Source organism: Bufo bufo, chromosome 8 (assembly GCF_905171765.1).
Source record: "Bufo bufo chromosome 8, aBufBuf1.1, whole genome shotgun sequence".
Taxonomy (NCBI): domain Eukaryota; kingdom Metazoa; phylum Chordata; class Amphibia; order Anura; family Bufonidae; genus Bufo; species Bufo bufo.
Genome location: NC_053396.1, coordinates 38,954,022 through 39,098,200, shown reverse-complemented (window position 1 = coordinate 39,098,200; position 144,179 = coordinate 38,954,022). Strand labels below are relative to the sequence as shown.

The 144,179-nt window shown below is 44.5% G+C and overlaps 2 protein-coding genes across 2 annotated transcripts; one reads left to right on the top strand and one right to left on the bottom strand.

Annotated features, from left to right (window-relative positions):
* Positions 1 to 56,815: 56,815 nt before the first annotated feature.
* LOC121009536 (keratin, type I cytoskeletal 18-like) lies at positions 56,816 to 102,050 on the top strand. The gene is made up of 9 exons (XM_040442738.1): positions 56,816 to 56,863; positions 74,898 to 75,227; positions 78,983 to 79,065; positions 80,483 to 80,639; positions 82,940 to 83,104; positions 84,118 to 84,243; positions 85,413 to 85,630; positions 97,002 to 97,030; positions 101,218 to 102,050. The coding sequence occupies exons 2-9, from the start codon at positions 74,913 to 74,915 to the stop codon at positions 101,337 to 101,339; spliced, it is 1,215 nt and encodes a 404-aa protein (XP_040298672.1). The 5' UTR covers positions 56,816 to 56,863; positions 74,898 to 74,912; the 3' UTR covers positions 101,340 to 102,050.
* Positions 102,051 to 115,413: 13,363 nt separating this feature from the next.
* On the bottom strand, positions 115,414 to 142,622 carry FBXO4 (F-box protein 4). The gene is made up of 7 exons (XM_040405817.1): positions 142,323 to 142,622; positions 140,945 to 141,180; positions 128,105 to 128,325; positions 127,297 to 127,372; positions 120,777 to 120,952; positions 118,579 to 118,754; positions 115,414 to 115,969 (listed from the first exon to the last, which is right to left on the bottom strand). The coding sequence occupies exons 1-7, from the start codon at positions 142,500 to 142,502 to the stop codon at positions 115,886 to 115,888; spliced, it is 1,149 nt and encodes a 382-aa protein (XP_040261751.1). The 5' UTR covers positions 142,503 to 142,622; the 3' UTR covers positions 115,414 to 115,885.
* Positions 142,623 to 144,179: the final 1,557 nt, after the last annotated feature.

Genomic DNA, 144,179 nt, shown 5'->3' with positions numbered 1-144,179 from the left:
AGGCTAGTGTTATTAAAGAAAAATGAGCTCGGATGGATTTTCCGTCTTGATACATTGAAGCCCAAAGGCTTAAATGTTGAATTTAGGGTAACTGGGGGTATGGTAGGTTAATGCCCTATCATTCATTGTTTGTGGTTCTGTGCATCCTTATTGCTGTACCAGGTGAATTCAACGTATGTTGTATATAACTATAACTTTGAAAGTAATGTTATAATATGATTATTCTACAGTTGGGAACATGGAATCGCGATATAGTGGAAAATATGGAAGCCGCTATGCTGGGACATATATCAGCTGAATACAAGATCATGAAATAAGGAAGATTTCTAATGTATATACATTTGCCCAAAAGATTGCCCTTAAACCAAATGGTGGAAGTCGGGTGTGCGTCCCCGGGATGAAGACGTCCGAGGATGCATGGGCTGGTTGTGTGTTGATTAGTCCGCGTGCACTTCTGTGCGCATTGGACGGGCCGACATTGCACAGATGCCTAGCGTCAGGATCGTTTTGTCTCCGCCCCGGGTGACGTCCACTGGATATGTACCACCTAGTAGGAGGGACATGGGTTGACACATGCGCACTAGGCACCGGGAGACGCGCGGAACATAGCGTGGAGCACCGCTACCTAGGTTGAATTTTTATCTTCCTTATTAACTATGCAAAGTACAGCCTTAATGCCCCAGCAAGGTATTTTTAATATATATGTTTTTAATGCACCATGCACTTTATTATGATATCACTATCAGAATATATGTATTTCAAGATTAGTATCATGGATATGATCTATTGATCATTGTCGAATATGCACCGCGCACTTTTTGTCTCTGTTCACACTGGGATGCATTTTAAATTGAATGAATTGTAACATTGTTAAAGGGGAGTGCACATTTTTTATAGAATGACCAATCAGTTTGAATTGATTATATGATGTAGATATGTAGTGTACGGGGACTGTAATGCCCATCACTACAAAAGTGTCACTTGGTGTGCTGTCGTCCCCCCTTATTTATGGGGAAGTTGGTATATGTCATCTTTATAAATTGTCATGTAATGTAATGTTATGTATTTCCCTGTTACTGTGAAACTTGCATGTACAGGCCTGCTAGGGGTGTCATTCCAGCTTCTAGTCACTAGAGGGAGCTAGAGAGCCCTAGTTTATATAAGGCCCAGACAGGGAAGCAAAGGTCAGTCAGAAGTTTCTAGAGTGTGCTGAAGTTTCTAGAGGCTGAGGAAACTGAGGGAGAGACAGAGGCAAAAGCGCAGAAAAGCAAGAGGTACTCAAGATAACAGAGGAGGTACTTTATAAAGCTAAAAGCAAGGATATACGCCAGAGTTAAGGTATTGGGCCTTGGAGAAGATTTGCTATGTTCCAGGATCAGTCAGAGATAGAGTGCAAGCTCCTGTACTGCAAGTCCTGTGTGTTTAACACTCTGTAGTCACCTTGCTCAATCTGTATTGCCTGCATCAACCGTATTGAAAAATCGACTGTATGCAAAGGAACTGCGCTTCCGTTAATGTCTCTATATTTAAAACTACTAAAGTTGGAGTTCTGTTTTAACATCACGGTGTTCCTCATTTATTCCTGCTATCAGCAAACGGCGTGCCACCGTTTAATTGGCACTGGCGTCACGAACATTTTCCTACCATCACCTGCCCTTGCAGAGAGTCAGCCGTCTCAGGTTAGTGTCTATTGCACTACTACACCCAGAAACTCTATTAAACACAACTTGAGTACGCTGCACATCTCTTTTGGCGTCACGAACAGGATACGAAATTATACAATGAGGGGCACACCGGAGAAATAAATATATATAATAAGAGGAGTGCAGACCTGGTATCAAAAAGCAACCATGAAAAGCGACAAGAAAAGAAATACCACACTGCAGTCGCACATCCAAAAATAAGACATAATTTTATTTAAACAGACAATTGGACAAAGTTTAAAAGCATGGATGGACTAGGCAAACCCCAAGCATGGGAGAATAATTAAAGTGCAACAGTGCATAAATGATCATGCCAAATGACAAAAATGTCAAAAGAATCCTAGGAAATATACTTATCATGAAGCACAGTAGTAACACATAGAATAGCACAAACCCATCAGGGAGGGGAGCCCAGCAATCCTAACGCGTATCGCCAGTACAAATGCTGGCTTCCTCAGAGATCCATGTTGATGCTAGTAACTGCTAAAACCTTTATAGTTCTGATAATTAAGACATAATCATATGTACCTGTGGTAAAGACTAATGAGGTAGCGGTGATCTATAGAAAGGGGGGAGAGAGGAGGGCGGTAGCAGGGCATATGGGTTACCTGGGTCCTCCCCGGTGCATGGTCACGCGCAGCTCGGATGCCGGAACAAGTCGGCGTGTTGGAAGGAACACTGCGCATGCGCAAGATGGCGACCAAACCGGAACTCGATGCCGCGATGCGTTCCAAAGACCGGAAACGCAGCACGGCATCGACGTCACAGCCGGTCCCCCATCCGCGTCGAAGCAGCCGCAGGATCGCAGGTGAACAGGCAATGCAAAAAGCGCAATGTGGTGCCTGCGACAATTTGTGACTCAAATATAGACCCCATATAGTTAGATCAATGCGATATTCAAAAAATACAAATAAATGAATATATAAGGTATATATAGAAAGAGCGAGTCAGAGGATCTTGCGCAGTGTGTTTGGGAATAATTATGCATGAACACAAGTATGCAGTTAATATAGCTGCATGCCCACAGAAAATAAAAAATAAAATAATAAATCAAAATTATAGTGTGCAAGCAATAATCACAGAATTGTGTATCTGATATATATACAGTCCCACAAAAATATGCATCAATGATAAGTCAGTGATTACATACAGATAATAACATTATGCAATATCAATATTGTGAATTCCGGAATCACAGTATAGTCATTATGACATAGTGTGGACCAATCCCCCAAACCATAATTAGGTACCACAAACATGAAGTAATAGATAAATGAATAAAAAACACAGCAAATTCATTAGGTATCAAAAATATATATATATATATAACCAAAAAAGTTGTGTATACAAAAATCACATGGCTACAGCCCCTGTTACCCTAAGTATATAAATACTGTAAATATAATACTAAAATTAATCATAATAATGCCATTGGGGTAATAGCGAACCTAGTGGCTGCAGACCATGCACCGGGGAGAGTGGAACCAGAAAAGCAAGCGCAAAGTTAAACAGAGAGCATGTATATTACTCATATATAAAATGGTAGACAGGCAAACAGCCCACATCATATACTAAAAGTTGTTATTGTTGATAAAAATACCAAGTCATACCAGGAAGTACACAAATGTGAAATAAAAATCAAAAAGTGTTGTAATTTTAGAATAATAATAAGTGCATGAAAAAACCGTGCAAAAGGCATCCAGGTGTGATTCCAACTGGGCACCAAAAAAAGAGCATAATGCTTTTATGGGTATGTCCCTGTGGGTGTAAGGAACAAGGAGAGACGGGAACCGTCCCCCATAGCCGAACAGCCACAGAGAAAGTCCACAAAGGGTGAAATAGGATGAACGTGATCCATAAGTCCTCTATTCCCATGTGACAGTCTCGTCCAACCTGCTTGGACCTAAAAGGGAAAAGGAAATAAATAAAAGTAAATAAAGTGAACGTGATGTTAAACCCAATCAACTGGGTAAAGCATAGATCTGTTCAAAAAAGAACAGGACTTATGTGTAATATCCAGTGAAAGTGAGCTCCTCATTAAGGCCACCCGGGGCCTGTGAACCAAGGTTAAAAATCCACCTTGATTCTGAGCGGAGCAGACTTCTGGCTATGTGTGTCCCCCTGATATTGCCTCGAATGATATCCAACCCAACCACCCGTAAGTCGTCGTACCTGCCGTTATGGCTATCCAAGAAATGGGTTGCCACTGATGTTAGGGGTTTTTCCCCTTTAGTTCGGTCCCGGTCTGCCAGCCGGATATTTGAGGTGTGTTGCTGTACTCTCTTCCTGAGCTCCTGCATAGTCTGGCCCACATAAATCCTGTTGCAAGGACAAAGAAGGGCGTAAACTACATTTTTAGAACGACAGTTAATATAATTTTTGAGATTCACCCTGTTATTTTCTCCATAAGAAAAGTTGTCAGAATTCAACATAAATTGACAGACATTACAGTCACCACAAGGATATGTACCTTTGGCTATACCTCCCCTACCCGTGGTATTCACAGGTCGTTGAAAGTGACTGCGGACAAGGGTATCTTTGAGGTTTTGAGCCCTCCTTGCTATGATCCTGGGTCTGTCATCAATATGTGTTGCCAGTTTTCCGTCTGCTCGAAGTAGAAACCAATGTGTGTTAAGAATTTTATATAAGTCAGACCACTGGTTATTATAGCGAGTGATGACACGGACCTTGTTCTCCCGTGGTCTAATCTTGGGAACAAATAGGTCCTCACGTCTAGAATCCCTAGCCCCTTCAAATGCCTTGGATACAACTTTTTTGGGGTAGCCTCTCTCATGGAGCCTTAATGTTAAATCTTGTGCGGCCATTTTGAAGTCATCAAATTCACTACAATTACGTCGCAGGCGTAAAAACTGACCCCTCGGTATACCTTTCTTTAGATGTGTCGGGTGAAAACTCGCAAAATGTAGTAGATTATTGGTTGCAGTGCTCTTGCGAAACAAAGATGTCACGAATCTTGAATCCTGCAGTTTAATTCGAAGATCCAAGAAATCGACCTCAGACTCAGAGATTTTGTGTGTCAAGAAGATATTGAGCGGATTTTCATTTAGATGACCAATAAAGTGTTCGCAGTCCTGTCTGGAACCCTGCCAAAAGAAAATAATATCATCAATAAAGCGATACCAGCCCACCACATGTTCCCTAAACTGGTCCAATGGGTACACCCGGGTGGCCTCCCACCAGCCTAGAAAAAGGTTGGCATAGGAAGGCGCACACCGTGCACCCATGGCCGTACCGGAGATCTGCCTGTAAAAGGTACGGTCAAAGACAAAATAATTGTGTGTGAGCACAAATTCTAATAAGCTCACCAGGAACATGTGGTGGGCTGGGTCGCCAGAGGCAGAGCCGGACAGGAAAAACTTGACAGCTTCAAGTCCATCATCATGGGCAATATTTGAGTATAGTGACTCAACGTCACAAGTGACCATCAAGGTACCAGGCGGTAAAGAGAAATCGCTCAATTCTTGTATCAGGTGCATGGAGTCCCGAATATACGACCTGAGGCCCAGCACAAATGACTGTAGAAAAAAATCCAGGTAGATGCATGCTTGTTCACACAGGCCTCCAATACCAGCCACAATAGGGCGGCCTGGTGGGGTCTCTAGATGTTTATGTACCTTAGGCAGCATGTAAAACGTTGGGGTAATCGGACAGCTTACCTCCAAAAACTGGAGTTCCCGCTTGGTAATGATCCTCATTTCAAACGCTCTCTTCAAAAGTTGGTCTAATTTTTTCTTGAATGTTATGGTCGGATCTGCTGGAATAGGGGTATAAAAAGCTTTATTACCCAGTTGTCGTTTGGCTTCGGCCATATACATTCCCATATCCCACAGGACGACGTTCCCACCTTTGTCAGCTTCCTTTATGACAAAGGATTTGTTCTGTTGGAGTTGCCGGATACTGTTGGACTCGGTCACAGCCATGTTTCTTCCTTTAATGGTGTTCCTCTGTAGCTTACACACTTCCTGTAGGACTGCCTGAAAAAATAAATGTATATTCGGGAACATACTCAGAGAGGGCGTGATAGTGGAGGGTTTGGTCAAACTAAAAAATCTCCTACCTGAATCACTCTCGCTCTCCCTGAGTAGGTCCATCAAATCCAGAAAGACACCACGTTCATCCTCCGCAAGTTCTTTCACTAATGTCGGTTGAGCATAAAGTAATTTAAAGCAGAGTTGCCTACAAAATAAATAGATGTCCTTAATGAACTCGAATTTGTCAAGTGTACTCATTGGAGAAAATGATAGTCCTTTTTCCAAAATCAGTCTCTCTTTATCTGACAATATATAGGAAGACAGATTTATAACCTGTAGTGACCCAGTATCCTGAGAGTGTCCGGCTCCTACATCCGTTTCCTGTGGGGTGGTATGTAATTGTTGCCCCTGCGCAACTGGGGTCCTCTTTTTTTGGGATTTACGTAATCCCCTCCGAGTTCGCTGTCTTCGCTGTTTTCGGATAAAAAATCAGTGTCGCTACCAACATTGGTGGTGGTCTGTTTCATAGCGATGTCATTTAGATGATTACCCTTAGAGGGTGCCCGTGTGTTACCACTGTGCTTCCACCTGAAGGCCTGCTTTCTCTCATAATCACCCTTATCCCGCTGAAATTTAGACTTCTTGCCCAACATGATATCCTTATCAAATTGTTCCAGAATATCTTTCAGTTTGACCTGAAATATATCAACTTTTTCTTTATCATGCTGTTCAAGTTTAGCTTCTAACTCAACAAGTCTGAGTTTGGTCCTCTGTAAGAGTTCCCTATCGTGTGTAATAAGCATGTCAATAAGAATTTTGGAGCACTGCAAAAGTCCCTGCTCCCAGGTTTCCTTGAAATCAACAGTAACCTCCCAGGCCGGAAATTTTTGAACCCGCAAGCCCCTGGGGATGATGGAGCACTTGAGATATTCCTCAAGGCTTTTGATGTTCCACCAAACCCTGGTGTATAGCTTGTGGTTATCCGTGATCTCAGATGTGAGTGACCTAAAGTCACCCCCTGTATCCCCGACAACCTCCTCATGAAACAACGCAGTGGCCTGCGTTGTCCATGCCGCCTCCCTGGCCTCTAAATATGAAGTCATGATGTAATGCAACAGCAATACCACAGGCAAAGGGTGCCACAACCCCAGAAAAATGCAGGGAGAGAGTATCCCTGACACTGGAACAACAATTACAAAATTATACAATGAGGGGCACACCGGAGAAATAAATATATATAATAAGAGGAGTGCAGACCTGGTATCAAAAAGCAACCATGAAAAGCGACAAGAAAAGAAATACCACACTGCAGTCGCACATCCAAAAATAAGACATAATTTTATTTAAACAGACAATTGGACAAAGTTTAAAAGCATGGATGGACTAGGCAAACCCCAAGCATGGGAGAATAATTAAAGTGCAACAGTGCATAAATGATCATGCCAAATGACAAAAATGTCAAAAGAATCCTAGGAAATATACTTATCATGAAGCACAGTAGTAACACATAGAATAGCACAAACCCATCAGGGAGGGGAGCCCAGCAATCCTAACGCGTATCGCCAGTACAAATGCTGGCTTCCTCAGAGATCCATGTTGATGCTAGTAACTGCTAAAACCTTTATAGTTCTGATAATTAAGACATAATCATATGTACCTGTGGTAAAGACTAATGAGGTAGCGGTGATCTATAGAAAGGGGGGAGAGAGGAGGGCGGTAGCAGGGCATATGGGTTACCTGGGTCCTCCCCGGTGCATGGTCACGCGCAGCTCGGATGCCGGAACAAGTCGGCGTGTTGGAAGGAACACTGCGCATGCGCAAGATGGCGACCAAACCGGAACTCGATGCCGCGATGCGTTCCAAAGACCGGAAACGCAGCACGGCATCGACGTCACAGCCGGTCCCCCATCCGCGTCGAAGCAGCCGCAGGATCGCAGGTGAACAGGCAATGCAAAAAGCGCAATGTGGTGCCTGCGACAATTTGTGACTCAAATATAGACCCCATATAGTTAGATCAATGCGATATTCAAAAAATACAAATAAATGAATATATAAGGTATATATAGAAAGAGCGAGTCAGAGGATCTTGCGCAGTGTGTTTGGGAATAATTATGCATGAACACAAGTATGCAGTTAATATAGCTGCATGCCCACAGAAAATAAAAAATAAAATAATAAATCAAAATTATAGTGTGCAAGCAATAATCACAGAATTGTGTATCTGATATATATACAGTCCCACAAAAATATGCATCAATGATAAGTCAGTGATTACATACAGATAATAACATTATGCAATATCAATATTGTGAATTCCGGAATCACAGTATAGTCATTATGACATAGTGTGGACCAATCCCCCAAACCATAATTAGGTACCACAAACATGAAGTAATAGATAAATGAATAAAAAACACAGCAAATTCATTAGGTATCAAAAATATATATATATATATAACCAAAAAAGTTGTGTATACAAAAATCACATGGCTACAGCCCCTGTTACCCTAAGTATATAAATACTGTAAATATAATACTAAAATTAATCATAATAATGCCATTGGGGTAATAGCGAACCTAGTGGCTGCAGACCATGCACCGGGGAGAGTGGAACCAGAAAAGCAAGCGCAAAGTTAAACAGAGAGCATGTATATTACTCATATATAAAATGGTAGACAGGCAAACAGCCCACATCATATACTAAAAGTTGTTATTGTTGATAAAAATACCAAGTCATACCAGGAAGTACACAAATGTGAAATAAAAATCAAAAAGTGTTGTAATTTTAGAATAATAATAAGTGCATGAAAAAACCGTGCAAAAGGCATCCAGGTGTGATTCCAACTGGGCACCAAAAAAAGAGCATAATGCTTTTATGGGTATGTCCCTGTGGGTGTAAGGAACAAGGAGAGACGGGAACCGTCCCCCATAGCCGAACAGCCACAGAGAAAGTCCACAAAGGGTGAAATAGGATGAACGTGATCCATAAGTCCTCTATTCCCATGTGACAGTCTCGTCCAACCTGCTTGGACCTAAAAGGGAAAAGGAAATAAATAAAAGTAAATAAAGTGAACGTGATGTTAAACCCAATCAACTGGGTAAAGCATAGATCTGTTCAAAAAAGAACAGGACTTATGTGTAATATCCAGTGAAAGTGAGCTCCTCATTAAGGCCACCCGGGGCCTGTGAACCAAGGTTAAAAATCCACCTTGATTCTGAGCGGAGCAGACTTCTGGCTATGTGTGTCCCCCTGATATTGCCTCGAATGATATCCAACCCAACCACCCGTAAGTCGTCGTACCTGCCGTTATGGCTATCCAAGAAATGGGTTGCCACTGATGTTAGGGGTTTTTCCCCTTTAGTTCGGTCCCGGTCTGCCAGCCGGATATTTGAGGTGTGTTGCTGTACTCTCTTCCTGAGCTCCTGCATAGTCTGGCCCACATAAATCCTGTTGCAAGGACAAAGAAGGGCGTAAACTACATTTTTAGAACGACAGTTAATATAATTTTTGAGATTCACCCTGTTATTTTCTCCATAAGAAAAGTTGTCAGAATTCAACATAAATTGACAGACATTACAGTCACCACAAGGATATGTACCTTTGGCTATACCTCCCCTACCCGTGGTATTCACAGGTCGTTGAAAGTGACTGCGGACAAGGGTATCTTTGAGGTTTTGAGCCCTCCTTGCTATGATCCTGGGTCTGTCATCAATATGTGTTGCCAGTTTTCCGTCTGCTCGAAGTAGAAACCAATGTGTGTTAAGAATTTTATATAAGTCAGACCACTGGTTATTATAGCGAGTGATGACACGGACCTTGTTCTCCCGTGGTCTAATCTTGGGAACAAATAGGTCCTCACGTCTAGAATCCCTAGCCCCTTCAAATGCCTTGGATACAACTTTTTTGGGGTAGCCTCTCTCATGGAGCCTTAATGTTAAATCTTGTGCGGCCATTTTGAAGTCATCAAATTCACTACAATTACGTCGCAGGCGTAAAAACTGACCCCTCGGTATACCTTTCTTTAGATGTGTCGGGTGAAAACTCGCAAAATGTAGTAGATTATTGGTTGCAGTGCTCTTGCGAAACAAAGATGTCACGAATCTTGAATCCTGCAGTTTAATTCGAAGATCCAAGAAATCGACCTCAGACTCAGAGATTTTGTGTGTCAAGAAGATATTGAGCGGATTTTCATTTAGATGACCAATAAAGTGTTCGCAGTCCTGTCTGGAACCCTGCCAAAAGAAAATAATATCATCAATAAAGCGATACCAGCCCACCACATGTTCCCTAAACTGGTCCAATGGGTACACCCGGGTGGCCTCCCACCAGCCTAGAAAAAGGTTGGCATAGGAAGGCGCACACCGTGCACCCATGGCCGTACCGGAGATCTGCCTGTAAAAGGTACGGTCAAAGACAAAATAATTGTGTGTGAGCACAAATTCTAATAAGCTCACCAGGAACATGTGGTGGGCTGGGTCGCCAGAGGCAGAGCCGGACAGGAAAAACTTGACAGCTTCAAGTCCATCATCATGGGCAATATTTGAGTATAGTGACTCAACGTCACAAGTGACCATCAAGGTACCAGGCGGTAAAGAGAAATCGCTCAATTCTTGTATCAGGTGCATGGAGTCCCGAATATACGACCTGAGGCCCAGCACAAATGACTGTAGAAAAAAATCCAGGTAGATGCATGCTTGTTCACACAGGCCTCCAATACCAGCCACAATAGGGCGGCCTGGTGGGGTCTCTAGATGTTTATGTACCTTAGGCAGCATGTAAAACGTTGGGGTAATCGGACAGCTTACCTCCAAAAACTGGAGTTCCCGCTTGGTAATGATCCTCATTTCAAACGCTCTCTTCAAAAGTTGGTCTAATTTTTTCTTGAATGTTATGGTCGGATCTGCTGGAATAGGGGTATAAAAAGCTTTATTACCCAGTTGTCGTTTGGCTTCGGCCATATACATTCCCATATCCCACAGGACGACGTTCCCACCTTTGTCAGCTTCCTTTATGACAAAGGATTTGTTCTGTTGGAGTTGCCGGATACTGTTGGACTCGGTCACAGCCATGTTTCTTCCTTTAATGGTGTTCCTCTGTAGCTTACACACTTCCTGTAGGACTGCCTGAAAAAATAAATGTATATTCGGGAACATACTCAGAGAGGGCGTGATAGTGGAGGGTTTGGTCAAACTAAAAAATCTCCTACCTGAATCACTCTCGCTCTCCCTGAGTAGGTCCATCAAATCCAGAAAGACACCACGTTCATCCTCCGCAAGTTCTTTCACTAATGTCGGTTGAGCATAAAGTAATTTAAAGCAGAGTTGCCTACAAAATAAATAGATGTCCTTAATGAACTCGAATTTGTCAAGTGTACTCATTGGAGAAAATGATAGTCCTTTTTCCAAAATCAGTCTCTCTTTATCTGACAATATATAGGAAGACAGATTTATAACCTGTAGTGACCCAGTATCCTGAGAGTGTCCGGCTCCTACATCCGTTTCCTGTGGGGTGGTATGTAATTGTTGCCCCTGCGCAACTGGGGTCCTCTTTTTTTGGGATTTACGTAATCCCCTCCGAGTTCGCTGTCTTCGCTGTTTTCGGATAAAAAATCAGTGTCGCTACCAACATTGGTGGTGGTCTGTTTCATAGCGATGTCATTTAGATGATTACCCTTAGAGGGTGCCCGTGTGTTACCACTGTGCTTCCACCTGAAGGCCTGCTTTCTCTCATAATCACCCTTATCCCGCTGAAATTTAGACTTCTTGCCCAACATGATATCCTTATCAAATTGTTCCAGAATATCTTTCAGTTTGACCTGAAATATATCAACTTTTTCTTTATCATGCTGTTCAAGTTTAGCTTCTAACTCAACAAGTCTGAGTTTGGTCCTCTGTAAGAGTTCCCTATCGTGTGTAATAAGCATGTCAATAAGAATTTTGGAGCACTGCAAAAGTCCCTGCTCCCAGGTTTCCTTGAAATCAACAGTAACCTCCCAGGCCGGAAATTTTTGAACCCGCAAGCCCCTGGGGATGATGGAGCACTTGAGATATTCCTCAAGGCTTTTGATGTTCCACCAAACCCTGGTGTATAGCTTGTGGTTATCCGTGATCTCAGATGTGAGTGACCTAAAGTCACCCCCTGTATCCCCGACAACCTCCTCATGAAACAACGCAGTGGCCTGCGTTGTCCATGCCGCCTCCCTGGCCTCTAAATATGAAGTCATGATGTAATGCAACAGCAATACCACAGGCAAAGGGTGCCACAACCCCAGAAAAATGCAGGGAGAGAGTATCCCTGACACTGGAACAACAATTACAAAATTATACAATGAGGGGCACACCGGAGAAATAAATATATATAATAAGAGGAGTGCAGACCTGGTATCAAAAAGCAACCATGAAAAGCGACAAGAAAAGAAATACCACACTGCAGTCGCACATCCAAAAATAAGACATAATTTTATTTAAACAGACAATTGGACAAAGTTTAAAAGCATGGATGGACTAGGCAAACCCCAAGCATGGGAGAATAATTAAAGTGCAACAGTGCATAAATGATCATGCCAAATGACAAAAATGTCAAAAGAATCCTAGGAAATATACTTATCATGAAGCACAGTAGTAACACATAGAATAGCACAAACCCATCAGGGAGGGGAGCCCAGCAATCCTAACGCGTATCGCCAGTACAAATGCTGGCTTCCTCAGAGATCCATGTTGATGCTAGTAACTGCTAAAACCTTTATAGTTCTGATAATTAAGACATAATCATATGTACCTGTGGTAAAGACTAATGAGGTAGCGGTGATCTATAGAAAGGGGGGAGAGAGGAGGGCGGTAGCAGGGCATATGGGTTACCTGGGTCCTCCCCGGTGCATGGTCACGCGCAGCTCGGATGCCGGAACAAGTCGGCGTGTTGGAAGGAACACTGCGCATGCGCAAGATGGCGACCAAACCGGAACTCGATGCCGCGATGCGTTCCAAAGACCGGAAACGCAGCACGGCATCGACGTCACAGCCGGTCCCCCATCCGCGTCGAAGCAGCCGCAGGATCGCAGGTGAACAGGCAATGCAAAAAGCGCAATGTGGTGCCTGCGACAATTTGTGACTCAAATATAGACCCCATATAGTTAGATCAATGCGATATTCAAAAAATACAAATAAATGAATATATAAGGTATATATAGAAAGAGCGAGTCAGAGGATCTTGCGCAGTGTGTTTGGGAATAATTATGCATGAACACAAGTATGCAGTTAATATAGCTGCATGCCCACAGAAAATAAAAAATAAAATAATAAATCAAAATTATAGTGTGCAAGCAATAATCACAGAATTGTGTATCTGATATATATACAGTCCCACAAAAATATGCATCAATGATAAGTCAGTGATTACATACAGATAATAACATTATGCAATATCAATATTGTGAATTCCGGAATCACAGTATAGTCATTATGACATAGTGTGGACCAATCCCCCAAACCATAATTAGGTACCACAAACATGAAGTAATAGATAAATGAATAAAAAACACAGCAAATTCATTAGGTATCAAAAATATATATATATATATAACCAAAAAAGTTGTGTATACAAAAATCACATGGCTACAGCCCCTGTTACCCTAAGTATATAAATACTGTAAATATAATACTAAAATTAATCATAATAATGCCATTGGGGTAATAGCGAACCTAGTGGCTGCAGACCATGCACCGGGGAGAGTGGAACCAGAAAAGCAAGCGCAAAGTTAAACAGAGAGCATGTATATTACTCATATATAAAATGGTAGACAGGCAAACAGCCCACATCATATACTAAAAGTTGTTATTGTTGATAAAAATACCAAGTCATACCAGGAAGTACACAAATGTGAAATAAAAATCAAAAAGTGTTGTAATTTTAGAATAATAATAAGTGCATGAAAAAACCGTGCAAAAGGCATCCAGGTGTGATTCCAACTGGGCACCAAAAAAAGAGCATAATGCTTTTATGGGTATGTCCCTGTGGGTGTAAGGAACAAGGAGAGACGGGAACCGTCCCCCATAGCCGAACAGCCACAGAGAAAGTCCACAAAGGGTGAAATAGGATGAACGTGATCCATAAGTCCTCTATTCCCATGTGACAGTCTCGTCCAACCTGCTTGGACCTAAAAGGGAAAAGGAAATAAATAAAAGTAAATAAAGTGAACGTGATGTTAAACCCAATCAACTGGGTAAAGCATAGATCTGTTCAAAAAAGAACAGGACTTATGTGTAATATCCAGTGAAAGTGAGCTCCTCATTAAGGCCACCCGGGGCCTGTGAACCAAGGTTAAAAATCCACCTTGATTCTGAGCGGAGCAGACTTCTGGCTATGTGTGTCCCCCTGATATTGCCTCGAATGATATCCAACCCAACCACCCGTAAGTCGTCGTACCTGCCGTTATGGCTATCCAAGAAATGGGTTGCCACTGATGTTAGGGGTTTTTCCCCTTTAGTTCGGTCCCGGTCTGCCAGCCGGATATTTGAGGTGTGTTGCTGTACTCTCTTCCTGAGCTCCTGCATAGTCTGGCCCACATAAATCCTGTTGCAAGGACAAAGAAGGGCGTAAACTACATTTTTAGAACGACAGTTAATATAATTTTTGAGATTCACCCTGTTATTTTCTCCATAAGAAAAGTTGTCAGAATTCAACATAAATTGACAGACATTACAGTCACCACAAGGATATGTACCTTTGGCTATACCTCCCCTACCCGTGGTATTCACAGGTCGTTGAAAGTGACTGCGGACAAGGGTATCTTTGAGGTTTTGAGCCCTCCTTGCTATGATCCTGGGTCTGTCATCAATATGTGTTGCCAGTTTTCCGTCTGCTCGAAGTAGAAACCAATGTGTGTTAAGAATTTTATATAAGTCAGACCACTGGTTATTATAGCGAGTGATGACACGGACCTTGTTCTCCCGTGGTCTAATCTTGGGAACAAATAGGTCCTCACGTCTAGAATCCCTAGCCCCTTCAAATGCCTTGGATACAACTTTTTTGGGGTAGCCTCTCTCATGGAGCCTTAATGTTAAATCTTGTGCGGCCATTTTGAAGTCATCAAATTCACTACAATTACGTCGCAGGCGTAAAAACTGACCCCTCGGTATACCTTTCTTTAGATGTGTCGGGTGAAAACTCGCAAAATGTAGTAGATTATTGGTTGCAGTGCTCTTGCGAAACAAAGATGTCACGAATCTTGAATCCTGCAGTTTAATTCGAAGATCCAAGAAATCGACCTCAGACTCAGAGATTTTGTGTGTCAAGAAGATATTGAGCGGATTTTCATTTAGATGACCAATAAAGTGTTCGCAGTCCTGTCTGGAACCCTGCCAAAAGAAAATAATATCATCAATAAAGCGATACCAGCCCACCACATGTTCCCTAAACTGGTCCAATGGGTACACCCGGGTGGCCTCCCACCAGCCTAGAAAAAGGTTGGCATAGGAAGGCGCACACCGTGCACCCATGGCCGTACCGGAGATCTGCCTGTAAAAGGTACGGTCAAAGACAAAATAATTGTGTGTGAGCACAAATTCTAATAAGCTCACCAGGAACATGTGGTGGGCTGGGTCGCCAGAGGCAGAGCCGGACAGGAAAAACTTGACAGCTTCAAGTCCATCATCATGGGCAATATTTGAGTATAGTGACTCAACGTCACAAGTGACCATCAAGGTACCAGGCGGTAAAGAGAAATCGCTCAATTCTTGTATCAGGTGCATGGAGTCCCGAATATACGACCTGAGGCCCAGCACAAATGACTGTAGAAAAAAATCCAGGTAGATGCATGCTTGTTCACACAGGCCTCCAATACCAGCCACAATAGGGCGGCCTGGTGGGGTCTCTAGATGTTTATGTACCTTAGGCAGCATGTAAAACGTTGGGGTAATCGGACAGCTTACCTCCAAAAACTGGAGTTCCCGCTTGGTAATGATCCTCATTTCAAACGCTCTCTTCAAAAGTTGGTCTAATTTTTTCTTGAATGTTATGGTCGGATCTGCTGGAATAGGGGTATAAAAAGCTTTATTACCCAGTTGTCGTTTGGCTTCGGCCATATACATTCCCATATCCCACAGGACGACGTTCCCACCTTTGTCAGCTTCCTTTATGACAAAGGATTTGTTCTGTTGGAGTTGCCGGATACTGTTGGACTCGGTCACAGCCATGTTTCTTCCTTTAATGGTGTTCCTCTGTAGCTTACACACTTCCTGTAGGACTGCCTGAAAAAATAAATGTATATTCGGGAACATACTCAGAGAGGGCGTGATAGTGGAGGGTTTGGTCAAACTAAAAAATCTCCTACCTGAATCACTCTCGCTCTCCCTGAGTAGGTCCATCAAATCCAGAAAGACACCACGTTCATCCTCCGCAAGTTCTTTCACTAATGTCGGTTGAGCATAAAGTAATTTAAAGCAGAGTTGCCTACAAAATAAATAGATGTCCTTAATGAACTCGAATTTGTCAAGTGTACTCATTGGAGAAAATGATAGTCCTTTTTCCAAAATCAGTCTCTCTTTATCTGACAATATATAGGAAGACAGATTTATAACCTGTAGTGACCCAGTATCCTGAGAGTGTCCGGCTCCTACATCCGTTTCCTGTGGGGTGGTATGTAATTGTTGCCCCTGCGCAACTGGGGTCCTCTTTTTTTGGGATTTACGTAATCCCCTCCGAGTTCGCTGTCTTCGCTGTTTTCGGATAAAAAATCAGTGTCGCTACCAACATTGGTGGTGGTCTGTTTCATAGCGATGTCATTTAGATGATTACCCTTAGAGGGTGCCCGTGTGTTACCACTGTGCTTCCACCTGAAGGCCTGCTTTCTCTCATAATCACCCTTATCCCGCTGAAATTTAGACTTCTTGCCCAACATGATATCCTTATCAAATTGTTCCAGAATATCTTTCAGTTTGACCTGAAATATATCAACTTTTTCTTTATCATGCTGTTCAAGTTTAGCTTCTAACTCAACAAGTCTGAGTTTGGTCCTCTGTAAGAGTTCCCTATCGTGTGTAATAAGCATGTCAATAAGAATTTTGGAGCACTGCAAAAGTCCCTGCTCCCAGGTTTCCTTGAAATCAACAGTAACCTCCCAGGCCGGAAATTTTTGAACCCGCAAGCCCCTGGGGATGATGGAGCACTTGAGATATTCCTCAAGGCTTTTGATGTTCCACCAAACCCTGGTGTATAGCTTGTGGTTATCCGTGATCTCAGATGTGAGTGACCTAAAGTCACCCCCTGTATCCCCGACAACCTCCTCATGAAACAACGCAGTGGCCTGCGTTGTCCATGCCGCCTCCCTGGCCTCTAAATATGAAGTCATGATGTAATGCAACAGCAATACCACAGGCAAAGGGTGCCACAACCCCAGAAAAATGCAGGGAGAGAGTATCCCTGACACTGGAACAACAATTACAAAATTATACAATGAGGGGCACACCGGAGAAATAAATATATATAATAAGAGGAGTGCAGACCTGGTATCAAAAAGCAACCATGAAAAGCGACAAGAAAAGAAATACCACACTGCAGTCGCACATCCAAAAATAAGACATAATTTTATTTAAACAGACAATTGGACAAAGTTTAAAAGCATGGATGGACTAGGCAAACCCCAAGCATGGGAGAATAATTAAAGTGCAACAGTGCATAAATGATCATGCCAAATGACAAAAATGTCAAAAGAATCCTAGGAAATATACTTATCATGAAGCACAGTAGTAACACATAGAATAGCACAAACCCATCAGGGAGGGGAGCCCAGCAATCCTAACGCGTATCGCCAGTACAAATGCTGGCTTCCTCAGAGATCCATGTTGATGCTAGTAACTGCTAAAACCTTTATAGTTCTGATAATTAAGACATAATCATATGTACCTGTGGTAAAGACTAATGAGGTAGCGGTGATCTATAGAAAGGGGGGAGAGAGGAGGGCGGTAGCAGGGCATATGGGTTACCTGGGTCCTCCCCGGTGCATGGTCACGCGCAGCTCGGATGCCGGAACAAGTCGGCGTGTTGGAAGGAACACTGCGCATGCGCAAGATGGCGACCAAACCGGAACTCGATGCCGCGATGCGTTCCAAAGACCGGAAACGCAGCACGGCATCGACGTCACAGCCGGTCCCCCATCCGCGTCGAAGCAGCCGCAGGATCGCAGGTGAACAGGCAATGCAAAAAGCGCAATGTGGTGCCTGCGACAATTTGTGACTCAAATATAGACCCCATATAGTTAGATCAATGCGATATTCAAAAAATACAAATAAATGAATATATAAGGTATATATAGAAAGAGCGAGTCAGAGGATCTTGCGCAGTGTGTTTGGGAATAATTATGCATGAACACAAGTATGCAGTTAATATAGCTGCATGCCCACAGAAAATAAAAAATAAAATAATAAATCAAAATTATAGTGTGCAAGCAATAATCACAGAATTGTGTATCTGATATATATACAGTCCCACAAAAATATGCATCAATGATAAGTCAGTGATTACATACAGATAATAACATTATGCAATATCAATATTGTGAATTCCGGAATCACAGTATAGTCATTATGACATAGTGTGGACCACTATGAATATCTCAAGTGCTCCATCATCCCCAGGGGCTTGCGGGTTCAAAAATTTCCGGCCTGGGAGGTTACTGTTGATTTCAAGGAAACCTGGGAGCAGGGACTTTTGCAGTGCTCCAAAATTCTTATTGACATGCTTATTACACACGATAGGGAACTCTTACAGAGGACCAAACTCAGACTTGTTGAGTTAGAAGCTAAACTTGAACAGCATGATAAAGAAAAAGTTGATATATTTCAGGTCAAACTGAAAGATATTCTGGAACAATTTGATAAGGATATCATGTTGGGCAAGAAGTCTAAATTTCAGCGGGATAAGGGTGATTATGAGAGAAAGCAGGCCTTCAGGTGGAAGCACAGTGGTAACACACGGGCACCCTCTAAGGGTAATCATCTAAATGACATCGCTATGAAACAGACCACCACCAATGTTGGTAGCGACACTGATTTTTTATCCGAAAACAGCGAAGACAGCGAACTCGGAGGGGATTACGTAAATCCCAAAAAAAGAGGACCCCAGTTGCGCAGGGGCAACAATTACATACCACCCCACAGGAAACGGATGTAGGAGCCGGACACTCTCAGGATACTGGGTCACTACAGGTTATAAATCTGTCTTCCTATATATTGTCAGATAAAGAGAGACTGATTTTGGAAAAAGGACTATCATTTTCTCCAATGAGTACACTTGACAAATTCGAGTTCATTAAGGACATCTATTTATTTTGTAGGCAACTCTGCTTTAAATTACTTTATGCTCAACCGACATTAGTGAAAGAACTTGCGGAGGATGAACGTGGTGTCTTTCTGGATTTGATGGACCTACTCAGGGAGAGCGAGAGTGATTCAGGTAGGAGATTTTTTAGTTTGACCAAACCCTCCACTATCACGCCCTCTCTGAGTATGTTCCCGAATATACATTTATTTTTTCAGGCAGTCCTACAGGAAGTGTGTAAGCTACAGAGGAACACCATTAAAGGAAGAAACATGGCTGTGACCGAGTCCAACAGTATCCGGCAACTCCAACAGAACAAATCCTTTGTCATAAAGGAAGCTGACAAAGGTGGGAACGTCGTCCTGTGGGATATGGGAATGTATATGGCCGAAGCCAAACGACAACTGGGTAATAAAGCTTTTTATACCCCTATTCCAGCAGATCCGACCATAACATTCAAGAAAAAATTAGACCAACTTTTGAAGAGAGCGTTTGAAATGAGGATCATTACCAAGCGGGAACTCCAGTTTTTGGAGGTAAGCTGTCCGATTACCCCAACGTTTTACATGCTGCCTAAGGTACATAAACATCTAGAGACCCCACCAGGCCGCCCTATTGTGGCTGGTATTGGAGGCCTGTGTGAACAAGCATGCATCTACCTGGATTTTTTTCTACAGTCATTTGTGCTGGGCCTCAGGTCGTATATTCGGGACTCCATGCACCTGATACAAGAATTGAGCGATTTCTCTTTACCGCCTGGTACCTTGATGGTCACTTGTGACGTTGAGTCACTATACTCAAATATTGCCCATGATGATGGACTTGAAGCTGTCAAGTTTTTCCTGTCCGGCTCTGCCTCTGGCGACCCAGCCCACCACATGTTCCTGGTGAGCTTATTAGAATTTGTGCTCACACACAATTATTTTGTCTTTGACCGTACCTTTTACAGGCAGATCTCCGGTACGGCCATGGGTGCACGGTGTGCGCCTTCCTATGCCAACCTTTTTCTAGGCTGGTGGGAGGCCACCCGGGTGTACCCATTGGACCAGTTTAGGGAACATGTGGTGGGCTGGTATCGCTTTATTGATGATATTATTTTCTTTTGGCAGGGTTCCAGACAGGACTGCGAACACTTTATTGGTCATCTAAATGAAAATCCGCTCAATATCTTCTTGACACACAAAATCTCTGAGTCTGAGGTCGATTTCTTGGATCTTCGAATTAAACTGCAGGATTCAAGATTCGTGACATCTTTGTTTCGCAAGAGCACTGCAACCAATAATCTACTACATTTTGCGAGTTTTCACCCGACACATCTAAAGAAAGGTATACCGAGGGGTCAGTTTTTACGCCTGCGACGTAATTGTAGTGAATTTGATGACTTCAAAATGGCCGCACAAGATTTAACATTAAGGCTCCATGAGAGAGGCTACCCCAAAAAAGTTGTATCCAAGGCATTTGAAGGGGCTAGGGATTCTAGACGTGAGGACCTATTTGTTCCCAAGATTAGACCACGGGAGAACAAGGTCCGTGTCATCACTCGCTATAATAACCAGTGGTCTGACTTATATAAAATTCTTAACACACATTGGTTTCTACTTCGAGCAGACGGAAAACTGGCAACACATATTGATGACAGACCCAGGATCATAGCAAGGAGGGCTCAAAACCTCAAAGATACCCTTGTCCGCAGTCACTTTCAACGACCTGTGAATACCACGGGTAGGGGAGGTATAGCCAAAGGTACATATCCTTGTGGTGACTGTAATGTCTGTCAATTTATGTTGAATTCTGACAACTTTTCTTATGGAGAAAATAACAGGGTGAATCTCAAAAATTATATTAACTGTCGTTCTAAAAATGTAGTTTACGCCCTTCTTTGTCCTTGCAACAGGATTTATGTGGGCCAGACTATGCAGGAGCTCAGGAAGAGAGTACAGCAACACACCTCAAATATCCGGCTGGCAGACCGGGACCGAACTAAAGGGGAAAAACCCCTAACATCAGTGGCAACCCATTTCTTGGATAGCCATAACGGCAGGTACGACGACTTACGGGTGGTTGGGTTGGATATCATTCGAGGCAATATCAGGGGGACACACATAGCCAGAAGTCTGCTCCGCTCAGAATCAAGGTGGATTTTTAACCTTGGTTCACAGGCCCCGGGTGGCCTTAATGAGGAGCTCACTTTCACTGGATATTACACATAAGTCCTGTTCTTTTTTGAACAGATCTATGCTTTACCCAGTTGATTGGGTTTAACATCACGTTCACTTTATTTACTTTTATTTATTTCCTTTTCCCTTTTAGGTCCAAGCAGGTTGGACGAGACTGTCACATGGGAATAGAGGACTTATGGATCACGTTCATCCTATTTCACCCTTTGTGGACTTTCTCTGTGGCTGTTCGGCTATGGGGGACGGTTCCCGTCTCTCCTTGTTCCTTACACCCACAGGGACATACCCATAAAAGCATTATGCTCTTTTTTTGGTGCCCAGTTGGAATCACACCTGGATGCCTTTTGCACGGTTTTTTCATGCACTTATTATTATTCTAAAATTACAACACTTTTTGATTTTTATTTCACATTTGTGTACTTACTGGTATGACTTGGTATTTTTATCAACAATAACAACTTTTAGTATATGATGTGGGCTGTTTGCCTGTCTACCATTTTATATATGAGTAATATACATGCTCTCTGTTTAACTTTGCGCTTGCTTTTCTGGTTCCACTCTCCCCGGTGCATGGTCTGCAGCCACTAGGTTCGCTATTACCCCAATGGCATTATTATGATTAATTTTAGTATTATATTTACAGTATTTATATACTTAGGGTAACAGGGGCTGTAGCCATGTGATTTTTGTATACACAACTTTTTTGGTTATATATATATATATATTTTTGATACCTAATGAATTTGCTGTGTTTTTTATTCATTTATCTATTACTTCATGTTTGTGGTACCTAATTATGGTTTGGGGGATTGGTCCACACTATGTCATAATGACTATACTGTGATTCCGGAATTCACAATATTGATATTGCATAATGTTATTATCTGTATGTAATCACTGACTTATCATTGATGCATATTTTTGTGGGACTGTATATATATCAGATACACAATTCTGTGATTATTGCTTGCACACTATAATTTTGATTTATTATTTTATTTTTTATTTTCTGTGGGCATGCAGCTATATTAACTGCATACTTGTGTTCATGCATAATTATTCCCAAACACACTGCGCAAGATCCTCTGACTCGCTCTTTCTATATATACCTTATATATTCATTTATTTGTATTTTTTGAATATCGCATTGATCTAACTATATGGGGTCTATATTTGAGTCACAAATTGTCGCAGGCACCACATTGCGCTTTTTGCATTGCCTGTTCACCTGCGATCCTGCGGCTGCTTCGACGCGGATGGGGGACCGGCTGTGACGTCGATGCCGTGCTGCGTTTCCGGTCTTTGGAACGCATCGCGGCATCGAGTTCCGGTTTGGTCGCCATCTTGCGCATGCGCAGTGTTCCTTCCAACACGCCGACTTGTTCCGGCATCCGAGCTGCGCGTGACCATGCACCGGGGAGGACCCAGGTAACCCATATGCCCTGCTACCGCCCTCCTCTCTCCCCCCTTTCTATAGATCACCGCTACCTCATTAGTCTTTACCACAGGTACATATGATTATGTCTTAATTATCAGAACTATAAAGGTTTTAGCAGTTACTAGCATCAACATGGATCTCTGAGGAAGCCAGCATTTGTACTGGCGATACGCGTTAGGATTGCTGGGCTCCCCTCCCTGATGGGTTTGTGCTATTCTATGTGTTACTACTGTGCTTCATGATAAGTATATTTCCTAGGATTCTTTTGACATTTTTGTCATTTGGCATGATCATTTATGCACTGTTGCACTTTAATTATTCTCCCATGCTTGGGGTTTGCCTAGTCCATCCATGCTTTTAAACTTTGTCCAATTGTCTGTTTAAATAAAATTATGTCTTATTTTTGGATGTGCGACTGCAGTGTGGTATTTCTTTTCTTGTCGCTTTTCACGAACAGGATACGCACGCTTTATAGTGCAAGAAGCGTGAACTTTGTGCCTTATACAGTTGCCCTGTGACCAAAGTGACAAATTGCCTGTTTATTTAAAGTAGACTTTGTGAACTGAAAATCATACCCAAAGTGTTCCTAAAACCTCTAAAAAGCGCTGTGCAGTGTTGCGCTACCAAGAGGAAGAAAATCGCCACATTGGAGTGTGGTTTTGTGGACTTTTTACAATCCTGCTTGCTGTCAGTGAATAGACAGCGTTTCTTGCTAAAGATGGCCGCTGAGCTTGCTGAAATAACTGCTGCGTCATCTTCATCCCGAAAAGGCGGGAAAAATTGGCGCCTTTCTGAGGAAATAGCGGGAAGGAGTTCAAGGTCAGGCGCCACTGCTTATCTGGACATTTGCATGTCTGCCAGCATGGACACCGCCTTCCATATACTGGAATACCTGGGGGGCGGCCTCCCAGTGCGAGGGGAGGAGCTGGCTGATTTAATTGACGCGACCCTATCGCTCTCCAGAGAAGGATCGAGCATGTTGGAAAGTGAACAGAGCGTTGCTGCAGCGTCCGCGCCTGACATACCAGAGATGACTGATATTGGTGTAGAGCCAGAGGAGGCTCCACCGGCCTACTCTCCGGGACCGGAGAAACCCGCCTGCCGCCCAAGGGAGAAAGAACCAGAGCCCTGCTATGGCTCGTGGAGAGACTTCTTTCAGCCCTCTTTCAAATGGTCCTCACTCATGGCGGAGATCCGGGAGGCCGCAATAAAGCGAAATACCAAGACTAAGATCTACTATGAAGAGTTGACTAAGACTATCCATGAAAGACACACCAACACCCAACCCCGCCTGGAAAGGAGAAAGGGAGTGGTGGTGTCCTTTGACAAAACCCGTGGCTACGGGTTCATCCAAGACTATCTGACTGGCAGAGACCTATATGTGAATAGAAGGTCTGTCAAAAGAGACTACCTCCCTTCCTATCAACACAGCCTCCGCGAGGGAGAGGAAGTGGAGTTCACCCCTGCCGAGAGCCTGAGAGGCCCTTATGCAACTGCCGTGACCCGTCCCAAGCGAGCACCTGAGGACTGGGAGGCAGAAGAAGAAGACTACTCTGGCTGAGAGCGAGAACCGGAACGCTCTCCAGAGCCGGCCCATCACGCCTTCCAGGAGCAGAGCTCCTTCATTGGGCCTAACGTCTTCTGGCAGCCAACCGTGTTGGAGAAATGGGTGAGCCCCTATCCTTCCCCCGAGCTGCCTCGTCGGGAGAAGACCATACAAGATATGGAAAACTTGCAAGGACTTCATGCTACCTTGGAGAACATCCAGAAGGGTCGGAGACCCGATGCATCACCAGAACCTGCAGAGGCCGAGTCCGCGCCATCGGTGACTGTACCTGCGCCGGCGGCGCCAGCAGATGACCGCGACTCTGACACGGAGAGCATCGGTGAGCAGATTGTCCGGCTGGAGGAGAAGTTGCGGGAGCTGCGCAAGATCGCGACCGCCAGGATCCAGACGCCGCCGAAGAAGGACGAGGTAAGGGTGCCTGTCACCACCCGTAGACTACCTTCTGCTGCCACCGCTCCGCCAGTGCCCCAAAGAAGACCCCCTGTTGCTGTGAATTGCTGCACAGAGCCCACCGGACCGCTTGCGGCGGCGGTAACCGCTCCAATCCATCCCACCATTATCATGCCGGGACCGGTACGGTCCACCCAAGGGTTTACTTCTAGGCCCATGGGGCCAATACCTATTAGGGGCCCCTTTACTCTGCAGCTGCCCCCTAACACCGTTATGTGGGCCCATCCTCCTGTAGAGGACTACTACAGGCCGTACTTGCCAGCAGAGCCAAGTGGTTATGATATGCCACTGTGAATCAGCCTGCTAGGCCTTTGCTTTATTTCACCGAAGAAGTATGGTGTTAACCCTTTCAGGACAGGAGTCCTACGTTTTCCTGGTCCTTTGTTACGGCTGCCAGTTCATCCACGGCTCAGTGGTAGGTGTTGGCCACTGAAGTAATAAAGCCAACGAAGCCACGTTTGTTTCCAGGATCTCCTGCCTGCTTTTTCTATCCCACGCCAAGTTGTGCCTGTTCCTGAGTTGCACCTTTTACCCTTAACCCCCTTTTCAGGTTGATCAGGGGTATTACAGCACTTGTCTTTGCTGTCAGTTTATTGTGCAACTTGATACTAAGGAACCGTGCCCGGAGACAGACTCAAAAGAACCTGAGCCTCTGAGATTCTTACTCTTTTTAAAGTGAATGTGCCCAGAGATGGACTCCACCGCATGAGAGCCTCTGTGATTTATTAGGAAAATAACCTGGGTACGGACTCATGTTTGTTCTTTGAGCCTCCAAGAACTTTTATACTGTTTTATCTATTTTGCTGTTCTATTATGGACTTATTCATTGTCATGGACTATCCTGGTTATAATGTTACGCTGTGCCAGGTCAGCGCCCCAGTTCCATTCACTATCCTGAGAAGAAGAGAACGACGCCCCTTGTCACCACCCTTCACCTTTGCCAATTGGACCTGATATGAATGTAAATGCAGATGAATTACATAAATGTATGCCTGCATGTCTCTTTTTTCTGTTTCAGGTAGAGATTCCAGTTGGGCGAGCCCTGATGGAGTACGAGGTCGTACTCAGCTTAAAGCAGTGGGGTATGTAGTGTACGGGGACTGTAATGCCCATCACTACAAAAGTGTCACTTGGTGTGCTGTCGTCCCCCCTTATTTATGGGGAAGTTGGTATATGTCATCTTTATAAATTGTCATGTAATGTATGTCATGTAATGTCATGTAATGTATGTATGTCATGTAATGTATGTTATGTATTTCCCTGTTACTGTGAAACTTGCATGTACAGGCCTGCTAGGGGTGTCATTCCAGCTTCTAGTCACTAGAGGGAGCTAGAGAGCCCTAGTTTATATAAGGCCCAGACAGGGAAGCAAAGGTCAGTCAGAAGTTTCTAGAGGCTGAGGAAACTGAGGGAGAGACAGAGGCAAAAGCGCAGAAAAGCAAGAGGTACTCAAGATAACAGAGGAGGTACTTTATAAAGCTAAAACCAAGGATATACGCCAGAGTTAAGGTATTGGGCCTTGGAGAAGATTTGCTATGTTCCAGGATCAGTCAGAGATAGAGTGCAAGCTCCTGTACTGCAAGTCCTGTGTGTTTAACACTCTGTAGTCACCTTGTTCAATCTGTATTGCCTGCATCAACCGTATTGAAAAATCGACTGTATGCAAAGGAACTGCGCTTCCGTTAATGTCTCTATATTTAAAACTACTAAAGTTGGAGTTCTGTTTTAACATCACGGTGTTCCTCATTTATTCCTGCTATCAGCAAACGGCGTGCCACCGTTTAATTGGCACTGGCGTCACGAACATTTTCCTACCATCACCTGCCCTTGCAGAGAGTCAGCCGTCTCAGGTTAGTGTCTATTGCACTACTACACCCAGAAACTCTATTAAACACAACTTGAGTACGCTGCACATCTACTAGCACTGCTGCACTTTATGTTTCACTTGGCTTGAAAAAGGTTCTGAGAGAGAACCGAAACATTGCTGTATGACGTGTGAATAAATAGCAAATTTTTTTCATCTTTGAAGGAGTGCCGCAGATTTTTATTATTTGTTCATCACCCTGAATCGAGGGATTACCGCTGGCACCCATCTTTCAGTCAACAAAGGAGTGCTACCCGGCTTTTCATGGAGATATATATATATATATATATATATATATATATATATTATATATACTTCATGTTGGTTACTTAAGCAGGGAGTCAGCAACCTGCATGCCCCATATACGTCTATGGGAGTTCTAAGAACAGTCAAGCAAGTGTGCATGCTGAGAGTTGTAGTTTTACAATAGCTGCCACTGGGTGCTGACCCCTGCTTCATGGTGTGCAGGCTTGGACTGGCCCACAGGGGTACAGGTGAATCCCCCAGTGGCCCCTAGTCTCCCACCCCCTGCACAAGTGCCTCATAACACAGTAGACTTACTGCACTACATACATATATTCAATGTACAGCACCTCAACCAGCCTATGTTCTACATTTAGAGGAAAGCTGCCAGTATCCTCTTTTCCCCAGGACCTACCTTTTCAAAGTTGCTGCAGGGATCCTCATATTCAGTCATCTGGTAGCATCTTGCTGCTGTGTAAGCTAGTAATATTTGAATGTATCTGTAAGGTGGGCCCCCTAAATAAATGTTACTGGTGGGCCCTAGGCACCTCAGTCTGACACTGATGGTGTGCATAGGGAGCAGTCATTCCTTCACTCTTGGCAGGGCTGGTGCAAGGATTTTTGCCACCCTAGGCAAAAGCTAATTTTGCCGCCCCTTGGCTCCACCCATTGACCACGCCCTTTGACTCACCTATTTAAGGATTGTTGCATGCAACATTTTACTTGACCAGTTAATTTTAGATATTCTACAGCAGTCCCGTCACAATCCCCCCTCCCCCAATCAGCCTTTCGACCAAATAATAATAGTAAAATAGAACATTTAATTAAAACATTTTAATTGTAAACATTTTCTCATATGCAAAACATAAAATAGCAGCATTGCACATATACAGCAGCACGTACCTCTCACATCCAGGGCCTCCAGGTGACATCTCCTCCAATGTAGATCTTCTCTGTCATCATCTTCTCCATTCGGTCTGGAAACTTCTCTCAGCCACCTCGTCTCTGCAGAGTGTGACGCACAGACATCTTAGTGTCCTCACTTTTCTATCATCATCCCCAACCTGGAGTCCCCACAGTGGTATCCTGCTGCTCGCTGTGCCCCAGCCCCAATACCACAAATAATATCCTGAAGAAATAATAGTGCCCCCATAGTAATAGTGCTCCTCATAGTCCCACCAATAGTAATTCCTTACTAGAATGTCCTCATTAGTAATACTGCACCCTACACTGCCCCACATTAAGTAATATGCCCCCCACACTACCTCACATTAAGTAATTTGCCCCCCACACTGCCCCACATTAAGTAATTTGCACCCCACACTGCCCCACATTAAGTAATTTGCCCCCCACACTGCCTCACGTTATGTAATTTTCCCCCCACACTGCCCCACATTTTTTAATTTGCCCCCACACTGCCTCACATTATGTAATTTTCCCCCCACACTGCCCCACATTATGTAATTTGCCCCCACACTGCCCCACATTATGTGATTTGCCCCCTACACTGCCCCACATTATGTAATTTTCCACCCACACTGCCTCACATTATGTAATTTGCCCCTCACACTGCCCCACATTATGTCATTTTCCCCCACACTGCCTTACATTATGTAATTTGCCCCCCACACTGCCTCCCATTATGTAATTTGCCCCCACACTGCCCCACATTAAGTAATTTTCCCCCCACACTGCCTCACATTAAGTAATTTGCCCCCCACACTGCTTCACATTATGTAATTTGCCCCCACACTGCCCCACATTAAGTAATTTCCCCCCCCCACACTGCCTCACATTAAGTAATTTGGCCCCCACACTGCCCCACATTATGTAATTTGCCCCCCACACTGCCTCACATTAATTTTCCCCCCTCACTGCCCCACATTATGTTGTTTGATCCGCCCCACACTGCCCTACATTATGTAATTTCCCCCCCCCCACTAAGTAATTTGCCCCACACTAAGTAATTTTGCCCCCACACTGCCCTCCATTATGTAATTTTTCCCCCACTAAGTAATTTTGCCCCCACACAAGTTAATTTTGCCCCCAGACTGCCCTCCATTATGTAGTCCCGTCCCCCCCCCCTTTCCTGTACTTGTGTCGCTGATCCTGTACAGTTTGTACTTGCTGGCTGCGCGAGCATGAGTTCAGTTAAGTTCAGTGTCTTCAGCGCGCAATACCGTCCTGCGGCGCGTGATCCCACGAGACCCACCTCGGGAGGTCACGGGTCTCGCAGGATTGCGCGCTGAAGTGACTGAACTCATGCCCGCGCAGCCGGCAAGTACACGGTCAGATCAGCGACACAACTACAAGAGGGCGGGTGCTAGTGGTGTTGGGAACTTGGGTCCGGCAGGTGACACCCCATCAGACTGTTGTCACCCGGTGCACCCACCTCGCAAGCGCCACTGGCGGCCAGACTCCAGAGCGGCGGCGCCCCCAGCAAGAGTGGCGCTCTACGCAGTGGCCTACTCTGCTTATGGGTGGCGCCAGCTCTGACACTTGGGTATGAAGAGGGGTTTCCATATACTTTTGGCCATTTGGCTGGGCATATGTTCTCCAGGTAATAAAAGCTAAGCACTGGGGTCTTTCTAAAGCCAGACCAGAATGATGAGCTGATCGCCAAGCCAGCTACGCTTCATTTCTTTGTTCAGGCAAGACTCTTTTTTTTTTTTTTTTTATAAAGGAGTGGTTTTTAATGGTCCTTTCACATAGGTCAAGGGGAATTTTCAGAAGCGAACATTCAGATGTTTGCTCATTTGGCAATAATTGCCTCATGTAAAAGATGTCGGCAGTCATCCGACAAATGAGCAAAATGTTTGTCAGGTGATTGCTAGAGATGTCGCGAACATAAAATTTTCCGTTCGCGAACGGCAAATGCGAATTTCTGCAAATGTTCGCGAACGGACGAATCGGGCGAACCGCCATAGACTTCAATAGGCAGGTGAATTTTAAAACCCACAGGGACTATTTCTAGCCACAGTAGTGATGGAAAAATTGTTTCAAGGGGACTAACACCTGGACTGTGGCATGCCGGAGGGGCATCCATGGCAAAATTCCCATGGAAAATTACATAGTTGACGCAGAGTTGGATTTTAATCCATAAAGGGCATAAATCACCTAACAATCCAATTTTTTTTTTAACAACGTGGTTTAAAACATCCAGTGTGTGTATACGATCAGGTATGATGTTGTATCGATCAGGTAGTGTAAGGGTTACGCCCGCTTCACAGACATTGACAGACCAAACTCCCCTTTTAACGCACCGCAAACAACCGCAAACAGTCCATTTGCCCAACCGCAAACTCACCATTTGTACAAGGTTGGATACCAAGCTAGCCATGTCCCGTTGATGTCATTGAAGGTTTCTTCCTCCACCCAGCCACGTACAACACCAAGGGTCCCGGAAAGGTGAATTGAATTGATTTTTTGAACGGGGAGATGGTTAAAAAAACGCTGGCTCCCTCCCCTTTGTTTGAATCCACGATCACTGCGTCGGAGCCATGCAATTTACTGTCCCACCCGATATGAGTGGTATTTTCTGTAGTTCTCTCTTCTCATCAGTTTAATCCCTGTTACGTCCCCAATCTGGGGTCCATTTATTAAATTGATTTTTCCAACGGGGAGATGGTTAAAAAAACGCTGGCTCCCTCCCCTTTGTTTGAATCCACGCCACGGTCACTGCGTCTGCCCCGTGCAATTTACTGTCACACCCTATATGAGTGGTATTTTCTGTAGTTCTCTCTTCTCATCAGTTTAATCCCTGTTACGTCCCCAATCTGGGGTCCATTTATTAAATTGATTTTTCGAACGAGGAGATGGTTAAAAAAACGCTGTCTCCCTCCCCTTTGTTTGAATCCACGCCACGGTAACTGCGTCTGTGCCATGCAATTTACTGTCCCACCCGATATGAGTGGTATTTTCTGTAGTTCTCTCTTCTCATCAGTTTAATCCCTGTTACGTCCCCAATCTGGGGTCCAATTATTAAATAGATTTTTCGAACGGGGAGATGGTTAAAAAACGCTGTCTCCCTCCCCTTTGTTTGAATCCACGCCACGGTCACTGTGTCTGTGCCGTGCAATTTACTGTCACACCCGATATGAGTGGTATTTTCTGTAGTTCTCTCTTCTCATCAGTTTAATCCCTGTTACGTCCCCAATCTGGGGTCCATTTATTAAATTTATTTTTCGAACGGGGAGATGGTTAAAAAAACGCTGGCTCCCTCCCCTTTGTTTGAATCCACGCCACGGTCACGGCGTCTGCGCCGTGCAATTTACTGTCCCACCCGATATGAGTGCTATTTTCTGTAGTTCTCTCTTCTCATCAGTTTAATCCCTGTTACGTCCCCATTCTGGGGTCCATTTATTAAATTGATTTTTCGAACGGGGAGATGGTTAAAAAAACGCTGTCTCCCTCCCCTTTGTTTGAATCCACGCCAGGATCACTGCGTCTGCGCCGTGCAATTTACTGTCACACCCGATATGAGTGGTATTTTCTCTAGTTCTCTCTTGTCATCAGTTTAATCCCTGTTACGTCCCCAATCTGGGGTCCATTTATTAAATAGATTTTTCGAACGGGGAGATGGTTAAAAAAAACGCTGGCTCGCTCCCCTTTGTTTGAATCCACGCCACGGTCACGGCGTCTGCGCCGTGCAATTTACTGTCCCACCCTATATGAGTGGTATTTTCTGTAGTTCTCTCTTCTCATCAGTTTAATCCCTGTTACGTCCCCAATCTGGGGTCCATTTATTAAATTGATTTTTCGAACGAGGAGATGGTTAAAAAAACGCTGTCTCCCTCCCCTTTGTTTGAATCCACGCCACGGTCACTGCGTCTGTGCCATGCAATTTACTGTCCCACCCGATATGAGTGGTATTTTCTGTAGTTCTCTCTTCTCATCAGTTTAATCCCTGTTACGTCCCCAATCTGGGGTCCATTTATTAAATTTATTTTTCGAACGGGGAGATGGTTAAAAAAACGCTGGCTCCCTCCTCTTTGTTTGAATCCACGCCACGGTCACGGCGTCTGCGCCATGCAATTTACTGTCCCACCCGATATGAGTGCTATTTTCTGTAGTTCTCTCTTCTCATCAGTTTAATGCCTGTTATGTCCCCATTCTGGGGTCCATTTATTAAATAGATTTTTCGAACGGGGAGATGGTTAAAAAAACGCTGTCTCCCTCCCCTTTGTTTGAATCGACGCCACGGTCACTGCGTCTGCGCCGTGCAATTTACTGTCACACCCGATATGAGTGGTATTTTCTCTAGTTCTCTCTTCTCATCAGTTTAATCCCTGTTACGTCCCCAATCTGGGGTCCATTTATTAAATTGATTTTTCGAACGGGGAGATGGTTAAAAAAAACGCTGTATCCCTCCCCTTTGTTTGAATCCACGCCACGGCCACTGCGTCTGCGCCATGCAATTTACTGTCACACCCGATATGAGTGCTATTTTCTGTAGTACTATTCTCATCAGTTTAATCCCTGTTACGTCCCATATCAGGGTGGGATTGCCTTTTGTGAAAAAAAATTTAGGCCGGGTACCTTCGACTGCCTTCACAGTGACAGACCAAACTCTGATACACCAAACTGAATTGATTTTAGGAACCGGGAGATGGAAAAAGCAGCTTGGTCGGTCCTCTTACTCCCAAGTTTGGGCACTGCGCGTGCACGGAGCAATGTGCTGTGACACCCTATATGGGTGGTGTCTTAACTAGTACTATTCCTATCAGTTTAATCCCTGTTACGTCCCCTATCCGGGGACATGTGTCGAATTGATTAACCATTGTCGAATTAATGAACCATTACGACATCCTGGAATAATTTAGTTCTGAGCTTTGTACTTGCTTTGTATTGGAATTGATGGGGATTTTTTTAATTGTCTGCATTATTTCTAATAAACTATTAAGAGACTTTATTATGATTTTTTTATTTTATGTATTAAAAACCCACCCATACAACTTAAAAAAATAAATTAAAAAAATGTAAGTTTTTTCTATGAAAAATGATCCAGCCAATCGCTTTTGGTCTGATCATAATGAAGCAACGGCCTTATCATCTGGGGTGTGGCAACATTGCCAACACACTCAGAGGTGATGATCGCTTCATTGTGATATGCAAGCCCCTTCACCATAACAAGGTAACGATCACGAAGGGGAATTGACACTTGTATGTGCCTTTTTTTGTTTGTTTTGTTTTTGCAGCCACAGTGCAGCACCAGAGGCCAGAAAAATTAGGCATGTACACATGCCTGAAAAATAATGTTATTGTTGCAGCCGCTGTTGATGTTTTCAAGGCAGAAAGGTGACTAAAACATTGCGGCTTGAACCCTAGTTGGTGGCGGAGAATTCACGAAAGTCATCCGGTATGCAGACATTAAATACAGCAGCGTGGGGACCATTTTGAGGCCAAGGCATGTCATCAGGCCTTTTGTTAGTCAAACGTATCCCCCACTGTCAGTCCCTTCGGGATCCATGCCTCATTCATCTTAATGAAGGTGAGGTAATCAACACTTTTTTGACCGAGGCGACTTCTTTTGTCAGTGACAATGCCTCCTGCTGCACTGAAGGTCCTTTCTGACAGGACACTTGAAGCGGGGCAGGCCAGAAGTTCTATCGCAAACTGGGATAGCTCAGGCCACAGGTCAAGCCTGCACACCCAGTAGTCAAGGGGTTCATCGCTCCTCAGAGTGTCAATATCTGCAGTTAAGGCGAGGTAGTCTGCTACCTGTCGGTTGAGTCGTTCTCTAAGGCTGGATCCCGAAGGGCTGTGGCGATGTGTAGGACTGAAAAAGCTCTGCATGTCCTCCATCAACAACACATCTGTAAAGCGTCCTCTCCTTGCCGCCGTAGTCGTGATAGGAGGAGGATTACTTTCACCTCTTCCCCTGTTAGATTCCAGTTGTGCTGTGACATCCCCCTTATAAGCTGTGTAAAGCATATTTCTTAGTTTTGTTTTGAACTGCTGCATCCTTTCTGACTTTCGGTAAGTTGGTAACATTTCCGCCACTTTCTGCTTATACCGGGGGTTGTTCTCTTTCATCCTTTTTATACGAGGGTCCCTCAACAGACATGACAGCATGAAAGACCCCATTTGCACAAGGTTGGATGCCGAGCTACTCATTTCCCGTTCCTCGTCCTCACTGATGTCATTGACGGTCTGTTCTTCACCCCAGCCACATACAACTCCACGGGTCCCAGATAGGTGACAACAACGAGCACCCTGGGATGCCTGCTGTGGTTGGTCTTCCTCCTCCTTAAAGCCACATTCCTCCTCTGACTCCTCTTCCTCATACTCCTCTTGCAGCGTTGCCGCAGGTCCGGCAAGTGATGATGACAAGGCTGTTTCTGGTGGTGATGGTGACCACAACTCTTCCTCTTCCTCTTCACGCTCATCTACAGCCTGATCCAGCACTCTTCGCAGGGCACGCTCCAGGAAGAAAACAAATGGCATGAGGTCGCTGATGGTGCCTTCGGTGCGACTGACTAGGTTTGTCACCACCTCAAAAGGATGCATGAGCCTACAGGCATTGCGCATGAGCATCCAGTAACGTGGCAAAAAAATTCCCAGCTCCGCAGAGGCTGTCCTAGCACCCCGTTCATACAAATACTCGTTGACGGCTTTTTCTTGTTGGAGCAGGCGGTCGAACATTAGGAGTGTTGAATTCCAATGTGTCGGGCTGTCGCAAATCAAGCGCCTGACTGGCATGTTGTTTCGGCGCTGAATGTCTGAAAAGTGCGCCATGGCCGTGTAGGAACGCCTGAAATGGCCACACACCTTCCTGCCCTGCTTGAGGACGTCCTGTAAGCCTGGGTACTTAGACACAAAGCGTTGTACGATGAGATTCAACACATGTGCCATGCATGGCACATGTGACAACTTGCCCAAATTCAATGCCGCCAACAAATTGCTTCCATTGTCACACACCACTTTGCCAATCTCCAGTTGGTGCGGGGTCAGCCACTGATCCACCTGTGCGTTCAGGGCGGACAGGAGTGCTGGTCTGGTGTGGCTCTCTGCTTTCAGGCAAGTCAACCCCAAGACAGCGTGACAATGTCGTATCTGGGATGTGGAATAGCCCCTGGGGAGCAGGGGGGATTCAGTTGATGTGCAGCCAGACACCGCAGCAGAAGAGGACTCAGCCGAGGAGGTTATGGAAGAGGATGGAGTAGGAGGAGTAGAGGAGGTGGCAGTAGGCCTGCCTGCAAGTCGTGGCGGTGTCACCAACTCCGCTGCAGAGCCACGCATTGTCCATGCTTGTCAGCCGTCAGCAGGTTGACCCAATGCGCAGTGTAGGTGATATACCTGCCCTGACCGTGCTTTGCAGACCAGGTATCAGTGGTCAGATGGACCCTTGCCCCAACACTGTATGCCAGAGATGCCATGACTTCCTTTTCAATCACTGAGGTGACACTGTGGTGTCCCAATAGCGACAAATTTTTTGAAGGCCTCAGACTCCACCAGCTGGTATGGTAAAAGCTGGCGGGCTAAGAGTTCCGTCAAGCCAGCTGTCAGACGCCGGGCAAGGGGGTGACTCTGTGACATTGGCTTCCTACGCTCAAACATTTCCTTTACAGACACCTGACTGTGGGCAGATGAGATGGAACTGCTGAAGGTGAGAGGCGGAGTGGCGGGTGGTTGAGAGGGGGCAAGGAGGACAGCAGTGGTTGACGTGGCTGAAGATGCTGGACCAGGAGGAGGATGGTGGCTTTGAGCTTGTGTGCTGCTTCTACTCGTCATCATGTGTGGATCCCATAGGCGTTTGTGATGTGCGATCATGTGCCTTCGCAAAGCAGTTGTATCTAGGTGGGTGTTGGATTTCCCACGACTCAGTTTCTTTTGGCACAGGTTGCAAATGGCATCGCTGTTGTCAAAGGCAGACACACAAAAAAATGGCACACTGCTGAGCTTTGCAATGACGGCATTCTGGTGGTGGCAACAGCATGTGTTGATTGGCGTGCTGTCTGGCTGACCCCGGGTGCCGATACATGCTGTCTGACTGTGCCACTAGCTCCTTGCGACGACCTCCCCCTGCTTCCAACTCGTCTCGTCCTTCTCTCTGTCTCCCCTTCTGAACTTTCCCCCTCTTCTTCTTCTCTTCGAGCAGGCACCCACGTGGCATCCACGGACACATCGTCATCATCAACCACTTCACTTGTATCTGACACCTCAGCAAAGGAAGCAGCAGCGGGTACAACATCATCATCATCATCACACTGTACGTCCATGTGTGTAATGCTGCCTGACTGAGACATATCCCTGTTATCTCCATCCTCTGGCAATAATGGTTGCGCATCACTAATTTCATCCAACTGATGTGTAAATAACTCCTCTGAGGGATCAAGTGAAGCGGCTGTGGTGGCTGTGGTGGTAGTGGTGGTGGTGGTGGCGGGCGGGAGAGTGGTAACTTGAGAGCAGGTGACCAAAGCTGAGCTGGAGGAGGATGGTGCGTCAAGGTTCTTAGCGGAAGCTGTTGAAGATTGGGTGTCCTGTGTAAGCCAGTCAACTATTTTCTCTGAATTTTTTGGGTTCCGGGTACGTGGCCTCTGAACACTGGGCATTATTCCAGGGCCAGTGGAAATCACAGCACCACGAACATGACGGCCCCTGCAGCGTGGCCTGCCTCTGCCTGTCATTTTTTATTAGATAAGTGTTACTATGCGTGCAAGGTACTGTGCCACCCTATATAAGTGGTGGGCAGTGGGCACAGTACAGTCTGTGTGGGCCTGACACACACTGGCTTGCAAATGTGATTATATTACAGAAAAATATTAAATAGAATTTTTATTTATCTGCGAGGTATTTGTGAGTGAGTGACACCCTGTAACGGTATAAGTGGAGGCCTAGCCAGTGGCCACAATACAGTCACAGAAAAATATTAAATAGAATTTTTTTTTATCTGCAAGGTATTTGTGAGTGACACCCTGTAACGGTGTGAGTAGAGGCCTAGCCACTAGCCAGTGGCCACAATACAGTCTGTGTGGGCCTGACACACACTGGCTTGCAACTGTGATTAGATCACAGAAAAAGATAAAAATATAATTTTTTTTTATCTGCGAGGTATTTTCTGTCACACAGTGTATAAATGGTGTGCACACAGTACTGTCTGTGACTGAGCCTGCAGCCTCTCACACACGGGCAGGCAACTGCAATATATACAGGGAGTGCAGAATTATTAGGCAAATTAGTATTTTGACCACATCATCCTCTTTATGCATGTTGTCTTACTCCAAGCTGTATAGGCTCGAAAGCCTACTACCAATTAAGCATATTAGGTGATGTGCATCTCTGTAATGAGAAGGGGTGTGGTCTAATGACATCAACACCCTATATTAGGTGTGCATAATTATTAGGCAACTTCCTTTCCTTTGGCAAAATGGGTCAAAAGAAGGACTTGACAGGCTCAGAAAAGTCAAAAATAGTGAGATATCTTGCAGAGGGATGCAGCACTCTTAAAATTGCAAAGCTTCTGAAGCGTCTTCATCGAACAATCAAGCGTTTCATTCAAAATAGTCAACAGGGTTGCAAGAAGCGTGTGGAAAAACCAAGGCGCAAAATAACTGCCCATGAACTGAGAAAAGTCAAGTGTGCAGCTGCCAAGATGCCACTTGCCACCAGTTTGGCCATATTTCAGAGCTGCAACATCACTGGAGTGCCCAAAAGCACAAGGTGTGCAATACTCAGAGACATGGCCAAGGTAAGAAAGGCTGAAAGACGACCACCACTGAACAAGACACACAAGCTGAAACGTCAAGACTGGGCCAAGAAATATCTCAAGACTGATTTTCTAAGGTTTTATGGACTGATGAAATGAGAGTGAGTCTTGATGGGCCAGATGGATGGGCCCGTGGCTGGATTGGTAAAGGGCAGAGAGCTCCAGTCCGACTCAGACGCCAGCAAGGTGGAGGTGGAGTACTGGTTTGGGCTGGTATCATCAAAGATGAGCTTGTGGGGCCTTTTCGGGTTGAGGATGGAGTCAAGCTCAACTCCCAGTCCTACTGCCAGTTTCTGGAAGACACCTTCTTCAAGCAGTGGTACAGGAAGAAGTCTGCATCCTTCAAGAAAAACATGATTTTCATGCAGGACAATGCTCCATCACACGCGTCCAAGTACTCCACAGCGTGGCTGGCAAGAAAGGGTATAAAAGAAGAAAATCTAATGACATGGCCTCCTTGTTCACCTGATCTGAACCCCATTGAGAACCTGTGGTCCATCATCAAATGTGAGATTTACAAGGAGGGAAAACAGTACACCTCTCTGAACAGTGTCTGGGAGGCTGTGGTTGCTGCTGCACGCAATGTTGATGGTGAACAGATCAAAACACTGACAGAATCCATGGATGGCAGGCTTTTGAGTGTCCTTGCAAAGAAAGGTGGCTATATTGGTCACTGATTTGTTTTTGTTTTGTTTTTGAATGTCAGAAATGTATATTTGTGAATGTTGAGATGTTATATTGGTTTCACTGGTAAAAATAAATAATTGAAATGGGTATATATTTGTTTTTTGTTAAGTTGCCTAATAATTATGCACAGTAATAGTCACCTGCGCACACAGATATCCCCCTAAAATAGCTAAAACTAAAAACAAACTAAAAACTACTTCCAAAAATATTCAGCTTTGATATTAATGAGTTTTTTGGGTTCATTGAGAACATTGTTGTTGTTCAATAATAAAATTAATCCTCAAAAATACAACTTGCCTAATAATTCTGCACTCCCTGTATATATATATATATATATATATATATATATAAAAAAAAGCAGACTGATGTACCAGCCCTGAAAAGGGCTTTTTGGGGTGCTGTCAGGACGCTGTCCTTACAGCAGATGAGTCTGTGGATACAGAACACTGCCCTAGCTAACGCTTTCCCTATTGAATCAGCAGCAGCAGCACTGTCCGTCCTCTCATTGAGAATGCATATTCCGAATGAATCTAAAATGGATGCTGTCCAGGAGGTGGGGGGGTCTGGGAGGGAGGGTCTGCTGCTGATTGGCTGGAATGTGTCTGCTGACTGTGAGGTACAGGGTCAAAGTTTACTCAATGATGATGTATAGGGGGCGGACCGAACATCGCATATGTTCGCCCGCGGCGTCGAACGCGAACAAGCTATGTTCGACGGGAACTATTCGCCAGCGAACTATTCGGGCCATCACTAGTGATTGCATGTTTCATTTGGGAACCAAAATTTGCAGCACAGACATGACCCATTTTAAATAGGAGATGTGCTGTGAACAATATGCAAAGTGAAAGGGGGGGTGAACAGTTGTAATAATGATCATTCATCCCCCATTCAGCATCGTGCCTTTTAAACAAGCACTTGAATACTTTAGGCTTGAGCGAATCGAGCTTTGGATCATAGATCCGAAGTCAATTCATTCAAAAACTTTGATTCTTACAGCATTAAAATGTATTGGCTCCGTGGAGCCAAACTTCGTCTTGTGTGAAGTCGTGCAAGTCTTCGGTGAATCACTACGGTATTCGTATCTGCATATTTAAAAGAATCTGAAGTGGGCCTTGGTACCGAGGTAACAGCCTGTACCAAAGCCCACTTCGGTTTTTAAATACGCAGATAGGAATACCATAGTCATTCACCAAAGTCTCGCTCGACTTCGGGTGAGACAAAGTTTGGCTCAGCAGAGCCAATACATTTTAATGCTGTATAGAAACAGTATTAACGACAAAGTTTTTAAATGAATTAACTTCGGATCTATGTTTCGAAGCGCGATTCGCTCAAGCCTAAATACCGTCATCATAGTTACTCCGCTTCTTTGGGTCTCAATGCTTGTGTTCTCAATATAGACGCTTTGGTCAATTATTACATATATGAATGCAAATTACCGTATGAACAGCAAACATCTCAAAAATGTGGTCTTGTTTGAAATGACTCATCGGCGTTCTCTTGTTTGCTCAGTGACATGGATTTTCACATGGAAATAGCAGAACACATGAGAAAGCAGTCACCAGCAGTCACCTTCACAGTACAGTGATACAGAAGTAAGATCGGCTCATATACACTGCATGAGCTGCTGCTTCCGCTTCAGGCAAAATGGCCGCCGCTCATACGACAGTCAAAAAAAAGGTACTTTCTTATCCTGAATCTGTAGTTATTGTCATTCATTCAAATCACAGGTCTGCGACTAAAAAGCTGTTTGATTATTTTCATCTAATTTCCATGTATTTTAGTGTGCTGAAAACAAATAAAATATTGAAAAAACTCCTAGACGTCATGATTTGCCACAAAATGCAAAATTGTCTTCAAATTTATACTTTTTTTTTTGTATTTTTTTACATTATGGGTTTTTAACCAAATTTAAAGTCCAAATTACTATTAATTAATTCACATAAGTGCATTTAAGATATAAAATGCCCAAAGAAAACTTAAAGAGGTTGTCCGAGTTATGTAAAAAAAAAAATATAGCACTGTAAATCTGATGGTCAGCAATATATACATAAGCTAAGCAAGTTTTAGGGAAAAAAATTATATTTCCTAATTTCCCTAGTTCTCTTCTTGGCCCTTTGTTGTTATTTGCAGGTAAACAATCTCTGCCCCTCCCCCTCTGCAAAGGGGGTGAATACAAATGCTGCTCTAAGTGACATGTCTAATTACTGGGATACTCAGCAGCATGCTGTATGTGTAAGCCTCAGCCATGAGTCTGTGCTTATAATGGTAGAAGGGGTTAATCTTTCCTGAAGAATCTGACTTTGAAGATGATACAAGACCAAAATTGTTTTCTCAAGAGAAGATGAATGATTTGGTAAGAGACTTGAATCTTCCCAAAGATGCCGCTGAGTTACTCGGATCAAGGCTGCCAGGAGTGTCATCTTCATGGTTCAGACATCGTGAAAAGGAGTTCGTTCCTTACTTGGCCCAGGAAGACAAGTTGGTTTATTGCATCGATGTCGAAGGTCTGATGGGTCAATTTCAAATCCAATATGATTCAGAGCAATGGCGTCTTTTTATAGATTCTTCAAAAATAAGTCTCAAAGCAGTTTTACTCCACAACGGTGGTTTTTACGCTACCATACCTGTAGGTCATTCCGTACACTAGAAGGAAACCTACAAGAACTTGGAATTGGTTCTTGGTAAACTTAAATATGAAGACCATGGTTGGCAAGTGTGTGGGGACTTGAAGGTCTTGTGCATGCTGCTCGGGCAACAAGCTGGGTATACCAAATACCCATGTTTTCTGTGTCTATGGGACAGTCGAGACCGACAAAATCACTGGACCAAGAAGAGTTGGCAGCCGAGGGTGCTAACAGTCGGTGAAAAAAAATGTCATCCGAGAAACTTTGGTACCTTCCCATAAAGTTCTTCTACCACCTCTCCACATAAAATTGGGATTGATGAAGCAATTCATAAAATTACTTCTAAGAGATGGAGAATGCTTCAAATACTTAGTCACCAAGTTTCCAGGCCTGTCGGAGGCAAAATTGAAGGAAGGTGTGTTCGTCAGACCAGACATTAGAAGGCTTATAGTTGATCAAGAATTTGTCAATACCATGACAGATCCTTAAAAAGAAGGGTGGATTGCATTTAAAGAAGTTGTACAGAAATTTTTAGGCAATAACAAAGATCCTCACTACAAAAAGATCGTCGGACGAATGCTGAAAGCATTTCAAGCTTTAGGTTGCCAGTTTGAAAGTGCATTTCCTCCAGGCCCCCCTTGACTACTTTCCTGAAAATTTGGGAGCTGTGAGTGAGGAACAAGGTGAACGATTCCACCAAGACATTAAATAGATGGAAAGGAAATACCAGGGAAAATGGAGCATTAGAATGATGGCAGACTACTGTTTGATGCTTCAGAGAGACATTCCAAATGCTACTCACAAGCGTAAATGCACCAAGAGGAGCCTCACAGGGAAAAAGAATAGAGTTTAGTGTGTCTAGGTGAGCTCATTTCAGTTCAAAAAAGAATTTTCATGAAAAAATTGTAATAAAACTTTAATTTATTTTGAGGTATTGCCTTATTTAACATAGTTACCTAAATTGTCAGGAAACGTGATGTCCTATGAAAAAATGGAGGTCATTTTCGGATTCAGCGCACTAAAAAACATAAATATTACGTGGAATAACCAAAACAGCTCTAGAAAAAAAAAATTGCAGACCTATATAGAGGTACATTTTGAAAAAGGTGTCAGGAGTGAGGGTTGCACCGGAGGAGGGGGCTGCTGAGGGAGGGACCTATTCAAAAATTTGCTGTGGGACCCAGTCAGTTCTAGTTACTCCACTGTTGCCATCATTTTCCGCTCCACGCATCAGAAATTTCAGAATTCATTTAAGCATCAAATCTAATTTAGAGCAGTTGCCTGTGGGAAAAGTTGACATTAACCCCTTCTGGACCTGGTGGTGGTGGATGTCCAGCATTTAAACATGGTGCCTGCTCAGACACCTGGAGCAGAAGGATAGGTTCCTGCATAGTCAGAGGAAGCGGCAAGGGTGCACAGAATAGTTTGGGCCCGCCCTCAGTGCACTTAACTGCTCATTTGCATATGGATTAAAATGGTTATCCAAAACTATAAAAATTTCCCCCATATTCCAGGCCCCTCACAAAGAATATACTTACCTGGCTCCCCGCTCCCTGCACCCTGCGCTGCTCCTGGTCCCCGCATTGCCGCTGCAGCATCTCTCCGTGCGCGGATGAAAACATCCGGTGTCAGGGGGAGCAGCCAATGGCAGGCGGGGACGTGGACGAGCTTCCCTAGTTTCGCGGGTGACGCTTTCGCCAGAATGAAGCAACGGATTGCTATGGGAGAGGTTACATTCAGCTGATCTAGCCCTACAAGACATTGTGCCTGGTTTATCAAAATTATCATTATTAATAATAATAATAATCTTTATTTCTATAGCACCACCATATTCTGCAGCGCTTTAGAATTCAGAGTGTTTATGTACAAAACAAAAGACATCACAAAGTTACCAGCTAATATATAAGTGAAACACTAGGAAGGAGGGCCATGCTCGCAAGAGCTTACAATCTATGAGGAAGTGGGGGTGACACAAAAGATAGGTGATTGTTATATGAAGTAGTCCAGCCATCTTTGTACTCAGTGAAGTGGTGTAGGCCGATCAGCCTGTGCCAGTGCTTTGGGTGTGGGGATGACTGTCAGAAGATCGAGTTCAGGTTGGTTTATCAGTAGGGATGAGCGAACCCGAACTTTGCGAGTTCGGGTACCTGGACCCGAACACAGACTTTTTCACTGAAGTTCGGGTTCGGTGTTCGGGTAATTTTATTATTTTCCGTTATAACATGGTTATATCAGAAAAAAATGGCATTCTTAAGACAGATGGCAAAACAATATGGCCATTTAGGGGTTAAAAAAACAACTCACCTCATCCACTTTATCGCGCTGCAGCAGTCTCTTCTATCTTTACAGGACCTGCCAAAGGACCTGCCAAAGGACCTGCCAAAGGACCTGCGATGTGCGCGCTCTCCCACGTGGTGACGTTATCATGCATATCGCAGGTCCTTCGGCAGGTCCTGGTCGGTGAAGATAGAAGAAGCTGCTGCAGCGCGATAAAGTGGATGTGGTGAGTTGTTGTTTTTTTAACCCCTAAATGGCCATATTGTTTTGCATTCTGTCTTAAGAATGCTATTATTTTCCGATAAAACCATGTTATAACGGAAAATAATAAAGTGAATTTCGAGTCCCCATTGACTTCAATGGGGTTCGGGGTCAAGTTCGGATCCCGAACCTGAACTTTGACCTGAAGTTCGGCCGAACCCGAACTTCCACGGGTTTGCGCATCCCTATTTATCAGTGAATTTCCTGGTGACAGACTCCTTTTAAGAAATGTCCCACAGACTTAGGCTATTTTCACACTTGTGGCAGTGTGATCCAGCGGGCAGTTCCGTCATCGGAACTGCCCGCCAGATCCGCCGATCTGGTGTGACTGAAAGCATTTGTGAGACGCATCCAGATGCGGATCCGTCTCACAAATGCATTGCAAGAACGGATCCGTCTCTCCGCTTGTCATGCGGACAGACGGATCCGTCTTGTATCTTTTTTCACATTTTTACCGGTCTGCGCATGCGCAGACTGAAAGGACGGATCCGGCATTCCGGTATTTTGAATGCCAGATCCGGGACTAATACATTCCTATGGGGAAAAATGACGGATACGGCATTCAGGCAAGTCTTCAGTTTTTATTTGCCGGAGATAAAACCGTAGCATGCTACGGTTTTATCTTTTGCCTGATCCGTCAAAATGACTGAACTGAAGACATCCTGATGCATCCTGAACGGATTACTCTCCATTCAGAATGCATGGGGATATGCCTGATCAGTTATTTTCCGGTATTGAGCCCCTGTGACAGAACTCTATGCCGGAAAAGAAAAACGTTAGTGTGAAAGTACCCTTAAGGGCGTATTCCAGTTGTTACAAGTGATGCATATGGCTAGAATATGCTATCGCTTGCTGATCGTTGTTGATCCAAGCATTGGAAAGATTGCTATATGAAGAGGCAAAACCATAGCAAAAAAAAAAGCTACAAAAAGACCCTAATTGATTCTAACTCCTAGATGTAGGAAACCGTGGCTACAGCGTCCCAGTATCGCCCTTCATTTGCCTCCATCCTACCAGTCTAGCAATTCAGACCTACTGGGAAGCACCAGCTGAATAGGTCACACTGGTCACATAAAAGTGCATAGTTTAAATGCTGTTCTGTCAAGCATAAAGTAATAAAAGAGTTGAACAATCCCCGCTCAAATCCCTGAAACAGAAATAGTCTATTCAGTTCTAGAGCTGTAAGTCTTGTATGGGACAGCGCTGCCAAACTTCTCTCATCCGATTCCTCTTTACACCATAAGGCCTCTTTCAGACGGGCGAGTATTCCGCGCGGATGCGATGCGTGAGTTGAACGCATTGCACCCGCATTGAATACCGACCTATTCATTTCTATGGGGCTGTTCACATGAGCGGTGATTTTCACGCATCACTTATGCGTTGCGTGAAAATCACAGCATGCTCTATAGTCTGCGTTTTTCACGCAACGCAGACCCCATAGAAGTGAATGGGGTTGCGTGAAAATCGCAAGCATCCGCAAGCAAGTGTGGATGCGGTGCGATTTTCACGCACGGTTGCTAGGAGACGATCGGGATGGAGACCCGATCATTATTATTTTCCCTTATAACATGGTTATAAGGGAAAATAATAGCATTCTGAATACAGAATGCATAGTAAACTAGCGCTGGGGCGGTTAAAAATATAAAATAAAAAATTTAACTCACCTTAGTCCACTTGATCGCGCAGCCCGGCATCTCCTTCTGTCTCCTGTGCTGAACAGGACCTGTGGTGACGTCACTCCGGTCATCACATGATCCATCACATGATCTTTTACTATGGTGATGGATCATGTGATGTATCATATGATGACCGGAGTGACGTCACCACAGGTCCTGTTCAGCAAAGGAGACAGAAGGAGATGCCGGGCTGCGCGATCAAGTGGACTAAGGTGAGTTAAATTATTTTTTATTTCTTTTTAACCCCTCCAGCGCTATTTTACTATGCATTCTGTATTCAGAATGCTATTATTTTCCCTTATAACCATGTTACAGTTGTTTTCAAAATTATTTAACCCCCACTGAAATTGAGTGTTTTGGCCAGTTTGACATTGAGTTTGATCATTTCAGTCATCTTGTTTACAATTAAATCAAAGAGGCACTTGTAAGTCAGACAAATATAACATAACATTTATAATGAAATAACCACAAATGTCTTTTCTGTGCTCACATCATTATCAGTTTTATTCAACCCCCAAGTGACATTCAATCTTAGTACTTAGTACAACATCCTTTTCCAGTTATAACAGCTTTTAAACGTGAAGCATAGCTTGACACAAGTGTCTTGCAGCGATCTACGGGTATCTTCGCCCATTCTTCATGGGCAAAAGCCTCCAGTTCAGTCACATTTTTAGGCTTGCGCGCTGCAACTGCTTTCTTTAAGTCCCACCAGAGGTTCTCAATCGGATTTAAGTCTGGTGACTGCGATGGCCACTTCAAAATGTTCCAGCCTTTAATCTGCAACCATGCTCTAGTGGACTTGGAGGTATGCTTGGGATCATTGTCCTGTTGAAAGGTCCAACGTCTCCCAAGCCTCAGGTTTGTGACGGACTGCATCACATTTTCATCCAATATCTCCTGGTACTGAAGAGAATTCATGGTACCTTGCACACGTTGAAGCTTCCCTGTACCTGTAGAAGCAAAACAGCCCCAAAGCATGATTGACCCCCCCGCCATGCTTCACAGTAGGCAAGGTGTTCTTTTCTTCATAGGCCTTGTTCTTCCTCCTCCAAACATAGCGTTGATCCATGGGCCCAAACAGTTCTAATTTTGTTTCATCAGTCCACAGAACACTATCCCAAATCTTTTGTGGTTTGTCCACATGACTTTTGGCATACTGCAGTCGACTCTTCTAATTCTTTGGAGACAGCAAGGGGGTGCGCCTGGGAGTTCTGACATGGAGGCCTTCATTACGCAGTGTGCGCTTTATTGTCTGAGCTGAAACTTCAGTACCCACATCTGACAAATCTTTTTTCAGTTGCTCAGCAGTCACACGGGGACTTTTCTCCACTTTGCGCTTCAGGTAGCGCACAGCAGTCAAAGTCAGCATCTTCTTTCTGCCACAACCAGGTAGCGTTTCAACAGTGCCCTTTGCCTTGAATTTGCGAATGATGCTTCCTATGGTGTCTCTTGGTATGTTTAACATCTTTGCAATCTTCTTATAGCCATTGCCCTTCCTGTGAAGAGAAATCACCTCTTCTCTTGTCTTCCTGGACCATTCTCTTGACTTCACCATGTTTGTAAACACACCAGTAAATGTCTAGAAGGAGCTGAGTATCACAGTGTCCTTTTAAATCTGCCTAATTGGTGCTTATTATGCTTGATTGCTGCTCCTTGACATCCACAGGTGTTTTCAATACCTGATCGAAAGCACTTAAATGAACCTCTGTTCTTAAGAGTGGTAGTCTTTAAGGGGTTGAATAATTGTGTCAATGAAGAAATCACAAAAAAAACATTTAATACTGTATTACAAAAACAATTGATGTCATTTTAGTTGCATTTGGTTCTTTAAAAAGTCCTTGTAAGATTTCATTCTGAACACAATTACAAAAGTACACTAAATTCCCTAAAACCCTTTACAGCATTGGGGGTTGAATAATTTGGAACACAACTGTATAAGGGAAAATAATACAATCTACAGAACACCGATCCCAAGCCCGAACTTCTGTGAAGAAGTTCGGGTTTGGGTACCAAACATGCACAATTTTTCTCACGCGAGTGCAAATGTTTTGCACTCGCGCGGAAAAATCGCGCGTGTTCCCGCAACGCACCCGCACATTTTCCCGCAACGCCCGTCTGAAAGAGCCCTAAGGCTCCTTTCTGATAACCCGGACATGGGAACAAGGGCTTAAATCCACCAGAACTCACTTCCCCAATCCACACAACCTGTATGATACCAAGGGGTTAGCAAGATAGTGAAGCACTGCCTCGTCTGTTTCAGATAAAATGGTTTATTATACTCACAAGTCTCCACTTGTAACAGGCATATCACAAAGGTAAAAGATAAAAGATCTCCACGCTGCCCGACCCGGGTTTTGCAATTAAGCTTCATCAGGGGCGTCTAGCATGCTCCAAACACAGCTGTTTAAAACCCTAATACAATCCCGCCCCACCTAAAAACCCTCCCACACCAATAAAATGACATCACAAAATACCATTAAAAAGAACACAATTCATACCTTAATTTCTATATAGTTACATTACCTGCGCTACATCTCCAGTGTAACGTTTGCGTATCCGAAATATCAGTGACATTCAGTGTAATTTTTTTGCTGCTGGTTGCAGCGACATTACCTGCACAACATCTCCAGTATAACGTGTGCCCATCCTAAATATCAGTGACATTAATTCAGTGTAATTTTTTATTAGCCTCTGGTGACAGCGACATTACTTGTGCTATACCTCCTGTTTAACGTGTGCGCATCCTAAATTTCAGTGACATTCATTCAGTGTAATTTTTTATTAGGCGGTGGGGACAGCAACATTACTTGTGCTATACCTCCTGTTTAATGTGTGCACATCTTAAATATCAGTAACATTCATTTGGTGTAATTTTTTTATTAGGTGGTGGTGAAAGCGACATTACTTGGACTATACCTCCTGTTTAACGTGTGCGCATCCTAAATATCATCGACATTCATTCAGTGTCATTTTTTATTAGGCGCTGATGACAGCGACATTATTTGCGCTATACCTGCTGTAACACGGGGAGGGATCAGCAGCACCGCAACAGGCTGGAAGAGGCAGTGGGGTGGCAAAAGGAAGAAGGCGGGCCACACTAAACAGGCCCACAACTATTTCTCATAGCACCCTTTTGTGGCAATCTCCCTTGCCAAGGGGTAGGTGTTCCGCAGTGTGGCGCTTTTTTGAGGAAAGTGCAGACAATAAAATAATTGTCATTTGCAACCTGTGCCGTACCAAAATGAGCAGGGGCGTGAACACTAGCAACCTCACCACCACCAGCATGATCCGCCACATGGCATCAAAGCACCCTAATAGGTGGGCCGAACGCCTGAGTCCACAACCAGTGTCTGCGGGTCACACCACTGCCTCCTCTTCCCCTGTGTTATGTGCTGGCCAATCCCCTGTCCAAGACGCAGGCCCGAATGCCTCCCGCCATGCACCTGGACCTTCGCAAGCACCATCAGCTAGCACATCCACTTCTGTGTCCCAGCACAGCGTACAGATGTCTATACCCCAGGTCTTTGAACGAAAGCGCAAATACCCAGCCACCCACCCACAGACAGTGCTATACTAAATGCGCACCTTTCCAAATTGCTGGCCCTGGAAATGTTGCCATTTAGGCTTGTAGACACTGAGGCTTTCCACAGCCTGATGGCGGCGGCTGTTCCGTGGTACTCTGTCCCCAGCCGCCAATATTTTTCACGGTGTGCAGTCCCAGCCTTACACCAGCATGTGTCCGGTAACATCACCCGTGCCCTGACCAACGCAGTTATTGGGAAGCTCCATTTAATGACTAACACCTGGACAAGTGCTTTTGGTCAGGGACGCTACATTTCCCTGACGGCACACTGGGTGAATGTTGTGGAGGCCGGGAGCAAGTCGTACCCTGGGATGGCACAGGTGCTACCAACGCCAAGGATTGAGGGCCCTACTTCCATCAGGGTTTCCGCCACCACCTACGTTAGTGGCTGCAGCCCCCCTTCTCCTCCTCCGCCTCCACCTCCACTTCCACTTCTGAATTATCATATTGCAGCACCAGTCAGACATCAGTCAGTAGTTGGAAGCAGTGGGGAAGCGTCAACAGGCCGTGCTTAAACTGATCTTCTTAGGTGACAAACAGCACACTGCCGCAGAGCTATGGCAGGGGATAAGGGACCAGACTGAGCTGTGGCTCTCGCCACTCAACCTAGAACCAGGCATGGTTGTGTCTGATAATGGCCGTAACTTGGTTGCGGCTTTGGAGCTCGGCAAGCTCACACACATACCATGCCTAGCCCACATGTTCAATCTAGTGGTTCAGCGGTTTCTCAAAACCTACCCCAATTTTCCTGAGCTACTGGTGAAGGTGCGCTGCGTGTGTGCCCATTTCTGAAAGTCATCGACAGCTTCCGCCGGTCTGGCAACGCTGCAGCAGCGCTTGCAATTGCCAGCTCACTGACTGTTGTGCAACGTGAGCACGTGCTGGAACTCCACGTTCCACATGTTGGCCAGGCTTTGTGAACAGCAGAGGGTAGTAGTGGAATACCAGCTGCAACATGGTCATCGCCTTTCCAGTCAGCTTCCGCTCTTCACAAGTGATGAGTGGGCATTGATGTCTGACCTCTGTGAGGTTTTACGCAACTTTGAGGAATCAACACAGATGGTGAGCGGCGATAACGCTATTATCAGTGTAACCATCCCACTTCTGTGTCTACTCAAACGCTCGCTGCTCACAATTAAGGCGGACGCTTTGCATGTGGAAGAGGTGGAAATAGGGGAAGAAAGTACACAGGGTGATAGCCAGACCACCCTCAGTTAGTCTTCTCAGCACGAATTGGATGATGAGGAGGAGCAGGAAACAGTTGCCTCCGCTACAGAGGGTAGTACCCATGGAAGTTTTATTCCATCTGTTCAGTGTGGATAGGTAGAAGAGGATGAGGAGGATGAGAGTCATCCTCCTGATGAGGACAGCGAAGTCTTGTCTGTTGGGACTCTGGCACACATGGCTGACGTTATGTTAGGCTGCCTTTCCCTTGACCCTCGCGTTGTACACATTTTGGCCAACATCAATTACTGGTTGTTCACCCTTCTCGACAGTTGCTACAAAGAAAACTTCTCATCTCTCATTCCTGTGGTGGAGAGGACGGGCAAAATGGTGCAATACCAGAAGGTCCTTGTGGAAAAATTGCTCCAAAAATTTCCAGCTGACAACGCTGGCTGCAGAGTACGTAGTTCCTTGACCAACCGAGGAGGGGAGACCAGGGGAACATACAGCAGTTCCAACAGAGGCAGGGCAACACTCTCCAAGGCCTGGAACAGTTTTATGAAACCCCGCCAGCACCCTCAACCTGATGCGCGGCCTTGTGTCACAAGGAGGTAAACATTTTGGAATATGGTGGAGTACATAGCAGACCGTGTCAGCGTCCTCAGTGATCCCTGTGTGCCTTACATCTATTGGGTGTCCAATCTGGACACATGGCACGAACTGGCGCTCTACGCCTTGGAGGTGCTGGCCTGCCCTGCCGCCAGCGTTTTGTCAGAGCGGGTATTTAGTGCTGCTGGGGGCATAATAACTGATAAGCACATCCGCCTGTCAACTGAAAATGCTGGCCGGTTAACTCTTATAAAAATGAACAAGGCCTGGATTGCCCCTAACTTCTCTACTCCACCAGAGGAAAGCGGCTGAACATAAAGGCACTCTAAATGTGGATTTTATGGTGTATTGAATACACTGTATTCCCATGCACCCCTTACACCACTAAAAAGGGTATATGGTTCAATCTCCCTTTTCTCGTCCTCCTCCATCATATCAACATGCTTATAAGGCTGCCCTCGCTCCTAATGTTTTAGAGGGTCAGTGTAGCTGACCTGTCCTAGGTTGCTAATATAGCTTGTCTGTTTATACAGCTAGACCTGCCAATAACCTTAATACAGTTCCTATGTTTGTGTGTTAAAGACAAGGGAAGAGGTTTTTACAGTGACTTCATGTTTGGATGACATATAACTGTTATATATTGTGTTTACAGAAGCAGAAAAGATAATATGCCTTTAAGATTCATTATATGGATGTGAGATAAGCTCAATGACACCGCAGAAACAACAGAAAGCAAATGAGTTAAACTGTTGTTGCTGGGCAGGAGTCTAGACCAATCACAGCCAGCCTCACACACAACTTGTGTGGGAAATTCCCCTAGCAGGAGCTGCTGGAATCATTATTCACCAGAGAGAGAAGCTGAACAGACATTCACTCCACTAAGAGCTGTGTTTTATGGAAGCAGAGAGGCCAAAATAGGTATTTAAAACAGTTATATAATGTTCCCATTGTTAATATAGTGTTTAGAACTGTACACTGAACCAGTTATATGTGTGTTTACTTACAGTTCCACCAATTGCAAACCTCAAATTTAACTGCAAACTACAAAGTTCACAATTGCAACCATTCAAATTCCATATTGCAATCCAAATTCCATACAACCATACCAGATCATACTCAACCAATCTGCAAATAGTTACTGCTAACTGCATACTGCAAATTGTGACCAAATTTAGCAAGTAGAACTTTTGGTTAGACCTCAAATAGACCTCTCAGAGAGATCATAAAGTGCTTAAATAACTTAAAGTGAGAGTACAGATACTGAAGAGATAAATATATCCACCAATTTATGTTGAATGACAAGATTGAACAGTTGAACCACCATCTTATGCATACTGCCATTTTGTGATATATTTTCAACACGTGTTATGTACATGGACTATCTGCTGTGGAGGCGGCATTGGCCACAGTCAGCTCATCAGCGGGCCCAAATCCATAATGTTTTAGAGGGTCACCAGCAGGCCCTCACCCATAATGTTTTTGAGGGTCACTAGCAGGTCCTCAACCATAATGTTTTAGAGGGTCAGCTCAGCAGCAGACACTCACCCCTAAATTTTTAGATGGTCAGCTCGGCAGCAGGCCCTCGCCCACAACATTTTTTAGATGGTCAGCTCGGCAGCAGGCCCTCACCCACAAAATTTTTTAGATGGTCAGCTCGGCAGCAGGCCCTCACCCATAATGTTTTAGATGGTCAGCTCGGCAGCAGGCCCACACCCGCCAAAATTTTTAGATGGTCAGATCAGCAGCAGGCCCTCGCCCACAATTTTTTTTAGATGGTCAGCTCGGCAGCAGGTCCTTGCTCCTAATGTTTTTAAGGGTCACCAACAGGCCATCAATCATAATAGTGTGTATGATGCCCTCCTTTATGTGTAATAAAGGGTGTATTGGAGTGCCGGTTCCTTGCAATTTTTGGAAGCCCTTTCACTTAGTGCATAGGCTTTATGAGTGTAGGAGTCCACTACCTGAACAATTGTACCACAATGTGAATTAGGCCCTCCGTTATGTGATATACAGGTTGTATCGGAGTGCCTCTTCCTTGTATTTTTTGGCAGCACTTGCACTTTATATACATTTAAATACACAGGAAAGAATGTTTCCTAACAATTTGTCCTCTAAAATTGATTTTATCTTCGGTTTGGTGCGTATTATTGTGGCGTACTACTCGGACGACGTCGTTCCCAGCAGCGACCTGGGAGTCCAAGATGCATCCAGACATCCTCACCATGCTGTTCCCGAACCATTTCAGTGGTATTTCCATAAATTTCTGACCTTTTACTATGAACCAGACACCCTCCCCTCTTCAGATCACGGGGTGCCTGGTTTAATGCTCGGGTTCTCCCATTGACTTCCATTGTGCTTGGGTGCTCGGTAGAGCACCCGAGCATCCCGATGTGTTCGGCCAGAGCACCAGAGCACTTTGGTGCTCGACCAACACTACTTAATACTCTAACACTATGGTAACTATATGCACTGCTCGAAAAAATAAAGGGAACACAAAAATAACACATCCTAGATCTGAATTATTTAAATATTCTTCTGAAATACTTTGTTCTTTACATAATTGAATGTGCTGACAACAAAATCACACAAAAAAAATAATATGGAAATCCAATTTTTTAACCCTTGGAGGTCTGGATTTGGAGTCACCCTCAAAATTAAAGTGGAAAAACACACTACAGGCTGATCCAACTTTGATGTAATGTCCTTAAAACAAGTCAAAATGAGGCTCAGTAGTGTGTGTGGCCTCCACGTGCCTGTATGACCTCCCTACAACGCCTGTGCATGCTCCTGATGAGGTGGTGGACGGTCTCCTGAGGGATCTCCTCCCAGACCTGGACTAAAGCATCTGCCAACTCTTAGACAGTCTGTGGTGCAACGTGACGTTGGTGGATTGAGCGAGACGTGATGTCCCAGATGTGCTCAATTGGATTCAGGTCTGGGGAACGGGCGGGCCAGTCCATAGCATCAATGCCTTCGTCTTGCAGGAACTGCTGACACACTCCAGCCACATGAGGTCTAGCATTGTCTTGCATTAGGAGGAACCCAGGGCCAACCACATCAGCATATGGTCTCACAAGGGGTCTGAGGATCTCATCTCGGTACCTAATGGCAGTCAGGCTACCTCTGGCGAGCACATGGAGGGCTGTGCGGCCCTCCAAAGAAATGCCACCCCACACCATTACTGACCCAATGCCAAACCGGTCATGCTGGAGGATGTTGCAGGCAGCAGAACGTTCTCCACGGCGTCTCCAGACTCTGTCACATCTGTCACATGTGCTTAGTGTGAACCTGCTTTCATCTGTGAAGAGCACAGGGCGCCAGTGGCAAATTTGCCAATCTTGGTGTTTTCTGGCAAATGCCAAACGTCCTGCACGGTGTTGGGCTGTAAGCACAACCCCCACCTGTGGACGTCGGGCCCTCATATCACCCTCATGGAGTCTGTTTCTGACTGTTTGAGCAGACACATGCACATTTGTGGCCTGCTGGAGGTCATTTTGCAGGGCTCTGGCAGTGCTCCTCCTGTTCCTCCTTGCACAAAGGCGGAGGTAGCGGTCCTGCTGCTGGGTTGCTGCCCTCCTACGGCCTCCTCCACGTCTCCTGATGTACTGGCCTGTCTCCTGGTAGCGCCTCCATGCTCTGGACACTACGCTGACAGACACAGCAAACCTTCTTGCCACAGCTCGCATTGATGTGCCATCCTGGATAAGCTGCACTACCTGAGCCACTTGTGTGGGTTGTAGACTCCGTCTCATGCTACCACTAGAGTGAAAGCACCGGCAGCATTCAAAAGTGACCAAAACATCAGCCAGGAAGCATAGGAACTGAGAAGTGGTCAGGTCACCACCTGCAGAACCACTCCTTTATTGGGGGTGTCTTGCTAATTGCCTATAATTTCCACCTGTTGTCTATCCCATTTGCACAACAGCATGTGAAATTGATTGTCACTCAGTGTTGCTTCTTAAGTGGACAGTTTGATTTCACAGAAGTGTGATTGACTTGGAGTTACATTGTGTTGTTTAAGTGTTCCCTTTATTTTTTTGAGCAGTGTAGTTATTCAATACAGAGTCATTATTAAATAGGTGCTAATACATAATTTACATATAAAAAAAATTATATTTCTACAGATAGACAGATATAAATGTCTGATAAATGGGGGAGGGGTACCACTTTTTGGTAGGGCTATGAGTATGTTCTGGCCATTCTACCTTGGGTACTAAGGGGGTCTTTTATTATACTGAAAATACACCTATATTCTGTAATCTGTGACTTTTCCCCGATCACGCGAGGTCTAAAATTCTGGGCGTGGCGTGGGCAGGGAAGGGCTGTCTCATTTATAATTTTGTACGCCAGATTTAGATGTAGAAAATGGCATATGTAAGACTGCAAGGAAGCCGTCTTACATTTAGAGCTGGCACTGGATGCGCCGAAGTTACGTAGAGGCCGGCGCCTCTACACCGGTTTTAATAAATGACCCCCTAAATGTTCTAGATAAGTGTGGTGCGGCATGACAGGAATTACATTGAGCTGCACTGTAATGGCCACCATGTAATACTACGTTTACCTTGCAGTGGCCGATACAGTGGAAATATCCGACAGGCCATAGCTTCTTCTATAGTGAGACTACAATGTTCTCTTCAGTTCTTGCAATATTCTTTTCAGTTCTTGCAGTACACTTAGGATTATCCCTTTATGTAAGACAAGGCTCCTAAAAATAAGAGTATCCTGATGATGGGACCCATAGCAATCAGCTCTAATCTCTGAGAAAACCCAACTAATTACAGTTTCCCCACCATAAGGAAATAGCATTATACAGCTCAACCAAAGGTCTGTCCTTGTAATGCACAGACATACCAGCTCCTCCAATGTGAAAGACATTCTGTAATGGAGGACTGTATACATGGGACCTTCTCCATTGACTCCCTAATAGGATGTCTGAAAATGGCTTTTATAAGCTAGGCAACCCCTGCCTCCCATAGTGCACTTGAGGCGCTATTTTTATCCAGAAAGTGTTATTCTGCATTCTGTAAAATCGAACCCTTTGTACAGGCAATTCCTAGACAAAAGATATGGAAAGCGAGCAATAGTCACTACTACCACCACTACTGTACAAATGATGTTCATTTTCAGGAAAGGAAGAATAAGGAAGGCTCTCCTTTTAATTTTGTGCTGAATTAAAAATGATTCTCTTACAGAATATGTCATAAAAGAATGAAGCATCAGGTGTTATCCTCACCAGGGACCAGGTAGACAGGAATACATGAGGCCAGGAATGGAAACTAGGAAAATGGACACCATCCAGACGCACTTGATACTGGCACATGGGGGGGGGGGGGGTTGGCACTTGATACTGGCACATGGGGGGGTTGGCACTTGATACTGGCACATGGGGGGGTTTGGCACTTGTTACTGGTACATGGGGGATTTAAACGCAAAATACAAATGCAATAGCACTCTGCAACCAGCACACCGCCCTGCCTCCATGCTGGATGCTGAATGAGGCATTGGTGTACATTTTGGCCAAAGCGTAATAAGCCACTCACCACGTCAAGGTCGCCTCTATGAGTGGTCCCTAACACTGGTTCCTACCTGTTTATGGGCCATGATAGCCACACAAAGTCCAGGAAGTGCAGGTACAGCAAGCACGCCAAGCACACTCTGCTTTTAACCCCGTCCGGTGCCATTACAGCTTTCATCGGATCCAGGGATGCAAGTACCAACATGCATGCTGAGCCCACTATATACTTCTGGAGCCAAATGGCTACTGGTAGGTGCTATATAAGCAGACTCAGTTTTATACTGACTTTAAAACCAGCCTCCAGGGCAGGCTAACTGGTCAGGTGTGCATGACTGCATGGAGATCGCCACATGGGGGATTTAGCACTTGTTACTGGCACATGGGGGCATGGAGAGGCACTTGTTACTGGCACATGGGGGGGCATGGAGAGGCACTTGTTACTTGCACATGGGGAGGGGGAAGAGAGGCACTTGTTACTGGCACATGAGGGGTGGAAGAGAGGCACTTGTTACTGGCACATGGGTGGGGGGAAGAGAGGCACTTGTTACTGGCACATGGGAGTGGAAGAGAGGCACTTGTTACTGGCACATGGGGGGTGGAAGAGAGGCACTTGTTACTGGCACATGGGGGGTGGAAGAGAGGCACTTGTTACTGGCACATGGGGGGTGAAAGAGAGGCAGTTAATACTGGCACATTATTATGGGGCACTATGGGGGCTTCTACTGAGGCCACGAAGAAGGGGTATTTTTTTTGGGGGGCTCTGTGTGGTACTAGTATTATCTTCTTCTGCAGTATAGTATTGGGGAGCACAGTGACACAGTATTGGGGGTAGTAGGATGATTTGTCCAGAAGATGGGAGGATGATGGAAAAGTAGTAAACTAAGATTTGTTTTTGTTGTCAAACTGCAGAGACGGAAAATGGCGACAAAATGGTGGTCTGGTCTGAAGGTCTGAAAGTAGAAGATGAGGACAGAGAACATCTACATCAAAGGAGACGTCACTGGATGTAAGAGGTATGTGGCGCTGTATTTCTGTAGTGATGGGGGGGGGACGTTAAAGTCAGCAAGTGTTATGTGGGGGGGGGGGCCTTATTGTTTTTCGCCCCAGGGCCCTATTTTACCTAGAACCGGCCCTGGTAATAGGTTCTTTAGCTTGTTCTTTAGTTCCTGAAAAGGTGTGTTGTATTCTCTTGTCTGCACATGTGCCAACTTTATGCCTATTTACTGTTTTATGACCTGTGCCTGACCTCCGTACTGATTCTACACTGCCTGCCCTGACCCTCGTTGCACACACTCCGCCACCCTGATCTCGGCCTATCCCTGTCTACAATTTTGCCTGACCCTTCTGTACCCTGCACAATCACATAGAGACTATTCCAGGAGGTAGCAGACTGGTGATTCCCCTGCAGCAAAGTCCAGATACCTGTATAAGGGTTACATAGTTACATAGTTAATACGGTTGAAAAAAAGACATAAGTCCACCAAGTTCAATGAAGGCAAGGGTGGGGACACAAATCCCAGGAAGGGTGAATACCAGGGGACTACCCAAACTCAAATCTGTTCGTTAACACAGTGGTTCCTTACCACTGCCGTAATAGGTAGTTTTTCTTTTTCACAGATTCAATTCTGATCTCCTTGTGTTCCTGAAGACAAAACGTATAGAACCCCTTATATAGGAGATTATTACAATGAATAGAAAGACAAAACACGTATTTTATATATGGTAGCTATAAATATATAAGTCACAATACTGAATGCAGTGTATTGTCCTCCACAGCAACAAGCCGCAAAGGTTTTGTGAGAACCAATAAAGTCTTGGGTGACAATAGCCTTAAAGTTGTCTTAGAAACGCCAAACAAAACCAGGGAATCATTTCTATTCCTCAAGAATTCTCCTAATCTGGATCCTTACGGTTTAAATTTCTTAGACAAGCATCCCAAGGGCAATCAAGGGTGGGGACTGTATATAGATATGCTTCCCTGTGACGTAGCATAGTGCAGGGCGGCACGGGCTGTAAATACATCCTGCTCCCTGTATATTGCCGTCTCTTTTTATGTACATATCTGCTTTTTTAGTTATCTTCTCCTGTGCTCACAAGGGTGTGTACAGCACTCCTAGTATGAGATATAGGCTGATGTTTATTATCTCCTTTTTATCCTCACTACCTATAGAAATGTTGTTGTAGACTTTATATTCTATATATTTATAGACAGTGTATATCATTATTACGGTACAGGGTGGTTGTTACTTACAGTTGCCAAATAAAGACTACACTGAGAAACATGTTGCAGGTAGCTGTAAATGACCTCAATAAACCCTTCCCCGTTTGGGTGTGATGGGCCCCCCCCCAGCCCCGTCTCTATATAAAGAGCTCAGGACACAACAGCCGTGCTCAGAGCTCTCCAAGGACCTGTCTGGAGAAAGGTACAGTAGACTTTCCTGGTTATATTGTCTACAATACCTGTGTCGTGTGCCTGCCCTGCTGCGTTATCACTGATATTATACAGAATCTACGTAGATTATACAGAATTGGCTACTTTTCTAAACCCCTTGTATTAAGTTGATTGTATCTCATTTCTATCTATGACATGGATTAGAGTCCAGATTCAGAGGTTCCTAGAACAATAATAAGCTTTACTTCATTTGTTTGATTGTATTACATTTATATTATTACATGACCTTTTTGTAGTTTTTTTCCAATTGCATCAAAATGGTATCGCCGTGTCCTTCCAATAAAAGGCAGCTTTTTCCATTTCAGTAGAAGCTTCTTATAACCTCTTCGTATTTTACTTTATTATTTCACGTTGTTTGTATAGCACCAACATGTGCCGTAGAGACTGTCATCAGTCTCTGTCCAGAAACTAAGTCCTCAAGCACACGAACGTGTCTGTTCTGTTTATTCTTGCAGATCGTATACGGAACCATTCATTTCAATGGGTCCGGGGAAAAAACGAAGTTACTCCATGTGCATTCCATTTCCGTATGTCCGCATGTCTGTTCCACAAAAAGATAAAACATGTCCTATAATTGTCCGCATTACAGACAAGGATAGCACTGTTCTAATAGGGGCCAACTGTTCCATTCGGCAAAATACGGAATGCACATGGACAGCATCCGTATTTTTTGCGGACTGCAAAATACATATGGTCGGGTGCATGAGGCCTAAAGATGTGGCTTAGTATATTTCTGTAGAAAGAAATCCACACAAACACGGGGAGAACATATAAACTCTATGCAGATATTGTCCTTGATGGGATTCGGACCCGGGATCCAGAGCCGCAAGACAAAAGGGCTAACTGGTGAGGCGCCACAAGTGCCATCATGTAAAGGGATTTTATAATTTTAATAAATCTTGCGAAACGAATAAAATACTAGGTTTGTGATTTAGTATCTGTTATAATTCAGCCCAATGGCGGTAAGAAACAGTAGAAGGAAACTCCTTTAGGGGACCTTCACACAACAGCAGAATTTTGACAGAGACAGCCGTGCTGAAATTCCACCGGCAGCCGAGTCCTTTCTGCCTCCCATACATCTCAAGGGGAGGCAGCGCTGAGTATTGCGGAGCAGCAGCTGATAGCTGCAGCCACACCAAGAAGGGACATGTCCGTTATTGGCTATAAGCTGCCGCTCTACAATCCTCACTGCTGCCTCCCATTGAGATTTATTGGACGCAGATAGGACTCAGCCACCAGCGGGTTTTCGGTAGAATTCAGCTGTAAAATCCATCTCGTGAATATCCTCTTAAATATTCAGGTAATATACATATTGCATATGCAATATGCAACTGGTAAGCAAAACTCAAAGTCTTGTGAGCAGCTCATTTACTGGAAAATTGTGATTTTTGTCACCACTGTGAGGCACAGGGTTAAATAATGAGAAGCACAAATTAGGTATCAAATATAGAACACAATGTAAAATAGTTCATATATTTAAAAAGGACCTTTCAGTAGGATCAACCCCATTAAGCCAGGTAAACTGTCTGTTGGGGTTGACCCTACTGATTAAAACAATACCTGGAGGGAGAAAATAGTCGCATCATTCCATATGCCAATCAGTGCTTCAGTGTTCTGAAGTGCGTAAAGGAGCGTGGCAAACCTAGGAAAGCAGAAGAGCTCAGGTGCCCTGAGGGGCTAGGGTCCATCCCTTGTTGCACTGAAGCCCTATTTTGCATATGGAATTAAGGTCCGTTTTCCCTGGAAAGAAGCAGTTGATTTCCACGATTCAGGGATCATCTTAATCGGCAGGATCAACACTGTCTGACAGTGTGCCTGATTTAATAGGGTTGATCCTGCTGACATGTCCTCCTTAATGTGGATCACAATAAGTAGCATAAAGAGAGAAGACTATGCTGGTTTATCCCAATAGGCATAACTACCAGGGTAACACACATAACAGTTGCTATAGGGGACCAACAACTGAGGGGGCCATCTCCACTCAAAAGCTGCAGTTAGTGGGGAGATGTAGAGTGGCATAGAAAATGTTATGTCTCCCTATTCTAAATTTGGTGGCTCAGTGGTTAATACTGGTAACTTGCAGCGCTAGTTCAAACCTGATGAAGGACAACATGTGCATGGAGTTTGTATGTTCCACCCATGTTTTTGTGGGTTTCTCTGGGTACTCCGGTTTCCTCCAACTAAGGGCTTGTTCACACGACCGTATGGCTTTTTCAGTGTTTTGCAGGCCGTTTTTAACGCATCCGTTTTTTGTTTCAGTAGTGTTTCCGGTTCCATTCCTTTTTTCCGTTCCTTTATTTTGTTCAGTTTTTTCGTATGGCATATACAGTAATTACATAGAAAAAATTGGGCTGGACATACAATTTTCAATAGATGGTTCCGCAAAAATGGAACAGATACGGAAGACATACAGAGTACATTCCGTATGTGTTCTGTTTTTTTTTGCGGACCCATTGACTTGAATGGAGCCACGGAACGTGATTTGCGGGCAATAATAGGACATGTTCTATCTTTAAACGGAAATACGGAAACGGAATGCATACAGAGTACATTCAGTTTTTTGGCGGAACCATTATACGGAACTCAACAAAAACAGCCTGTATACGGAACGCAAAAAACGTTCGTGTGAACGAGCCCTTAAATTGTGAGTTCCATCAAGGTAAGAAAATGATGTATGTTGGCACTATGCAAGTACCATGTGTGCACGGTGACATCACTGTGTGCATTTTACCTGCATTGATTTTTGTATAATTCCATTAGATTATCTCTGTACTGTGATATCACGCTGTTCATTATCCCTGTACTACCAATAGGGGCCTGGGAAGCAGTGCTTGATGATAAAAAAAATTACTGGTGAACTGTTGGTTGACATGAATGTGTGCATTAGGCTACTTTCACACTAGCGTTTTTGGTGGATCCGGCAGGGCTCGGTTGTATTATCTTCAAAATTGCCAAGACGGATCCGTCATGACCCACAATGCAAGTCAATGGGGACGGATCAGTTTTCTATTGTGTCCGTCTTGGCAATTTTGAAGATAATACAACCGAGCCCTGCCGGATCCACCAAAAACGCTAGTGTGAAAGTAGCCTAATGCACACATTCATGTCAACCAACAGTTCACCAGTAATTTTTCTCCGCATCCCATGTCTGAAAGCAAACCGCAGCATCCGGTATTAAAATGCAATGAAATGAAACGGAATGTATTTTGGAGCATTCCCTTCTGTTCAGTTACGTTTTGTCCCCATTGACAATGAATGGGGACAAAACTGAAGCGGTTTTTTTTTCTAGTATTGAGATCCTATGACGGATCTCAATACCGGAAAATAGAAACGCTAGTGTGAAAGTAGCCTTATTCTACTATAATTACATCACTGTGTACATTATCCCTCTATTACATCATTAATCTGTACTGTGACATCACTGTGTGCATAAACCCTTTTCTGTAGCATCACTGTGTTCATTGTCTCAGTACTGTGACATCACTATGTTCATTGCCTCAGTACAGTGACATCACTGTGTGTATTATCTATGTTTTGTGACATCACTTTGTTCATTATCCCTGTACTGTGACATCATTGTGTACATGAGTCTCCTGTATTGTGAAATCCCTGTTATTACCTCTGCACTATGACATCACTGTGCTCATTTTCTCAGTACTGTGACATCATTGTCTCCATATCTCTGTAGTGAGATATCACTGTGTTTATTCTCTCTTTAGGCTACTTTCACACTTTCGGCAGGACGGATCTGACAGGCTGTTCACCATGTCGGATCCGTCCTTCCGCTATTTCGCCGTGCCGCAGGACCGCCGCTCCGTCCCCATTGACTATAATGGGGACGGGGGCGGAGCTCCGGCGGTGCACGGCGAAAGCCGCCGGACTAAAAAGTCCTGCATGTCTGACTTTTTAGTCCAGCGGCTTTCGCGGTGCACCGCCGTGCTGCGCCGGAGCTCCGCCCCATCCCCATTATAGTCAATGGGGACGGAGCGGCGGTCCGGCGGCACGGCAAAATAGTGGAAGGACGGATCCGACATGGTGAACAGCCTGTCGGATCCGTCCTGCCGCGAGTGTGAAAGTAGCCTTACTTTGACATCACTGCATCGACCCACTGTTATTACATCATTATCCATGTAATGTGTTATCCATATGCATTAGGGAAACCAATCATCCTGGACCAATCTATTCAAGTTTTGCTATGGGGCCCCATGGTTATTTTTCACGTCCCTGGTTTATCCATAGACAGCTTTCAGTCGATAATCAGTGCAACTACCACCTTGAATTGAAATGCATTCTCACATACAATATATTTGCCTGACTTAAGAGCTAATCTTTTATTATAACCCATATCCTGCAGGCTTATTACTGTCACACTGCCCATTTCAGCCAGGTCACAAGTGACCACCTGCGGTGACATTTATTGAAATACTTCATGGGCTCTCTATATCCCTAGTTACAAAATGAGAAACATCGAGACTGTTCATATTGACTATAACACTCTAATACATAAGGCTGGTACTGTAGCCAGGGGCCCAGGGAAATGAATTCAAAAAGGGGCCCATACTTGTCTGTCAGCTGTCACCTATACCTTCAGACATATGACATTTGGTAGAGCATGGCACAATTTGAAGGCCTATGGCCGTACAGTCAAGGGCTCATGCACCATTTATAGCAGTTCTACGCAGCGTCTGACTGGGGTGCCTAGGGCCCACCAGTAAAATTCATACTGGGGGCCCACTGTAAAGGTACATGCATATACTACCTGCCCACACTACCCAGTTTTTGTATATGAACATGGGAAATGTACTGTATAGCATCTCAGCCATCCTATCTATAGGTCAGTCTACTGTGCCATGTGCCACTTGAGTAGTGAGTGGGGGACTAGGGGCCCAGTATACTCAGGGGCCCACCAGGGGATTCACATGTTCCTCTTTGGGCCAGTCCAAGCCTGGTTCTACATACAAATCAGAGCCATAGTATTGCATTAGACTGCTCCCAGTTAATAGTTTTAATATTCAAAGGGGTTGTCCAGCGCTATTACATTTTATCTATATGGCTCACAGTGGGTTAAATATAAAATAAATCCAAACTCAATCTTACTAATACCCTCCACCACCATTCACATGGTTACTGGTCCCCACTGCTCTCCATTTCTTGATCCCGTTTCAGCATGCAGGAAAAGCCAAAAAAGTCCTGCTCAGCCAATCACTGGCTAAGGAGGGGCACCACCGAGGCCAGTGATTGGCTGAGCTGGCATTTTCAGGCAAATCCTGCATGCTGTTCCCGGCCCAGGAAGTGGAGAGCAGCCAGGACCGCTAAGCAAATGGCATCGGAGGGGGATCAGTGAGGTGAGTACGGCTTCTTTTTTTGTTTTTAACCCCCTATGAGCCAATTATGACAATAATATTCTGTATATTTTGTCCCTCTTCTTTCAGAAGCACCACCCCTCTAAAAGACCATTTTGCATAGCCATTCTGCATGAGGTTTCTCTGTAGGTAGAATAGAGTACGTTCATCTATCCATCGGAGGGTCCTTCCTTGTCTTTCTCTCTATTGTATTGGCTGTAGTGAGGTAATATACGGACAACAATATACAGTAGCATGGGAGATACGTAAATGTTTGCAGGTGAAGTCACAGTTGAAATATACAGTTACGCTTGATGCTACAAACAGGTGGTTGCCCTTGGGGTACAAACAGATTACTATAGAAATATGCAGTGTAGATGTTGTAGGGTATTACAATGGCCATTGTCTGTATGTCAAGAGTAAGCCAAGCCATGCATGGGAAACCTCATACCTGTAGTTTACCAGAGGGCGCCTCACCTTTCCCACCTGATAATATATACTGTACGTTTTTGTTTTAATATTACACAATGTCTGTTGAGGAGGACGGACGTATAAAATGGGACCTTACAATGTCCCAAAAGGATTTCTTGACACATCACTGACATTTTAAAGGAATTTTCTCACTTTAGCAAATGGCATTTATCATGTAGAGAATACCAGGCACTTACTAATGTATTGTGATTGTCCATATTGCCTCCTTTGGCTGGATTCATTTCTCCATCCCATTATACACTGCTCATTTCCATGTTACGACCACCGTGCAATCCATCAGTGGTGGTCGTGCCTGCACACTATAGGAAAAAAGCACCAGCCCAATAGCCCATGTGCGTTCCAACGCTCCTGGCCACCAAAGAGGTTGGCGCTTTTTCCTGTAATGTGCATGCATGGCCACCGCTGGTGGATTGCAGGGTGGTCATAACCATGGAAACAAGCCATATGTAATGTGATGAAAAATGAATCCAGCCAGCAAAGAAGGCAATATGGATAATAACAATACATTAGTAAGTGCCTTGTATTAACTTTCTCTACATGATACATGCTATTTCCTAAAGTGAGACAACTCCTTTAAGGGGACCTTACATTGTCTGTGATGTCTCCAGTAATTACTTTGCATATCGTTTGTTATTTTAGAATGTACAAAAGGGTGGCATTAGTTATAGAGCCCAGTTACTACAATGGGATACAACCGTAATCCGTCCACGCCCTAACATAAATTCCGGGATTCGGACAGACAAAAAACGCTGCATGCAACAGTTTTTGTCCAGACGAATCCTGGCATTTATGGCAGGGAGCAGCCAGATCCCAGCCAGTTCCCATTATAGTAAATCCAGCGGAATCCAGCTAGGCTGGATCTGGAGAAATCTGGCAGGCTAATCCTCTGCTGGAACAGCCTGCCGGTGTGAAAGTAACCTAATAGTGGGTTTACACATCCCGATTGCAAAGTTGCCTACCAGAATTTTTTCTTTTTTCTGGACAGTTTATCCCAAAATTACCGCCAACATTTTATATGAACAAATTGGAAAACCATAATGAATGATAAAGATTATAGGAGTAATTTATCAAAGTAGAACTGGTTCCACCTTTCATTTTGGACAGCTCCAGCGCCTTTGGTAAATGAAAGGTGGAATCTGATTGGTTGCTGTGGGTTAAACTAAGCCAGTTCTACTTTACACCAGTTTTATAAATGTCCCCCTATAAATAATACATGTCTATAGCTCAGTGTACGGATAAGAACACATTCCCAGCATTTACTGTGAGCTGTAAAATTATGGTAATTACCTCCAAAATAATCTAGTCAAGAAGCACCAGCCTCAAAAAAATCACGGACACAGGAAAAAAGTCGCCTATTTTTACAGACTATCCAGAAATTTCTGGAGGGTTGGCAATCGTGCCCGATAGTCGGGCAGATTATCAGGGACGAACATTCCTGTGAACATTCGTTCCCTACAGTCCACCCATCTGAATGTGCCGCCGATCACCCGATGAATGAACGAACCGCTCGTTCATCTGGTGAAACTGGCGTTTGTGCAGACAAGTAAATTATCATTTCTAGGCAGCGGATCGGATCGGTCTAAACGGCGATCTGCTGCCCAGAAAGAATGCACCTGTATGAGCAATCCCTCGTCCTCATACTGTGAAGGTGATCGCTGCATGTGAATGAATCTCTTCACCTCCACTTAACGAACAGTCTACAGATGGGTCTCTCTGGTTTGGCTGGTATAATCTAATTTGCACACATTTCCCATGGAGCATTGCTTGAAAAATAAGTTTCCATTCATCGTTGGGTTTCTTCAATGGGCAACAGTGCCCCACCCCGAGATATACATGTATATATGTACAATATATCACCTTCATATACTGCATATGTTCTGATGTGGCACCATTCACTGTTGGGGTACATCAGGTCCATAGCTATAGTGGCGGACCAGGGGCGTAGATACAGGCTCATGGGCCCTGATGCAATAGATCAGCTTGGAACAAAGGATTTGCATGTTGTTGTTTTTTGCAATATTTTCAGTGCATTTTTGTGTCAAAAAACACTGCTTCCAGATTTTAGCTGTAAGTCTATGAGAACGTATGAACTGTAGTACAAGCATGCATTTCTAGTGCTGTTTTTCTTTACTTGTGTCGTGTGGTTTTTTTTGGGTCCATGTCGTCTTTTAAAAAATTGCAGCATTCTCTGACTATGGCCTTTTGGATAATTGTCCTGGCATTTTTGTGCCCTAAACGGTCATTGTTTTTGTGCTCCTGCTTGAAAAGATACATGTGTCAATATGTAGTGTGTTTTTATTGTGTTTTACACAACCTGGAGCTTGCAGGAAAGGACGTCTGCTTTGTAGCTCTATACTGTGGCAGGAATTTGGCATTTGCACTACCACAAACAAATGCTGCACTACCTAAATGCACTATATAGAAAGTATATTATTGGTATATCACATCCCTGCTTCAATCTGTTTTTTGGGGGGGCAACTGGTATATCACACCAGTAGAAATTATTTGTTCTAATAACGCTTGTCCCTGTATATAGCTGCGGTATCGCAGCAGAACCGCACACAACTGCTGCACAATACAAATGCATTATAATATACTTTCTCTCGGAGCATGGCGGCGCGCACGTGCACGTGCACGTGAGGACGCGCGCTCGTAGGTGGGGAGGTTGAAGCGCTGGGAGCCTGAGGGGGGATGAGGACGGACCGCATCCAATGAGGGAGAGGAGCTGGCAGCTACCCGTCTGTTAGCCGCACGCCGCATACCGATCGCGGCGTTTGCAATCAGCTGTCCAGGTACAACAGCGGCGCAGAGGGGGACGGCTCCCTGCACGGACCGAATGAGCCCAAACAGCACAAACGACGCCAAGTCAAAGACACCAGGAAGCAGGTCAGTGCAGAGGAATACAGCAGGCGAGAGACGGAGAGAGCGCTGCCGGAGGTCTGTATTCTAAGGAATGTGGTAAAAACAGCAAGGCCCTCCCGCCACCACCGGAGTCAAGGTCGGATTCTCCTTTTATGTTTGTTTTATTTATATTATTTGTGTCCTCTCTCTGCCTACCCTATTGAGCATTTGGAGGGGGAAGGAGAGGTAAGATTGAGGACATTAAGGGCCCCTAAGGGGAAAGGATTAACTATGAAGAAAGGGTTAACGCGGTAGAGATCTGGGGGGGAGAGAAAAAGAAAAGAAAAAAAAGAGAAAAACCCTGTGATGTTACATGACTGTTGCTAATGACACTGGGAAAGCGAATAATGCACAAAATACCTATTGATTCAACGATAAGCATAAAGTAATATCCTGGCGCCGTGACAACGAGTGACTGACCTAAATAAGGGGTATCGTTAAAGTCGGTTTAAGGGGACTAGACTAACCCTTAACCTTAAACGCCAATTTTTCGAGAGACATCCTTTACTTGAATAGAAATTGCAGAGATGCTACAAAGGATGGAAATGGCGATTAAGGAGGAAATCAAAGGGGAAATACGGAATCTGCGTACAGACCTTGGACATTTTATGTCCAGAATTGAAACAATAGAAGAACGAATAGAGACGACCGAACAAGAAGTAAAAGGGTTAAAACATCAAACTGACCAGACACAACGACAACAGAGACTTATCCTCTATAAAATAGAAGATCAGGAAAATAGAAACCGCAGACAAAATTTAAGGATAAGATCGATCCCAGAGGAGAGGGGAGAAGATCTCAGGAAAAAAATGCAGATGATATTCAATCCCCTCTTGGAAAAACCAATAGAAGAACCCATAAGGATAGAAAGGGTTCATAGAGTGGGGAATCCACAAAGAGTCAACTCAGAGCGAACAAGAGATGTGATAATCAGATTCCGACTCTATGAGGATAAAGAAATAGTGTGGAAGAAACTGCGAGGTCAATCTCCGATAGTGCTAGATGGGAGAGAGTTACAGATATTCTCTGACCTATCCGCCGAGACCCTGGCAAGGAGACGAGTACTGAAGCCACTTCTAAAGCAGATGATAGACTTAAACATTAAATATACTTGGGGACATCCGGCATGCCTAATTGGCACAAAAGACGGAAGATCGGCAACACTGAGATTTCCGGAAGATTTAGAAGAATTTTGTAAAAAACTAGATATTCAGATACCCGACTTACCAGGATGGGAATAGAGGAGTAGGAGAGAAGGGAGGAGGGAGAAGGGGAGAGGGGAAGGAGGAAAGGGAAAGAAAGGGAAAGAATATATATGAGTCAAAGTTATAATGATTTAGTCTTGCCGGTGACCCTTGCTGGCGGTGCTGGGTGCGTTGGGGGATCTACCTATCCCCCCTCCCCCCCGCACAACGAGTGATGCGGAGGAGAGGCAATCCCAGGACCCCACCTAGAGGAAACTGGGCCAGACATGGAGGATGGTCCAGAGGCCAAAAATTGGCCGGAGGGGGAGGGGGGGGAGCGGGGAGGGGATTGGAGGAGATGGGGGGGGGAGGGAGGGTGGAGGGGCACGGGAGGAGAAGGAGGGAAGGGGGGGAGGGACCTATCTCACCAAAATAATCAGAAAGAAGGGGAAGATTAAAAGATGCCACAAATCAAATGTATATCTTATAATGTGAAAGGTCTCAATAGCCCGACCAAGAGGCATAAGGTCCTCAAGGAATTGAAGGGATATAAAGCAGATATATCCTTTTTACAGGAAACCCATATTACCCTAGGATCAAATATTAGACTATATGCCCCAGAGCTCCCCATTTGGTACTACGGGGATTCAATATCCAAAAGAGCAAGAGGGATAGCAATCGGGATCTCAAAAAGGGTACGGTTTGAACTAACCGATAGACTGACAGATCCAGAGGGGAGATTCCTTTTCCTGAGAGGAAAATTGGAAGGACTAGAATGTACTCTGGTAAATGTCTATGCCCCAAATGATTCACCGACAAAATTTCTCTTGGGGATACTAGGGAAATTGATAGACTTCAGGAGGGGAAGCGTAATCATAGGAGGAGATCTCAACCTAAGTATGAACCCAAAAATAGATAGGACATCCCAGACGTCGAGCGTGCGGGGCGTACAGTTAAGAAAGCTTAGGGACGCCTTATTTAGGAGTCAACTGATAGACGCTTGGAGAGTCCTTAACCCGGACAAACGAGACTACACGTTCTACTCCCCGGTGCATGGGACCTATTCTAGGATCGACCACATATTGGTCGATCACAGAACCCTAGATATCGTGGTGGAAGCAAAAATAGAAACTATGACGATCTCTGACCATGCACCGGTTAGTATTACAATAGACATTTCAGGAAATCCGAAGCCGAAACAAAATTGGAGGCTAGACGAACATCTGTTGATAGAGGAAACCAGTTTAACAAGAGTAAAAAAAGAGCTGGAAGAATATTTTAAGTTAAACGAGACGAAGGAAGTATCGGTGGCAACAGTGTGGGACGCCCATAAGGCAGTGATAAGAGGAACTTTGATCTCGGAAGGGGCAAGGAAAACAAAAGAAAAAAATAGGAAAAAAGAAGAATTAATAGAAGAAATTTTCCTCTTAGAACAAGAACATAAAAAGATAGAGAAACAACGGGATCTATATTTAAAACTGGTTAATAAACGTAATGAACTGAAAGATATTATGAATCAAGAAACCCGAAAGGAATTTAATTTAATCGCTAGGGAAAGATATATGTGGGGGAATAAAACCAATAAACATCTAGCAAGAATAGTGCAGAAAAAGAAATCAAAAAACTACATAGACAAAATCAAAAACGAAAAAGGAGAGATTCTACATACAACAAAGGAAATCGCGGAGACCTTTAGGCTATATTATGAGAGACTGTATGCGGTGGAACAAAGGAAAGGACAGGAGGGAGAAAAAATAAAGAAAACGGTAAAGTTCCTAAGGGAAGCAGGACTGCCAAAAATAAATAGAAGCGAATCGGAGATAATGGATAGACCAATATCGGAAAAAGAGATTAATTATGCATTAGCAAGTACAGCATCAGGTAAAAGTCCGGGACCCGACGGTTTCACCAACCTGTATTATAAAAAGTGTAAGGAGATCCTTCTACCAAAATTGTGCCAATATTTTAATGGGTTGGGCGAAGATTTCTTTTTGAGCCGGGAGGCCTCAGAGGCTATCATAACAGTTATCCCCAAGGAGGGGAAGGATAAAGGGGACTGCTCAGGGTATCGACCAATATCTCTGTTAAATACAGATGTAAAACTGTTTGCAAAGGTCTTGGCCGAGAGAGTAAAACAAGAAATGGCAAAGATGGTACACCCAGACCAGACGGGATTCATCCAGGGAAGAGAGGGGAGGGATAATGGAGTCAGAGCGGTATTGATAATGCAAAAAATGAAAATAACTGGAATCCCCAGTCTGCTCTTGTCGATAGATGCGGAAAAGGCATTTGACAGAGTAGACTGGGGATTCATGCTGCGTACCCTGGATGAAATGGGGTTTGGCCAAAGGATGAGGAAGTGGATAACAACTTTGTATCAGGAACCAAGGGCAAAAATAAAAATAAATGGAAGCCTATCCCAAGAATTGTTAATGAAAAACGGAACTAGACAGGGATGCCCCCTGTCTCCACTTCTGTTTGTGCTCTCCCTGGAGCCATTATTGGCCAGGATTCGTAAGTGCCCCGACATAAGAGGAGTCAAAATAGGGGAGGACGAACACAAACTCTCAGCATTTGCTGATGACGTCCTCCTCTATTTGTCAGACCCTAAAACCTCAATCCCAAAATTATTAGATTTATGCACGTCATACGGAGAATTATCAAATTTTAAAATTAATGTAGCTAAAACTGAGATCCTGAGTATCAACGTCAACGGACGAGAGGAAAGGGATTTAAAACAGAAATACTGCTTCTCCTGGGTAAAAGCACTTAAGTACCTTGGTATTCTTCTTATCCCATCAATAAAAAAAATGTATGAGAAAAATTATATTCCTTTGCTAAATGAAATTAGGGAGGAAATTGGGAGGATAAAAAATAGACCAATATCCTGGATAGGACGAATAAACTTTTGTAAAATGGTAATCCTACCAAAGATCACATATAAGTTCCAGATGATACCCATAAGATTACCCGGAACACTATTCTCAGCTCTTAAAAAACAGATTATGAACTTCATATGGAGAAATAAGAAACATAGAGTATCCCTCCAAACCCTAAGACAACCCAAAAGTAAGGGGGGACTAGCAGTACCAGACATTAAGACATACTATGAGGCAGTGGTTCTGTCGAGGGTGGTGGAATGGGTTAGGGCCAGTAAGGAAAAAAGATGGGTTAATATCGAAAACGAAATGGCAAAAGCCAGCTTGGACAAGATTATATGGAACCCACCTCAATATAGGACACTAGATAAGAACTCGCACGAGATAACTAAAAATGCACTAAAAATTTGGGATACTAAATATAAAAAAATAGAAAAGGAATTTAACTCACCATTACTGGCACTAAAAAATAATGATTATTTTGCACCGGGCAAAACACAGATTGGTGGAAATTGGATAAAAAAAGACACCACTCAATTAAGGGAGGTAATTAAAGATGGGCACATTATAACACTACAAGAATTAAAGGGGAAAAATTGTTTTTTGGAAATTGACGAATGGAGATACCATCAGCTAGCCCACTTTATACAAAGACTGCCGCACCCACTGAGGTCAGGGGGGCAGCTAACCGAGTTAGAAAAATTATGCACATCGGAAAAGGTCAAGGGAACGATCTCAAAATTATATAAGATCCTGTTAAAGGTGGACGAGCGGATGATCCCTCCTTTTGTTAAAAAATGGGAGAGGGAACTTGGATCAAAGCGAGATAGGACCTCAATAGAAAAAATGCTGACACTGGTCCATTCATCGGCAGTAGACAGCCGTACAGCTGAGATGAGTTATAAATGTATGACTGGATGGTACATGACCCCAGATAAATTATCTAAATTCAAAGAAGGACAAACGGGAGAGTGTTGGAGGGGATGCGGATCCCTAGGAACTATGGCCCACCTGTGGTGGAAATGCCCTAAGGTGGAAGAATTTTGGAAAAAAATATTGGGATGTATAGAAGAGATTACAAAAGAAAAAATTAAGCTAGACCCGTGGGTAGTATTGTTTCATGGGGGTGGGGAAAAAATCAAAAAATATAAAAAAAAACCTGGTCCCACATCTATTAAATGCTGCCAAAAGAATAATACCGAGAAATTGGCAGGAAGTAGACTGCCCCCACATTTGGGAATGGATAGACTCCGTGGAAGAAACTTACAGAATGGAAGAATTGAGAGTAGGAGTGGAAGGCAATGATATAGTCCAAGACAAAAAGTGGGAAAATTGGAGGATTTTTAAGAGATCCTGGAGTTATGCCGAAAAACTTAAGGGCTGAGACCTAAAGATAAAGTGAAACAGAGAAGTAGGCATCAGGAGAAAGTTTTCTGGATTGCTTATGGTGAGATAGGGGGGAGGGTGGGGTGACTGAGGGGGGAGGGAGGAAGGGGGATAAGGTAAAGGAAGTGAAGAATCATCCTACCTGAGATTACTAACAAATTAAAAAAAAGGAAGGAGTAATATCTTAAACCCCCCAAAAAAAAAAAAAAAAAAAAAAAAAATATAATAATAATAAAAGATTTTCACATACTGGGGTAAGAGAAAAACAAAGTAAGAAAAAATAACTACACTAATGATGCGAAACCTGCTTAGAGACGCTAATGGGCTGGCAAACGGAACATGAGCGTATAAGTGTACACTCTATGAGGTTGAAGTCTGAAGTGAAAAGAAAAAAAAAAAAAATATATATACTTTCTAAGTATATTACACCCCTCAGTATGTAACACCTATCGATAGCAAACCTATACCAGTCCTTAAAATGACTTTTGTGGCCCTATTAGCTAGCGTTTGGTGTCCCTAACAGCCTGTCCCTGCTCCACACAGCAACCTCTCCCTACACTGACAAAAGACTGAATGTAAAATGGCGGCCAGATCAGGTTTATTTATAAGGTAGGGGGTATGTCCATGTGCTGAAATGTCTCAATTGGCTGTCCTGTACCACCTGATGGATGTGTCATGGGTCAAAGTTCTTCACAATGTAAAAGAATATGGCGCCCGCGGATATCGCCATATGTTCACCCGTTCGGCGAACGAGTAAATTTCAAGGCAAAACAACCGCCGGGCGAACTGCAAGGCCATCTCTAATGATCAGTGATAAACAACGCTCATGTGCACAGACCCATTGAAATGAATGGGTCAAGATTCAGTCCAGATGCTATGTGTTCGCTACACACATTGCATCCGGATGGAAAACTTGTTTATGATAAAGACGCCTAATATCTCTTTCTTTTTGCCTGCTTACCACATGTTTGAGATGGTGAATTTACACAGGGGAAATTGTTGGACAGATTACCGGGAATTAACAGGGGCCGATTGCCAATAGACCCTACAGGGAAACTTCATAGTGGGCCGATGCCTAGGAGGGCCACCCAAGCCCTCCTAATGGCCACCAGCCAGGTACATAAGGATCTGGTTCTCTCCTAAGCACCTGGCCAGCAGCCGCAGGTGTCCTCCTGAATTCAACTGTATCTACATAGACTGTAATTAAAGGGGTTTTCCAGGAATATGATATTGATGACCTATCCTCAAGATAGGTCATCAATATCAGATTGGCAGGGCTCTGACTCCTGGCATCCCCGCCAATCAGCTGTTTGAAGAGGCCAGTGTGCCCACTGGAGCTCCAGTAAGTGCTGTGCTCTCTTCACAGGTTACCAAACATTGTATGGCGGCTGTGCTTGGTATGGCAGCTCAGGCCCATTGACTTGAGTGGGACTGAACTGCACCTAGGTCACGTGACCAATGTACAAAGATGTCACTGGCCTAGAAGGAGGCCTAAATGCTCACTCAGTGCTACGGCCTCTTCCAACAGCAGATCAGTGGGTGTCCTGGGAGTTGGGCCCCTGCCAATCTCATATTGATGACCTATCCTGAAGAAAATAGAATATCCCATAATATTGGGACTGGAACAATCACCAGTTCTCTACAGCACATCTGGAACTCTAAATCTCAGCCAAAACACTACTTTGGAATTGTTTTTGATGTTAATGATGTGTTGTACCTACTGAAAAAAATCATACTCACCTCCTCCGCACCACTCTGCTCTTGGCTCTGTCCCGCGATCTTCCAGTTCCCAGCCTGTAAACTTATGGGCCGACAGTGTCACATGCACTAATGCAAGCCAATGAATAGCTTCAGTGTTGACTTGTCACCAAGTGGCACATCACTGTTGGGTTATGTACCGCTTGGGGACATGTCACCACTGAGGTCAGTCATTGGTAGTGCACATGACTGTCATGATAATGTGATAGAAATGTCTATAAAGTGCTGCGGAATATGTCAGCGCTATATAAGTGAGTAAAATATAATAATATAAATATATATGCGTCCAAAGGTTTACAGGATCCCGGGAGCTGGAACAGAGTGGCAGGGACCAGATAAGTAGGAATTTTTCAATAGATACAACACGGTTACAAAAAAGTCCCAAAAGCTGGAAAGTCACTTTAGGATCAATGGAGCTTCTCAAGAACGTGTCTTGTCTGAGATTAGCAACTGAAAACTCTCTAACCAGCAGTGAAGAGGTTTGGACAGTTTATTAAAAAATTATGCATCTGTTGCAAGAATGTCAGATGTAAGCACTGGAATTCCCCAGTCGTTTTCTTGTAGACTTACTTTCCAGTAATCTCACTTTGTATGTCTTCTATCCTCTGTTGGTATGTTTCACTTTCATTTATTGTTCATTTTATTATTCACAGTCCATACAAGCTGTTATGGCTACCCTGTGTTCTCTGCGTGGAAGCCCCTCTAAGCTTAGGACCTCCTCAGCCAGCGTCTCTTATGATGGAAGACCTTGGGCTGTCTCTCCAACTCAAGTGCTCAGCTCCCCACTGAGCAATGGACCTAATGACAAAGAGGTGATGCAGAATCTGAACAATCGCCTTGCCAATTACTTGGAGAACGTTTCTGCAATGGAAAAGTCAAATCAACAATTAGAGATCCAAATTCGAGACAAATTAAAAGAGGGTGCCGCAGAAAGGAAAGACTACAGTGATTACTTCACCCTGATTAATACCCTAAGAAAGCAGGTAAGACATGAAGAAGACTCACTCTGGTGTACATATTATTATTTCTTGGTATTTAGATAAAGTATTCCAGACAGAGGCATAGCTTAAAGCATACCTGCCATTTCAGGTAACTTTTTATAATAAGCTGCCATGTGCTTGTGATGAGTGATAACACTGTATCAAAACGTTATATATGACCCACATTCAACATTTTTGAACCATTTTCCTCTTTGCAGGCTCCACCTCTAGTTGCAAACCAACAGAAAAAATGGCATGGTGTTAAACAGGCAGGAGGTGCTCAAACCCATAGACAGTTGTGCATGTGTATACAGGGGAGCAAATCCTGCACTTGTGGCCTGTTGCTATTGGCGATACCCAGCAAAAATGCATACAGTGGAGGATGTCTGCAGCGGACCACAAGTACCACAATAGACATCCTACACAAGATAGCAATTATGCGAATGTGATAACCAATATAATAACATTTACAAAGACAGGTGCACTCTGCGGTCTCACTAAACCCTCATACTGATGTTAAAATTGAGAGATTAGCCAACATATCCTACTGTGGAGGACATTTCTGAGCCCGAGCACCGCGCCAAGGTTTCTCAAGTAGCTCGGGACCTATCACTCACCTACCACTGCCGTATGGGCAATACCAGGAGGCAGTGGGCGAATTACAGGAGCGTAAGGTCTTACTCATAGCCAACTCACCAGTTACCTCCAGCATGTAGCCATGCTTGCAATGGGAGGAGGGAGGAGTCTGCGACTCAAGACTGGCTGATATGGCCCAGGCCTCGCAGGTGCACCTAAATGTAGCCTGTGGATGGAAAACACATTTGAATTGAGTTTATACACCTCCAAGCATCTCTATATACAAACCAACAGTTTTCCCCAAATTAGTTGATAGAGACTAGCTACTATGATGTCTCCCATTCACTGCACCTAGTGCAGATCCTGGTCAGCTAACTGTCTATAGCGCACCATTAGAAGCAGCAACTACATTGAGAATATTATACAGTAGTACTGAGTATCATAGCGGTGGATCCTGCACTGGGGTGAAATAGAGCAGCAGCTCTGTGTGCCTGTCTGCCTCTGTCTCCTTCCAGCAGCTCCCTCTTTCTTCTCCTGCTACCCTTTTCATAGACTACTATGAGCATCATTCAACCTGATCCTTCAGTGAGCTGATAACCCATCTTGGTGCTCCAGAGGTATTTCATCTGTAAACGGAGGCTGAATGATCTGTTCAGGCGAGGATGGGCAGAGAAGGCTCATAAGTAGAGACAGAGGCATTTTTCTCTAATAAGATATGTTTCTTATCATCAAGTGTTATAAAAAGATTTGATGAAAGCACAGTACCAATTTAAAACAAAAGGCCATCTTTCAACATTCTCATCTTTAGGTTCACAATTTTGTGCTAATTTGTTGCTCCATTTTGACAATTTTGATTTAGAGTTCCAACTTACCTGCATTGACAAAGAACTGCTTACAGTCACCACTAGGGGAACCTAGGAGAGTACAGCATAATATTTGTATTATTGAGATCAATGTATAAACAGCTAGCTCTTAGGCTCCCTCTAGTGGTGGCTGCATGAAGCCAAAATGTTACTTTTATATAGTGAACCTGACAGATTTCTGCTGCCCTATCTGGTACAGGATATGACAGAGGGAGAGAAGGTGAGCTCTGTGATATATAGGTTTATGTGATTTGCAGCAGGATTTCTAAGTAAATTCCCTAGGAGTCCTTTCAGGATTTACTCTGCTTTTTAACTCAGAAATCCTGCTCCAAATCACATAAAGCTATTTATCAGACAGCTCAGCTTCTACCCCTCTATTATATCCTGATAGGGCAACAGAATTCACCTGACAGGTTTGCTTTACATTTATGTCTATGCTTTGGAACTTTGTAATATAAAAACTCTAAACAACAATACATATTATCAAATTAATCAGCACAGAATTTGACATATTTGAATGTTAAAAAATGGGATTGAAGGGGGCTGGCAGCCTCAGCCATCACGTTGCATTTATCGTATTGGTTTTCTCTATTATGTCAGGGTTGCTTATAGGTAAGCTTTAGCACCAGGGCTTTGGTAGGACTGCAGCCTCTGAACCATGTATAGCCACATAGACACATAAAATCTCTCTTAAAACTAACATTGCCACAGAACAATAATCAGGGTCTGGAAGCAAATATTTGACAGAAACCTTTTTCTATACGACGGAAACACTCCTACACCCCTGAGTTACTAAGGTGAGAAAACAAACAGTAACTTGCCCTAAAAGATGATTTTTATCTCTATTTACTGAGGATTGCGTGTATTCTTAGAAAGTCACAGGCCACGACTAAATGTATTTCACTGTGTTAGACGTTAAGCCTCACATCTCTTTTCTACAATACAATAACGTCTAACTCCGGTCACTATAGCAATATTGCATGTTGCATCAGCGATTGTGTCTGTAAATGTAATGTGTATTACGTATTACATCACCTCCCCTGATTAGGAGGCTCTGTGGATTCATCTCTTTTGGCCAGTGGTGGTTTTAGCCACTATGCAAACTCTGCAATTACATGGGGCCCCAGGGATCGGCGGGAAGGGGGGCCCTGGCAGCAGCACCTATTCAACTGCACCCACATCACACTACTCCTGATTAGTGATGAGCAAATCAGTTAGTCCCACTACAGACGAACCAGATTCGTTCAAAATATTTGGGGTCATTTATCAGACTGGTGTAAAGTAGAACTGGCTTTGATCCCCACAGCAACCAATCAGGTTCCACCTTTCATTTTTCACAGCCCCTTTGGAAAATGAAAGGTGGAATCTGATTGGTTGCTATCGGCAACTAAGCCAGTTCTACTTTACATCAGTCATGATAAATGACCCCAATTATCTTTACTGTGGCCGACGGACTGTCACTAATGTGCTGTCAAAATGTAGATGTCGCCATAATAACGTCATAGTACGTCATATGCTGGGTCTTTAAAGATGGTGCCCGCTCCAGAGGGGTCCACAGTCCACATTTTGCGGACAAGTATAGAACATGGGCTTTCCTTTTGTGGAATGGACATAGAGATGCGGAAAGCACACGGATGATCCGTGTGCTTTCCACATCTGTACGCCCGTTCTAAAAAATGCAGACTACGAACCCATTGAAAACAATTGGTCCGCAATTGGACCGCATGTGTATTTTACGGACCTGCGATCTGATGATGGCAGATAGCTAGGACATGCCATTACTTTGTGATCAGTAGGGTCCGACAGTATCCCCTTTCATTGCAAGTGGGATAACCCCTTCAAAGTGATTTCTTATGATTGATGTGTGTACTGCTCTTCCACCTGTGGGTCCATCTTCTGCTTCAATAATGGGGTTCAGTCACAACAGTGACAGAAACGAGGCTGACAAACCTATCTGCACTGCGCTGACCTTAAGGGGCCATTACGATGGGAAACATCTGCATGGAGTTTGTATGGTCTCCCCGTGTTTGCATTGGTTTCCTCCCACACTCCACTGACATACTGATAGGGACCTTAGATTGTGAGCCCCACACTGGGGACAGTGTGATGCTAATGTCTGTAAAGCGCTGCGGAATATAGTAGCGCTATATAAGTGCAAATAATAATAATAATGATAATAATGATAATGATAATTAAATCCAGAAAGTATTGTACCAAGAGAAACATCTGAATACAATATTAACCCCTCACAATTATTCCAGCTATTTCTTGTTATAGGAGAAACAAGAAAGTCAAACTATGGTTTTCTAATTCTTTCAGATTACAGATTCAATCTCTGAGAATACAAAGCTCCTATTAGCTATTGATAACAGCAGACTGGCTGCAGATGACTTCAAGGAGAAGTGAGTATAAGAATTGTACAGTAAATCTGAAAGCAATCAGGGCTGCTTTTACAAAAATTAAGACCCCGCGCAACAAGCAGATTTGCCCTTCCCGTGCCCCACAGTTTCTCATGTAATTTCAGTCCACATAACACCACCATGCTGCCATTTACTGTACTGCCATATACAACTCATATAATGTTGACATACAGTGGCCAAATAGTATGAAGCATCCAAATAATACTACCTTAAGGAACCAACATAACATTGCCATAATGTTCCCATATAAAACTGCAATTCACAAATACACAAATTCACTACTAAAAATACTGGGTGATCTTAGATTGCTCCTGGGGTTCCCGTTCTTAGAGAGGTTGAGCCACTGTCAAATATTATCTTATTAAAATTCCACACGAGAAGCAAGTTACTCCAGTTATGCTCCAGTTGTGAGAGATTCTCTTTGCTTCATTAAAATTGATGCTCCTCTGGTAAATAATCTGTATTATAATGTGCACGTCCACCTACTGAAGTGGTCGCACATGCTCAGTCCCATCCTTTAAGTGCCACCAGTCATATCTACTGCTAGGAGCTGTGACAGTTACAGAGAGAGAGCTGCAACCGAAAGAACAGACCCCCTGATGAAGGACACTCCCCCCCCCCCCCCCCCGAAACTGTCATAGGGAGAGAGCTGCTCGAGAATTTGCCACACCCTAAAAAAGCCCTGCAGTCAATACATTGTTTGATGTCTCAGTGACATCCTTCAATACCCTACCCCCCACCCTAGTTTTCCATGAGAATTACATAGTTACAAGGAAACTTTGCAACGTGTCTGATCAGAAATACTCCATAGATTCCCATACAGTCAAATTATCAGTCTGATCAGGGACAAAGTAACAAAGCCTGTGTGGCCATTTTGAATCATTTTGGGAAGCTAATAAGAATGACAACATGCCAGAGCTACATCTTGGTCAACTCTGTCAGGTTCAATTGCTATTTCCAAAAACAAATCATATATGATTTGCAAGTGATATGCTAATTTTACTAGGATATATATAATGTAAATATAATTTAGTATCAATATAATTTATGTATATAGAACCAACATATTCTCAGCCCTTTACAATATCTGTCATTATAACTTATGTTCCATAGTGTGCAGTTGGCACTGCTTCAATGTATTTCTATTTTTCATGTGACTTTGTCTCTATGGCTTATGAAAGGTAACACATGATATGAATTCACAGCAGAAACACTGGATCCAAGATTCTGTCATTAATAATATCATAGGTAAATGAACCCCATACCAATCTAACTACAAAGTAAGCAGACTTGCCTTATTAAGGGAAATTCCCTGTAATCCGCATATGGTATGCCTTGAAGCAATGATAATCTGCACAGCTATGCATTATACCTTCACAATGGATTGCATTTCTATTAGGTGGAACACAGAATCTGCCTTACGTCAGTCTGTGGAACGGGATATGAACTCGCTGCGAAAGGCAAAGGAAGATCACAATGTTATTAATGACAGCCTGAGAGCAGATGTAGACAGCTTACAGAGTGAGCTTCTGACCTTAAAGAATGACCACAAACAGGTACTAGAGAAGTCTCTGATGTGTGCGAGTGGCAATCTCTTGTACAAGCGAGAAAATATAGTGAACTTGCTATCCTAATTCCCATAGCGATACCAGTTACATGTAGAATTCGAGTGAGGGAGTTGAAATGGATATGCTTTTCAAAGAAAAATGCTCTAACAAACAGGAAAAGATTGCAGGACACAGGATATCATCTCACAGTAGGAGTTACAAGATAAATTACATAATGAATTACAACACAGATAACTTATAAAACCAAATATAATAATGGCCAGTAGATGGCAGTAAAGTGCACTAAGTATAGTGGATAACATATATCACGGAATGCAATTAAAAGGCATCTGTCAGCAGATTAGTACCTATGAAATTGTCCTGTTACATGTGCGTTTGGCAGCTGAAGGCACCGGCGTTGGTCTCATGTTCATACATGCCCACATTGCTGAGAAAAATGATGCTTTAATATACTGTATACAAAAAGGAGCAACGGGGGGCATTGACGTTAGGCCTGGAGGCTCTGCTTTCTCTGCAACAGCCGTGCCCTCTGCACTTTGATTGACAAGGCCAGGCATGATAAAGTATTCCCTGCCTGGCCCTGTCACTCAAATGAGGGCACACATGAACATGGGACCAACACAGATGCCTTCATCTGCCTTGTGCCATGCAACACGTCAGCCAGTTTCATAGGCACAAACCTGCTGAGAGTTGCCCTTTAAATCAGTTCTGGTTTGAAAAACCATTAACTGGGACAACACAGGTACCATTAATAATTTACTAAAATGCATTCCACCTTCTGCTACCGTTGTGGTAGAAATGTTAAACACATTCTTTGAATATTGGAGCAATGAACCCTGATGTGAATGAGAGACTGAATGTTTTGTTAATCTAAGGCTGCGTTCACATCAGCGCTATGTATTTCTGCTCTATGTTCGAGGAGCAGAAGACGAAAATTAAAAAAGAGCGGGATTCGGCACATAATTGACAGGAACCGGAGCCTAACAGATCCCATTGACTATAATGGGATCTGTTCAGTTTCCATTCGAGGGAACTATTTTCATCTGACGCAGATGTGAATGTAGCCTAAATTGGTGCAATATCTTTGCTAATTTATTAATATATGCATTTTTCTTATACAGAGCTTTAATTTCCCTGCTTTTTATAAATGTCTAGATGCCTACTCATGCCACTGGGGGGAGCTTATGAGTTTGCTGCATACAATTTACACAATAAACTTAAAGGGGTTATTCCACGATAAATAATTATCGCCTACCCACAAGATGGGGGTCCCAAGCCCCCCATTCCACCTCACTGCATGACCACAGGTAGGAAAAGTTTAAATGGAGTAGTGATTGTGCATGCATTCTGCTCCATTCACTTACAGTATACGGGGCCAACTTATTTAGTAAGTCCCATAGTCATTGAATGAAGCAGTAGGCACATATATGACCACTGCATCATTTATACTCTTCCACCATGAGGTCATGCAGTGAAAATGAATGACTGACCCATTCCATTAAAGGGTTGTCTCATCGCTAAGATATGCACCCACACCTATATTGAGAACGGAAGTGGTGGCTAAAGGACCCCGTTCCGGCCACTACCAAGCGTTCTTCCCCCTCCCTTCCAAACCTATGAAATGAAACATATTTGCCTGCTCCAGCCACTTGGTTCTGGTTCCTTAGATCTGCAGCTGTCTTCAATCCTCGCATGTAAACTTCCGGCACAGGTGGGGGTCACGTGGCCCGCTGTAGGCAATGACTGGTCGCAGTGGTGACTTGTCCACCAAACAATGCATGGCCAGTCATTGGCTGCAATGTGGCATGTGACCCTGTCCATGGAGGAAGTTTACATGCAGGGACTGAAGTGCAGTGAAGACATTGGTGGACCCAGCGAACCGAAACCGAGCAATGAGGAGCAGGTGGGTATGTTTAACTTCTCAAGTCTGGCAGGGAGGGTGGTTAATTGAAACCTTGGAATACCCATTTCAGTAAACCAGAGGTGTTGGGCTGTTCCCTATACTTGGTCCCCCCTTTACCAACCACAGCCCTGAAATGCTGTGTCTACATGCTGTCACACATTGCTGGCATGCCGTACATGCACCATTCACACACAGGACACATGCAAGGCAGGCATTACTCAAGCTGGACACATGCGGCACACACATCATACAATGGACACATGACAGACACTCACCACTCACATGCTGAGTACATGGAGAGCACATACCACTCACACATTGGATACATACCATACATGCACCAGCCTTCTGTTGTGTATGACCTGACGTACATTCTGTAATGCAGGACATTGCTGCTCTCAGAGAGAAACTAGATAGAGGAAAAGTGGAAGTTGCTGTTGATGCGGTTCAGGGGCCTGACCTGACGTCCATCTTGTCTGAAGTTCGTGCACAGTATGAGGACATAATGAAGAAAAATAAGGAGGAGGCAGATGCTCTGTTCCAGACTCAGGTATCATGTATATTCCTTAGTATTGCAAAATGGTGTCAGCAGTGACGTAACTAGACCTGCAGCAAATTTTTGAACCTCCTCCTTGGTCTCAGACTGGACCAAAAAATAATACTCACCTCTCTTCTCCTCCTGCAGACACCTCCGCTCTTCATGCAGCACTGTGTCTAGGCACGCCCTACGCTGTGACCTGACATCGTACAGCGCCAGGTCATAGTGCGCTCCTATGCACTATATCCCGCCCTGAAGCTGTGCGCTGCCAGGATTTAGTGCAGCACAGGCGCCTGGAAAGGAAGACCAGGGAGTGGTGAGCAATACCAGTGCTAGGACTAGGAGCACCATACTCACCGCTCCCTGGACCCTGAAAATAAATCCATTTATCTTCCTCCTGGGCCCCTTCCCGAGTTTGTGCCCCATAGCAGCCACTTCTGCTTCCATGGTAGCTATGCCCCTGGGCAGTGTCGGACTGGGGTGCCTAGGGCCACCAGTAAAATTTATTTTGGGGGCCCAGCGTACGAATACATACAAATAGTACCTGCTCACATAGCTTGGGGGGGGGGGGCACCTGATACCAGATGATTTTATATGGGGGTCCCTGCAGCAACTTTGAGAAGGTAGATCCTGGGGAAAAGAGGGTACTGGCAGCTTTCCTCTATAGCTAGAAGTCATCTCAGCTATCTGACCGTGTCTATAATAATAAAGTGGGTAATTTCTTTATTAATCTTTAATGTTCATATATGAACATAGGCTGGTTGAGGAGCTATACATTGAATATATGTATGTAGTGCAGTAAGTTATGTGCCACTTGTGCAGGGGGTGGGAGACTAGGGGCCCACCTTGCTCAGGGGCCCACCGGGGGATTCCCCTGTACCCCTGTGGGCCAGTCCGAGCCTGCCCCTGGGCATCAGAATGGACGACGCCAGTGCAGCTTGTGATTGGTTGCCATGGTCATGTGTTTAGTACATCACATCATTGCGCTTTTCTTTTGGGATGTAATTGCGTCATTTCCTTTCTAGTATGAAGCAGTAACCCTGCAACTTGCCAAAGATGATGAAGACATCAGGAGAGCACAAGATGAAGTACGAGACAGACGGACCGTGTTACAGGGACTGCAGCTGGAACTAGAGACTGCAGGAAACCAGGTGATTTAAATACTTGCACGAACATCATCACTTACTGGTATACCAGTGTATCTAGAGGAGTCAAAGTATAAACCTGTATGACTATACTGGGTAATTACTTGAAAGACAATTCCTTAACCTTTAATGATGTGAATTGCTTCCTTGAACATAAGGAATGTAAAATGTCCCACTCTCTCCATACTACTACTGTTAATGGTAATTTGCCGGTGGACTCCAGATTATAGCATGGTTGCCAACAAGGACTGACCGTCAGGGGCAGACTGGGAATTTAAACTGGTCCTGAAAAAAACTTAAATTTGGGCCCAAGTAGTAGACTCGTCCAAATTGACAGAAGGCAGGGCAACCTAAGCTACCGGTATGCAGAGACAACATAGCCAGCAACTGCAGCACAAAATACCGCCCCAGCAAAACCAAATACCACAGAGCAGCACAAAATACTGCCCTATCACCATACTGAGGACGGTAATACAGTTGAATTCAGGAGGGCACATGCGGCTGCTGGCCAGGAGCATAAGTACCTGATGCTCCTAGCATTAGTTAATTAGTACCTGGTCAGCGTCTGTGAGGAGGGCTCAGGCGGCCCCCTGGGCATCGGCCCACCGAGGAGTTTCCCTGTACGGTATATGGCCAGTCCCCATTTTTAGAGACAGTCTCGGCACATTCAGGTTGTCCCTAGACAAAATGGGTGGGGAGTGTTGTAGTACCACCAATAAGCAGGCATTCCTGGGGGCATCGCTTACATGCCCCAAACTTACCAACTGCAATATTGACAAATGTGATTATAGGCTGTAAAATCTCCTACATTTTGCTCAAATATTTCCATGGGGATGTTGGGAAATTTGAGATATGAAATCCTTTATTAAATCACTCCCACTGTTAAAGGTAACAGTCCAAACTACTAAGGAATTATTAGTTAAAGGGGTTGTCCTCCTTTCATTAAGCAATGGCCTACCCTCAAAATAGGCCATCACTAGCTGAATGGTCCAACATCCTGCACCCCGCCGATCAGCCATTCAGCTATAGCTCCAGCACCAGAAGAAGACAGCTACATCTATTTTGTAGTGGACCGAGATGGTCACTGCAGCACTGCTTACATTGAAGCACCATTTTTGCTGAGTTGTCCAACAATTATGTCCAATGAATGATATAACGAGTAAATTGTATTGCAGGTAAATGCACTAAAGCGAGACCTTGATGAAACAGAGCTGCAATACAAGAAAGAGCTGGACAGACTGCAGGGTAATGTAATGGCAGTGGAGCAGGAGTTATCTGAGATACTAAAGACCATACAAAACAACAAACTGGAATATGCGGCACTGTGGAAGATTAAGGAGACTCTGGAAGCTGAAATCGCAGAGTACAGACGTCTACTGGAAGGAGAACCAGAGTAAGTGTTTGGTGGTGGTGATAATTTGAGACTTTTTATCTGCTGAATGAAGCCAGTGATTAATTACACACCTTGAGAATGTCACAAGCCTATGTAATATGTAGCTCCCTGTCTGTAAACATCGACCCTACATTCCTTAGCTGTCCTTGGTGTGTGGAATGTTCTTCATAAATTCTTTCTTGCATTGTGGGTATCTTTCACAGCTCGGACGCTATTGTGTCTACTTTTAATTAATAGCCGGATTTTCACTTCTACACTAAATGCTTATGCAATGAGAAATAATGTTCTGCTTCAGACCCATGGTTGGGTCCTCCTACTGCTGCTGGTATATGACCAAAAACTCCAAGAAAAACTTCCATTAGTGGTCTCTACCTTTTGAGACCCTCAGTAATCAGCTTTAAACTGTAGGTAAACCTGACTGCCAGGTTTGGACTGGCCTACAGGGGTACAGGTGAATCCTCCAGTGGGCCCCTGAGCAAGATGGACCACTAGTCCCCTACCCCCTGCATAAGTAGCATGATACAGTAGACTGACTACACTACATGCAGGTAGATAGGCAGCATAGGGCACCTAAACCAGTCTATGTTCTTATTAAAACTGGGTACATGTATGTAACAAAGTACCCAGTTTATTATTATAGATGTATCGCATGCCTGAGAAGACTTCTAGGTATAGAAGAAGGCCAGCCAGTATTATCTTTACCTAGGGACTTGGTCACTGCTGGGTCCCCCATAATTAATCATCTTGTAGAGTCTTGCTGCTGCCTGCTGCCATAGGAGCAGATAATACTTGCATATAGCTGTACAGTGGCCCCCAAAAGGAATGTTACTGGGGGGGCCCTGGAAGCAAGTGCTCAATTAAATTATAGAACCAGTTGAAACAAATGGTTGACTGTTTTATGCATGCATGTGCTGGTCCATGACAGCAATTCAGTTTTACCTATAATTTTTTACCAATTAAAACCAGATAGTACTTTTTTTATCAGTTTTTATTTTCTGATTGTAGATTTTTACATTTCTACTGTCTATCATTATGGGGGCAGCCATCTTGCCTCAGCTGCTCTTAACAGCATTTAAAGATATGTTTTACAGGAGCGACATGGGCAATAGACAGAATAGCTGGCAGGGGACTCATTGACTTGCATAGGATGGTTTTCTAGATATGCTGTGTGGCCTGTGCAGAGGTCATTGAGCAGGTAGAGGAAGTACCTGTATTTATCACCTATTATGAATGGTGGATTCTGTGTTATCTATATATAGGTGATCTTTTTAATTGTAATCCTGTCTGTGGTGATAACGAAATGACTGCTGAGAAGTTATCTGCACAGAACAGGAAGTGTCCGCGTGTTATTAGTAGTGATGAGCGGCAAAGGCAATATTCGAATTCGCTATATTTCGCTAATATTTGGTAGAATATTCATCATATATTCCCGAATTTTCGAATTCGCAAATATATGACGAATATTCTACCAAATATTTGCAAAATATAGTGAAAATCGGCAATGTAATATGCGCGTAATGCGCACGCAATAGAGGCGTGGGTCACTATAGCTAAATTTTTCAAGCTGCTAGAAGCTTCCTGAGACTGGAGAAAATGGTTGGCACGGCAGAACATTACAATAGCTTTATATGCAGATAGAGTGCTCCAATATATTCGCGATTGCGAAATCGACACTAATGATGCGAATATTTTGGCGCAATACGTGCAACTTCACATTTTAACAGGTCTGACTACATATTAGTGATTGTGCACTAAGTATTGTTGTGAACTTGTGACATCACAGCACTATGTATGTATGTATGTATTGTGGGGATTCGCTCTGGTAGGCAGGGTAAGCAGACGCAGCACAGAGGCAAAAACCAGTTTGCAAAGCAAAACTTTAGTGCTTATTCACACATAAGGCAAAAACAAAACGACACTTTGCAGTCTTGGTGTTAGTTCACACAATGGAAAGTCCACAGAATAAAAAATCACCTTGTTGGCAGTTCTATCTCCAGCGGTCCATAACAGGCTTTAGGGGGCCTGTTTCCCCAGCGTGCGGCTCTCAACCCTCCAGCACAGCACAAAGCCTCAGATCACAAAAACAGAGACACAGCTGCTGAGTCCAGCTGCCTATTAAAGGACTGCCAGGTGCTGCCAAAACCCAGACCGGCACTTAAATTCCGTTCCCGTATTTGACCTCACCAGCCCAGCCGCACCTGTTTGGAGGAAAATACCTGCCTTCCCAGACAAAACCCTTTGCTGTGTCACATACCCCCCCCCCCCCTTTGTTCAACCCTGAGTGGGGTGAACACACGCCAGACAGTGTACCTGGGACAGGGTATCCGCGTTTCCCTGTAACCGGCCTGCCCTGTGTTCCAGTGAAAACGTAAAGTTTTGTAAGGACAGAAACCATCGGGTTACCTGGGCATTTCTGTCCTTGGCCTGGCTCATTCACTTGAGAGGGGAGTGGTCAGTCACTAGGCGGAACTTTCTCCTCAACAAATAGCGGAGAGACCGAGTGCCCACTTGATGGCCAGGCACTCTCTCTCCACTGTACTATACCTGTTCTCGGCTGGGGTGAGCTTACGGCTGAGGAAGACAACGGGATGCTCCTCCCCGTTGACTTCCTGAGACAGTACAGAACCGAGGCCTACTTCGGAGGCATCGGTCTGTACTATAAAATCCCTTTTGAAGTCGGGCATCACCAAAAATCGGGGACCCACACAGGGCCGACTTCAAAGTGGAGAAAGCCTCTTCCGCCCGATCATCCCAGTGAACCATCCCTGACTTGTGTCCCTTCAAGAGTCCTGTCAATGGCACTGCCACAGTATCAAAGTGGGGAACAAACCTCATGTAATAGCTCACTATTCCCAGGAATGACTTTACTTGCCTAGTGGTGACAGGTCGGGGCCAATTTCTTATCGCCTCTATTTTGTTTACTTGGAGTTTGATGACTCCATGCCCAATGACATACCCCAGGTACTTGGTCTCATCTAACCCTATCGCACATTTTTTCGGGTTAGCGGTTAGTCCATCCTTCCGAAGGGAGTCCACTACAGCCTGCACTTTGGGTAGGTGACTTTCCTAGTCGGTACTGTGGATGACAATATCGTCCAGGTAAGCCGAAGCATACCGACGATGTCGACGAAGCACAATGTCCATAAGTCACTGAAAAGTGGCGGAGGCGCCATGCAGACCAAAGGGTAACGCCTTATAGTGATACAGCCTCTCAGGTGTGACGAAGGCAGTTTTCTCTTTGGCAGCCTCCGTTAAGGGCACCTGCGAGTACCCTTTTGTGAGGTCCAAAAGAGAAAAGTACCGTGCTTGTCCTAACTTCTCGACTAGCTCATCCACCCGGGGCATGGGATATGCGTCGAACTTAGAAATTTTGTTAAGTTTATGAAAGTCGTTATAAAACCGCCACTTCCAGTCCGGCTTGGGTATACTATAGGACTGGCCCAATCACTTTTTTACTCGTCAATGAAGTCTAGCTGCAACATTAGCTGCACCTCCTCCGAGATGGCTTGTCGCCGAGCTTCGGGTACCCGGTACAGTTTTAACCAGACTTTTGCCTGAGGCTCAGTGACAATGTCATGCTGGATTATGGAAGTGCGTCCAGGGAGGTCCGAGAACACATCCGTGTTCCGACTAACGAACTCCCTGCCCTCTTGAGTCTGTTTAGAGGAGAGGATGTCGGCAATTTTTACTGTGGCAGCCGCCTTTCTTGCATCAGACAGAGGGCCTAGTACCTCTTCTAGAAAAAACCCAGCCGCGGGCTGTCTTCTGTACAGGTTTCCCTATCTTTCCATGGTTTGAGTAAATTCACATGGTAAACCTTCTCTGGCTTTCGCCGCCCTGACTGGTGTACCTTGTAGTTTGCATCTCCAATTTTCTCGAGTACCTCGTAGGGCCCCTGCCACCTAGCCAGGAACTTACTGTCCACGGTCGGCACCAGAACCAAAACCCGATCACCCGGGTTAAAGATCCAGACCCAAGCCTGCCGATTTATAGACCCGACTCTGGGCTCGCTGAGCTGCCTCCATATGCTCCCTAACAAGAGGCAACACTGTCTTTATCCGATCTTGCATCTGGGTAACGTACTTAATGACACTTTTATGTGGAGTGGGTTGTTGTTCCCACGCCTCTTTGGCCACGTCCAAGAGACCGCAAGGGTGTCTGCCATATAGCAGTTCGAAGGCCAAGAGCCCAGTAGAGGCCTGGGGTACCTCTCGCACTGTGAACATGAGAGGGCAGAAGGAGGTCCCAGTCCTTCCCATCTTTAGACACTACCTTTTTCAACATATTTTTTAATGTTTGGTTAAACCGTTCTACCAGACTGTCTGTTTGCGGATGGTAAACGGACGTCCGTTGTTGTTTTATGTGCAGCAACTTACAGTTCCCTCATCACCTTGGACATAAAAGAGGTCCGTTGGTTGGTCAGAACCTCTTTAGGTAGTCCTACTCGGGGAAAAAAACTCCATTAATTCCTTAGCTATGAGTTTGGCCGAGGTATGTCGTAGTGGCACCGGCTCCGGGTACCGAGTGGCGTAAGTTTAGAATGACTAAGATGTGTTGATGCCCTCTGGCGGACTTCAGTACTGGGCCTATGAGATCCATAGCTATTCGGTCAAACGGTACCTCAATAATCGGGAGAGGTACTAGGAGACTACGGAAATGTGGCTGGGGGCTAGTTATCTGGCAGGTCGGGCAAGATTTACAAAACTCTTCGACCTCTCTGAATATGCTTGTCCAGTAAAACAGCTGTAGAATACGATCCTGAATACACTGAGAACGTGTTGGTGGGCTAGATCTAACACAGGCTTGCGATAAGCCTTGGGGACCACCAACTGTTCAATAGGCTCACCCCGTAGTTGGTTTACCCGATACAACATATCCTGAAACCACAAAACTGGGAAACACTGACTCTACCCCAGGTTGTTGTGGTTCACCACCTACTATTAACACATTTTTCCAGGCGCGGGATAGGGTTGGGTCCCGACGTTGGGTGGTACCAAAATTATCTCCTGAGACATTTAGGTCTGCCAATTCAGGACCCGGCGGCAAGTCCTCCACGTCTCCCACCATCACACTTAGCGGGGTTGTCTCCCCCTCTTCCACTGAAGTGGCGGACACCCCTACTGCTGGCCCTGCGGTCTCGGGTTCCCAGGGTTTTGGTTTCCTCCCTGAGCTGAGCCACTCTGCTAGGGTTACCCCTGTCTCATGGGTATCAGTCACTCACCGTGAATAGAGACACTATAGCAGTGGGGTAGTCTTTTAAGTCTCCATGAATACACATTACCCTGATTTTCCGGCCCGTATACTCAGTGGGCTGTACCAGTGTAGCCCTTACCAGGGACACCAGACTCCCCTGAGTCCAGCAACGCCACCACCAGAGTGTTTCCTACTTCCACCTGGCACAAGTGGTTGTCTATAGTCTCTGGGGTACAGGAGTAACACATCTTCCTGGCATATAATGAGTGGCGGTAGCCATAGTTGGTGTCCATGGGCTCACCCTGACGGGGACAGTCAGCCCTTATGTGGCCAGGCTCCTGACACCGCCAGCAGACAATCGGAGCCGGGTCCGTAGGGGGTACATCCCGGGCAGGTTTTGTTGGCACAAGTCGTCGGGCCTGGGGAGGAGATTTCCGGGGTTTGACTGCCCCCTTCCAAAAGAACCCCCCTGTAGATTCCTGGTAGCCTCATAGCGTTCCACCAGGTCCACCATCTTAAGGGCATTACCAGGAGACACCTGGCTGATCCAGTGCTGGAGAGGGTGTGGCAAAGCCCTCCAGAATACATCAGCCAACAGACGGTCCAGCATAGCAGTGGAACTCAGCACATCAGGCTGCAGCCATTTTTGCAACAAGTATAATAGATCATAATGCAGCCGGGTTAAACTTCCACTGATGCACCCGCTGGGCCCGGACCAACACATTCACCCCCAGTCTTGCCAGAATCTCACCCTTTACTGTCGGGTAATCAGCCGCTTGATCGTCCGATAAGTCGAAATACACCTGCTGGGGTCCGGATGCCAGGAACGGAGCTACGACCTCAGCACATTGACCTCAGGGCACCTTCTCCCTCACGGCCACCTTTTCGAACACCGCCAAATAGGTTTCAACTTCATCCGAGGGGGTCATCTTGGGGATCGCCGCACGGACCGCTTTCTGGGCATCGTGGACGCTCTGGATGCTCAAGCCAGCTGTAAAGTCATCACATGTTGTAACAGCAGCTGGTTTGTTTCTTGCTGCTTATTAGCCTCCCACTGCTGCAGGTTAGCCTCCACGAGAGCTTTCACGACTGCTTCCATTTTGTCGAGGGACACGGGTTGTAACCTCGCTGGTTTGATGTAAGACATACAACCGTGCCCGGAAAAACTTAAATATTTCGGCCTTCACGCCAGCCTCACTGCGCTACCCGCATCCTCCACCAATTGTGGGGATTCGCTCTGGTAGGCAGGGTAAGCGGACGCAGTAGAGAGGCAAAAACCAGTTTGTAAAGCAAAACTTTAGTGTTTATTCACACATAAGGCAAAAACAAAACGACACTTTGAAGTCTTAGTGTTAGTTCACACAATGGAAAGTCCACAGAACAAAAAATCACCTTGTTGGCAGTTCTATCTCCAGTAGTCCACAGCAGGCATTAGGAGGCCTGTTTCCCGGCTCAGCCCTCCAGCACGGCACAAAGCCTCAAATCCCAAAAACAGAGACTCAGCTGCTGAGTCCAGCTGCCTATTAAAGAGTTTCTACCACCAGATTTTGAGATTTTTCGCTGACTGACACTAGCGATCTGCTAGTGTCTGCACTACCTAACAGTGCTCTTGTATCACCTTTTGTCTGATGCCGTTAAGCCTAAAAACATACTTTTATTGATATGCAAATGAGCCTCTAGGTGCTTTTATTAGTAAACATACTTTTATTGATATGCAAATGAGCCTCTAGGTGCTATGGGGGCGTCTTTTCAGCACCTAGAGGCTCCGTCTACTCACTATTTCTGCCGCCCACTGCGTCCCTCCAGCCCGCCCCGCTCCTCTTGATTGACAGCCAACCTCGCTCCATCTCGAATTCCAGCACCTGCGCCGTGCGCTTCTGTATTCGGCGCAGGTGCAGTGACTGTCGGACCGCAGTAAAGATGCCGGCGCAGGGAGCGGTCCGACAGTCACTGCGCCTGCGCCGAATATAGAAGCGCGCGGCGCAGGTGCTGGAATTCGAGATGGAGCGAGGTTGGCTGTCAATCAAGAGGAGCAGGGCGGGCTGGAGGGACGCGAGGGGCGTCAGAAATAGTGAGTAGACGGAGCCTCTAGGTGCTGAAAAGACGCCCCCATAGCACCTAGAGGCTCATTTGCATATCAATAAAAGTATGTTTTTAAGCTTAACGGCATCAGACAAAGGTGATACAAGAGCATTGTTAGGTAGTGCAGAAACTAGCAGATCGCTAGTGTCAGTCAGCGAAAAATCTCAAAATCTGGGGGTAGAAACCCTTTAAAGGACAGCCAGGTGCTGCCAAAATTCGGACTGACACTTAAACTCCGGTCCCGTATTTTACCTCACCTGGCTGGAAACCAGCCCATGCGCGCACATGTTGGGATGAAAATACCTGCCTTCCCAGACAAAACCTCTCTCTGTGTCACAGTATGTATGTAGCATACATACATACATACTGTACATACATACATACATACATACATACATACATACATGTAGCATGTATGGACAGCAGAACCTATCAGCTACACTATATCACTATCTAACCTACACTGACTATCTCCCACTAACTGTCTGTAAAATATATATATATATATATATATATATATATAATATATATACATATATACACACAGTACAGACCAAAAGTTTGGACACACCTTCTCATTCAAAGAGTTTTCTTTATTTTCATGACTATATGAAAATTGTAGATTCACACTGAAGGCATCAAAACTATGAATTAACACATGTGGAATTATATACATAACAAACAAGTGTGAAACAACTGAAAATATGTAATATTCTAGGTTCTTCAAAGTAGCCACCTTTTGCTTTGATTACTGCTTTGCACACTCTTGGCATTCTCTTGATGAGCTTCAAGAGGTAGTCCCCTGAAATGGTTTTCACTTCACAGGTGTGCCCTGTCAGGTTTAATAAGTTGGATTTCTTGCCTTATAAATTGGGTTGGGACCATCAGTTGCGTTGAGGAGAAGTCAGGTGGATACACAGCTGATAGTCCTACTGAATAGACTGTTAGCTGCTTTTTTCTTGCCATAATACAAATTCTAACAGTCTATTCAGTAGGACTATCAGCTGTGTATCCACCTGACTTCTCCTCAACGCAACTGATGGTCCCAACCCAATTTATAAGGCAAGAAATCCCACTTATTAAACCTGACAGGGCACACCTGTGAAGTGAAAACCATTTCAGGGGACTACCTCTTGAAGCTCATCAAGAGAATGCCAAGAGTGTGCAAAGCAGTAATCAAAGCAAAGGTGGCTACTTTGAAGAACCTAGAATATGACATATTTTCAGTTGTTTCACACTTGTATGTTTATGTATATAATTCCACATGTGTTAATTCATAGTTTTGATGCCTTCATAGTCATGAAAATAAAGAAAACTCTTTGAATGAGAAGGTGTGTCCAAACCTTTGGTCTGTACTGTATATACTAACTATCTAATGTAATGACACAGGAAAGCATAGAGCACAGCAATGACACTGCTGTCTCTCTCAGATCTGCAAAATACTGCATACAATGGCTGCTGGGGAGGTTCTTATATACTAAAGGGGTAGGTAACTTTTTCCTATTGGTTGCTAGGGATGTTGCTAAGCTCTAACAAAGACATTGCAGGCTTCTCATTGGCCCACGAGCAAGAAGCAGGGAGGGATCATGGGTTCAGCTGAAAAAAAAATCTAGAATATTCGAAAATTACGAATATATATCACTATATTCTAAATATTTGCGAATTCTCAAAGTGTCAATATTCGCAATTAAAATTTGCGATTCGAATATTTGCGCCCATCACTAGTTACTGCAGTACTAAAAATAGGTTTCACAAAAAAAAAGGAACCATATTTTTGGGAATATAAGATGCATTTTTTCCCCCCAAAAGTGAGGGAAAAGTGTCAGTGCGTCTTATACCATCAGCATGCAGGAGGCGCGGGGAGCAGTGAGGGAAGCACTGCCTGCGCAGTACTCTCCCTCCTTGGTCTTCTTCTGGCCCGTAATGCACTGTGTCCAGACAGTGTACAGCATCAGGAAGTAGTGCGTGTAGGTGCACACTATGACCTGACACTGTGCGACGTCAGGTCACAGTGCATCGTGGGCCAGGAGAAGACCAGGGCGCGATCAGTGGCAGCGCTGTCCGGAGAAAGCAAGGTATATTTATTTTACATCTGATGTGAGGTCTGATGGGGTCTGTTCTGAGGCTGATGGGGTCTGTTCTGAGCCTGATGGGGTCTGATATGACTGGTAGAGTTTGATCTGAGGCTGATGGGGGTCAAATCTGAAGCTGATGGGGTCTGTTCTGAGGCTGACGGGGGGGGGTCTGTTCTGAGGCTGACGGGGGGGGGCTGTTCTGAGGCTGACGGGGGGGGTCTGTTCTGAGGCTGACGGGGGGGGTCTGTTCTGAGGCTGACGGGGGGGGTCTGTTCTGAGGCTGACGGGGGGGGTCTGTTCTGAGGCTGACGGGGGGGGGGTCTGTTCTGAGGCTGACGGGGGGGGGTCTGTTCTGGGGCTGACGGGGGGGGGTCTGTTCTGAGGCTGACGGGGGGGGTCTGTTCTGAGGCTGACGGGGGGGGGTCTGTTCTGAGGCTGACGGGGGGGGTCTGTTCTGAGGCTGACGGGGGGGGTCTGTTCTGAGGCTGACGGGGGGGTCTGTTCTGAGGCTGACGGGGGGGGTCTGTTCTGAGGCTGACGGGGGGGGTCTGTTCTGAGGCTGACGGGGGGGGGTCTGTTCTGAGGCTGACGGGGGGGGGTCTGTTCTGAGGCTGACGGGGGGGGGTCTGTTCTGAGGCTGACGGGGGGGGTCTGTTCTGAGGCTGACGGGGGGGGGTCTGTTCTGAGGCTGACGGGGGGGGGCTGTTCTGAGGCTGACGGGGGGGGGGTCTGTTCTGAGGCTGACGGGGGGGGGTCTGTTCTGAGGCTGACGGGGGGGGGTCTGTTCTGAGGCTGACGGGGGGGGGGTCTGTTCTGAGGCTGACGGGGGGGGTCTGTTCTGAGGCTGACGGGGGGGGGTCTGTTCTGAGGCTGACGGGGGGGGGGTCTGTTCTGAGGCTGACGGGGGGGTCTGTTCTGAGGCTGACGGGGGGGGTCTGTTCTGAGGCTGACGGGGGGGGGTCTGTTCTGAGGCTGACGGGGGGGGGTCTGTTCTGTGGCTGACGGGGGGGGGTGTGTTCTGAGGCTGACGGGGGGGGGGGTCTGTTCTGAGGCTGACGGGGGGGGGGTCTGTTCTGAGGCTGACGGGGGGGGTCTGTTCTGAGGCTGGGGGGGGGTCTGTTCTGAGGCTGACGGGGGGTCTGTTCTGAGGCTGACGGGGGGTCTGTTCTGAGGCTGACGGGGGGTCTGTTCTGAGGCTGATGGAGCTTGAGGTTCTAATTTTAGGGTCTGATCTGAGGTCTGATGGAGCTTGAGGTTCTAATTTTAGGGTCTGATCTGAGGTCTGATGGAGCTTGAGGTTCTAATTTTAGGGTCTGATCTGAGGTCTGATGAAGAATGGGTGTTTGATTTGGGACTCTGATCTGAGGTCTGATGAAGAATGGGTGTTTGATTTGGGACTCTGATCTGAGGTCTGATGAAGAATGGGTGTTTGATTTGGGACTCTGATCTGAGGTCTGATGAAGAATGGGTGTTTGATTTGGGACTCTGATCTGAGGTCTGATGAAGAATGGGTGTTTGATTTGGGACTCTGATCTGAGGTCTGATGAAGAATGGGTGTTTGATTTGGGACTCTGATCTGAGGTCTGATGAAGAATGGGTGTTTGATTTGGGACTCTGATCTGAGGTCTGATGAAGAATGGGTGTTTGATTTGGGACTCTGATCTGAGGTCTGATGAAGAATGGGTGTTTGATTTGGGACTCTGATCTGAGGTCTGATGAAAAAAAAAAATTCTTATTTTCCTCCTCCAAGTCCTAGGAGCGTCTTAGTCTGAAAAAAATGTAAACAATAAGTCATTTTCTGATGACACCTTCCCTCGAAGTGACATCTCTTATGTATTTATTTTGCCAATCAATTTCAGTGTTACTCAGAAGTGAGGTCACATGACAAAATTTCTATCAGCCTGTAGAGGGAGCTCTGTATAAAGTCTGTTCATTACATTAAAATGCTTTTGGATTACATAATAGTTACTTGATATAGTATAGTTTTTTTTTACTAAGAGTTGCTCTTTTTACTTTTTTAGAGAGAAAATCATCATACCTGAACCACGACGTAAGTGACCAATGTATGACAATGGTATCTAATCTGAGTAAATAAAGTGCCCGTCTAGCTCCCAGGACACAGCTGATATTGATGGGGAAACCATAGTCAGCCAGAGGCTGGGAAAACGTAGTATTACATGCCACAATTCAAATGAATCAGGATTGTCATTGCCCTAAATGTTAAATTCTTGTCTACCAGGTGTTACAATGTACCTACACGTTTAAAAATGTTGGGGTTTGTGATCTGAGACACCTATCAGTCACCTGAATGTTATAGCCCCATTAAAGTCTATAGAAGCTTCATCAATATAGCTTGGTCGTATTCAAAAATGCTTGTTCCCCATTCGAGCAAGCAGTGAATGAACTCAAGTCCCACCATAGATAAAAACGTCCAACTTTTCCTTATGATATGTCAGATTTCCTCAAAATAAGAATATAGAACCAAGAAAAAAGGCCTCAATATACAAAGCTATAAATCTGGGCAGAGAAATTGGAAACAATATGAACCTACAATGTTGTTAATCAACAAATAACAACAATAAAAATGCCCAAAGTAATCAAAAAATATAATTCATTTTATTGTAATAAACATATAATATACATAAAAATAAAGATAACAGGGAAGAGAACCAGCAGAAAGACAAATGCCGCAATCCACTGGCCTATACCGCTGTCGCCCACCAAAAGATGTAAAACATGTCAAGTATACAGATAATATATATATAAAGATAATTCAGTCCCTAAAAAGCAACACTAATAATGCTGCTATAGCTCAATATGGGACATTTAATCATCACCTAAATATAGCTATGAGACGGGACACAGCTCTAAAGTAGAATCTCCAAAAAGAATAATAGAGATAATAAATACGCTAGACAGAGACAGAAGTTAAGCAGAGGCTAAATCTAGAGACAAGAGGGAAGATAAGTCCCTCAAAAAGTAGCAATACAAAACCCTATGATAAAGGGTACACTGAGCCCAGCAGAAAATCATAATCAAAATCAATATATACCACAAGACATGATGGGGGGTGAAGACAGCAGCACAGGTCAGAATAGGAACCTCGACGCGCGTTTCGCCTCAGCTTCGTCGTTTCTTCCTCAAAATAAGAAGTACACTTTCTAAAGTGAACCTGTCACAGGGAAAGCCTGTTATAGAGAAGGAGGAGCAGAGCAAATTGATATATTGTTTGATGGGTAAAGAAAAAACATTTCATTAATTCATTGAAATCTCAGCTTTTTCTGGACTTAGGAGTCCAGTGGGTTGTCCTACTCATTGACTGACAGCATTCCCTCTAAGTGTGTATGTAGAGATAGCTGTCAATCACCTGATAAAACTACCAACGTAACTACACTGCTCAAAAAAATAAAGGGAACACAAAAATAACACATCCTAGATCTGAATTAATTAAATATTCTTCTGAAATACTTTGTTCTTTACATAGTTGAATGTGCTGACCACAAAATCACACAAAAATAAAAAAATGGATTTGGAGTCACACTCAAAATTAAAGTGGAAAAACACACTACAGGCTGATCCAACTTTAATGTAATGTCCTTAAAACAAGTTAAAATGAGTCTCAGTAGTGTGTGTGGCCTCCACGTGCCAGTATGACCTCCCTACAACGCCTGTGCATGCTCCTGATGAGGTGGCGGACGGTCTCCTGAGGGATCTCCTCCCAGAACTGGACTAAAGCATCTGCCAACTCCTGGACAGTCTGTGGTGCAACGTGACGTTGGTGGATAGAGCGAGACATGATGTCCCAGATGTGCTCAATTGGATTCAGGTCTGGGGAACGGGCGGGCCAGTCCATAGCATCAATGCCTTTGTCTTGCAGGAACTGCTGACACACTCCAGCCACATGAGGTCTAGCATTGTCTTGCATTAGGAGGAACCCAGTGCCAACCGCACCAGCATATGGTCTCACAAGGGGTCTGAGGATCTCATCTCGGTACCTAATGGCAGTCAGGCTACCTCTGGCGAGCACATGGAGGGCTGTGCGGCCCTCCAAAGAAATGCCACCCCACACCATTACTGACCCAATGCCAAACCGGTCATGCTGGAGGATGTTGCAGGCAGCAGAACGTTCTCCACGGCGTCTCAAGACTCTGTCACGTCTGTCACATGTGCTCAGTGTGAACCTGCTTTCATCTGTGAAGAGCACAGGGCGCCAGTGGCGAATTTGCCAATCTTGGTGTTCTCTGGCAAATGCCAAACGTCCTGCACGGTGTTGGGCTGTAAGCACAACCCCCACCTGTGGACGTCGGGCCCTCATATCACCCTCATGGAGTCTGTTTCTGACCGTTTGAGCAGACACATGCACATTTGTGGCCTGCTGGAGGTCATTTTGCAGGGCTCTGGCAGTGCTCCTCCTGTTCCTCCTTGCACAAAGGCAGAGGTAGCGGTCCTGCTGCTGGGTTGTTGCCCTCCTACGGCCTCCTCCACGTCTATTGATGTACTGGCCTGTCTCCTGGTAGCGCCTCCATGCTCTGGACACTACGCTGACAGACACAGCAAACCTTCTTGCCACAGCTCGCACTAGACTGAAAGCACCGCCAGCATTCAAAAATGACCAAAACATCAGCCAAGAAGCATAGGAACTGAGAAGTGGTCTGTGGTCACCACCTGCAGAACCACTCCTTTATTGGGGTGTCTTGCTAATTGCCTATAATTTCCACCTGTTGTCTATCCCATTTGCACAACAGCATGTAAAATTGATTGTCACTCAGTGTTGCTTCCTAAGTGGACAGTTTGATTTCACAGAAGTGTGATTGACTTGGAGTTACATTGTGTTGTTTAAGTGTTCCCTTTATTTTTTTGAGCAGTGTACTTAGCTTTGGAAGAGCAGAGATGTAAATAAATAAAATAAAAATTATACTCTGCTCAGCTCCTCCTGCTCTATCACATATATATAACTCCTAATTGCCAATGCTTGAGTATATATACATCACTCACTTTAAAGAGGCTGTGCGTGAATGGGAACTGGCAGATTACTTTCCTGCATCACCTCTCCATCTCCTCCAGGCCTGGGCTGTTCTGTAGGCTCATTTGTTAAAAACATCTGGTTTGACATCACCACAGCCAATCATGAGCAGCAGTGGAGACCGGATCTCCTTGCATCATGTGACCATTTGTCATGATGTAAGTAGAGCCAGTCACTGCAGTGGCCAGTGATTGGCTGCAGCCAATGTCAAACTGTATGTTTACAGCATGGGAGCCCAGCAGGGCATAGCAGACCAGGAGGAGAGCAAGCCAGCGCTGGGAAGAAGGTAAGCAAGCTTCCATTTACAGGTCAAGCCAAGTGGGTGTGTTTTACAAACCTCCCCTCATCCCATTCTTGCACAGAGGTTAAATCTTGCTGTATAGCGCTCTGCCAACAAAAGATTGGATTGGCACTTTGTCAGCCCAGACAACTGAATAAAAATAGGGACTTTTGTTCTTGGATATTACAATTAGTGTTGAGCGAATTGAAGTGGACTTCGATCTAAATTTCAGAAAAATTTAGATTTGCCACGAAGTCGAATTTCCTCCCTCCTCAAAATTCATCGAAGCTGCCAAATCCAATTTTTCAAACTTCTCCTCTCATCTCTAATTACAATTTTTCTTTTTTTTTCATATTTTTTTTCTTTAAATGTATTACATTGAAATTAAAAAAGAAAATAAGAAAATTGTAATTTTATTTTATTTCTGCCCAATTTTCTGTATATAAAACAGTAGATTAAAGGGGTATTCCGAGAGTTTCTAACTGTTAACCTATCCTCAGGATAGGTCATCGGTATCTGACTGGTTGGGATCCGACACCCGGGACCCCTGTCGATCAGCTGTTCAAGAAGGCAGTATCGCTCCTGTGACCGCCACCACCACGGCCTTCTCTCTGCTTTCCTAAGCCGATTGACAAAATGTTCATGTGTCACTTGGCCTAGGAGCAGTGAATGGAGCTAAGCACAATACCAAGCACACCTGCTATACAATGTACGGCGCTGTGCTTGGTAATCTAAAAAAAGCCAGCGGCAGCAGGAGTGCTGGCACCTTCCCAAACAGCTGATTGGCGGGGGTCCTGGGTGTCGCACCCCGCCCAATCAGATACTGATGACCTATCCAGAGGATAAGTCATCAGTAATATAATCTCGGAAAACCCTTTTAAAAGATACTGGCCCCAGTCTGGTACCATATCTAAATTTGCATATCTTTTTACAGAACCAGATATCAGAACCAAAAAAATTGTGAAAATAGTCACACAGACTCTTGTGGATGGGAAGATTGTTGGCGAGTCAAGCGAGGTGTCAGAATTCGAGCATTCCGACAAAGAAAAAATGTGAACTTGGTCCCCCGCTGCTCTTTTACGTATGTCTTGCAGTTGAGGGATCTGTAGAGCCATCATCATCAATGCCAAGCAGTGCCCTTGCATGGAGTCATACGAGTCGCATTTTCCTTTCACTAGGCTTGGTATAAGCAATGGCATAATCTGATATTCTACCTATTGCCTGTAAGGTTAAATTTGTACACTTTAGCATTTTTGTATCAATGCCATAGTGAGGCAGTTGCTGAATACTTCCCAATCGTTGACTGGAGATACATTATTTCAGTGCTCTATATGTATTGGTTATAATGAGTGATGCTTGCATTGTTACACCCAGAAATTGAGCCACCAAACATATCTTGGACCATTTAAAAAAAATATGTTATGTAATCTATAAAGCCATGGTAATCCTCTGCAACTGCTGCGAGTAACACAAAGATCTGGTACATTATAAAATATGAGTTCTGCATATCAGTGCGAGAAACTGGAGAATGTGATAAGGGATGAGAATGTCTATGGCTGAAGATTATGAATTTAAGTAGTTTACGATAATTGTAGATACATTTTGAAATACTGACATTTGTGGGACCCTGGGATTTTTGAAAATATGACATAAGCATGGTGCTTGGGCATCTTTATATACAGTTAAACTCAATTAATGAAAAATAGATTTTTCTGCATATGGGCAAAAATTATTTTAGAAATATCTAATAAAATTTGTTTCTGCTATTTATCAAAATTGTTGTGATGTCCTTCATAAAGAATGTATTTTATCTGGCCAGAGTACCCTAAAGACTGCATGATTGTGCCCCATACACCTGTTTTTCATGTCAGCACATTTTTCCCTCTTTTCTCAGCATCACTGCATCCTGGCAGGATGTGTACATGCAGAACTTCCTGTTTTCATAAGCTTTTCTAACTAAACTTGGCATACTTTGCTCTGTAATGTTTAATGGGGCTAGCTCCGCCTAGCTAGCATGGACAGAAGAGGTGCAGGGGGCATGACCACTGCATAAGGAACATTGTGACAGATGCAGCAAGGCCCGAGAAACATTACAGAACAAAACATGCTTCCCAACAGGAAGCGGAGGCAAACAGGAAGTGCTTCCTGTAAACATCCTGCCAGGGTGCAGTGATGCTGAGAAAAGAGGAAAGAAAGTGCTGATATGAAAAACAGGTATATGGGGTAAAATCGTGCAGTCTGAGAACAGGGGAAGGAAAGTTCTGACATGATAAACAGGTATATAGGGCAGTGTTTAGCGTTCTTGGGGCAGATAATTTTTTTTATTTATTATGAAACAGGAGAACCCCTTTAAAGTAAAATATACTTTAAAGGATGTCTGTCACCAGCAACTTCCATATCCAACTGTTTGCATAGACACCTAGCTGTTTTCCACCTGATTAAAGCGCTGTTTAACTTTTGTTGATCCAGGGTTCCATTTCTGAGTTAATATGCAAATTAAGCGTTTGGTGCAACAAGATGGTCACCGTTGCTTTTGTTGCGCCCAAGCTCTGGTCCTTTCTGTGGTCAGCCCCTTCTTCGCTGCTTTGACTGACAGGGCCAGGCAGTGGGAGAGGGGCACGCCACAGAAAGATGCAGAGTTTGGGTGCAATTAGAGTACCGGCAGTGCCCTCATTGTGTCAAATTTCTAATTTGCATATTAGGAAAAAGTATCATAACTCAGGAAAGGAGCCTCAGATCAACAAAAGAAAAACAGCTCTTTAATCACATGAACTACAAAGCGCTTCTGTGGGATCTCGGTCTATGCCATGTTCTATTTTTTTGTGGTACGGACTGAATCTTGCAGATCGCTGTCCCATTGGTCCATATCCGCAAACGTCGGCCACATGGCTGATGCCCGTGCATTGCGGACCGCTATTAGCGGTCTGCAGCATAAGCACAGGGCGCACTTGTATGCATGAGCCCTTAGTACAATGACATAGATAATTCTGCAATGTTGTACCAGAGATCATCACTCACATGGACCCTGTCCCTATCGGGGCTCCCAATCTAAATTCTATAAAGCAAACCCACTCAAAAATAATGAGAACAAAACGATATTTCTAAACTTACTTCAAGGCTCGCAGCATATAGAAAAGTTAAAGAAGCAACTAAAATAAAATGCTAATGCTGTGCAGTAAAAAAATTACAAGAGAATGAAAAGCAAATGTTTATAACTTCACCAGTAATAGGGTGCAATCTACTATGTTATTAAATAGGCTGACCAACAACAACAAAAATACCACTCTAAAGCCTAGTTCACACTTCAGTGATTTGGTCAGTGATTTTCATGAGTGATTGTGAGTTACAGGCTACAAGGAACAGGTATAGGTGCAAATCTTTTCATTACACATCTCTGTAGGCTTCACTTCTGGATATACAGTCAGGTCCAAAAATATTGGGACATCGACACAAATTTAACATTTTTGGCTCTATACACCACCACAATGGATTTGAAATTAAAACTAACAAGATGTGCTTTAACTGCAGATGGTCAGCTTTAATTTGAAGGTATTTACATCCAAATCAGGTGAACGGTGTAGGAATTACAACAGTTTGCATATGTGCCTCCCACTTGTTAAGGGACCAAAAGTAATGGGACAATTGGCTTCTCAGCTGTTCCATGGCCAGGTGTGTGTTATTCCCTCATTATCCCAATTACAATGAGCAGATAAAAGGTCCAGAGTTCATTTCAAGTGTGCTATTTGCATTTGGAATCTGTTGCTGTCAACTCTCAAGATGAGATCCAAACAGCTGTCACTATCAGTGAAGCAAGCCATCATTAGGCTGAAAAAACACAACAAACCCATCAGAGAGATAGCAAAAACATTAGGAGTGGCCAAAACAACTGTTTGGAAGATTCTTAAAAAGAAGGAACGCACCGGTGAGCTCAGCAACACCAAAAGACCCAGAAGACCACGGAAAACAAGTGTGTTGGATGACCGAAGAATTCTTTCCCTGGTGAAGAAAACACCCTTCACAACAGTTGGCCAGATCAAGAACACTCTCCAGGAGGTAGGTGTATGTGTATCAAAGTCAACAATCAAGGGAAGACTTCACCAGAGTGAATACAGAGGGTTCACCACAAGATGTTAACCATTGATGAGCCTCAAAAACAGGAAGGCCAGATTGGAGTTTGCCAAACGACATCTAAAAAAGCCTTCACAGTTCAGAAACAACATCCTATGGACAGATGAGACCAAGATCAACTTGTACCAAAGTGATAGGAAGAGAAGAGTATGGAGAAGGAAAGGAACTGCTCATGATCCTAAGCATACCACCTCATTAGTGAACCATGGTGGTGGTAGTGTCATGGCGTTATCATGTATGGCTGCCAATGGAACTGGTTCTTTTGTATTTATTGATGATGTGACTGCTGACAAAAGCAGCAGGATGAATTCTGAAGTGTTTCAGGCAATATTATCTGCTCATATTGAGCCAAATGCTTCAGAACTCATTGGACGGCGCTTCACAGTGCAGATGGACAATGACCCAAAGCATACTGCAAAAGCAACCAAAGAGTTTTTTAAGGGGAAGAAGTGAAATGCTATGCAATGGCCAAGTCAATCACCTGACCTGGATCCGATTTAGCATGCATTTCACTTGCTGAAGACAAAACTGAAGGGAAAATGCCCCAAGAACAAGCAGGAACTGAAGACAGTCGCAGTAGAAGCCTGGCAGAGCATCACCAGGGATGAAACCCAGCGTCTGGTGATGTCTATGCGTTCCAGACTTCAGGCTGTAATTGACTGCAAAGGATTTGCAACCAAGTATTAAAAAGTGAAAGTTTGATTTATGATTAATATTCTGTCCCATTACTTTTGGTCCCTTAACAAGTGGGAGGCACATATGCAAACTGTTGTAATTCCTACACCGTTCACCTGATTTGGATGTAAATACCCTCAAATAAAGCTGACAGTCTGCAGTTAAAGCACATCTTGTTTGTTTCATTTCAAATCCATTGTGGTAATGTATAGAGCCAAAAATGTTAGAATTGTGTTGATGTCCCAATATTTATGGACCTGGCTGTAGCTCACAATCACTGATCTAACACTGACTAAATCACTGAAATGTGAACTGGGCCTAAATTCCCATTCTCAGCTACATGAGCGATGCAGCTGATCACTGGCCTGACCCCTACACATTGTTATCATATGCAAACGGTCCCGGAGGAGCGGGAGCAGAGGATGGGAGTAAAAATGGCTCTGGTTGTTACAGTCAATCACAGTGGCTCTACTCACACTGTTATTTCCTAGTGCCATACAGTGAATGGAGGGGGAAAACTTTCTTTTCTTGGGGCCCCTGGTTTTGGGGTTCCTGCCTGATGGTAGTTGGGATGCCCGTGATGTTAAATGTTTGTGTGAGTGCAAGGCACGGCGTGTAGAGTGCAGTGGCCAGCGTATGGAGCAGGAGTCAGTAACCAGGCCAGATTTAACAGAATACATGTCTCTCCTTACTGTAGTGCAGAATAAGAGCTGTAGTACATCCAACAAAAGCAAAATTCTTCCTACATAACGATGTATGGATTTAGGCAAGGATGGGAATTATGGCCCTCTTCCCTCCGTATCTGGATCAAGTCTCTTCCTACAGAACCTATGGCAGACAATAGTACTCTTTCAATGGTGGCTGTAATGTTCACTGAGGGATACAGGGTCAAGTCGTGTCCAGGTGTGAAGGGTGTCCTAACAGTGTCCCTCACTGCAGTAAAGTCTTAACAGTTTCATTGCTGTAAGCGACGTGCAAAATGCCACAAGGGGGCCCACTGAGACTTTATTGCCCAAGGACCCACATGAACCTGGAGTCGGCCCTGGGTGGGAGGGCCATGTGTTGGACCCCCGCCGATTAGATATTGATGACCTATCCTGAGCATAGGGTATCACTCTAAATGCCAGGACAACCCCTTAAAGAGAACAGGTTAGTTATAGGAATACAGTACAGATCAAGCAGTTAAAGCGTCACTGATCTTTCACGAAATGTTTGATATGTCATAGCAGTTGATTAGTGAAGGTCTGAGTGCTGAGAACCCCACTGGTCACTAGAACATACTGCGCTCTCTCTCCTTGCTGCAGGAGACGGTAGAGACAGGCTTATGGACTTTCTATTGAGTCCGTATACTGCAGTGAGGAAAGAGTGCAATATATGAGTACTTCTCTCTCCTCATTCTAGAGATCGGTGGGGGTCTCAGCACTCACACACATTGAAACCTTTGAACGTTGTTAAAGAGAGCACAGCTCACAAAGCTTGCCTAGAAAACACTCAGACCCATGGTCTTTGGTCATGTACGAAGACACAATCCTTCTGGCAGTCCTTTGTATCCATGGTAAACTCCAAATGTCACTCGCAGATCCCAATGGATCCAGAATTTCTCATATTTCATGTGGGGAGAGATGCAGCCCGACCCAAAATTGCGGCTGCAAACCATGTGATGATATTGGCTGCAAAACGGTGTCTTCTAAGATACTGGCTGAAACCTGATACACGACAACTGAAAGAAGTCATCCAACATTCTACTAATTGTTTGATATTGGAACGCATTGATGCCGAAGGGTGTAAATCAAAAATGACAACCCCTTTTTTTTAGAAAATGGAAGCCTTTTATGATAGCTTTTTTTACTGACCAAGAAATATTGGACACTATCTATTCTTTTATATACACTGAATGATTTGCCAAACTGGAGACTTCAGACCCATGGTACCAATTGCATTTGGAACGGATAAGAAGCAAAAGTCAGAACATAGGTAGTTAAAATAATCTGTTTTATCAGCGACATCCATTGTAGCAGAACTTCAGTGGATTTTCTGGTGGATACTCAGACACTGTTTCAAAACAGGTAAGGAATTTGTTAGACAGGTTATCACTATTGTCTGATTGCAAATGAGCATAGGCGAGTAAGGTGTTAAATTGCTGTTGGGGGAGGAGCTTTTGTGGGAGTGTGTGTATATATAGCAACATAGTATTAGCTTGCCTAATTATACAGATATAGCATCGCTAGCGCTCCCTTCAGAATCGCGGCAGCGCAAAGCGATTTCCAATTCAATTAGCAAACCCGAATCGCGTAAATAGCCATTGAGAAAATTCAGGGTGCAATGTTGGTTTGTGAACACCAGATGGCGCATGGAACTACAGTCAGTTAGTTAGTTCCCGTGCGCTATACAGTAAATATCAAAGTTTCGCTGTGGAGATAGGAGTACTGTAGGTGGCAAGGCATATTCCATTACAGAAGTCCCGCATAAAGTACTGTAAACTGATCGCCAGTCCAAATTTGCCCCATTTTCAGGATTCATTTATGAATAATTAAAACAACCAGAAGCGCTGAATGGAACCATACAAAGGGGAGTACAGCTGTCACATCTCATGGACATTTGGATGCGCTGCAAACATCAGAGCAATGGGAGCGCACAGCATCTCTGTACACACTGATGCCGTGCGCTCCAGGGCACCAGCAGTGAAAGGGTCTCCAGCAGGAATCTTGTGTCCTGGAGAGCTGGCAGAGCCATGACCTGTGACCACCAGCCTCACACACTGCACATCATAAGGAGGACTAATGACAGCACATCCTAAGGCTGGCAGACACACACTACAGACGGGGAAAGTCGGTGCAGCGCTGGTAGATCACTGCAAACACAATCCTCGTATTTTTATGAATAAAAATGAATAATTTGATTTTTAATTATGAATAATTAAAAAAACAGAGGCACTGAACTGAACCATAGAAAGTGCCATGCAGAACTGTAAATAACTGATCTCACCACTTCATCCCCTGAGCAAATAATTGAATGCTAGTAGAAAGGGGATTAAAAGGTTAATCGACAGGAGGCCAGTTGGGCGCTGCTCAACACCTAATGTCATTGTATTTAATTAATGATAAAAACATGGCAGCATCTCTGTACCCTAATAACAGAAATCTGCCATTTTCTTCATTGCCAGGTCTTTTTATAGCTGGAGCGCTCAATACAGAATATTCAGCCAATTACATTCTAGTTCATAATTAAAAATCTAATTATTAATTTTTATTCATAAAAATACTGTACATCTACCGTAATTCATTGGGAAAATAAATAATTTAAAGGAAATGTCGGCACCTGTACTGTACTGCAGATGCTCTATAGTACTGTAAACTGATCGCCAGTCCAAATTTGCCCTATTTTCAGGATTCATTTATGAATAATTAAAACAACCAGAAGCGCAAGTGAAAGGCACCAGCAGTGAAAGGGTCTCCAGCAAGAAAATAACCTGCACTTTCAGCTATCTGCAGACAATACCCCACTTCCCCCAAACAGGGAGTTCCTTTTGTCTCCGGGCTTTCAGTGAATGGGAGGGCAGGGCATCAGTGTGTAGAGAGATAGCGTGCGATCTAATTCACAGACAGCAAGATCCCTGTAGGGGGAGGGGGATGCAACCCTATTCAGAGCCCCAGTAAAGTTCATTTGATATACATGTATGCATATACACTCACCTAAAGAATTATTAGGAACACCATACTAATACGGTGTTGGACCCCTTTTGCCTTCAGAACTGCCTTCATTCTACGTGGCATTGATTCAACAAGGTGCTGATAGCATTCTTTAGAAATGTTGGCCCATATTGATAGGATAGCATCTTGCAGTTGATGGAGATTTGAGGGATGCACATCCAGGGCACGAAGCTCCCGTTCCACCACATCCCAAAGATGCTCTATTGGGTTGAGATCTGGTGACTGTGGGGGCCATTTTAGTACAGTGAACTCATTGTCATGTTCAAGAAACCAATTTGAAATGATTCGAGCTTTGTGACATGGTGCATTATCCTGCTGGAAGTAGCCATCAGAGGATGGATACATGTTCTCATTCTGTTTACGCCAAATTTGGACTCTACCATTTGAATGTCTCAACAGAAATCGAGACTCATCAGACCAGGCAACATTTTTCCAGTCTTCAACAGTCCAATTTTGGTGAGCTTGTGCAAATTGTAGCCTCTTTTTCCTATTTGTAGTGGAGATGAGTGGTACCCAGTGGGGTCTTCTGCTGTTGTAGCCCATCCGCCTCAAGGTTGTGCGTGTTGTGGCTTCACAAATGCTTTGCTGCATACCTCGGTTGTAACGAGTGGTTATTTCAGTCAACGTTGCTCTTCTATCAGCTTGAATCAGTCGGCCCATTCTCCTCTGACCTCTAGAATCCACAAGGCAGTTTTGCCCACAAGACTGCCGCATACTGGATGTTTTTCCCTTTTCACACCAGAACCCTAGAAATGGTTGTGCGTAAAAATCTCAGTAACTGAGCAGATTGTGAAATACTCAGACCGGCCCGTCTGGCACCAACAACCATGCCACGCTCAAAATTGCTTAAATCACCTTTCTTTCCCATTCTGACATTCAGTTTGGAGTTCAGGAGATTGTCTTGACCAGGACAACACCCCTAAATACATTGAAGCAACTGCCATGTGATTGGTTGACTAGATAATTGCATTAATGAGAAATAGAACAGGTGTTCCTAATAATTCTTTAGGTGAGTGTATATATATAGATATACAGTACAGACCAAAAGTTTGGACACACCTTCTCATTCAAAGAGTTTTCTTTATTTTCATGACTATGAAGGCATCAAAACTATGAATTAACACATGTGGAATTATATACATAACAAACAAGTGTGAAACAACTGAAAATATGTCATATTCTAGGTTCTTCAAAGTAGCCACCTTTTGCTTTGATTACTGCTTTGCACACTCTTGGCATTCTCTTGATGAGCTTCACGAGGTAGTCCCCTGAAATGGTCTTCCAACAGTCTTGAAGAAGTTCCCAGAGATGCTTAGCACTTGTTGGCCCTTTTGCCTTCACTCTGCGGTCCAGCTCACCCCAAACCATCTCGATTGGGTTCAGGTCCGGTGACTGTGGAGGCCAGGTCATCTGGCGCAGCACCCCATCACTCTCCTTCATGGTCAAATAGCCCTTACTTTCAAAGTTTTCCCACTTTTTCGGCTGACTGACTGACCTTCATTTCTTAAAGTAATGATGGCCACTCGTTTTTCTTTACTTAGCTGCTTTTTTCTTGCCATAATACAAATTCTAACAGTCTATTCAGTAGAACTATCAGCTGTGTATCCACCTGACTTCTCCTCAACGCAACTGATGGTCCCAACCCCATTTATAAGGCAAGAAATCCCACAAGAGAATGCCAAGAGTGTGCAAAGCAGTAATCAAAGCAAAAGGTGGCTACTTTGAAGAACCTAGAATATGACATATTTTCAGTTGTTTCACACTTGTTTGTTATGTATATAATTCCACATGTGTTAATTCATAGTTTTGATGCCTTCAGTGTGAATCTACAATTTTCATAGTCATGAAAATAAAGTAAACTCTTTGAATGAGAAGGTGTGTCCAAACTTTTGGTCTGTACTGTATTTATATACACACACAAACATATATATACATACATGCATGTATACACAGACACACACACATATATACACATACTGTATGTGCACCCATCTTCATATGTACAGCGCTATGGAATGAATGGCGCTTTAATAATAGATAATAATAATACTATCCACCAGTACTGTTCTCTGGTAATCAGTAATGACAGGCCGGAGCTGTGTGTGCAGGTACTAAATCTGATTCTGCTGCACACTGCCTGTGCAAATATGAGGCTGCTGGACTGCGGATCGTAGTCTGCTGCCTGCTCTGCTATGCCCCAAATTAAAATATCATATTGATATTTATTGGGCAATGGGGGCACAGGGGCAGGCAGCAGCATTCATATTGAAATTTATTTTCATATTCAATGTCTGTTTCTTTTTAGAGGGTGTACGGTAAAAACGGAATACTGTGAGTGATTAAAACACTGGGTAGATTTAAAAAAAAAGTAGGGGCATAAGGACTGATTCACACATATCCATTCTGTAGTGTGATCTGTCTATTGTATTTGGCAACATCTATACTACATGCAGTTTCATTGCCGCGTGTGTTGTGCAAAATGCCACAAGGGGGCCCACTCAGGCTTTTATCGCCCAAGGGCCCACATGAACCTGGAGCCGGCCCTGATATCAATGCACACTTGTGAAGGACCTGTAAATAAATACAGATGATATAGGCGTTAGCAATAAAAGACAGTAGCATGGTGAAAGAACAGTAACACCACTCCAGGGTGTTAGACTACCTGAGACTGCCAGCAGAGGGCAGTATAAATCTAATGTCTACCAGACATTAGTATTACCTGAGGCTGCCAGCAGAGGGCAGTATAAATCTAGTCTACAAGACATTAGTATTACCTGAGGCTGCCAGCAGAGGGCAGTATAAATCTAATGTCTACAAGACATTAGTATTACCTGAGACTGCCAGCAGAGGGCAGTATAAATCTGCCTAATGTCTTGTAGACATTAGTATTACCTGAGACTGCCAGCAGAGGTCAGTATACATCTAATGTCTACAAGACATTATTATTACCTGAGACTGCCAGCAGAGGGCAGTATAAATCTAATGTCTACAAGACATTATTACCTGAGACTGCCAGCAGAGGGCAGTATAAATCTGCCTAATGTCTTGTAGACATTAGTATTACCTGAGGCTGCCAGCAGAGGGGCCCTATAAATCTGCCTTATGTCTTGTAGACATTAGTATTATCTGAGGCTGGCTGCAGAGGGCAGTATAAATCTGCCTAATGTCTTGTAGACATTAGTATTACCTGAGGCTGCCAGCAGAGGGCAGTATAAATCTGCCTTATGTCTTGTAGACATTAGTATTACCTGAGGCTGGCTGCAGAGGGCAGTATAAATCTGCCTTATGTCTTGTAGACATTAGTATTACCTGAGGCTGCCAGCAGAGTGCAGTATAAATCTGCCTAATGTCTTGTAGACATTGGTATTACCTGAGGAGGGCCCTATAAATCTGCCTTATGTCTTGTAGACATTAGTATTACCTGAGGCTGCCAGAAGAGGGCCCTATAAATCTGCCTTATGTCTTGTAGACATTAGTATAACCTGAGACTGCCAGAAGAGGGCCCTATAAATCTGCCTTATGTCTTGTAGACATTAGTATTACCTGAGACTGCCAGAAGAGGGCAGTATAAATCTGCCTTATGTCTTGTAGACATTAGTATTACCTGAGACTGCCAGAAGAGGGCCCTATAAATCTGCCTTATGTCTTGTAGACATTAGTATTACCTGAGGCTGCCAGCAGAGGGCAGTATAAATCTGCCTTATGTCTTGTAGACATTAGTATTACCTGAGGAGGGCAGTATAAATCTGCCTTATGTCTTGTAGACATTAGTATTACCTGAGGCTGCCAGCAGAGGGCAGTATAAATCTGACAGCACAGTCCGGAGAGTGTCAGCATGAGAACGTGGAGTTCTCTACTGTATGTAAGTATGGATTTCTGAGCACTGTAGGCGCTATTTATCTGGAAATCTGGACCTGTGAGCATTATGAGAAGAATGGTATTATTTATCTGGGCATTATATAACACTCTTCATTTTGCTGGGTGTCCGGCTACACCGCCACAAACTGTACAATGCTGCTATATAAAATAAATCAGGATATTTTGGAGCAAAAAACAGGACTTGATCTCAGCAGAGAAAAGCAGAAAAACCTGTCGGATTTCTCTACTTTCCTCTGATGGGATTTTGCTTTTCGATAAAAACACTACCCAACAGTGCTAACACTGGCCAATAATACCATAGTATAAATTCAGCTGAGGGACACAATCTGAGAGCAGCTCAACAGAACTATGGGTTTGATTCAGTACATAAAAAAACTACAAGGGTCCAGAGGACGAAGGCAAGCCATGGGCCTGGAGCAGGAGAGCCTTCATCCCCCATCGTACTCATGTCCTGACAATGATTTCTTCTTGGGCTTTTATTCTGCTGTAAGAAGTGAAACATTTCAGAAAAATTGGCAAATATAACAATTCATGAATACAGAGTAGAATATTTTTACCTTAAAGGGGTTATCCGAGACAAAAACATGTCCCCCATATGCAGGGCCCCTCACACTGATTCTACTTACCTGGTTCCCCGCGCTCCTCCTGGTCCCCGCACCGCCGCTTCTCCCTGTGCGCAGATGAAAACATCCGGTGTCGGGGGGAGCAGCCAATGGCAGGCGGCGCCGGGTACGAACCTCCGTAGCATCGCGCGTGACGTTAGGGAGGCTCGTTTTCACCTGCACACGGGAATAAGCAGCTGCGGCGGTGCGGGGTATCAGGAACGGCACGGGGGGGCCCGGCATATGGGGGACATTTTTTTTTTCTCTCTCTCAGATAACCCCTTTAAGCTTTGGGTGCAGCGCTCAGCTATCTCCCCTAGAAGTGAATGGAGCTGCCACGCATATACCCGACCAGCTGCTCAGTTCATTTCGGGGGGCTCCACAGGGTACGGGGGTCTCGTGATTGGTGGTGGTCCTAATTGGGGATGAGCGAATCGACTTCAGCTCAATCGACTTCAGCTCGAATCGACTTCGTTCTAATACTGTACAGAGCAGGAGCTCCGTACAGTATTAGAATGTATTGGCTCCGATGAGCCGAAGTTATTGCTTCGCGAAGTCTTGTGAGACTTCGCGCAATAACTTCATAAATTAATTTGTACTGTAAAAAAACATTTCCCAAACTCGGATTCAATTCCAAGTGGTACCTTGGAGCCAATACATTCTAATACTGTACGGAGCTCCTGCTCAGTACAGTATTAGAACAAAGTTTTATGCGAATCGACGTCGGATGTTTCATGCGAAGTCGATTTGCTCTTCCCTAGTCCAATCTCCTATCCTAAATATATAACATACCCCTTTAAATCAATGGGAGGCTGATCATGGTGTTCTGAATACAGGTGACGTTGAGGAAAAATACCATTTTCGCCATCAGAATCCGCGGTGGATTCCTTTTTTTAATATGCAAATACGCAATATACAGCTCGAAAGGGGTTGATAACAGAACACGTCATTACACTGACTCCATTACACCGTACATTTCATTACACTGAGACCATTTAAAATCTATAAATGATGAAAAAAACAACAATACAATAAGGCTGGAGCACACAGCGAGCTTTGTCACCCAGGAGCCATTGTAAAATCAGGGCATTACCGCAAATGCATCCTCATGAACTTTCTGAAAGGTCTCAAGGTCGCCAGCGACCTGCGTCCCATAGGGGGTCATTGCGGCAGCATTTCAATAATGGAAAGATATCAAAGGGGTTGGATATTGATAACCTGTCCTCAGGATAAGATATCAATATCAGATCAGCGTGGGACGGCACTAGTGTTGCGCGTCTTCAATCCGAATTTGATTCGCCGCAAAGCCAAATGTTCTTGTGCTTCGTGGTAACAAATCAATTTTCCCTAAATGGCGATAAAAAAAAAAAAAATCATACTTGCCTCATCCATTTGAGAGCAAAGAGCCGGCCGCCGCCACCTTGATTGAATATGTCACACGAAATCCCGTGCGCGGTGACGTTTGATGTCACCATGACAGCTGACATGATGACGTCATCATGGGCTGCGCAAGATTTCACCCTAAAGCTTCAATTAAGATGGTGGTGGCCGGCTCATTGCGATCAAATGGATGAGGTAAGTATGATTTTATTATTATAATTTTTTTTATTTAACATTGTAATATCAATGTCAGATGCCGCGATCAGCTATGAACGTGGCATCTGAGGGGTACAATGATGGGGAGCGGCGCAATCGCCACTCCCTGTCATTGCATCCACTACTTACAAAGAAATGCGCTTCGTGACGAAGTAATTCGTAAAATTCGACAAAGTGGCCGAATCAATTTTTTCTAATTTTTTTATCAACTATTTGACAAGGACGCAGTGAGTGCCGCAGCCTTTTCCTAGCCCAATGAGGTCACGTTTATTGGTCACTTGGCCTAGGCGCAGCTCAGTCCGATTCAAGTGAATGGGCCCGGGCTGAAATACCAAGCACAGCCACTATACAAACAGAGCTCCCCGGTGCCGGACCCCCACCGATCTGATATTGATGATCTATCCTGAGGATGGGTCATCAATATTAAACTCCCAGAAAACTCCTTATCCAATTTCTCAACCCCCCCCCCCCCCACATGTGCCGGGCCCCTCACCCGTAACCGTAACATCTGGTGTCGGGGGGGAGCAGCCAATGGCAGACGGGGACGAGCCTACCTAGTGTCACCTGCGATGTTAGGGAGGCCCTCCCCCCCCCGACATCAGATGTTTTCATCCGTGTGCAGGGAGAAGCAGCAGCGACGGTGCGGGGACCAGGAGCGGCGTAAGTATATTACCGGTGAGGGGTCCGGCACATGGGGGAGTTTTGAGAAATTGGATAACCCCTTTAAGGTGGATCACGGTGACTGAAATGTGTTGTGTAATCCTCGCTTCAGACCGTTGGGGAGATTTATTAAAACAGGTGCAAAGGGAAACTGGTTTAGTTGCCCATAGCAACCAATCGGATTGATCCTTTCATTTTCCAAAATAAAAGGTGGAATCTGATTGGTTGTTATGGGCAATTAGCTCGGTTTTCCTTAGCACCAGTTTTCATAAATCTGCCCAATATACAGTACATGTATAAAAATCTCATTTCACATTTTAAGAACAATTGCAGGTGAAAAATTTGGCAGCGTTCATATCTTTCTCCCAACTTCAGCTAAAATCCAGGCAATGCCATCTAATAACCCCAACAGCGTGGAGGCTTCTGTGTTCTGCACCTGTAAATGATGAATGATATACATGAGTCCACACACAGAGGTTTTATTCAGTTGGTGATGCAATTTTCCGGGGAAAAATGCAGTAAAAAAAAAAAAGCGAAATGTAATATTTTTCAGAACATGCTACAGAAACTTCAAGCTCTGTTTTATACCCAGATTCTTGAAATCAGTTTTCATTTATAGATATATACATATTCTGAACAGGGCAGATTGGGGGCGCACCACCAATGAGGCCAGGTGAGGCGATAGCCTCAGGCAGCACCGGGTGGGGGCAAGAGTGGGGGGCAGCAGAAGGGTCATGGGCAATGAGCGCTTTCATTGTGGCAAAGGGGTTAGGTTAAGGCTACTTTCACACCTGCGTTAGGTGCGGATCCGTCTGGTGTCTGCACAGACGGATCCGCACCTATAATGCAAACGCTTATATCCATACAGAACGGATCCGTTTGCATTATGAAGAACAAAGTCAAAACGGATCCGTCCTTAATTACATTGAAAGTCAATGGGGGACCGATCCGTTTTCAATTGCACCATATTGTGTCAGTGAAAATGAATCCGCTTCCAATAACTTACATTGTAAGTCAGGACGGATCCGTTTGGCTCCGCATCGCCAGGCAGAGTTTTGGTGTCCGCCTCCAGAGCGGAATGGAGGCGCAACGGAGCCAAACTGATGCATTCTGAACGGATCCTTATCCATTCAGAATGCATTGGGGCTGAACTGATCCGTTTTGAGCCCTGAACGGATCTCACAAACAGAATTTAAAACGCCAGTGTGAAAGTAGCCTAAGAAATTGGCATGGGGGAGGGGTGCCATTTCAATTTTCGCCAAAGGCAGAGAGGCTAGGTGCGCCCCTGGGGCAGATTATGAAACTTTATAAAAATAAAAAAAATAAAAAAAGTCCATAGTAACCAATCAAAGCACAGATTTCATTTTTCAATAGCAGGATATGAAATTAAAGCTGCATTGGGATCAGGGGTGCACCTAGCCTACCTGCTGCCTAAGGCCAAAACTGAAAGGGCGCCCCAACCAACCATCGCCAATTTCTCAACCAAGCCCCTTCCCTCCACCACTACTGTTAAAGACATACCTGGAAAACATTACATATAGAGCTACATAACATACAGAGTAATACAGCGCCACATACTGTGCTTCCCAATACTATACTGCAGAAACAGATAATCCCCCGTCTTCTGATTCCCTCGTGCCCCTTCCTGGTGCTGCCTGAGGCAATCGCCTCACCTTGCCTCATTGGTGGTGCACCCCTGATTGGGATTGGCAGCTATGGGCAACCAAGATAGATTTTTCTGTTCTGTCATTAAAGGAGTATTCCGATCTGGAACATGATGGCATTTCACTAGGATATTGCTAAGATCAAAGTCAGATAGGTGCAGGTCCTACCTCTGGGACCCACTACTATCTCCAGAACGGGACCCCCGAAGTGAAGGAGAGCACACCCTACATGCGTGATTTGCCCTCCAGTCACTTCAGGTGTCCCGTTCTGGAGATAGGAGCGGGTCCCAGAGGTGACCCACCCCTATCTCGTTTTGATGGCATATCCAAGCAACAGGGCATCAGTGTTCCCGATGGGAATACCTGTAGAAAACCAGCAAAGAATATGACAAAGGTTCTAAAGGGTTATTGTAATCAACGACTTCCAGCAATATTTAACCCATTAGTGGGTTAAATATTGCTGGAAGTCGCCGATGGGAATACCCCTTTAAAGTCCTTTACTATGCAGTACATCAGTGCATGATCTTAAAAAAGGGACCTGACCCTCTTTTCTCAGGAATTTGTTTTTAGGGGTATGAACATGGTCTATATTGTATTCTTATTATCAAAAGCAGACCTATGTAAAGAGGACCTATCACCTCTCCTGTCTGTTTAAGTAACTACTTGCATTCCTCATATAATAACAATTTAGATGCATATTTTCATGTAACTCTGTTGAGCTATTCCTCTATTATTCCTACTAGACGTTGATGAATGACTTGCCAGCAGTCTGCAACAAGGGTCCATCTGGGTGATAGGGAGTGTCCCTGCACAGTCTGACACTATTCAGTCAGTGCTGCCAGGGACACACCTCACCTATATCCATCAACTTCTAGCAGGAATAATAAAGAAATGGCAGAACATGAAGTCACATGAACAGATGCTCCAGAATGCAAGTAGGTACTTAAACAAGTATATAGTTTGTCAGCTCACCTCCAGTGGGTGCACAGGATTCAGGCCGTTTCCGCCTTCCAGGATCAGATCCAGCACTCCAGAACAATGTAATAAAATATAACATTTATTCCATGCTTGTTAAAATGCGATGCATCGTGTTCAAGTGCAGAGGTAGCACGCCAGCTGACTAGATGATGACTAAGGACCCGGAGGGGTTGGAAATGCGTCAGCTGGCGTTCTACCTTACATGATGTATTGCATTTTAACAAGCATGGAATAAATGTTATATTTTACCACATTTTGTAGAGTGATGGATTTCCTATTTATTTTAACTACTAAAACAGACATGTCATATAAGAAGAATACAGCCTGCCACCTAATGGAACAGCCATGTGGCACTCCAGCTGTTGTGAAAAGCACAGATCTAACTCCAGTAGACAACACTCACCATCCATGGTCGATTTAACCTGTTTAGACACAGCTCATGAGCCAAGTAGACACAAGGGATCCTCTTGTTTCCAGGGTTTGTCACACAAGATAACACCAACAAAGGTCTCCTCTGCGCCCCAAGTAGAGGATCCATCATCACCTGGATCTGGGCTACCTCCTCTTCACGATTATTCTCTGCATAAGATAAGGAAGAAGGTCACCACACCATTGTCTTTATCACATAATAATGTATTTACTTTATATTTTCTGCATATATCAATGGGCCTTTGGCGGCAAGTGTTCAATTTCCATGCAGCGCCAGCACAAGTAAAATTAAGCATTACATGATACCTGTAGAAATGAACTATTTTCCTGCCAGGGACGTATCTCATACGTACTTGCAGGTTGGCACGTCGGTAGCCAAGGACGTATCTCAGGCTACACAGCAGCTAGAGATAATAGCCAGGGCTTGTTGTAAAGCTTACAATCTACGCTTTAAAATAGTGCCAGGATACATTGGGATACACACTACATCGGGAGTTACAACACCTAAAAATGGGTCCCAGTCAGTGCTGCACATACATGCAGCTTTGACTCCTGACTTAAATTATAAGGGCTATATCTCCCGATGTAGAGGAGCTAGCAATGCAATCTGACAGCTTTAAAACCAGGCTGGATCTACATATTCCGTGATATAAACCTGATAATGCAAACCTCCTCTCTTCAGTTGAGATGTCAGTCAGCCTGGAGGAGGAGATGGGGGACCAGTGGTGGAGTGATAACAGTCTGTAGAAGGAGAGAACATAAACAGAGTGTTCTCTATCCCTGTCTAACTGTACTTGTCCCCAGGGAGAAGATAACATGGATTTCTGTTCATGTTATCAACCCACTTCCCCCCAAATGAATCAGCATACTTGCTCTTTGAATGTCATAGATGGGGTTCTTTTTCCAGAAAAGAAGTGAGAAATGCATTTAACTTTAGATCTAAGTTGGATGTATAAACTCTGCACATGTTGAAATTTTATTTTTAGGAGGTATGGTGCATATAACTTTTAGCTTGAGTCACACTTTTGCCTACTATTTTCAGCATTTATGCAATTTTTTGAAAACAAATTACAGTTGATGCTGAGTGGCATTTTGACAATGTGCCATGTGAATGAAGGGGGGGGGGGGGGTAGAATGATTTTTTATTTATTTTTTTATTTCACAATTTAGGTTTCATTTGTACATGTCAAAACTGTGAACATTGATCTGGTAACCAGAGGTCCAAACAACCCTGGCACCAAAAGGGTTAAAGGGGAATTTTCAGCAATCTCATGATGCCAGTAACACAGGCTCCTTTATTACAAAGCACTGTGTTTTACAGGTAGGGAGAGACCTGTCAATCAAGCCAAGCCAGGCAGGTAGAAGCTGGAGCGGAGTTACACAGCGGACACTTCTTCCTCTTACCAACTAGACAAAATGACACAGATCAGGAACAGAACTTTGTTTCGCGGTGTACTACATGGTATAAATTACTAGATTAAAATGCCAGTATTAGTGTTGAGGGAACTGAACTCCATGAAATGGAATTCAATCAAAATTTCAGGAACTATTCGATTTGCAGCAAAGCCGAATTTCCTCGTGCTTCGTGGTAGCGAATTGATTTTTTCCTGAATGGCGGTAAAATTTTTAAAAAATCATACTTACCGTACCTCATCTGTTTTAGAGCGAAGAGCCGGCTGCTGCCATCTTGATTGAAGATCTCGCACGAAACCCTGTGCGCAGTGACATATGACATCACCACGCCGGCCGACGTGATGAGGTCATCACAGGCTGCCAAAGATTTTGTGCAAGATCTTTAATCTAGATGGTGGCGGCTGGCTCTTTACGATCAAATGGATGAGGTAAGTATTTATTTATTTTTTATGTTACACGGTAATATTGCTGTCAGATGCCTTGATCAACTATGAATGCGGCATCTGAGGGGTACATTGACGGGGGGGGGCGGTGCAATCGACGCTTCCTGTCATTGCAGCGACTACTTACAAAGAAATGCGGTTTGTGACAAAGTAATTAGTCACAAAGCAAATTGTTTTGTAAAATTTGGTAAAGCAGCCGACTTGAATTTTTGAATGCTTGGCTCATCTCCAGCCATAGTTTTGTCTCACTGTAATTGAGAATAATCGATCAGAAATATTTCGGACATTGTAAGCTGCAGCTTTATTACTTGCTTACTTTGATGTGATTCAGCATTGGCCACATAGATGAAACCATCCACAACTTTGCACACTTCCTTTACTTGAGGGATGAGGCTGTATGCAGCCCTCTGGTCTCCATGTACCAAACCCTCAGAGACGAACATCTTGTTGACGGCCGCACTCTGTTCTACGCGCGCTCGATCTCGTTCTGAACTGTAAAGAACAAAAATGAAACAAAAAAGATTATTTATCAGAATATTCATATCCACAAGGATAATATTGGCCAAGACAGTAAAAGTATACGTCCATCATTGAATACAATTTTTTATTGTAGGCCCAAAATTCTGTGCTTTATCCTGAGGTGAGTCGGAGCTCCAATTTTTTTGATACAGAAAAAAATTATATAGAATAATAAAATAATAGTTGTCCGCACTAGCCTCATACAGCACACATATATAGGGTTCATTAGCTAGTTCCACTAAAGGTCCTGTTACAAGGACCCCTGTCTTGGCAAAGAAATGTTTGTACGAATGTTCGTTCCTGATCATTGCCCCGATGTAACCACTCCCAACAATCGCATCTTTTCCGTATAAAAATTCTTGTGCATTTAAACCCCTGTCAAAAATTGCCAAGTGAAGATGAAAGTACTTCCTTCCACATGTAAAGTGTTTTGTTTGTTTACATATATGAACATATCAGTATTTCATCTTCAAGATAACACATCCATTTGGAGCCCAGGTTTCAAATTCCATCTGAACTGACAGGAAGAACAGCAATGCATGCATGCAATGCTATACTTCCCATTAAAGGGGTCATCCATGAGTAAGACAGACCTCCCAAGTGGGCGACCCGCAGTGGCGATCATACTTACTTGGTCCTCGCGGCCAGGGGCGGGCTGGGCCGGGGGGCAGGGAGGCAATTGCCCCCCAGGCCGCCCTAAATAAACGGCCGCTGGGCCGCCCGTCTTAAAAAAATTTTTTTTTCTTTTTTATTTTATTCTTCAGGGCCGCACCGCCGATCATCACCACAGGCGGCGCGGCCCTGGATGTCATTGCGGCCGTGCTGTGTGCTGTGGGGCAGGGGAGGGAGAGGCGTGTCCCTCCCCTGTTCTTCTGATAGGCCGCAGGCACTAATGCCTGCAGCCTATCAGAGGCCGGCTCAGGCAGTGCGATGATGTCATTATCATCGCGACGCCTGAGCCCGGCAGCACACAGCAGGGACACAGGCCAGAAGAGGCTTGCATCGCTGCTGATGGAGGTAAGTATTAGTGTTTTTTTTTTCTTCTTCTTTGCGGGGGGCTGGCACTATGGGGGGGATCTGGCACTATGGGGGGGGCTTGCACTATAGGGGGATCTGGCACTATAGGGGGGGATCTGGCACTATGGGAGGGGGGGGATCTGGCATTATAGGGGGGATCTGGCACTATAGGGGGGGCTTGCACTATAGGGGGGGGTGGCACTATGGGGGGGATTTGGCACTATGGGGGGGATCTGGCACTTTGGGGGGGCACTATAGGGGGAGCTGGCACTATAGGGGGATCTGGCACTATGGGGGGGGATCTGGCACTATGGGGGGGATCTGGCATTATAGGGGGGATCTGGCACTATAGGGGGGGCTGGCACTATGGGGGGATTTGGCACTATGGGGGGGATCTGGCATTATAGGGGGGATCTGGCCCTATAGGGGGGGCTGGCACTATGGGGGGGATTTGGCACTATGGGGGGGGGATCTGGCACTTTGGGGGAGCTAGCACTATGCGGAGGGCACTATAGGCGGAGCTGGCACTATAGGGGGGCTGGCACTATAGGGGGAGCTGGCACTATGGGGGGGCTGGCACTATGGGGGGCTGGCACTATGGGGGGCTGACAGTATGGGGGGGCTGGCACTATGGGGCGGCTGGCACTATGGGGGAGGAGCTGGCACTATGGGGGGGCTTGCACTATGGGGGGAGCTAGAACTATGGGGGGGGGCTGGCACTATGGGGTGGCTGGCACTATAAGGGGTCTGGCACTATGGGGGAACTGGCACTATAAGGGGGATGGCACTATGGGGGGGCTGGCACTATGGGGGAACTGGCACTATAAGGGGGATGGCACTATGGGGGAACTGGCACTATGGTGGAACTGGCATTATAAGGGGGATGGCACTATGGGGGGGGGAGCTGGCACTATTGGAGGAGCTGGCACTATGGGGGCATTTCTTGCTGGCACATTATGGGGGGGCACCATGGGGGAGAGGAGCACTATGGGGGTATCTGGGGGCTCTAAAGGGGCTTTTTTTTTATTATTGGCACATTCTGGGGGGCACTATAGGGGAGAGCAGCACTATGGGGCATCTGGTGTTACTATAGGGGCATTATTTGGGGGCACTATGGGGAAGTGGGGGCTCTAAAGGGGCCTTTTGTATTGGAACATTATGGGGGGCACTATGGCATTTGGTAGCACTAAGGGGGCATTTTTTTACTGGCACATTATGGCAGGCACTATAGGGGAGAGCGGCACTATGGGGCATTATTTGGGGGCACTATGGGGGAGTGGAGCACTATTGGGGCATATGGTGGCACTAAGGAGGGGAATTTTTTTACTGGCACATTGTGGGGGAGAGGAGCACTATAGGGGCATCTGCTGGGGATACTAAGGGGCATTTTTTTACTGGCATATTATGGGGGACACTATGGGGAAGGGGGAGAGGAGCAGTATGAGTGCATTTACTGGGGCACTATATAGGGGTATTTTATACTGGCATACATTATGGGGACATTAGCTCAACTGCGGGCACTAAGCGGGGGTATTTCATGTACTGTCATATTATAGGGAAAATTAGTACTACTAGGGGGTATTATGGGGAGCTTTACTACTACTGGGCTATGAGGAACATGATTACTAGGGCACTATAGGGGCATTATTACTACTATGTGTGCTCTGGCAGAGAATTATTTCTATTGGTGGGATTTTGGGGGGCACTGTTACTTTGGGGGCACCCTGGCATAGTATCAGCTTAGCACAATTATTTTTGGGGGACATTATCTTTATACTATTAGTGTCTGAGCGCAGTTATTTTTTAGAGCACTGTGTGCCAATCATTGTTTAAGGGGGCACTATCTGTGTGGTAGTAGTATTCCCAGGGGGACTTTTTCTGCAGTATAGTATTGGGGGCATAGCGGGTACAGTATTGGGGGCACTATCTGTGTGGTAGTAGTATTCCCAGGGGGACTGTTTCTGCAGTATAGTATTGGGGGCATAGCAGGTACAGTATTGGGGGCATTATCTGTGTGGTAGTAGTATTCCCAGGGGGACTGTTTCTGCAGTATAGTATTGGGGGTGGCAGGAAACTAATGTCTGTTTCTCAATCTCTGCAGAGACGGGAGATGGCAGAAAAATCATCATGGCGGTCTGGTCTGAATGGAGAAGATGAGGAAAGAGAACGTCTACAACAAAGGTGACATCACTGGATGTAAGAGGTAGGGGGCGCTATGTAGGAGAGGAGATGCTCCGGCTCCCCCCTGCCATTTGCAGAAGGAGGATTCAGAGCGGGGTGAGGACGGTCAAGGAGGGCAGCAGGCCACGGGCGGGTGACAGATGGTGGGGGGAACCACAGGGCTTGAGCAGGACCAGGGGAGGGAGGAGAGCGGAGGAGCGTCCTGGCTGTAGCTTGTTGTATAAGCAGGCAGTGCAGCCAGGACAGGCCTCCCCTCGCCGTATGATGTGTAGACAGGCCTCAACTATGGAATGTCAGCTGTACAGTGTGTGTTGGGAGTGGCCTATTAAATGTAGGAGGGGCTTTTAATAATGGGCGGGGCCAAAAATGGGCCACTTGACTGGATTTGCCCCCCAGGACTAAGGCTGCCAGCCCTCCCCTGCTCGCGGCTGGGTTCGGTGTCTAGCGCTTCGGCCTGTGATTGGCTGCAGCAGTCATGGGTCCTCCCCATTGATCACAGTGCGGAAGGGATAACAGACATGGAGGAGGGTACAAAGGGTATAAAAGCCCCATGGATTGGGCACATAGGGATGGAGGGTGGAAGGAACCTGGAGATGGAAGCTGGAGGGTCCAGAGGAGAGAGACTGGTGGAGATACCTAAGTGATAAGTGCCCATGGATGGTAAATTTTAAGGAATTCTGTTGTGGAATTACCAAATGGTCTTGTTGTGAGTAACATTATATTGTAACCTTGTAATTGTAATAAATCTCTCGGTAATATTTATCTCTTTCTTGTTCCTTTATACAGTTGCAAGAAAAAGTATGTGAACCCTGTGGAATGATATGGATTTCTGCACAAATTGGTCATAAAATATTATCTGATCTTCATCTAAGTCACAACAATAGACAATCACAGTCTGCGTAAACTAATAACACACAAAGAATTAAATGTTACCATGTTTTTATAGAACACACCATGTAAACATTCACAGTGCAGGTGGAAAAAGTATGTGAACCCCTAGACTAATAACATCTCCAAGAGCTAATTGGAATGAGGTGTCAGCCAACTGGAGTCCAATCAATGAGATGAGATTGGAGGTGTTGGTTACAGCTGCCCTGCCCTATAAAAAACACACACCAGTTCTGGGTTTGCTTTTCACAAGAAGCATTGCCTGATGTGAATGATGCCTCGCACAAAAGAGCTCTCAGAAGACCTACGATTAAGAATTGTTGACTTGCATAAAGCTGGAAAGGGTCATAAAAGTATCTCCAAAAGCCTTGCTGTTCATCAGTCCACCGTAAGACAAATTGTCTATAAATGGAGAAAGTTCAGCACTGCTGCTACTCTCCCTAGGAGTGGCCGTCCTGTAAAGATGACTGCAAGAGCACAGCGCAGACTGCTCAATGAGGTGAAGAAGAATCCTAGAGTGTCAGCTAAAGACTTACAGAAGTCTCTGGCATATGCTAACATCCCTGTTAGCGAATCTACGATACATAAAACACTAAACAAGAATGTATTTCATAGGAGGATACCACAGAGGAAGCCACTGCTGTCCAAAAAAACCATTGCTGCACGTTTACAGTTTGCACAAGAGCACCTGGATGTTCCACAGCAGTACTGGCAAAATATTTTGTGAACAGAGGAAACCAAAGTTGAGTTGTTTGGAAGAAACACACAACACTATGTGTGGAGAAAAAGAGGCACAGCACACCAGCATCAAAACCAACTGTGAAGTATGGTGGTGGGGGCATCATGGTTTGGGGCTGCTTTGCTGTGTCAGGGCCTGGACGGATTGTTATCATCGAAGGAAAAATGAATTCCCAAGTTTATCAAGACATTTTGCAGGAGAACTTAAGGCCATCTGTCCACTAGCTGAAGCTCAACAGAAGATGGGTGTTGCAACAGGACAACGACCCAAAGCATAGAAGTAAATCAACAACAGAATGGCTTAAACAGAAGAAAATACGCCTTCTGGAGTGGCCCAGTCAGAGTCCTGACCTCAACCCGACTGAGATGCTGTGGCATGACCTCAAGAAAGCGATTCACACCAGACATCTCAAGAATATTGCTGAACTGAAACAGTTCTGTAAAGAGGAATGGTCAAGAATTACTCCTGACCGTTTGTTTGAAGTTATTGCTGCCAAAGGAGGTTCAACCAGTTATTAAATCCAAGGGTTCACATACTTTTTCCACCTGCACTGTGAATGTTTACATGGTGTGTTCAATAAAAACATGGTAGCATTTAATTATTTGTGTTATTAGTTTAAGCAGACTGTGATTGTCTATTGTTGTGACTTAGATGAAGATCAGATCACATTTTATTACCAATTTGTGCAGAAATACATATCATTCCAAAGGGTTCACATACTTTTTCTTGCAACTGTATCTCCATACACTCATCAATAATAACTGTAACATCAATTTTCCACAATATACAATATACTTTTCATATGCTCACTGCTGTATGTCATTTATTGCACCCAATCATACCAGGTAAGAGGGTGGATTATATGTATGTATTTAATATATATTTACATATAATAATTTCTTACAAGGGGGTGTCCACTTTTTTTAAAATTTAAAATTCCTCCCTCTGAAGGGAACTATATTCACCTGCTCCTTGCCACTCAGTTCTTGCTAGGTCCTGAGCTATCGTCACTGAGCTTCCAGTCCCCGCATATAAACCTTTTGCATGGACAGTGTCGTGTGCACTGCTGCAGCCAATGACTGGCCTCAGAGCGGGTGTGTCCCCAAGTGGCTTGTCACTGATGGGTCACGTGCTGCTTGGGGACACGTCCTCCCTGAGGCCAGTCACTGGCATCAGCTACGCATTTGACCCAGTCCGTACAGGAAGTTTACATGAGGGGGACCTGCAATCCATGGAGCCGGAACAGAGCAGTGGGGAGCAGGCGAGTATAGTTCTTTTCCCAGGTCCTGATGGGGGATAGGGGGGGGGATTTAAAAAAATAAAAATATACCCCCTTTTGGTCCCTTATATATATAAAGTCAATTTGGAAGTGTTTTTTTTGTCAATCACATCACCTTTATCAGTAAATATTTCACATATTTCACAATTTGATTTAAAAAAAAAGATGTCAAATAGAAAAATAAAAAATGTACTTAGAACAGAAGTATCTTACCGTGTTGTAGAATAAAGGGTTAAAATATTAAATTTGTGTTCACCATTAAGCTGAAATGTGACGCCAGAGCCAACACCTGTGCGGAAAGGGCAGGAGACAAGAAAATATAATTGGATCAGCAATGAAGCTTGTGTGCTACCCCCAAGATCTATGAGAGGACCTGAGGACCTGCACCTCTGTTACCTGATTCTATAAATCCTACAGCACTTAAAGGGGTTAGCCACCTTTTGGGGGAGGGCAGACATGCAAAGGGAAGCATACTTACTTGCCCCATGCCTCTGGGTCCTGGCATCTTTGCTCCCCAGCCTTGTCTGCCTCGCCAGGTCCCCCGCTGACAACATCCACTTTGACACTGCTTGAGCCAATAGCTGGCTGCAGTGGTGACCTGCCCCTTGTGTCACATGACCATTTACCATGATGCCAGGGGAGCTGGTCACCACTGCAGCCAGAGATTGGCTGCAGCGGCATCAAAGCTGATGCTGTCAGCGGGGATCTGAGAGAGGCAGTCGAGGCCGAGACCCAGCAGAGTGGAGCAGGTATGTATGCTGCTCTTCGCAGGTCTGTCCAGGAAGGGGGTTTGCAAAAAAAAAAAAAAAAAAGGTGGCCAATCCCTTTAATATAACAGACAGATTCTGCAAAGCTAAAATGTCAAGGTCTGTTGACGCTTGTGTCATGGGTGCAGTCCTGGTTCCATCATACAATCACTTATAATAGGGCCCTTCAGGTTTTGTCATGCTGTGTGTCAGGTCTGATGCAATCTACTACAAAGGCTGTGATGTGAACATTTAATGATGTCACTTTGTCTTACCATTAATTTGCCTCTGAAGTATGCTGACAACTGGTATAAGCTCTGGAGAGGTCATCATCCGCGTGACCAAAGAATCATCCAGCTGTTCAAGACCAGGACCAAACATAGCAAAGCGGGGCTCTCCCTGCATGACAAGAGACTGCAGAAATGAGGTCACGGCTCCATAAATGGGATTCCTGCTCCGCATAGACCTTCTGGTTTTTGGGCAGCTCCTTAAGTAGCTAAACCACAAAAAAAGCACTGCAGTCACATAACTGTTAAAGCTTCAGATTACACCACAATATGAAATGTTATATATGGATGACCTGCTTATGCCCCTAAGAACTGGTTTGTAACATGACAACTGCATGAAAGAGAAGTCATAGAGAAAGGACATTTCTAATATCCTGGCCTTGATGAATTAGGGTACTTTCACACTAGAATTAATGTTTTCCGGTATTGAGTTCCGTCACAGGGGCTCAATACCGGAAAAAAACGCTTCAGTTTTATCCTAATGCATTCTGAATGGAAAGCATTCCGTCCAGTATGCATCAGAATGTCTTCGCTGCGGTATTTTCTCTGGCCAAAATTCCGGAACACTTGCCGGAATGCCGGATTCGGCATTGATTTCCATTGAAATGTATTAATGTCGGTTCCAGTACCAAGTGTTCCGGAATACCGGATGACACAGGAGAGACGGATCCGGTATTTCAATGCATTTGTTAGATGGATCCGCATATGGAAACAAATGCTATCAGTTTGCAACGGAACTGCCTGCCGAAATCCTCTAACGCAAGGCTGAAAGTACCCTTAGGTCAGTAGTAAACTGGTTGTCTGACTTTAAAAAGTGACATTTATCATGTAGAGAAAGTTAATACAAGCCACTTACTAATGTATTGTGATTGTCCATATTGCTTCCTTTCCTGGCTGGTTGATTGATTTTTGGATCTCATTATACACGGCTCATATCCAGGGGCTGCAGCGCAGATTCAAGGTGGTTGGGACAGAAGCTGCTGCGCATGCGTACCTATGCGCACTCCCATAGTCCCAGCCACCAGAGAGGCCGGTGCTTTTCCTATAGTGTGTAAGTGCTGTCCACCACACCTTGGGGTATGTGCACTTTTTTATTTTTTATATGCAATGTAATGTGATGCTATTCTATTTTATTCCAGCAGAGGAGGTAATGGTTGACAGGAACAAGGCTAACCACCCTGTTCCTTCCCTATTGGTAGGAGTGGGCTGGTCCTACTTTCTGCCAGGAGGGGGTGTTCAGTCTAGTGAGACACAGAAAGGAGAGGAGAAAAGAGTTTGTGTTCTGATAGTGGGGGAGAAAGGAAGCACATGCAGAGATCCTACTCCTAAGAACCGTATCTAATTCCCCTGTGAGACCAACACTTCAGAGAGCCCAGAAAGCATCAGTGCAAAAAGACAGCAGAGTGGTCAGCAAAATACGCTTTACAAACACTGCTGCAAGGTGAGGGATTACAGTTCAGACACCATCACCTACCTAAACAACCACCTGGCCAGAGAAATATCAAACTTGTATTACACTGGACAACTATATCCACAAGTGCCTGCACTAAGTAAAGAAAGACTGTTCTATGTTTACTTCTGTCCTGATTCTTTAAACCACCTTTTCACTGCACCGATCCTGAGGGAGCAATGGCCTGAGGGAGTACACTGTGACACATCTCATCAGAACCACTACCACTCCGTTCCTCTGCACCGGCTCCTCAGGGGCTCACTGTACAAGTACGGGCACTGCTGCTGGATTGCAGGGTGGTCGTTATAATGCAATGGAAAAATGAATCCAGCCAGCAAAGGAGTCAACATGGACAATCACAATACATTAGCAAGTGCCTTGTATTCACTGCGTCTACATGATAAATGCCATTTGCTGAAGTGAGGCCACCCCTTTAACCACCTCCGGACCGCTGTACGCACAGACGCGTCCTGGAGGTGGTTGATTTATTCCTCCTGGACGCGCCGGCGCGTCCTCTCGCGAGACGCGAGATTTCCTGTGAACGCGCGCACACAGGCGCGCGCGCTCACAGGAACGGAAGGTAAGAGAGTTGATCTCCAGCCTGCCAGCGGCGATCGTTCGCTGGCAGGCTGGAGATGTGTTTTTTTTAACCCCTAACAGGTATATTAGACGCTGTTTTGATAACAGCGTCTAATATACCTGCTACCTGGTCCTCTGGTGGTCCCCTTTGTTTGGATCGACCACCAGAGGACACAGGTAGCTCAGTAAAGTAGCACCAAGCACCACTACACTACACTACACCCCCCCCCCCCCGTCACTTATTAACCCCTTATTAGCCCCTGATCACCCCATATAGACTCCCTGATCACCCCTCTGTCATTGATTACCGCCCTGTCATTGATCACCCCCCTGTAAAGCTCCATTCAGACGTCCGCATGATTTTTACGGATCCACTGATAGATGGATCGGATCCGCAAAACGCATCCGGACGTCTGAATGAAGCCTTACAGGGGCGTGATCAATGACTGTGGTGATCACCCCATATAGACTCCCTGATCACCCCCCTGTCATTGATTACCCCCCTGTCATTGATCACCCCCCTGTAAAGCTCCATTCAGATGTCCGCATGATTTTTACGGATCCACTGATAGATGGATCGGATCCGCAAAACGCATCCGGACGTCTGAATGAAGCCTTACAGGGGCATGATCAATGACTGTGGTGATCACCCCATATAGACTCCCTGATCACCCCCCTGTAAAGCTCCATTCAGATGTCCGCATGATTTTTACGGATGCACTGATAGATGGATCGGATCCGCAAAACGCATCCGGACGTCTGAATGAAGCCTTACAGGGGCGTGATCAATGACTGTGGTGATCACCCCATATAGACTCCCTGATCACCCCCCTGTCATTGATCAACCCCCTGTAAAGCTCCATTCAGATGTCCGCATGATTTTTACGGATGCACTGATAGATGGATCGGATCCGCAAAACGCATCCGGACGTCTGAATGAAGCCTTACAGGGGCGTGATCAATGACTGTGGTGATCACCCCATATAGACTCCCTGATCACCCCCCTGTCATTGATTACCCCCCTGTAAAGCTCCATTCAGACGTCCGCATGATTTTTACGGATCCACTGATAGATGGATCGGATCCGCAAAACGCATCCGGACGTCTGAATGAAGCCTTACAGGGGCATGCTCAATGACTGTGGTGATCACCCCATATAGACTCCCTGATCACCCCCCTGTCATTGATTACCCCCCTGTAGAGCTCCATTCAGATGTCCGCATGATTTTTACTGGTCCACTGATAGATGGATCGGATCCGCAGAACGCATCCGGACGTCTGAATGAAGCCTTACACGGGCGTGATCAATGACTGTGGTTATCACCCCATATAGACTCCCTGATCACCCCCCTGTCATTGATCACCCCCCTGTCATTGATCACCCCCCTGTCATTGATCACCCCCCCTGTCATTGATCACCCCCCCTGTCATTTATCACCCCCCCCCCTGTCATTTATCACCCCCCCTGTCATTTATCACCCCTCTGTAAGGCTCCATTCAGACATTTTTTTGGCCCAAGTTAGCGGAATTTTTTTTTTTTTTTCTTACAAAGTCTCATATTCCACTAACTTGTGTCAAAAAATAAAATCTCACATGAACTCACCATACCCCTCACGGAATCCAAATGCGTAAAATTTTTTAGACATTTATATTCCAGACTTCTTCTCACGCTTTAGGGCCCCTAGAATGCCAGGGCAGTATAAATACCCCACATGTGACCCCATTTCGGAAAGAAGACACCCCCAGGTATTCCGTGAGGGGCATATTGAGTCCATGAAAGATTGAAATTTTTGTCCCAAGTTAGCGGAACGGGAGACTTTGTGAGAAAAAAATTAAAAATATCAATTTCCGCTAACTTGTGCCAAAAAAAAAAAATTTCTATGAACTCGCCATGCCCCTCATTGAATACCTTGGGGTGTCTTCTTTCCAAAATGGGGTCACATGTGGGGTATTTATACTGCCCTGGCATTCTAGGGGCCCCAAAGCGTGAGAAGAAGTCTGGTATCCAAATGTCTAAAAATGCCCTCCTAAAAGGAATTTGGGCACCATTGCGCATCTAGGCTGCAAAAAAGTGTCACACATCTGGTATCGCCGTACTCAGGAGAAGTTGGGGAATGTGTTTTGGGGTGTCATTTTACATATACCCATGCTGGGTGAGAGAAATATCTTGGTCAAATGCCAACTTTGTATAAAAAAAATGGGAAAAGTTGTCTTTTGTCAAGATATTTCTCTCACCCAGCAAGGGTATATGTAAAATGACACCCCAAAACACATTCCCCAACTTCTCCTGAATACGGCGATACCACATGTGTGACACTTTTTTGCAGCCTAGGTGGGCAAAGGGGCCCATATTCCAAAGAGCACCTTTAGGATTTCACAGGTCATTTACCTACTTACCACACATTAGGGCCCCTGGAAAATGCCAGGGCAGTATAACTACCCCACAAGTGACCCCATTTTGGAAAGAAGACACCCCAAGGTATTCCGTGAGGGGCATGGCGAGTTCCTAGAATTTTTTATTTTTTGTCACAAGTTAGTGGAAAATGCTGATTTTCTTTTTTTTTTTTCTTTTCATACAAAGTCTCATATTCCACTAACTTGCGACAAAAAATAAAAACTTCCATAAACTCACTATGCCCATCAGCGAATACCTTGGGGTCTCTTCTTTCCAAAATGGGGTCACTTGTGGGGTAGTTATACTGCCCTGGCATTCTAGGGGCCCAAATGTGTGGTAAGGAGTTTGAAATCAAATTCTGTAAAAAATGACCTGTGAAATCCGAAAGGTGCTCTTTGGAATATGGGCCCCTTTGCCCACCTAGGCTGCAAAAAAGTGTCACACATCTGGTATCTCCGTACTCAGGAGAAGTTGGGGAATGTGTTTTGGGGTGTCATTTTACATATACCCATGCTGGGTGAGAGAAATATCTTGGCAAAAGACAACTTTTCCCATTTTTTTTATACAAAGTTGGCATTTGACCAAGATATTTATCTCACCCAGCATGGGTATATGTAAAAAGACACCCCAAAACACATTCCTCAACTTCTCCTGAGTACGGAGATACCAGATGTGTGACACTTTTTTGCAGCCTAGGTGGGCAAAGGGGCCCATATTCCAAAGAGCACCTTTCGGATTTCACAGGTCATTTTTTAGAGAATTTGATTTCAAACTCCTTACCACACATTTGGGCCCCTAGAATGCCAGGGTAGTATAACTACCCCACAAGTGACCCTATTTTGGAAAGAAGAGACCCCAAGGTATTCGCTGATGGGCATAGTGAGTTCATGGAAGTTTTTATTTTTTGTCACAAGTTAGTGGAATATGAGACTTTGTATGAAAAAAAAAAATTAAAAAAAAATCATCATTTTCCACTAACTTGTGACAAAAAATAAAAAATTCTAGGAACTTGCCATGCCCCTCACGGAATACCTTGGGGTGTCTTCTTTCCAAAATGGGGTCACTTGTGGGGTAGTTATACTGCCCTGGCATTCTAGGGGCCCAAATGTGTGGTAAGGAGTTTGAAATCAAATTCTGAAAAAAATGACCTGTGAAATCCGAAAGGTGCTCTTTGGAATATGGGCCCCTTTGCCCACCTAGGCTGCAAAAAAGTGTCACACATCTGGTATCTCCGTACTCAGGAGAAGTTGGGGAATGTGTTTTGGGGTGTCATTTTACATATACCCATGCTGGGTGAGAGAAATATCTTGGCAAAAGACAACTTTTCAAATTTTTTTATACAAAGTTGGCATTTGACCAAGATATTTCTCTCACCCAGCATGGGTATATATAAAATGACACCCCAAAACACATTCCCCACCTTCTCCTGAGTACGGAGATACCAGATGTGTGACACTTTTTTGCAGCCTAGGTGGGCAAAGGGGCCCATATTCCAAAGAGCACCTTTCGGATTTCACAGGTCATTTTTTACAGAATTTGATTTCAAACTCCTTACCACACATTTGGGCCCCTAGAATGCCAGGGCAGTATAACCACCCCACAAGTGACCCCATTTTGGAAAGAAGAGACCCCAAGGTATTTCGTGATGGGCATAGTGAGTTCATAGAAGTTTTTATTTTTTGTCACAAGTTAGTGGAATATGAGACTTTGTAAGAAAAGGAAAAAAAAAAAAAAATCATCATTTTCCACTAACTTGTGACAAAAAATAAAAAGTTCTATGAACTCACTATGCCCATCAGCGAATACCTTAGGGTGTGTACTTTCCGAAATGGGGTCATTTGTGGGGTGTTTGTACTGTCTGGGCATTGTAGAACCTCAGGAAACATGACAGGTGCTCAGAAAGTCAGAGCTGCTTCAAAAAGCGGAAATTCACATTTTTCTACCATAGTTTGTAAACGCTATAACTTTTACCCAAACCATTTTTTTTTTACCCAAACATTTTTTTTTTATCAAAGACATGTAGAACAATAAATTTAGAGCAAAATTTATATATGGATGTCGTTTTTTTTTGCAAAATTTTACAACTGAAAGTGAAAAATGTCATTTTTTTGCAAAAAAATCGTTAAATTTCGATTAATAACAAAAAAAGTAAAAATGTCAGCAGCAATGAAATACCACCAAATGAAAGCTCTATTAGTGAGAAGAAAAGGAGGTAAAATTCATTTGGGTGGTAAGTTGCATGACCGAGCAATAAACGGTGAAAGTAGTGTAGGTCAGAAGTGTAAAAAGTGGCCTGGTCTTTCAGGGTGTTTAAGCACTGTGGGCTGAGGTGGTTAAGATGCCCATACACCTTGAATAGCCGTTGGCTCCTTTGCCTGACTGCTGTTCCTCCTGACTCCTCCATGGAGATGCACAGTCAGCTCGGCCGAGCATGCATGTGTTTTAAGTGGGATGAGGAGAGAAAGATCTATTAGACTGAGCGAATTTTAAGCCAATTATCAGGAACAAGAAAATTTAGACTAGCACATTCATAGTCGCAGGTGCACATCCATAAAGCTAGCATGCAGGAAGCAAACAAAAGCAGGTGTGGCAGCACAACATTTCACATACAAACAATAAAACTGGGAAATAGGGATTATACTAAATTAAAGTGGTATTATACCTACTATAAATGAAAAAAATAGAAGCTCTGTGTAAAGAGTGCAGGCACAATTATCAGGAACAGGCATTTATAGTAATGGTTAAGAATAACTGGCCCATACAATCGTGCCACCAATCAGCCGATAAACGAGCAAACGCTCTTAAAGGGGTATTCAAGCCGTCTAATAAAGCCTCTGCCAGACTCCTCTGGTGGTGGTTCATCTCCACTGTCTCCATAACTCCCATATAAGTAAATGAGAGATACAAAAACAGTGTACCGCTCAGGTTTTTCCATTACCCGGCCATCTAAGGCCCATCATGACTGGCATGAACAGCTGAGATGGGAATACCCCCTTTAAGAAACCACGACATGCTCAATATTATTATTTTCAAAAATAGGTGGAATTGCTTGGAAACCGGTTTAGCTAGGTTGATGAATAAAAATTTCACATTTTTTATATAGACTGAGTTAGGAGTAGCAGAACCTTCAAGCCTCTCGCATTCGGACGGCTCTGAGCTATAAAACACCCATAGAAGTATATCCCCTAGCCTCTACTGTACATTGACCTATCTCCAAATTCATACAGAGGCATGGAAGCTCGTCTTGTACCCCTTTAATTAGTTGAAAGGGTTCTCAAGTTAGGACAAATCCTAATTGTTAGAAGGGCCTCATTGACGATAACGTAATATTTGGGAGTCCTGCTGTGGGGACCTTTTTCAATTAGCTGTCATCTGTGGGGAGTTCAATTTCCCTGCAGCGCCAACCACAGGCAAAATTAAGAATTACACTGTGTTCAATGAAATCTGTGAGTTAATATCAATAATATGGTTCCACGTGATAATTCCCCACACGTCCTACAATACCATATGCAGAGGTAAACGTGCATTCACAGCATTGATCCAAATATGTATATATGTACCTGTTTGAGCCTTGCTGTCACTTTTTTGCGCGTACCGATCCTCCTTTGTATGCTGGTACTTGTATTCAGGGTGGGTTAGACAGCCCTATATAATCTTATAAAAATCTTATAAAAATAAGCTTGCCCCAGCCGGTGGCCCCGCTCAGTATTAAACTCGCTAACTCGCGCTCAAATCAGAGCGCTTCGTGACGTCACTAAACTGAGTTACGGGTATCTAGGAGTGTCAAAAAAGCCCCAACGCGTTTCAGATAATCGTTATCCTTCGTCAGGGATTTAGACTGGCTCTCCTAGTATTCTTTATATAGGATTCTCCTCGCCTGCCATTTTTAACCCTTAGTTCTCTCTCATCATACTCTGATGTTTTAGCCTGCTTTTCTCCTTCATTCAAATGCAAATAGTTCAATCTCTGGTGCTAATGTGTTCATGTTAAAAATGCAATGTGTCTCCACTTTAGACATTGTTTTGATAAAATCTCCTCCTCTTTTATCTCCCTTAACTATTTCTATTCCACTTAATTGAGTTCCCACACTTAAACCCCATGTTTCTCCTTATAGTGTCGGGATAATGGATGGCCATCATATTTTCTATGGATATTATACACTTGTTGACCCATTCTTTTATTTATTGACCTTCTTGTACGTCCTATGTATATCTTCTTACATGGACAGGTTAATGAACAAATGACACCTCGACTATTACATGTGACATAATCTCTTATATCATGTACAAATGAGCCATCTGTATTTTTTATTTGTATAGTTCTTCCAGATTTCTTAGTAATTTTTTATCTTTTACATACCCCACATGGAAAAAAAACTTTTAATGGTTGCTTTATTTTTCCCTGATTGTTCACCTGTATATATATATATATTTATTTGTTGGTGCCACCATATTCCCCACATTTCTCGCCTTCCTGTATATAAATTTGGGGGCCTTGGGGATATAATCACCTGCTAATTTGTCTTCTTTCAAAATATCCCAATGTTTTTTAATAATGTTTTTAGACATCTTAGTTTGACAATTATATTGTGTAATAATAGGCGGTATTTTGAATTGTTCCCCATCATTCTTCTCTCCATTTTCATTGTCAAGTCTCTTGTTCTTAATGAAATCCTGTCTTTCTAATCCAGCTATTAGTGTTTTTTGTTCTATTAACCTATCCCTACTGTAACTTTTGATTTAAATTTATGTTGTAATTCCTCTGCCTCTTCATCAGCTATAGGTTCACAGAGGATAAAACCAGTGTAATATAGTTTTCAAGTACAGTGTTTCGTTAACACACTATGGCAGCTATATACTCTTGATAGTATAGACAATAATTCACAATTAGTAATAAGAATAGCAAGATGTCAGAGTTATAGTGGGACAGAAAGGAAAGTATCCAAAAAGTACAAATATTTTTTGGGTCATATAAGAGACAATCTGAACCCCTGAATAAAGACAACAATATGCAATTTATACAGATTAAACACATATTGAAAGATCTAGAGCAGCTACTCATTTTAGAAATGAAAGATCTATGGGAAATTACTTCACTGGAGAAATATATAGAATGGAATATAATATCCAAAGGATTAAGAGTGGAGAAAGTGTTATCAGGAGATATAGGAAATAATAGTGACGTCGGGGAGCAAGGAGGAGATTCGGAGGATGTGGGGCGGTGCTGGGCTCCAGAAACATTAGTAACAGCTCCTTGCCTCATTCATATTTATATATATACACTGACCTAAAGAATTATTAGGAACACCATACTAATACGGTGTTGGACCCCCTTTTGCCTTCAGAACTGCCTTAATTCTACGTGGCATTGATTCAACAAGGTGCTGATAGCATTCTTTAGAAATGTTGGCCCATATTGATAGGATAGCATCCTGCAGTTGATGGAGATTTGAGGGATGCACATCCAGGGCACGAAGCTCCCGTTCCACCACATCCCAAAGATGCTCTATTGGGTTGAGATCTGGTGACTGTGGGGGCCATTTTAGGACAGTGAACTCATTGTCATGTTCAAGAAACCAATTTGAAATGATTCGAGCTTTGTGACATGGTGCATTATCCTGCTGGAAGTAGCCATCAGAGGATGGATACATGTTCTCATTCTGTTTACGCCAAATTCGGACTCTACCATTTGAATGTCTCAACAGAAATCGAGACTCATCAGACCAGGCAACATTTTTCCAGTCTTCAACAGTGCAATTTTGGTGAGCTCGTGCAAATTGTAGCCTCTTTTTCCTATTTGTAGTGGAGATGAGTGGTACCCGGTGGGGTCTTCTGCTGTTGTAGCCCATCCGCCTCAAGGTTGTGCGTGTTGTGGCTTCACAAATGCTTTGCTGCATACCTCGGTTGTAACGAGTGGTTATTTCAGTCAACGTTGCTCTTCTATCAGCTTGAATCAGTCGGCCCATTCTCCTCTGACCTCTAGCATCCACAAGACATTTTTGCCCACAGGACTGCCGCATACTGGATGTTTTTCCCTTTTCACACCATTCTTTGTAAACCCTAGAAATGGTTGTGCGTGAAAATCCCAGTAACTGAGCAGATTGTGAAATACTCAGACCGGCCCGTCTGGCACCAACAACCATGCCACGCTCAAAATTGCTTAAATCACCTTTCTTTCCCATTCTGACATTCAGTTTGGAGTTCAGGAGATTGTCTTGACCAGGACCACACCCCTAAATGCATTGAAGCAACTGCCATGTGATTGGTTGACTAGATACCGTATTTATCGGCGTATAACACGCACTGGCGTATAACACGCACCCTTCATTTTAAGGGAAATTTCAGGAAAAAAAAAAAATTTCAAATTGTACTGCTATGGGGTGGGGGGATCTGTGGATGGAACTGTTATGGGGGGGATCTGTGGATGACACTGCTATATGTCATCCACAGATCCCCCTCATAACAGTGTCCATTTCAAATTGTACTGCTATGGGGTGGGGGGATCTGTGGATGGAACTGTTATGGGGGGGATCTGTGGATGACACTGCTATATGTCATCCACAGATCCCCCTCATAACAGTGTCCATTTCAAATTGTACTGCTATGGGGTGGGGGGATCTGTGGATGGAACTGTTATGGGGGGGATCTGTGGATGACACTGCTATATGTCATCCACAGATCACCCTCATAACAGTGTCCATTTCAAATTGTACTGCTATGGGGTGGGGGGATCTGTGGATGGAACTGTTATGGGGGGGATCTGTGGATGACACTGCTATATGTCATCCACAGATCCCCCTCATAACAGTGTCCCCCAATACACCGGGCCCCGCCGCTCACCGAAGTATTTATAAACGTGAATCCTTATCCTGTTATTAGGCTGCCCTCTCCCATGTCCCCCCTGTATCCCCACAGCACTTACGATTCACACACTTCCATAGCAGGCAGAGCGGACGGTACCAGTAACGTCACTCACTGACGTCGCGCGTCTGCTCCGCCTGCTTCATTCATAAAGGGGGCGGAGCAGGCGCTCGACGTCAGTGAGTGACGTTACTGCTGCCGTCCGCTCTGCCTGCTATTGAAGCTTAAGTAAGTGCTGTGGGGATACAGGGGGGACATGGGAACATGGGAGAGGGCAGCTTAATAACAGGATAAGGATTCACGTTTATAAATACTTTGGTGAGCGGCGGGGCCCGGTGTAAGAGTACAGTGACTGCACCGGGCCCCGCCCCTAGTTACGGACTCCAGCCCCTCCTCTCTCCCGGCTCATACAGCGCAGTGAATATCGGCGTATAACACGCATACATGATTTGCCCCCTATTTTCAGGGGGAAAAAGTGCGTGTTATACGCCGATAAATACGGTAATTGCATTAATGAGAAATAGAACAGGTGTTCCTAATAATTCTTTAGGTGAGTGTATATTGCGGACGTGCTAGCGGCGATCTAGCAGCCCATGTCCGCAGCTCTATAGGCAAAATCCAGGTGATCGAGTCCCTTTAAGGGAGCTAAAAGAGGAGGAGATTTTATTTTAAAAAAAATTCTAAAGTGGAGACACGTTGGATTTTTATCATGAACACATTAGCCCCAATAGGGTTAAATTCAGAGATTGAACTATTTGCATTTGAAGAATGAAGGAGAAAAGCAGGCTAAAACATCAGAGTATGATGAGAGAGAACTAAGGGTTAAAAATGGGAGGGGAGGAGAATCCTATATAAAGAATACTAGGAGAGCCAGTCTATATCCCTGACGAAGGATAACGATTATCCGAAACGCGTTGGGGCTTTTTTTGACACTCCTAGATTCCCGTAACTCAGTTTAGTGACGTCACGCAGCGCTCTGATTTGAGCGCGAGTTTAATACTGAGCGGGGGCGGGGCCGGGGCAAGCTCATTTATAGGGCTGTCTAACCAACCCTGAATACAAGTACCAGCATACAAAGGAGGATCGGTACGCGCAGAAAAGTGACAGCAAGGCTCAAACAGGTACATATATACATATTTGGATCAATGCTGTGAATGCACGTTTACCTCTGCATATGGTATTGTAGGAGGTGTGGGGAATTATCGCGCGGAACCATATTATTGATAATAGTTTTCCCGTTTTTTGCAGTAGTGGCAGTACCGCAGCGTCAGCTATAGGTTCACAGAGGATAAAAGCGCCAGTGTAATATCGTTTTCAAGTACGAAATCTGTGAGTTTTCTGTGTAATTTAGGACAGGACAGGTCCTCCAGGCAAAGAGAGATGCTCTGTGTAACTGCTGAGGCCAGTAGGTGAAGACCTTGAACAGAAGCCCCCCCTCTTTGTGAACCCACCTAATAGGGTACATGGAAATGGGTATCCTAAATTAGACAAGCCCTTTTAGTGCTGCATTCTGCCCATAGTAGGCTGATAGTTCCTTTACTTACATGGACATATAATTACACTCCTTCCCATCCGGTGATTCACATAAACAAGAGTTGAGGACGTCTAAGTCTGGCAGGCTGAGGTAATCAATGGAGGACCATGATGGATGGTCTCGCAGCAGAAAGTACTTCCACAGTAGACGGTCTTGCACCATTGAATGCCAGTACTGGTTTGTCATTCCAAGCCTGCATAAGTCTTGTGGTGAGAGAAATGTCAGGATATATAACTGCATATCAACCTACAAAGTGCAGAAGCAGAAACATGAAGAGAACATGAATTACTATGTGGTGAGAGAAGAGTCCTACAAGAATGGACCCATTCATTGGTAATAAGAAGCATGGGACCACAGCACCAGTTGTTCTTCAGGCATGAAATCTGCAAGCTTTCCACAGGGTCATCACAAAAACAAGATACATAAGGCTGAAGTCTACTGGACTGGGCAGGGCCGGTGTAAAACAGGGTTTTCCAGGGTAATAACTAAAGAAGAAGTGTAATGGGTTAAAAAGAATCATTACTCACCTCTCTGAGCCCCTACCTATGCTGTTCTGATGCTGCTCCGGTCCCTGCTTCTCACCACTTCCTGGTCGTGGGCTCGAAACACAGGAAGTGGCTTAGTCTCCTTCTCAGCCTCACTGGCCGCAGTGGTGACGGTCAGCCTGCTGTAGTCTTAGCTTACTATTATGTACATTTGTATAAATGTGTGTTATGTGTATTCATGTCTCCATCACAGGTCTGGCAAAACAGTCTAGAATTTCAACTGCTGCCCAGGAAGGACTGCAGAAGGTCCCAGTTTCAATTGTATCTGCATTCTCTCCCCCATTCCCTGGCCTGTGCTGTCCAGAGCAGGAACCATGCGGTGACATCATAGCACCTGCTGAGCACAAGCCAGGGGTTCATGTCCTCCATTCATCGGGGGAGCCTGGGTAGGTGAGTGTTACTTTCCTATTTTAATAAAACTACAGGGGCGCCACTATTGTAAAAGGGCACCAAGGGGGCAACACTGTTTTGAGAGGGGAACTAAGGGGGCATTACTTCTGTCAGGTTGAAATAAAAGGGCTTTCTACTATGTTGGGGCAATAAAGGGGCATTCTTACTGTTAAGGGGGCATAATTACTCTGCTTGGCACAAAGGGGGAATTCTCTCCGGGGTTGAGGCATTCATAGTGTAGGGAAAGCACTAAAGGGGCATTCTAACTGTGAGGGGGCACTAAAGGGGCATTCTTACTGTGAGGGGGTATAACTCCTGTGTGGGGCTCTTAGGGGGTGTCATTACTCTCACGTGAAAAGTTTCCGCGGTGCGCTGTGCGCGCTGCAGACTTTGTCCCTCTTTGATTTCTTTGAAAGTTGGGAGGTATGTCTATTGGGGTACAGGGTCACTTACCGGTAATGTGTCCAGGAGACTACCACCATCCACTTGCTCTAGACCATCACTTTCATCTTCCAGCGCCCCCCGACCCTTCACTCTGTGCAGATACCGATCCCTCAGTTGTCTGAATCCATTTATTACAGCAGCTTCAAGCCGGCTCCATTCCACGACTGGCACAGCGCCCCCTTCAGCCATCCTGCCCCCCTCTCTCCCCAGTAATGAGCGATTGCTATAGCCTGCAGTGATTCCTCAGCGCTATCGGATGCAGAAAACGACTTCCTCATTTGCAGGGATCTCCAGCATCATCAAACCAGTGTCACTGCCTGGACAAGGTACTTCCTTGTCATGTGACCTGTCCTTAGCAACCCAAGCAGTGTACATAGCAACCAAGCATACACTGCTGATCATGTGTCCAAGTCTACAGGAGGGAGGAACTAGAGAGCAGCAGGCACACAGTAGGACTGAAGAACTGCTGCAGAACTGCTTGGAGAGGGAGCCATGAGCAGGCGATCTGACAGATCTGTCAGTCACCGCACTCTGCAGCCTTTAACCCCTTATTGCTGCAGCCATTTTGCATTTTTCAGTACAGTTTTTTACTCCCTGCTTTCCAACAGCTGTAACTTTTTTTAACTTTTTTGTTCATTTAGCTGTATTAGGTCTTGTTTTTTGCCTGACAAGTTGTACTTTCTAACGGCACAATTTAATATTGCAGGCTATTCCAAAAAACATAATTCCACCATTGTTTTATGGGCTTCGCTTTTCCTGTCTTCCCTATGCTGTAAAACGACTTGTTGTAAACCTTAGGGCTCGTTCACACGACCGTTGGTGTCCCGTGCCCCGTGCCCGTGCTGTGGTCCGCAATGCACGGGCACCTTCCGTGGGGCAGGCGCATGAGGATCGCAGACCCATTCACATGAACGGGTCCGCGATCCCTCCGTTCCGCAAAAAGATAGAGCATGTTCTATCTTTTTGCGGTGCGGAGGAACAGAACCCCAAAAAGCACTCCGTAGTGTGTTTCCGTAGTGTTCCGTTCCAGATTTGCGAAATGAATGGGTCCGCTTCCGTGATGTGGAATGACAACGGAACGGAGCCTGTGTATTGCGGATCTGCAAATGCGGAAACGGGACACCAACGGTCGTGTGAACGAGCCCTTATTGTGAGGGTCAGTACGATTACAGCTATACCAAATTTATATCGTTTTTTAAAATGTTTTAGTACTTTTTCTGCCTATAAACTTTTTTATACAACCAAAAGTCTATAAAAGTTGAGACGCTTTGTAAAATGTTAATAAATGTTAATAAAAACAGAATGCAACGATTTGTAAATTTCATAGACCCTTATTTTATTCACAATAGATCAGGCACGCTCAACCTGTGGCGCTCCAGCTCTTGCAAAACTACAACTCCCAGCATGCCTAAACAGCCTACAGGAGGGCATTGTGGGAGTTGTAGTTTTACAACAGCTGGAGGGCCGCAGGTTTTCCACATAAAATTTTAAATTTTGATCCATCTGACCAGAGAACAGTTTTCCATTTGGCCCCAGTCCATTTTAAATGAGCTTTGGCTCAGATAAGAAGATGCTGTTTCCTGATTGTGTTCACATATGGCTTCCTCTTTGCCTGATACAGCTTTAATTTGAATTTGTGGATTGCACAGCGAACTGTGTTCACAGACAATGATATCTGAAAGGGTTCCTGAGCCATGAAGTGATTTTAAAGGCCTGTTTTTAATGTAGTAAGTTTATATTGCGGTAATATTGCGCAACAATTTTTGTAATGATGTTCTACGATGTCACACTGCGAGATGCTGCGACTGCGACACAACAGTCAAAATTGTATTTGGATGGATCTTTGTGCGACTGACGTGTTACAGT

Excerpts from the sequence above, each read along its gene's own strand:
- FBXO4 (XM_040405817.1), bottom strand. The coding sequence starts at position 142,502 with ATGGCTGAAGGGGGCGCTGTGCCAGTCGTGGAATGGAGCCGGCTTGAA. Across the intron at positions 120,953-127,296 it reads ACCCTTTATTCTACAACACG|TTCAGAACGAGATCGAGCGC; the intron begins GTAAGATACTTC and ends TGTTCTTTACAG. Across the intron at positions 115,970-118,578 it reads GGTTAAATCGACCATGGATG|GTGCAGAACACAGAAGCCTC; the intron begins GTGAGTGTTGTC and ends CATCATTTACAG.
- LOC121009536 (XM_040442738.1), top strand. The coding sequence starts at position 74,913 with ATGGCTACCCTGTGTTCTCTGCGTGGAAGCCCCTCTAAGCTTAGGACC. Across the intron at positions 75,228-78,982 it reads TTAATACCCTAAGAAAGCAG|ATTACAGATTCAATCTCTGA; the intron begins GTAAGACATGAA and ends TAATTCTTTCAG. Across the intron at positions 84,244-85,412 it reads TAGAGACTGCAGGAAACCAG|GTAAATGCACTAAAGCGAGA; the intron begins GTGATTTAAATA and ends ATTGTATTGCAG.